The sequence below is a fragment of the Oncorhynchus keta genome, chromosome 35, assembly GCF_023373465.1.
Source record: "Oncorhynchus keta strain PuntledgeMale-10-30-2019 chromosome 35, Oket_V2, whole genome shotgun sequence".
In the NCBI taxonomy this organism is placed as follows: domain Eukaryota; kingdom Metazoa; phylum Chordata; class Actinopteri; order Salmoniformes; family Salmonidae; genus Oncorhynchus; species Oncorhynchus keta.
In genome coordinates, this window is record NC_068455.1 from 18,217,603 (window position 1) to 18,361,781 (window position 144,179).

The 144,179-nt window shown below is 44.6% G+C and overlaps 2 protein-coding genes and 2 long non-coding RNA genes across 13 annotated transcripts in view; 1 reads left to right on the forward strand and 3 right to left on the reverse strand.

Annotated features, from left to right (window-relative positions):
* Positions 1-13,906: 13,906 nt before the first annotated feature.
* On the reverse strand, positions 13,907-74,255 carry LOC118368087 (actin-histidine N-methyltransferase-like). 2 transcript variants are annotated; one of them, XM_052496654.1, is made up of 13 exons: positions 74,056-74,255; positions 52,023-52,153; positions 51,735-51,827; positions 47,950-48,098; positions 47,190-47,262; positions 46,740-46,996; positions 35,275-35,333; positions 34,190-34,304; positions 32,282-32,356; positions 27,880-28,046; positions 23,471-23,556; positions 17,693-17,853; positions 13,907-17,420 (listed from the first exon to the last, which is right to left on the reverse strand). In XM_052496654.1, exons 2-13 carry the CDS (start codon positions 52,123-52,125, stop codon positions 16,743-16,745), a joined length of 2,016 nt encoding a protein of 671 aa, XP_052352614.1. In that variant the 5' UTR covers positions 52,126-52,153; positions 74,056-74,255; the 3' UTR covers positions 13,907-16,742. The 2 variants fall into 2 exon arrangements, with proteins under 2 accessions (XP_052352614.1, XP_052352613.1); XM_052496653.1 differs by lacking the exon at positions 74,056-74,255 and adding an exon at positions 60,640-60,803.
* LOC127915889 (uncharacterized) lies at positions 28,080-30,088 on the forward strand. Of its 6 annotated transcripts, XR_008092787.1 has the most exons (4): positions 28,080-28,795; positions 28,855-28,972; positions 29,049-29,222; positions 29,956-30,088. It is a non-coding gene; the product is annotated as an uncharacterized LOC127915889 (long non-coding RNA). The 6 variants fall into 6 exon arrangements; XR_008092782.1 differs by having other exon boundaries at positions 28,081-28,972; XR_008092785.1 differs by having other exon boundaries at positions 28,082-28,972; positions 29,164-29,222.
* LOC127915888 (uncharacterized) lies at positions 29,974-31,555 on the reverse strand. 3 transcript variants are annotated; one of them, XR_008092779.1, is made up of 3 exons: positions 31,249-31,555; positions 30,781-31,176; positions 29,974-30,528 (listed from the first exon to the last, which is right to left on the reverse strand). It is a non-coding gene; the product is annotated as an uncharacterized LOC127915888 (long non-coding RNA). The 3 variants fall into 3 exon arrangements; XR_008092778.1 differs by lacking the exon at positions 31,249-31,555 and adding an exon at positions 30,565-30,636 and having other exon boundaries at positions 29,975-30,528; positions 30,817-31,233; XR_008092781.1 differs by lacking the exon at positions 31,249-31,555 and adding an exon at positions 30,565-30,636 and having other exon boundaries at positions 30,400-30,492; positions 30,817-31,237.
* A 10,216-nt stretch (positions 74,256-84,471) lies between the features above and the next one.
* Positions 84,472-144,179, reverse strand: part of LOC118369055 (coiled-coil domain-containing protein 85C-A-like) — a 98,074-nt gene continuing 38,366 nt past the window's right edge. The window contains exons 2-5 of one of the 2 annotated variants that reach the window (XM_035753556.2): positions 110,767-110,831; positions 103,623-103,715; positions 88,836-89,027; positions 84,472-87,116 (exon numbers count right to left, since the gene is read on the reverse strand). In XM_035753556.2, coding sequence (XP_035609449.2) covers positions 87,027-87,116; positions 88,836-89,027; positions 103,623-103,715; positions 110,767-110,831 — 440 coding nt within the window. In that variant the 3' untranslated portion in view covers positions 84,472-87,026. The remainder of the gene's footprint in view (positions 87,117-88,835; positions 89,028-103,622; positions 103,716-110,766; positions 110,832-144,179) is intronic. The other variant, XM_052496655.1, reaches the window with a different exon arrangement.

Here is a 144,179-nt window from a genome sequence, read left to right on the forward strand (position 1 = left end):
AGTAGAGAGCTCATAGTACCAGAGAGTAGAGAGCCCATAGTACCAGAGAGTAGAGAGCCCATAGTACCAGAGGAGAGAGTAAAGAGCACATAGTAACAGAGAGAGCAGAGTGCCCATAGTACCAGAGAAGAGAGCAGAGAGCTCATAGTACTAGGTGAAATAATAGAGAGCCCATAGACCAGAGGAGTAGAGAGCCCATAGTACCAGGAGAGTAGGGAGCCCATAGTACCACAGGAGAGAGTAAGGAGCCCATAGTACCAAAGGAGAGAGCCCATAGTACCAGAGGAGAGAGCCCATAGTACCAGAATAGAGAGCCCGTAGTACCAGAGGAGAGAATAGAGAGCCCGTAGTACCAGAGGAGAGAATAGAGAGCCCGTAGTACCAGAGGAGAGAGTCCGTAGTACCAGAGGAGAGAGTCCGTAGTACCAGAGGAGAGAGTCCGTAGTACCAGAGGAGAGAGTCCGTAGTACCAGAGGAGAGAGTCCGTAGTACCAGAGGAAGAATAGAGAGCCCGTAGTACCAGAGGAGAGAATAGAGAGCCCGTAGTACCAGAGGAGAGAGAGTCCGTAGTACCAGAGGAGAGAGTCCGTAGTACCAGAGGAGAGAATAGAGAGCCCGTAGTACCAGAGGAGAGAGTCCGTAGTACCAGAGGAGAGAGTCCGTAGTACCAGAGGAGAGAATAGAGAGCCTGTAGTACCAGAGGAGAGAATAGAGAGCCCGTAGTACCAGAGGAGAGAATAGAGAGTCCGTAGTACCAGAGGAGAGAATAGAGAGCCTGTAGTACCAGAGGAGAGAATAGAGAGCCCGTAGTACCAGAGGAGAGAGTCCGTAGTACCAGAGGAGAGAGTCCGTAGTACCAGAGGAGAGAATAGAGAGCCCGTAGTACCAGAGGAGAGAATAGAGAGTCCGTAGTACCAGAGGAGAGAGTAGCGAGCCTGTAGTACCAGAGGAGAGAGTCCGTAGTACCAGAGGAGAGAGTCCGTAGTACCAGAGGAGAGAGTCCGTAGTACCAGAGGAGAGAGTCCGTAGTACCAGAGGAGAGAGTCCGTAGTACCAGAGGAGAGAGTCCGTAGTACCAGAGGAGAGAATAGAGAGCCCGTAGTACCAGAGGAGAGAGTCCGTAGTACCAGAGGAGAGAGTCCGTAGTACCAGAGGAGAGAATAGAGAGCCTGTAGTACCAGAGGAGAGAATAGAGAGCCCGTAGTACCAGAGGAGAGAATAGAGAGCCCGTAGTACCAGAGGAGAGAATAGAGAGTCCGTAGTACCAGAGGAGAGAATAGAGAGCCCGTAGTACCAGAGGAGAGAATAGAGAGTCCGTAGTACCAGAGGAGAGAGTCCGTATTACCAGAGGAGAGAATAGAGAGCCCGTAGTACCAGAGGAGAGAATAGAGAGCCCGTAGTACCAGAGGAGAGAGTCCGTAGTACCAGAGGAGAGAGTAGTGCGCCCGTAGTACCAGAGGAGAGAGTAGAGAGTCCGTAGTACCAGAGGAGAGAGTAGAGAGCCCAGATAATAAGAAGAGAGAAAAGGGAGCAAATAGTACCAGAGGAGAGAGTAGAGCTCAGATAATGAGAAGAGAGAAAAGGGAGCAAATAGTACCAGAGGAGAGAGTAGAGAGCCCATAGTACCAGAGGAGAGAGAGCCCGTAGTAAATGAGATTACACTTCTGTAATGATAGGAACACAGAGTAAAATATCTCCACACGCGCAGGCACAGAGACCTTCAAACACACACACCGATAAATGATATTATAACAAGCCTGCATCAGATCCAATGAAATATTTCATTGTATCTTGAATTAACAAAGTCCTTGAAGTATAAAGTGGCATCAATAAAAGATGTAGGAACATTTTAAAGAGCTTTAGAAGGTTGACCTGTTTCAGGGGAGTCCGCCAGAGACTTCAGATGCAGGAATTCATTATCAAAATTAAATGTCATATTAGTTTGTTTCTTTCTAATTAGATTGGGGCTTTTATTGTGGGTTTGTTCCATCTTAATGGCAGTTTCCATTGGACTAGAGTAGGGATATGTAGATTACTCAGCGATGTTATGTAATATGGAGGATATACATTAAAAAAACATATTTTTTTCTTAAACAGTACTGTACTCAGGCGACTATTGTGCTATTTTGACAATCATAGAACCAGATACCGTCGTAGAGGTCCATCTGACCACACACACACTCCCCATCTCTCTCAGAGGATCGCTCCTCATGGCAAGTCCTGTGTGGGGAAGATTCACCATTACAACACCAGCTCACCAGATCCATCAAACAGACAGGCCACCACCAACCACCACAGTCACATGCAAAGCAAGGACACCCTGTGTGTGTGTGCTTGTGGGTGCCTGTGTGTGTGTGTGTGCGCATGCCTAACAAGCTCTCACAGCAGAATCCAGTGGTTTTCCATAAACGTAAAATTTGAAGGTTAAGTTTAGGCATTCATTCTGAATGGTTAAGTTAAGAGTTACAGGTTTGAAATAATCTCCCAACATTCTACTCACCTGGAAGGATGTCGAATTTCGCAGTGGATCTTGAGCAACCTGGCTGGCATATGTGCGTGTGTGGGTGACAGGGGCGGTGCGGAGGCGGTGGTAATGGCAGACACAGATGTCCTTTCAGTGCAGACACACCTTGTTAAGGGTATTAGGATCAGCACAGTGATTGATCTACATGTCAGGTGCCTAAGTGGAGCACTGCAGCCATCCATACACACCTCATTTTACACCACAGGGTCAATTAAGACCTGGAGAGGAGGAGGGAGGGAATGAGGAGAGGGGGGATAGGGGAGAGAGAGGGGAGAAGAAGGGGGATGAAGAGGGGTGAGGGGGACAGAGGAGACAAGGAAAGAGGGGTGAGGAGGGCAGAGGAGACAAGGAGAGAGGAGTGACGGAGGGGACGACATACACACTGTAAACCCTGAGGTCATAGTGTGAGGAGGAGTACTTTGTTGTTTACAGGTACAAGTAACCACACAGGGGGAGGAGAGAGAGAGAGAGAACACAGAGAGAAGAGAGAGAAAGAACAGAGAGAAGGAGAGAGCAGAGAGAGGGAGAGAGAGAACACAGAGAGAAGAGAGAGAAAGAACAGAGAGAAGGAGAGAACAGAGAGAGGGGGAGAGAGAACAGAGAGAGAGAGAGAGAACACAGATAAAGAGAGAGAACAGAGAGAGAGAGAGAGAGAACAGAGAGAGAGAGAGAGAAAAATAGAACAGGACAGCAACACAATTAGACCCAACCAAAACATGAGAAAACAAAAAAGATAATTATTTCCAATGTATCTAGAAATTAACAAAAAAACAGCAAACTATTTGTCCCTAAACAGAGAGTACACAGTGGCAGAATACCTGACCACTGACTGAAAATTAAGGACATCTTTGACTATGTACAGACTCAGTGAGCATAGCCTTGCCACTGAGAAAGGCTGCCGAAGGCAAACCTGGCTCTCAAGAGAAGACGGGCTATGTGCACACTGCCCACAAAATGATGTGGAAACTGAGCTGCAATTCCTAACCTCCTTCCAAATGTATGACCATATTAGAGACACATTTTCTGACCCACAAAGAATTCGAAAACAAATCCAATTTTAATAAACTCCCATATCTACTGGGTGAAATACCACAGTGTGCCATCACAGCAGCTAGATTTGTGACCTGTTGCCACAAGAAAAGGGCAACCAGTGAAGAATAATCACCTTTGTAAATACAACCTATATTTATGTTTATTTATTTTCACTTTTGCACTTTAACTACTGTATTTGCACATCATTACAACACTGTATATAGACATAATGAATTTGAAAGGTCTATTCTGTGAGTGTCATGTTTCCTGTTCATTTTTGATTGTTTATTTCACTTTTGCCTTTTATTTATTATATATGTTAAATATAAACATATGTTGCCCATGCAAATAAAGCTTAAATTGAATTGAATAAAGAGAAAGAGAGAGAAAAGAGAGAAACAAAGAGAGAGAGTGCTCACTATGAAAACATGAATCCAACTGGACTGACAGGAGGTGGCATTAGATGGGCTAATGAACTAATGATCTTACAATGACACTCACTGATTGTAGTTCCCACAGTCATTTCTCTCACAGTCTTCTCCCCATGGTTGTGTACTGGAATCTACTTCACACAGACACACACACACTGAGCCTGCCACTGGGTGATGTATTGAGTAGTAGAGTGTGTCTGGTGGTTGTTAAATGTAGATGCTGTTGGATGAGAGTGTAACGCAGTGTAGCTGTAGCGTTATGAGAAAGCATGATTAATGTTAGATTGGACTGGATATTGGGCCCTACTTACTCCATCACGATTAGACTAATGGATCTTCATTTGATACTGATCACCCCTTCTATTCTATTCCACCACTAGCACTTCCACTCAGCACACAATGTATAGGGAGACAGGAGTTGGGATAGAATACATTAGAATTAGGGTTGTAAATTAACTGACTTCCCCCCAAATTACCAATTTAACGAGAAATCCTAGTTGGATGGTTCCCTGAATCAAGAGGGAATAAGCAGGAAATCCCGAATTCCTTCAACTAGGATTTCTGGAAAACCAGGGAATTTAAGGAAAGTGACTAATTTTGCAACCCTAAATAGAATAGAGAAATGTACTGTCCACCAACAGTGGATGTAATGGCCCCATTTCAGAGGGAAAATGTTAACAAGACAGCCTTTTCCTCTGGTTGTTCTCTAGGTTTGCAGGCTACTAAACTAGAAACATCTGCAAAGGCCTGATCCAAAGAACAGAAGCTACAGTATTGTTAGTCACTTCTCTGCGTCTAAATCTGCATTAATTCCAATGCAGAGTGCAAATTAAGTTAGTTGTGCAAGAGATGTTATAGCTAAAACGACAGTAGCATGTTGTTTTTAAATGTGTGCTTTTCTCCTCAGAGCTGAATCAAAGGGGGTGCGGCAGATTTGAAAACTTTTCAGAGAAGGACTCAGGTGGGAGACACGATTATCCTAAATGAAAAGGTGTCTATCGAGGAGGGCTCTTCCGTTAGCCTACTAACGAATTGACATCTCCTTGACCACTCAACCACTCATCGGTTTCAAGGTAATGGAGGAGAGGGTGGAGGACGGACTTTGCCCAAATGAGAAAAGGCCTCTCCTTTGTCCTTGGAAGGAAGGATGGAAGGGCCTGGAAAGGGTTAACCATTCCCCCCCTCTTCTCATCCCCCTCACTTGCTCCTGACTTTCCCTCTCTCCCGCCATCCCCCTCGCTCTCCCTGCATCCATTTGCAAATGATCTCGCTTGTCTGCATATTGTCACTTGCAGCCTGCCAGGTCATTCATCAGCTGTCGGCCGACTCGCCATGCGCTCCCCCCACTCCGTTCCCTCCCGCTCCTCCAACCACGCTCCCTGTGCCCTACACGCTTAATTGTTCCCTCTCTGACCTGGGAGAATAGAGAATGATGTTCTCCTCTTCTCTCTCTCCATCCCTCTCCCTCCTTTCCTCTGTCTTCCCCTGCTATCATTCTCTCTCTAGAAGGTGAGGAGGGGCAGAAGGCCCCCAGAATTAACAACTCTGTAGGGACGGCCGTGCCACGAGACTGTCTCTCTCTCCCTTTCTCTCCACCGTGTCTTTGGGGTATGGCCCTATCCGATATTGGAGGAGAGATGAGTAGAGGAGGAATCTTAAGAACAAAAAAGTAGAGGACCAGTGGACGAGATAAGGACTTTTCTCTGGCGACTGAGAATCAATCTACCTTTCCTGGTTATTTTTTTTTTGGCCCCCCTCCCTCCATCCCCTCACCTACAGCCCTTTATTCCTCCTGTGAGTGTGCCTCAGTGTTGGGGAGGGAGTGGGTGTGGGGGGTGTACAGACAGATGACGGCAGAGGGCGTCACACACTCTGGATTATCAGCATGCCATTTGCATCCGTGTTCAGCTAGCCCTCCATCTCCCTCTTTCCCAGTCTCAGTCTTCCCTCTCTCCCTTCTCTCAGTCTTCTTCCAATCCTCTATCCACCCTTCAGTCTTATTCTCTCCAGCTCATGCCTCTTCCCCCCTCCTCAAGTCTCTCCTCTCTCCCTTACCTCTCTCTGTGTGACTGGGCAACCAGATTTGATCCATGTCCACAGCGTCTTCCATGCATCACTCTGGCTCTGAAAACATGCCCACTGCATTAGCAAATACAAAGCATCCATTATAGATGCCGTGCAAAATGCTGTTTCCAGTTGGCTTAAATAGGATTGACAATTCAATGTTACTTGCTGTGGAGTAATACCAAATCAGCTTGAACTTGTGCCAGTTGGGAGGGTGGCCATTTAGAACACAGGGAGGGAACACAGGGTTGTTTGCATGTGTGTGAGCTCCTCTGTGTCCATGTAACAGAAGGGCATGCAGTGTAGTGCAACCATGCAAAGTTAGATTTAGTTGACACCAAGGTTATTATACTAAACGGAAAATAGAAACGAATCATGAAAAACTATTTCTTGAACTGAAATAAAATGAATAAACCAGTTTGAAAAACTAAAACTATACTGAAACTATTGTTTTTGAGTGCAAAACTAACTAAAATAAACAGTTTTAGTTTTTTTAAGGGCCAATGCCAAATCTATTCAGCTGTTGTGCCGTCTACCACGGTGGAGATCTGATTGGTCCATGTGTGATTGGTCTAACATATTTTCTTTCGCCAGTCTTGGCACTAATCCTTTTAAATCCAGGTCATATTGAGAGTGACTTTATAATTTAAAACCTTACCAGTGTCCTGACCCATCACCCTATGCATTACTGCTCCTCAGTGGCAAGAAGTGACATCACAAAAAACACAAACAAAAAATGGCTTATAGCTAGCTAATTCCTGCATGAAACTGAAACATTTTTTTTTAAACAAATAGAAATGTTAATTAATAAAACTTGAAAAAAATAAAAACTAGTAAAGCAGGTCTGAAAACTGAAACTAAACTTAATTTCAAATGAAAATAAAAAATCAAAGAAATAAAAACGAAATATTAAAACACAAAACTATAATAACCTTGGTTGATACTAATGTGTACAGAAACCAGTAGCCATGCATATCTATTTCAGAGGTACAAGTCAAGAGACTAAATAATTAAATGAAAAAAACAAATGCAGTGAAAATTGATATCACTTCCTCTCTCTTGCTCAATTCATTCCCAAGATGCCCCTCCTCTCCGTTTCAGTATTGCCTCTTTTACCGTGCTCATACACAGAACACAGCTGAGATTAATCCTGCTTTTGTTGTATCACTTCACCTATTTAAATCTTAAACCCCACCCCGCACACAAGGTGCTTAAGAACCCTGAGGAGAGAGAGCAAGAAACACAGCGACAGAGAGCTAGAGGGAGAGAGCCCGAAAGAGAGCAAAAACGCACCCAAAGCTCCCACCCACCCACTCTGCCTCGATTCGCTTTCTCTCTCTCTCTGTTCTTAAATGTAGCCACTCCGCTCTCTCTATCCCGTGCACTATTCACACTTTTTCAACGCCAAATACTTCGCTTGTCAATCACTTTTTCCGCATGTCACTTTCATGAGGCAGGCGCATGGAGATCCGAGCCGGTCACGCTAAGCCAGAGCCCCTCCAACCCCTCCTCTTTAATAATACATGGACACTTCCATTATGAGCTCTGATGCTGCCTTCAGGCTCAGGCAGACTACGGGATGGGGGGTGATAGGGGCGCAGGGGTGAAGATGAGTTTAAGTTGTGGTGAGGGAGGGAGGGAGGGAGGGAGGGAGGGAGGGAGGGAGGGAGGGAGGGAGGGAGGGAGGGAGGGAGGGAGGGAGGGAGGGAGGGAGGGAGGGAGGGAGGGAGGGAAGAGAGACAGGGGATAGAGCCAAACTCTAGCGAAGCCCACCTCAAAACAGACACACATATACATACACACAAAGTACCAGTCAAACGTTTGGACATAACTACTCATTCAAGGGTAACCAAGAAAGTGTTAAACAAACCAAAATATATTTTAGATTCTTCAAAGTAACCACCCTTTGACTTGATGACAGCTTTGCACACTCTTGGCATTCTCTCAACCAGCAGCACCTGGAATGCTTTTCAAACAGTCTTGAAGGTGTTCCCACATATGCTGAGCACTTGTTGGCTGCATTTCCTTCACTCTACGGTCCAACTCATCCCAAACCATCCCAATCGATTTGAGGTCGGGTGATTGTGGAGGCCAGGTCATCTGATGCAGCACTCCATCACTCTCCTTCTTGGTCAAATAGCCCTTACAAAGCCTGGAGGTGTGTTTTGAGTCATTGTCCTGTTGAAAAACAATTGATAGTGGGACTAAGCGCAAACCAGATGGGATGGCGTATCGCTGCAGAATGCTGTGGTAGCCATGCTGGTTAAGTGTGCCTTGAATTCTAAATCACAGACAGTGTCACCAGCATAGCACCCCCACACCATCACACCTCCTCCATGCTTCACGGTGGGAACCACACATGAGGAGAGATAATCCGTTCACTTACTATTCGTCTCACAAAGACACGGGTGGTTGGAATCAAAAATCTCAAATTTCTCAAAGGACAGATTTCCAACGATCCAAAGGCCATTGCTCGTGTTTCTTAGCCCAAGCAAGTCTTCTTCTTATTGATGTCCTTTAGTAGTGGTTTCTTTGCAGCAATTCGACCATGAAGGCATGATTCACACAGTCTCCTCTGAACAGTTCATGTTGAGATGTGTCTGTTACTTCAACTCTGTGAAGCATTTATTTGGGCTGCAATCTGAGGTGCAGTTATCTCTAAATGAACTTCTCCTCTGCAGCAGAGGTAACTCTGGGTCTTCCATTCCTGTGGCGGTCCTCATGAGAATCAGTTTCATCATAATACTTGATGGTTTTTGCATCTGCAAAACTTTCAAAGTTCTTTAAATTTCCCGGATTGACTAACCTTAAAGTAATGATTGACTGAGGTTTGTCTTTGAGCTGTTCTTTCCATAACATGGCCTTGGTATTTTACCAGATAGGTCTATCTTCTGTATACACCCCTACCTGATCACAACATAACCGATTGGCTGAAACACACTAAGGAAAGAAATTCCACAAATTAATGTTTAACAAGGCACAGCTGTTCATTCAAATGCACTGCAGGTGACTACCTCACGGAGCTGGTTAAGAGAATGGTACTGTATATATTTTCCCCTGAGTGCACAAAAATGAGGAACACCTGCTTTCCATGTCTCAGCCTCCAGTATTTATGCTGCAGTAGTTTATGTGTCGGGGCTAGGGTCAGTTTGTTATATCTGGAGTACTTCTCCTGTCCTATTCGGTGTCCTGTGTGAATCTAAGTGTGCGTTCTCTAATTCTCTCCTTCTCTCTTTCTTTCTCTCTCTCGGAGGACCTGAGCCCTAGGACCATGTCCCAGGACTACCTGACATGAGGACTCCTTGCTGTCCCCAGTCCACCTGGCCATGCTCCTGCTCCAGTTTCAACTGACCTGAGCCCTAGGACCGTGCCCCAGGACTACCTGACATGAAGGCTCCTTGCTGTCCCCAGTCCACCTGACTGTGCTGCTGCTCCAGTTTCAACTGTTCTGCCTTATTATTATTCGACCATGCTGGTCATTTATGAACATTTGAACATCTTGGTCATGTTCTGTTATAATCTCTACCCGGCACAGCCAGAAGAGGACTGGCCACCCCACATAGCCCGGTTCCTCTCTAGGTTTCTTCCTAGGTTTTGGCCTTTCTAGGGAGTTTTCCTAGCCACCGTGCTTTTACACCTGCATTGTTTGCTGTTTGGGGTTTTAGGCTGGGTTTCTGTACAGCACTTTGAGATATCAGCTGATGTACGAAGGGCTATATAAATAAATTTGATTTGATTTGATTTCCATGACACAGACTGACCAGGTGAAAGCTGTGATCCCTTATTGATGTCACCTGTAAATCCACTTCAATCAGTGTAGATGAAGGGGAGGAGACAGGTTAAAGAAGTATTTTTAAGCCTTGAGACATGGATTGTGTACCATTCAGAGGGTGAATGGGCAAGAGAAAAGCTGTAAGTGCCTTTGAACGGGGTATGGTAGTAGGTGCCAGGCGCACTGGTTTGAATGGGTTAAGAACTGCAACGCTGTTGACTCAACAGTGTCCCGTGTATCAAGAATGGTCCACCACCCAAAGGACATCCAGCCAACATGACAGAACTGTGGGAAGCATTGTAGACGCTTTCAACTGTAGAACACCTTGTAGAGTCCATGCCCTGATGAATTGAGGCTGTTCAGAGGGCAAAAGGGGGTGCAACACAATATTAGGAAGGTGTTCCTAATGTTTTGTACACTCAAATAGATAGGTGTGTGTATATATCTATAGTAGTAAATGGCGGGCAGGGAAGCAAACCCAGGTCGCAGGCGTGAAAGAAACACCCTACGCATTTCACCAATATGATTATCCCACCTGGTGGGAATTGTAATATAGCAAGGATCACTTAAATATACAAACTGTACTTTTCAGATGCTTTACCGGTGCAAAACAGGGTGTGGTGTCTGACGAACTCTTTTCTTGAAATATATTAAGGCTAACTGACTACAACATGTGTGATTATCAGACAGCCTTTGGTCACACGGACAGATGCCACAATGCATCTTTCACTGACACAAAGTTGATCAACTTGTTTTGGAAACCACTTCAAAACAGACAGAAAACAGACCAATGGACAAACAGATGGGTTATCTATGGAGACTGACAGAAGCACAGCGGACATCAGAGAACCCAGACTCTCTGACTGTGGCTTGTGTCAGAAACATGAACGTTAACCCCCAAGACATGCTGCTGTCGTCTTCACAAACCTCCATGTGGGCTTTGTGTATCCACCGAGGTTAAGATGGGTTAGGGGAGGCCCAACCACAAGAAGACAGTAGCATTATATTGTACTCTCACATAGCGCAATCCCACACATACTGTAAAGATAGTGTCTCTGTGTGAGACAATAACAGCCTAACCTCTAGCCAAACTCTAGCTGTAAGCGTGAACAGACAGAACTGTAGTTGGATATAGAAGCGTAATGGGCAGTGAGCAGCTGCTGATGTTTTTAGCACTGTACAGTCCCATCATCTCTTATCCATGTGGTTGCAACAGACTCACAGCCGAGTGCAAACAGTGAACTTCCTACGGTGGAGTCAAATGTCTGTCTGTGAGCGATACCGTACATACGAGCAATGGCTCAAGAGTGAATGTGTGTGTAACATGCATGCCTGAGTGTGTGTTTTTGTATCCGTCTGTATCCGACCCTCCTCTCTCCCCATCCCCCAACAAAAGTCTCATCTCACCCTTCTCTCTACCACCCCTTCCCCTTCTCCTTCTCAGGCCAGGAGAAATGGATTGGATGCGATTGGTAAATAAACACTTGCATGACAAAATGGGCCCTCGCGTTTGGCTGGGCTGTGGCAGCTGCAAATATATATTAAATAGGTACAGTTAGGGCCTCCCGAGTGGCACAGTGGGCCTCCCGAGTGGCACAGTGGGTCTCCCGAGTGGCACAGTGTGCAGTGTGCCACTAGAGATTCTGGGTTCGAGTCCAGGCTCTGTTGCAGCCGGCCATGACCGGGAGGCCCATGGGGCGGCGTACAATTGGCCCAGCGTCGTCCGGGTTAATGGAGGGTTTGGCCGGCAGGGATAGCCTTGTCTCATCGCGCACTAGCGACTCCTGTGGCGGGCCGGGCCCAGTCCACGCTGACACGTTCGCCAGGTGTACGGTGTTTCCTCCGACACATTGATGCGACTGGCTTCCGGGTTGGATGGGCATTGTGTCAAGAAGCAGTGCGGCTCGGTTGGGTTGTGTTTTGGAGGATGCATGGCTCTCGACCTTCGCCTCTCCCGAGTCCGTACGGGAGTTGCAGCGATGAGACAAGACTGTAACTACTACCAATTAGATACCATGAAATTGGGGAGAAAAATAAAATGGGTACAGCTGAAGTCAGAAGTTTACATACACCTCAGCCAAATAGATTTACTGAGTTTTTCACAATTCCTGACATTTAATCCTAGTACAAATTCCCTGTCATAGGTCAGTTAGGATCACCACTTTATTTTAAGGATGTGAAATGTCAGAATAATAGTAGAGAGAGATTTATTTCAGCTTTTATTTCTTTCATCACATTCCCAGTGGGTCAGAAGTTTACATACACTCAATTAGTATTTAGCCTTTAAATTGTTTAACTTGGGTCAAACGTTTCAGGTAGCCTTCCACAAGCTTCCCACAATAAGTTGGGTGAATTTTGGCCCATTCCTCCTGACAGAGCTGGTGTAACGGAGTCAGGTTTGTAGGCCTCCTTCCTCGTACACGCTTTTTCAGTTCTGCCCACAAATTTTCTATAGGATTGAGGTCAGGGCTTTGTGATGGCCACTCCAATACCTTGACTTTGTTGTCCTTAAGCCATTTTGCCACAACTTTGGAAGTATGCTTGCGGTCATTGTCCATTTGGAAGACCCATTTGCGACCAAGCTTTAACTTCCTGACTGATATCTTGAGATGTTGCTTCAAAATATCCACATAATTTTCCTTCCCTCGTGATGCTATCTATTTTGTGAAGTGCACCAGTCCCTCCTGCAGCAAAGCACCCCCACAACATGATGATGCCACCCCCGTGCTTCACGGTTAGGATGGTGTTCTTCGGCTGGCAAGCATCCCCCTTTTTCAACGATGGTCATTATGGCCAAACAGTTCTAATTTTGTTTCATCAGATCAGAGGACATTTCTCCAAAAAGTACGATCTTTGTCCCCATGTGCAGTTCCAAACCAGTCTGGCTTTTTTATGGCAGTTCTGCAGCAGGTGCTTCTTCCTTGCCGAGCTGCCTTTCAGGTTATGTCGACATAGGACTCGTTTTACTGTGGATATAGCTACTTTTGTACCCGTTTCCTCTAGCATCTTCACAAGGTCCTTTGCTGTTGTTCTGGGATTGATTTGCACTTTTCGCACCAAAGTACGTTCATCTCTCGGAGACAGAATGTGACTCCTTCCTGAGCGGTATGACGGCTGCGTGGTCCCATGGTGTTTATACTTGTGTACTATTGTTAGTACAGATGAACGTGGTACCTTCAGGCATTTGGAAATGGCTCCCAAGGATGAACCAGACTTGTGGACGTCTACAAAAAAAATGTCTTGGCTGATTTCTTTTGATTTTCCCATGATGTCAAGCAAAGAGGCACTGAGTTTGAAGGTAGGCCTTGAAATACATCCACAGGTACACCTCCAATTGACTGAAATTATGTCAATTAACCTATCAGAAGCTTCTAAAGCCATGACATCCTTTTCTGGAATTTTCCAAGCTGTTTAAAGGCTCAGTCAACTTAGTGTATATAAAATCCTGACCCACCAGAATTGTGATACAGTGAATTATAAGTGAAATAATCTGTCTGTAAACAATTGTTTGAATAATGACTTGTGTTACACACAAAGTAGATGTCCTAACCAACTTGACAGAACTATATGTATGTATGTAAACTTCTGACTTCAACTGTAGGGGAGTTTATAATTTATGGCAAAGGATTACTTTGGAGTCACTGGTCTCAGGCCTGCTCCTGTCCCTCTCCTCCTCATTCCTCCTTCCCCCTGCTCTCCCACTACAGTAGGCTGCTGACACAGAGAGTACTAACAATAGCGGACATGTGTAGGACTGCCGCTCTCTCCACTGCCCACCCCCACGGCCATTATAATAATATATTCAAGGATTAAAGGGGTTTTATCTTGGAGCTCCAATGCATTATGAATGGGGAATTTCAAAATTTAATTGCCCCGAATTAAATGATTCAAGATAATGTTTCTTTTATAAATTTGTAATAGGGCCAGAGAAAGGGAAAATACATTAAATAAAACTTTTTCCCCCAACAAAGGAGAAGAGAGAGAGAGAAAAAGTGAGAGAAAGAGAGAGAAAGCGACATCAGAAAGGATAGTGACCTTGTGTCTCTGGAGGAGAGGATGGGCTGAAAGACAGGGGACAATGAGTGAGAAATTAGAACTTTAATCTGTTTCCATGTGGACAGTTTCATGACTGTATTCTGTCCTCCATAGTTAGTGTACATCACAACCTTCGGTATCTCTCACAGTCAGAGAAACAAGCCCTAAACTGCTGCATATCTGGATGTGCTGTAGCACAGTGTAACGACTATTGTACTTACTACATTTTTCACTGTACTTACACTGTATTTAGGGTAAGGGTTAGGGTCGGCTGACACAAATCTTATGTGGTTGACAGAATGTGAGAAGCCTTGGCTTCCGAGGGTTGAGGGGCCACAGTAGCTGTGCTCTACAGATGTCAACGAGGAGTATGCCGTTCCTCCTCTCTAAAGCCCAGGAAGCTCCGATTCAAACTCCCATTAGACAGCTCTGCATGCGTTATGTCAAAATACTTTTGTTACTCACCAAATATGGAGTGTCACTGAGCAATCATCATCATTTGAACTTCCAAAAAAAGATCTAGATCAAATGCCCAAGCAACTGAAAAAAATACAAATTTGGCGTCATTACTGCCACCCACAGGTCAGGAGTCTACAACAGCTTAATATAGTGGAGGCATGGTTTTCAGTTGCTTCTCAGGTAGCCTTCCACAAGTACATACCGGTCATAATGGGACTAAATGAAGAAATGTCTAATGGGAGTTTGAATTGTAACTTCCTGGGCGTTGGAGAAGAGGCACGTCAGACTCATCGTCAGCATCTCTAACACACAGATACTGTGGCAGGGTCGGGGATACTGCTGTACGTACATTAACAATGTTCATACATTGTACTTACAATATTAATCAAACAGTAATGAGGACACTAAAGTCCAATGTTACCACTAACTATTAATGTCAGAGGACGCACGTAGAGTACAGACGTGGGACCAGAGTACCAGTCCGTTTGTGCCATCATGCCAACTCCTTGTCAGTCATTGGTTGGACAAGGACAGCTCTGGATACACCAGGTGCTGTGAATTGCTTGGAGAGTGCGATTGATTAAAGCAGTCGGTAGATTCTCAGTAACAAGAAAAACAAAGTCTTTAGAAAAGCAGCAGGTTGATTTGACCGGTAGAGAATGGTACAAATGATGAGTGAATGAAAATACAGAAAGGAAACAGTCCATGATGCAGAAACCAACATGGTGATAGTTCAATTAAAAGTTACAAAACAAACCCCTTTTAGTTTTAAACTACACAGTAGAATAGACTCAGATCTCAGAACACTTTCACTTTGAGGTTGGTAACAGCATCAACTTATAGATAGACAAGTTATAATACGCAGCACTAGCTAACACTTTGGGAGTAAGGTTAACTTTAACTAGTGAGGTGGTAATGGTGCCCCTCATATCCACCATCCATCACATGGCTTATTCACAGGGGGAGAACGCAGACACCAATATTCTGAATTAGCTCCCTCGGCTGTCCCGACATGATAACAGATAACATGATAATATTAACAACAGCTGGTGTACTGAAGCTAAGTTTTATTTAAGCGCTTACATCTAACAACGAGAGCAAGCTAGACATCCTCATGTCTCACTGCCATTCAATGCAATAGAAAACCAACCTAGGCTTTGAAATGCAGAGCAGACTGGATGAGAGACCGCGTTATCGATGTTCTGTTTGTTTTCTTTCTGGAATGGAGAAAGAATGTGTCAAAAACACTAAGGATGTCCAACAAAACAATAATCTAACAGAAATGAGTTGAAGTCCTTTATGTGAGACACGTCTTGGAGGTCACATGACATCTCTTGCTGATGAAGAGGTTTGAATTAGTTTCCATTCTGACTGTTATGGCTTTTTCATAATAGACTATAGCATTAGTGATATTCTTCATCCAAGCCGCAACGCATCCTCAGGTGATTAAACTGCAACTTGGAGAGCGGAGGTACATTCATAATAAAGTTTAACATTTTAAACATTGTAATTATTTAACGTTTTCAAAAACGACCCAAAACACCTTCTTTTAGTCATCTAATTTCGCTCAATAAACGCACTTATTATCCTTAAATTTTCCATCACATTTCAAAATTGTACATTATTCTCCGAGTAGAGAAATAAAATGCTGATTGCTCCCAGAACAAGAGCACAGGACATATCCGCGATTTTGTGTCAAAAGTTTCCTTCAGTTGTATTTTAAATGCTATTGAGTGAAACCAGGAAGTGTAACGTGAGAAAGAGGGGCAGCGATGGTCTCAAACAATGAACAACAAAGAGCCGAATACACCACTGAAGAAAATTGTCAAGTGAAATTATAGCAGCCGTATATGGAGATAAACCACAGTAATAAACTGACTGAGGAGTGAGGGGTAAAGCTGTTAGGATAAGATTTGGCTTGCTGGAGATAACATTAAACTAAATTCAATCTGCTCTTTCTTTCTGTTCACCCTACAGTAGTGGAACTGAAACCAGCGCTGCCATTGTTACTAACTACCATTGTCTCACAGCTTGTGTGTCAATAATCTCAAGGTAAACCAGTGAAGCACTGTAAAAGAAAAAAACAAAGCCAGTTGTTCATAAAACATTAGAAATGTTTACTGCTCAGATAAAAGGGAAAGGGGAGGGACATTGACTGGCACTGTGCAGTCTGCGGCGGTACGGAGGTAAAACTAACAAAGCAGTGGAAGGAGGGATGAACCAACCAACAGTGTTCAGTTTTTTAAATCTGAATTCTTCATTAATTCTCCTTTATTTCTGTGAGTCACTTAAGAGAGACAACACTGACTGGCTGACTGACTGACTGACTGACTGACTGACTGACTGGCTGACTGGCTGACTGGCTGACTGACTGGCTGGCACTGCTCTTCTTCTGCAATAAGGCCTAGCTAGATGATGATTACACCTATACACTGTTCACATTGGGCACGTCTCCAGTTCGTTCTGCACTCAGGTCCACGTCCACTTCCTGTGAGAGAGAAGCAGTAGCCTTGTCTCCTCCGTTCTCCGTTTGGCCTTCTTGTTCCCGGGTGGTAGCTGGGTCAGCAGCGTCTGGCGTGGTGAACTTAGCAACCATACCATCCTCCTCCTGGGCAGGGCTAGCACTTTGGCCAGCGTCCAAGGAGGTTAAGCTAACTTTTTTGCTAGCCTCCTGATTCAGGCTAGCGTCCACACCAACCTCCAGGACTGGGCTAGCGTCCGTACCATTCCCGTTGACTACCACCTTCCCACCATCCCCGTTGACTATGAGGGAGGCTAGTTCCCTGGCTGCATCCCCTTGTCCCAGCTGCTGTACCTGGGCTAACACCCGTTCCACCGCTGCCTGGTCGTCGTCCTCCTCCTGAAGTTTCCTCAATATGAGAGGCAGCTTGGTGTCGGCCTCTGCGTTCTCCAGAAGGGAGATGTCGCTCTCCTCATAGCGGGGCAGCGGAGCTCCCTCCTCCTGCTGCTGCTGGAAGTGCAGGCGCCTGGCCTTGCCGCTGGCCACAACCTTCTCCAGAATCTGCTTCTCGGCCAGGCGTAGCTGGATGGCCACACGGGAGTGGAAGGAGAGGTCAGGATTCTCCAACACACACTGGTCATCCTGGAGGACGGAGGGAGGTGGGGAGACATTGGGCAGAGAGGAAGGGAGTGAGGTAGAGGGGAAGAGCAGACACACACACACACAGACAGACAGAGACAGCGGGGGGAAAGCAGAGAGAGAAAGGGACAACATACAGAAGGCAGAGGAAGAGTTTGTTAACTTATCAGGTGGAGAATGGGTCCTGTTGAAATATACTACTTTATACAACACTGATACAGAGTAGACACGCTGACCCAAAACAACACAGTGAGGTGGGTGAAATCTTCACTGACTTGGGAGCTGGTCTTGTAGGTCTGGAGCAGCAGGGCAGCCCTGGTCTCCAGGAATGTCCAAAGTTTCATCTCATTGTCCCAGCTTACTGGGAACTCCGTGTTACCTAGTGTGAAAACCTTATTGATGGCATGTTCACCTACCAGGTAGTCCTTCAGCTCCTCTGTGGAGAGAAACAGTTAAATGGCAGTGAACCAGAATGGCAGGACCAATATGATTACAGAGGGAAAACACAAGTACACAATTCAGGTCTATTCATCCTAGGGACAGATTTTTATAGCTAAACAGGTACACATATTTGTAAAGATGTCCATTTAGTTTGTTGACATTCATTTAAAAGAATATCAGACTAAGGTTAAGATAAGGGACTGTTATTCTACAGGTTGACTGGTAGCCAACTGCTGTTTTCCAGATCTTTCTTTTGATTGGCGATATTATGTAAGGCTCAATTACGCTGGAGGAGGAGACATGAAAGGAGAGGACATAAAAGGAGGGGAGGGTGAGAAGGAGGGGAGGGTGAAAAGGAGGGGAGGGTGAAAAGGAGGGGAGGGTGAAAAGGAGGGAGGGTGAAAAGGAGGGAGGGTGAAAAGGAGGGGATGGTGAAAAGGAGAGGAGGGTGAAAAGGAGAGGAGGATGAAAAGGAGGGGATGATGAAAAGGAGGGGAGGATGAAAAGGAGGGGATGATGAAAAGGAGGGGAGGATGAAAAGGAGGGGATGATGAAAAGGAGGGGAGGGTGAAAAGGAGAGGAGGATGAAAAGGAGGGGATGGTGAAAAGGAGAGGAGGGTGAAAAGGAGAGGAGGATGAAAAGGAGAGGAGGATGAAAAGGAGAGGAGGGTGAAAAGGAGAGGAGGGTGAAAAGGAGGGGAGGATGAAAGGAGGGTACATGAAAGGAGGGGAGGATGAAAGGAGGGGACATGAAAGGAGGGGAGGGTGAAAGGAGGGGAGGATGAAAGGAGGGGACATGAAAGGAGGGGAGGATGAAAAGGAGGGGACATGAAAGGAGGGGAGGGTGAAAGGAGGGGAGGATGAAAGGAGGGGAGGATGAAAGGAGGGGAGGGTGAAAGGAGGGGAGGGTGAAAGGAGGGGAGGATGAAAAGGAGGGGAGGATGAAAGGAGGGGAGGGTGAAAGGAGGGGAGGGTGAAAGGAGGGGAGGATGAAAAGGAGGGGAGGATGAAAAGGAGGGGACATGAAAGGAGGGGAGGATGAAAGGAGGGGAGGGTGAAAGGAGGGGATGAAAAGGATGAAAAGGAGGGGAGGATGAAAGGAGGGGAGATGAAAGGAGGGGAGGGTGAAAGGAGGGGAGGGTGAAAGGAGGGGAGGATGAAAAGGAGGGGACATGAAAGGAGGGGAGGATGAAAGGAGGGGAGGGTGAAAGGAGGGGAGGATGAAAAGGAGGGGACATGAAAGGAGGGGAGGATGAAAGGAGGGGAGGGTGAAAGGAGGGGAGGGTGAAAGGAGGGGAGGATGAAAGGAGGGGAGGATGAAAGGAGGGGAGGGTGAAAGGAGGGGAGGGTGAAAGGAGGGGAGGAGGAAAAGGAGGGGAGGGTGGAAAGGAGGGGAGGATGAAAGGAGGGGAGGATGAAAGGAGGGGAGGGTGAAAGGAGGGGAGGGTGAAAGGAGGGGAGGGTGAAAGGAGGGGAGGGTGAAAGGAGGGGAGGATGAAAGGAGGGGAGGGTGGAAAAGGAGGGGAGGGTGAAAAGGAGGGAGGGTGAAAGGAGGAGAGGGTGAAAGGAGGAGAGGGTGAAAGGAGGGGAGGGTGAAAGGAGGGGAGGGTGAAAGGAGGGGAGGGTGAAAGGAGGGGAGGGTGAAAGGAGGGGAGGGTGAAAAGGAGGGGAGGGTGAAAGGAGGGGAGGGTGAAAAGGAAAGTATATTTGAGTAATTACATTTACTTTTGATACCAAAGTATATTTGAAACCAAATAGTTTTAGACTTTTACTTAAGTAGTATTTTACTGGGTGACTTTCACTTGAGTCACTTTCTATTAAGGTATTTTTACTCAAGTATGATGGGGGGGAACTTTTTCCACCACTGCTCATCTCTGTACCCCACACATACAGATAATTGTAAGGTCCCTCAGGCCGAGCAGTGAATTTCAAAAAAAGATTAAACCAAAGGTTTTCCAATGGCTCGCAAAGAAGGGCACCTATTGGTAGATGAGTAGAAATCAAATAAAACAAGGCCAAATATACAATGTAGTTGCTTACCAAAACATTGAATGTTCAAGTGGCTTAGTTACAGTTTGGACTTAAAATAATTTTGAAAATTCTATGGCAAGACTTGAAAATGGATGTCTAACAATGACTAACAACCAACTTGACAGAGCTTGAAGAATAAAAAAATGAATGTGCAAATATTGTACAATCCAGGTGTGCAAAAGCTCTTTCAGACTCTGTAATCGCTGCCAAAAGGTGATTTTAACACATATTGACTCAGGGGGTTGAGTAGTTATCTAATCAAGATAGTGTTGTATTTTTCATAAATGATTTACAAACGTTAGAATTTTTCATCCACTTTCACAGAGTATTTTGTGTAGATCGTTGACACAAAAATAAATAAATAGAAATTTTTTTAAAATCGACCAAGTCGTCGTCTGTTCTTTCGTCCAATCGATTGGTCAATTTAAATAAAATAAAAATATTATTCAATATGTTGACACGTGTGTTTTAATCAAATCAACTATATTCACTGAGCTTGTCTGATGCTTTAAGCACACTGATTGATTAAATAATTAAGACACACAAATAACTACAGGTAGTCCGACCAGCAATTGATTTGATTGTGCCGGGCTCAGACTTGCTGCGCTGTGTTAAAAAAGACAGCGAGTGACTGTGACTAGAACCCGTTGTCTCTCTCTCCCCCCTGCTGTAGCGACCACCACAGAACATCAAAGTGTTTATCGAGCTGTCCATGTTGCTGAAACTGCAAGATAATTACAGCTATTTCTGACTGAAAAGTTCTGTTACCGAAATCCCCAATTTGTTTAGGAAAAACTTTCCATATTCCCTCAATCCTTGCTCTCTTTCCGTGACACAAGTATGCATCTCATGCACGTGACCAAAGACCTAATGGCACGGGACTAGTATTCCTACAGATCGTTGATCGTTGGTTGTGTTATTATTACTCCAGAACGTCCATTATTCAGGATGACGAGTTGGGCGGGATAGTTTTTTCCCTAAACTAATTGTTTTTCTAATAAATTGACAGTTATGACGAAAGCCTGGAGGTTTTATTATAGGGGTCAAGATGCTGTATTTCCACATGTCCAGGTGACAGGGCCACACTGATAACTCCAGCTTGGATCCCAAGTTTCTAAACCATACCAAACCAGCTTTCCTATAGTGTCACCATATTACTGGAATTGAGGAAGTGTGATCATAATCATTAGGATATTATAGCGATCTGTAGTACGTCCTAAATGCCCCCCAGTCTTCAGATGTGAGCTAAACAGTGCAATTGCACTTGAGATGCCTTTTAAAGTGAACTCATCATTTCCAAACGTTTAGGGCAGTTGAATGCTGCTCTGCGATCTATTAACAGCAAGGGTTGCATTAAATAGACTGAGTTTGCTTTAGCCTGCCTGGAGTACCAGGACTTTTCCCATTAACTTCTTACGGCTGCAGGGGCAGTATTGAATAGCTTGGATGAAAAGGTTCCCAGAGGAAACTGCCTGCTCCTCAGTCCCAGTTGCTAATATATGCATATTATTATTAGTATTGGATAGAAAAACACTCTGAAGTTTCTAAAACTGTTTGAATGAAGTCTGTGAGTATAACAGAAGTCGTATGGCAGGCAAAAACCTGAGAAAAAAATCCAACCAGGAAGTGGGAAATCTGAGGTTTGTAGGTTTTCAACTCATCGCCTTTCGAATACACAGTGGGATATGGGTCATTTTGCACTTCCTAAGGCTTCCACTAGATGTCAACAGTCACTAGATGTCAACAGTTAGAACCTTGTCTGATGCTTCTACTGGGAAGGAGGGGCGATTGAGAGCTTTTTGAGTAAGGTCTACCATGACCTGAACATGCGCTGACCATGAGCGTTCATGTGAGCGCGAGCTCTGTTCTATCCCACTTCTGAAGACAAAAGGAATTCTCCAGTTGGAACATTATTGAAGATTTATGTTAAAAACATCCTAAAGATTGATTCAATACACTGTTTGACATGTTTCTACTGACTGTTACGGAACTTTTTGACATTTCGTCTGCTTTTAGTGAACGCGCTTTGTGACTTTGGATTTGTTTACCAAACGCGCTAACAAAAGTAGCTATTTGGGCATAAATGATGGACATTACCGAACAAATCAAACATTTATTGTGGAACTGGGATTCCTGGGAGTGCATTCTGATGAAGATCATCAAAGGTAAGTGAATATTTATAATGTTATTTCTGACTTCTATTGACTGCACAATATGGCGGATATATTTTTGTCTTGATTGGGCTAAGTGCAGACCTCAGATTATTGCATGGTTTGCTTTTTCCGTTAAGCTTTTTGAAATCTGACACAGCGGTTGTATTAAGGAGAACTGGATCTAAAATTCCATGTATAACATTTACATTTACATTTAAGTAATTTAGCAGACGCTCTTATCCAGAGCGACTTACACTTGATCTTTGATCAACGTTTATTATGAGTATTTCTGGAAATTGACATGGCTCTCTGCATAATCACCGGATGTTTTTGGAACTACTGAACATAATTATACTGAGATTTTTTTATATAAATATGAACTTTACTGAACAAAACATACATGTATTGTGTAACATGAAGTCCTATGAGTGTCATCTGATGAAGATCATCAAAGGTTAGTGATTCATTTTACATCTATTTGTGCTTTTTGTAACTCCTGTCTTTGGCTGGTAAAATGGCTGTGTTTTTCTGTGATTTGGAGGTGACCAAACATAATCGTTTGTGGTGCTTTTGCTGTAAAGCCTTTTTGAAATTGGACACTGTGGTGGGATTAACAACAAGATTACCTTTAAAATGGTATAACGTAGTTGTATGTTTGAGGAATTTTAATTATGAGATTTCTGTTGTTTGAATTTGGCGCCCTGCACTTTCACTGGCTGTTGTCATACCGATCCCGTTAACGGAATTGTATTTGAATCCTGGTCTGCCCAGCTTCTAGCCGGAGGACGCTAGCCTGGCAGTGAGATTTATGTCACCAGTCACTAGGTGTTTCAACATGTGAATGAATATTTTTCAGACCCTCTGAATGTGGATAACTCCCAATTCACAACTGGTGTCCTGCCTTGTTTGTTTGGGCTCACTGAGTGTGTGCATGTATGGGTGTGTATGTATGTATGTGTGTGTGTGTGTGTGTGTGTGTGTGTGTGTGTGTGTGTGTGAGAGACAGACAGGCAGGCAGACACTTATAGGCAGGCAGGCAGGCAGGCAGACACTTATAGGCAGGCAGGCAGGCAGGCAGACACTTATAGGCAGGCAGGCAGGCAGGCAGACACTTATAGGCAGGCAGGCAGGCAGGCAGGCAGGCAGGCAGGCAGGCAGGCAGGCAGGCAGGCAGACAGGCAGACAGGCAGGCAGACAGGCAGACAGGCAGACACATAGGCAGACAGGCAGACACATAGGCAGACAGGCAGACAGGCAGACACATAGGCAGACACATAGACAGACAGGCAGACACATAGACAGACAGGCAGACACATAGACAGACAGACAGACAGACAGACAGACAGACAGACAGGCAGGCAGGCAGGCAGGCAGGCAGGCAGGCAGGCAGACAGGCAGACAGGCAGACAGACAGGGTGTGTGTCTTACCCTCAGTCATACAGAAGACTCTGAGGAAGGCTAGTAGCTGGGCAGAGATTGGAGGATCGCTACAGTGCAGGGCAAAGACACTGGACCTGATGAGGGGGGAGAGAGAGGCAAAGAGGGCAAGAGAAAGAGTAAAAAGAAACATCACAGTACAGACACAACAACTTCTCCAATTCACATTACCCTTTGCACACACAGATATGACCTCATAAAGCTAGACCAGTAGACCCCACAGGAACTTGTAGCCCCAACCGAAAAACCTTCCACAACGAATCCCTGTATGACGTGAACCATCTAAAAACCCTGATCAGTGGCTTGGTAGGTACAGTAGATCTTAATGGTGGCCAGTGGCCCACTCACGTTTAGCATGGAGGCCGAACCCCTGATGCAATTTTAATAGCCACTCAATCAAACTGAATTACAAGCAAGAGAGAGTGAATGAGCAAGAGACAGAGAGACCACTACACCACAGGTGACCAGGCTGGTGAGCCGGTGTGGGTGCTGGCTTCTGTTCCAGCCAAGCAGAATTGTTTTTGGGGCTTTGGTCATTTGAAATCTATCCAGAATAAACATAGCATCATTGTCTCAGAATAAGTCTCTATACCATGAGAGAACCTTTCCATCCTCCCCTTGACATTTCCATCAACAGGAAGCTTAATCATTTTATCATGACATTAATATCATGCAGCCCTCCCCCTCTGTCATTTTAAACGCTTTTTAATCTCTTATTGACGGGGCATTCTGGAAATTAGATTAGAAAGCCATTGTTGAACTGAAATTGGTACTTAATGCAGGTATAACCAAGGATGTGATATTTTCCAAATCACATACTATTTGTCTGATGATTTAGGCATATGTACTTTGGCTGGTGCCCTCATCGATTGTGTTTCCGCTTATAAATATCTGGGCATCTGAATGGATAAAAAGCTATCGTTTAAAAAGCATGTTGAGCAGTTAAGAAATGAAGAATTCAAATAGGCTTCTTCTATAGGAACAGGTCTGGTCTTCATTAAAGAGCAGAAACCTAAATCCTTCTGGTTAATGACCATGGCGATATGGTCTATATGAATGCAGCTGCCACTGTACTGAAGCCATTGGATGAACTGTATCATAGTGCATTGTGCTTTATTACGGGAGATGTTTCAGTAGACATCGTAGCATTTTGTATCAGAAAGTAGGCCGGCCCTCTTTGAAGTCTCATAGATCGTTGCAATGTGCCTAGAAAGCCTTCTTGCATAAACTTCCTCCATACCTAACTTCAAACCTAACCTTCAGACGTATAAGTTACCAGACCCCGACTCAATCTCCACCAAGTTAGATAAATATGCTTTAAGTTTCTTAGCACCTCTCATGTGGCATGAGTTGGTACATCTAGGCCGATTCAGGCAGAGGGCCTTTTAACTGAAGAATCTGTGACTCATATGATTGTGTTTTGCTTTTCGTGTATAGCATAATTGTTGTGTGTATACAGTAGATATGTATAGTATAATTGTTGTGTATATACAGTCGATATGTATCATATAATTGGTGTGTATACAGTAGATATGTATAGTATAATTGGTGTGTGTATAGTATAATTGTTGTGTATATACAGTAGATATGTATACTGTAATTGATGTGTATATACAGTAGATATGTATAGTATAATTGTTGTGTATATACAGTAAATATGTATAGTATAATTGATGTGTATATAGTATAATTGTTGTGTATATACAGTCGATATGTATCATATAATTGGTGTGTATACAGTAGATATGTATAGTATAATTGGTGTGTGTATAGTATAATTGTTGTGTATATACAGTAGATATGTATACTGTAATTGATGTGTATATACAGTAGATATGTATAGTATAATTGTTGTGTATATACAGTAAATATGTATAGTATAATTGATGTGTATATACCGTAGATATGTATAGTATAATTGTTGTGTATATTCAGTAAATATGTATAGTATAATTGATGTGTATATAGTATAATTGTTGTGTATATACAGTCGATATGTATCATATAATTGGTGTGTATACAGTAGATATGTATAGTGTAATTGGTGTGTGTATAGTATAATTGTTGTGTATATACAGTAGATATGTATACTGTAATTGCTGTGTATATCCAGTAGATATGTATAGTATAATTGGTGTGTATATACAGTAGATATGTATAGTATAATTGGTGTATATACAGTAGAAATGTATACTATAATTGATGTGTATATACAGTAGATACAGTGGGGCAAAAAAGTATTTAGTCAGCCACCAATTGTGCAAGTTCTCCCACTTAAAAAGATGAGAGGCCTGTAGTTTTCATCATAGGTACACTTCAACTATGACAGACAAAATGAGAGAAAAAAATCCAGAAAATCACATTGTAGAATTTTTTATGAATTTATTTGCAAATTATGGTGGAAAATAAGTATTTGGTCACCTACAAACAAGCAAGATTTCTGGTTCTCACAGACCTGTAACTTCTTCTTTAAGAGGATCCTCTGTCCCCCACTCGTTACCTGTATTACTGGCACCTGTTTGAACTTGTTATCAGTATAAAAGACACCTGTCCACAACCTCAAACAGTCACACTCCAAACTCCACTATGGCCAAGACCAAAGAGCTGTCAAAGGACACCAGAAACAAAATTGTAGACCTGCACCAAGCTGGGAAGACTGAATCTGCAATAGGTAAGCAGCTTGGTTTGAAGAAATCAACTGTGGGAGCAATTATTAGGAAATGGAAGACATACAAGACCACTGATAACCTCTCCCGATCTGGGGCTCCACGCAAGATCTCACCCCGTGGGGTTAAAATGATCACAAGAATGGTGAGCAAAAATCCCAGAACCACACGGGGGGATCTAGTGAATGACCTGCAGAGAGCTGGGACCAAAGTAACAAAGCCTACCATCAGTAACACACTACGCTGCCAGGAACTCAAATCCTGCAGTGCCAGACGTGTCCCCCTGCTTAAGCCAGTACATGTCCAGGCCCATCAGAAGTTTGCTAGAGAGCATTTGGATGATCCAGAAGAAGATTGGGAGAATGTCATATGAAACCAAAATAGAACTTTTTGGTAAAAACTCAACTTGTCGTGTTTGGAGGACAAAGAATGCTGAGTTGCATCCAAAGAACACCATACCTACTGTGAAGCATAGGGGTGGAAACATCATGCTTTGGGGCTGTTTTTCTGCAAAGGGACCAGGACGACTGATCCCCGTGTAAAGGAAAGAATGAATGGGGCCATGTGAGATTTTGAGTGAAAACCTTCTTCCATCAGCAAGAGAATTGAAGATGAAATGTGGCTGGGTCTTTCAGCATGACAATGATCCCAAACACACCGCCCGGGCAACGAAGGAGTGGCTTCGTAAGAAGCATTTCAAGGTCCTGGAGTGGCCTAGCCAGTCCCCAGATCTCAACCCCATAGAAAATCTGTGGAAGGAGTTGAAAGTCCGTGTTGCCCAGCAACAGCCCCAAAACATCACTGCTCTAGAGGAGATCTGCATGGAGGAATGGGCCAAAATACCAGCAACAGTGTGTGATAACCTTGTGAAGACTTACAGAAAACATTTGACCTCTGTCATTGCCAACAAAGGGTATTTAACAAAGTATTGAGATAAACTTTTGTTATTGACCAAATACTTATTTTCCACCATAATTTGCAAATAAATTCATTAAAAATCTACAATCTACAATGTGATTTTCTGGATTTTTTCCCCTCATTTTTTCTGTCATAGTTGAAATGTACCTATGATGAAAATTACAGGCCTCTCATCTTTTTAAGTGGGAGAACTTGCACAATTGGTGGCTGACTAAATACTTTTTTGCCCCACTGTATGTATCGTATAATTGATGTGTTTATACAGTAGATATGTATAGTATAATTGGTGTTTATTGATGTGTTCATGCAGGTGGTATGAGCAGGACTCCCTGCTTCAATAAAGGTTGAATAAAAATAAGATCTATGAAGAAGACGGATGAAAGGAGTTGTGAGCCACATCGGGCTCTGGTCAAATGTAGTGCACTATAAAGGAATAGGCTGTGGTTTGAGACACAGCCTTAGTCTCCCAGTGTAGCCTTTGTTTTAATAGTAAACTCTCCTCTCCTGGATCCACTAGCTCTGGGTAATGTAATAGTAATGCTGCTAGACTAGAGCGGGCCTCAGTAATGTGTTTGCAGTGTAATAATATCGGCCATGTCCTGCCAATTGTCACATTGATCAATTCACTGAAATGCAGGAAAATATTGCCTTCCTGAAATTACCTCCATCTCTGACATAATTGAGAGATACCATCTATTTCTCTCTCTACCCCTCTCCCAGTTTCCCTCCCTACCACTTTCCCCCCCCTCCCTACCACTTTCCCCCCCTCCCTACTTATGAGGGGATTCCTGTGTGTATGCGTGTGTCTCTACTTACGAGGGGATGCCAGCGCGGGCCAGCACCTCCGCCTTCATGGCGTACAGCCGTTCACTCTTGGACACCCCCAGTTTGATCTTGACTCTGTCATGGGCATTCTCCTGGAAGAAGAAGCCGTTGTGGATCACAAACTCAGCGTTGGATCGCGTCCCGTAGAAGATGTAGATCTGAGGACAGAGAAGAGAACAGCCACTCAACATAAAAGGGATAGTTCAGTATTTTACAACTTAAAATCTTAGCTGCTTCCTCCCCCTGCTGAAAGTATATGGGCCAGGAGTAACTGTTATGCATGGTGTGGCTTTCTTCAAACTTCACTAGATAGCTGAACTTCCCCTTTATCATCTGACTCCAACTCAACCTCTAAAAGGTTAATGTACATCGGTATGGGTTGGTTCTGCAATGTGGTGAACATTACACCTCTTATTCCCTCTACCATTTTCCCTCATAACCATGATATCATGTCTGATCTAGTGGAAGCTTCACAGGAGCACAGAGAATCCCCACACCACACCCGTATGGCTCCAACATATTACATCCACATTTACAGATAGCAGAAGGGAACAGGTGAGAGGGAAAGCTGGAGAGAGAGGTAGGGGCAGGGGACAGATAGCAGAAGGGAACAGGTGAGAGGGAAAGCTAGAGAGAGGTAGGGGCAGGGGACAGATAGCAGAAGGGAACAGGTGAGAGGGAAAGCTGGAGAGAGAGGTAGGGGCAGGGGACAGATAGCAGAAGGGAACAGGTGAGAGGGAAAGCTGGAGAGAGGGGTAGGGGCAGGGGACAGATAGCAGAAGGGAACAGGTGAGAGGGAAAGCTGGAGAGAGAGGTAGGGGCAGGGGACAGATAGCAGAAGGGAACAGGTGAGAGGGAAAGCTGGAGAGAGAGGTAGGGGCAGGGGACAGATAGCAGAAGGGAACAGGTGAGAGGGAAAGCTGGAGAGAGGGGTAGGGGCAGGGGACAGATAGCAGAAGGGAACAGGTGAGAGGGAAAGCTGGAGAGAGAGGTAGGGGCAGGGGACAGATAGCAGAAGGGAACAGGTGAGAGGGAAAGCTGGAGAGAGAGGTAGGGGCAGGGGACAGATAGGAGGAGGGAACAGGTGAGAGGAGGAGGGAACAGGTGAGAGGGAAAGCTGGAGAGAGGGGTCGGGGCAGGGGACAGATAGGAGGGAACAGGTGAGAGGGAAAGCTGGAGAGAGGGGTAGGGGCAGGGGACAGATAGCAGAAGGGAACAGGTGAGAGGGAAAGCTGGAGAGAGAGGTAGGGGCAGGGGACAGATAGGAGGGAACAGGTGAGAGGGAAAGCTGGAGAGAGGGGTAGGGGCAGGGGACAGATAGGAGGAGGGAACAGGTGAGAGGGAAAGCTGGAGAAGGGGTGGGGCAGGGGACAGATAGGAGGGAACAGGTGAGAGGAAAGCTGGAGATAGGGGCAGGGGACAGATAGGAGGGAACAGGTGAGAGGGAAAGCTGGAGAGAGTAGGGGCAGGGGACAGATAGGAGGAGGGAACAGGTGAGAGGGAAAGCTGGAGGGGGGTCGGGGCAGGGGACAGATAGGAGGAGGGAACAGGTGAGAGGGAAAGCTGGAGAGAGGGGTCGGGGCAGGGGACAGATAGGAGGGAAGAGGTGAGAGGGAAAGCTGGAGAGAGGGGTAGGGGCAGGGGACAGATAGGAGGGAACAGGTGAGAGGGAAAGCTGGAGAGAGGGGTAGGGGCAGGGGACAGATAGGAGGAGGGAACAGGTGAGAGGGAAAGCTGGAGAGAGAGGGGTAGGGGCAGGGGACAGATAGGAGGAGGGAACAGGTGAGAGGGAAAGCTGGAGAGAGGGGTCGGGGCAGGGGACAGATAGGAGGGAACAGGTGAGAGGGAAAGCTGGAGAGAGGGGTCGGGGCAGGGGACAGATAGGAGGGAACAGGTGAGAGGGAAAGCTGGAGAGAGGGGTCGGGGCAGGGGACAGATAGGAGGGAACAGGTGAGAGGGAAAGCTGGAGAGAGGGGTAGGGGCAGGGGACAGATAGGAGGAGGGAACAGGTGAGAGGGAAAGCTGGAGAGAGAGGGGTAGGGGCAGGGGACAGATAGGAGGGAACAGGTGAGAGGGAAAGCTGGAGAGAGGGGTCGGGGCAGGGGACAGATAGGAGGAGGAGTGATAAAGCTTAGTAGGTAAATGTAGCTTAGTGGTTTGTGTCTCTGTGAGCTCAGGCCGAGTCTGCATCTCAAATGCCTTTTCCCTATGGTAGTGCACTACTTTTGACCAGGGCCTGTAGACCTGTAGAGCACCATATATGGAACAGGGTGCTATTTGGGACACACGCTCTGTGAGCTCAGGGCACTTTGGGCAGATGGTAATATCTGCCAGAGGAATCATGGGATCAAGCTCTTCATTCCCCATCACCCTACCCCCTGCGGTCTCTCTGAATCTTATCAAATAATTCCCATTCTAAAGAGAAAAAGGTGGACTTCCATACTGTAGGGAGGGGGAGCACCAGAGGGTGAGAGAGAGGAGTGGGAGAAAGAAGAGGGAGCAATAGAGGTTGGTTGTGTCGTGATTCTCCAGCCTTCTCCCAAAGTATGGATTTAACAACTGCGGAAACTCCCTCCAGCCAATGCTTACACCAATTCTTCAGACCTCCCTCCAGCCAATGCTTACACCAATTCTTCAAACCTCCCTCCAGGCAATGCTTACACCAATTCTTCAAACCTCCCTCCAGCCAATGCTTACACCAATTCTTCAAACCTCCCTCCAGCCAATGCTTACACCAATTATTCAAACCTCCCTCCAGGCAATGCTTACACCAATTCTTCAAACCTCCCTCCAGGCAATGCTTACACCAATTCTTCAAACCTCCCTCCAGGCAATGCTTACACCAATTCTTCAAACCTCCCTCCAGGCAATGCTTACACCAATTCTTCAAACCTCCCTCCAGCCAATGCTTACACCAATTCTTCAAACCTCCCTCCAGCCAATGCTTACACCAATTATTCAAACCTCCCTCCAGCTAATGCTTACACCAATTATTCGAACCTCCCTCCAGGCAATGCTTACACCAATCCTTCAAACCTCCCTCCAGGCAATGCTTACACCAATTCTTCAAACCTCCCTCCAGGCAATGCTTACACCAATTATTCAAACCTCCCTCCAGCCAATGCTTACACCAATTCTTCAAACCTCCCTCCAGCCAATGCTTACACCAATTATTCAAACCTCCCTCCAGGCAATGCTTACACCAATTCTTCAAACCTCCCTCCAGCCAATGCTTACACCAATTCTTCAAACCTCCCTCCAGGCAATGCTTACACCAATTATTCAAACCTCCCTCCAGGCAATGCTTACACCAATTCTTCAAACCTCCCTCCAGGCAATGCTTATACCAATTATTCAAACCTCCCTCCAGCCAATGCTTACACCAATTATTCAAACCTCCCTCCAGGTAATGCTTACACCAATTATTCAAACCTCCCTCCAGGCAATGCTTACACCAATTCTTCAAACCTCCCTCCAGGCAATGCTTACACCAATCCTATGCTTTTAAATCCATGACATGGAGTGTGGAAGTGCATACTTCTGTAAAAGCAGCCAGTGAGTAAGTGACAGGGAGGGAGTGAAACAATAACACACTGCTTTAGAGCAGAGGGTTGGACCGTTAAGCCTGGCTAGGTCCAGCTGACTCACACCCAGCTCTGGCATGGCGTGGTCCTTCTGTAGCTCAGTTGGTAGAGCATGGCGCTTGTAACGCCAGGGTAGTGGGTTCGATCCCCGGGACCACCCATACGTAGAATGTATGCACACATGACTGTAAGTCGCTTTGGATAAAAGCGTCTGCTAAATGGCATATATTATATTATTATTATATTATTATTATATGGCCTTCTCCCTGACATAACATGAACACCAGTCAACCAGTCTGTCAAGGCCTCTCAGAGGTGAACATAACGTCACCCCTACAACACAACGTGTTACTCAGGCCAGAGACTGAATCAATTACAGAGTATGGCTTTACAGACAGCTTGAGCTTTCAGGAGTGTGTTTGACTTGTACAGCTGCCTATCAAGCTCGAGTTCATTCAAATGGCAGAATACAATTGAACTCTGAACTGTGTGATGGACAACAAATAATACATAGGAAACAAACAAAAGAAGATAGATGCAACATTCATTTAGGGAACTGTTGTGGCTGTTGTTAAAAGTAACCCAGATGGAGGGAGTTGACAGTTGATTTAGAATCAACTGCCTTTTGATTGACATACATGATGCAATCAGATCCTACACAACCCAACATGATGTATAGTTCAAATAAGTCATGGCCCATAGGGAAGGGTCCTCTTGTTTCTGTAGCATGAGGCCGCTTGGTGTACATGTACACCCCTGGACAATTTGTATAGTAGCTAAAGAGTCCATGCTACCCTGACCCGACTCACCTGTTCATTCTCTTTGTAGTCCTGCAGAGCCACACACTCACACCGGTCATCCTCCAGGTTGTAACCAGTGGTGATCTGAACAACACACAAACTGTAATTCATCCATTCACTGATTGATTTGAACCAGTCCTTGATTCACTTCAATTAGGTTTTTCCAAAAGTCACTAATCAAACATATTTACAAATCAAAACACACTGTACAGTCAAAATAAATAGAGTAGTTATACTTTAGAGCTGCAGTGAATTCTGGGAGCTTCTTCACTGACTGACTGGCGATACAATTTGCAGCACATTTATTTTATAATACATGACCAGCTTCTCTCCTAGTATTAAAAGAGCTGTATATCCATCATCCATTCCTTTAATAACAAGACTAACCAACAAAATAAGAACATTTATTTAAAAACATGAATGTATTAGTTAAGCATAAATAATCAAGGTCTGTATCAATACAGATACTTCCCCAGATGCTGAGTTAGTGAGAGGTTTCCACAAATAGGCAGAAATGAAGGACATTGAATGAACCTATACAATTATCACCAGTGAGAATAACAACATACTCAAGGAACTGGAGCTAAAGAACAGCAATAAAATGTGGAAATATGTTGGAAGTTGTAACCTATTTTTATTAAACAAACACCAAGGGAATATACAGAAAGACATTTCAGTCTTTAAATTACTTGTTTCAGCAATGTATCGGGTCTTCACAAAAACATATCTAATTTGAGGGGTGTAAATGCAGTTAACATGCATACTAAAGGAGGGGATATTATTGCTCTGTTACAATCAGTCACTAAACACAATCAAAGCCAAATGATTCAAATAAGTAGATGCCCATGAGATAAGCGTAATCAACTGAGGAAAACGCAGTGTGTGGTTTCTCTCAAATCTATAATTATTTTTCGGAATAATTTAGAACCTTTCAAATAGTGGGAAGTGTGCAGTAGTGTAATAGGCATGCTTCAGCCATGCAATAGACATGCTTCAGCCATGCTTCAGCCATGCAATAGGAATGCTTCAGCCATGCAATAGACATGCTTCAGCCATGCTTCAGCCATGCAATAGGCATGCTTCAGCCATGCAATAGGCATGCTTCAGCCATGCAATAGACATGCTTCAGCCATGCTTCAGCCATGCAATAGACATGCTTCAGCCATGCTTCAGCCATGCAATAGACATGCTTCAGCCATGCTTCAGCCATGCAATAGCCATGCTTCAGCCATGCAATAGACATGCTTCAGGCATGCTTCAGCCATGCTTCAGGCATGCTTCAGCCATGCAATAGACATGCTTCAGGCATGCTTCAGCCATGCAATAGGCATGCTTCAGCCATGCAATAAGCATGCTTCAGCCATGCAATAGGCATGCTTCAGCCATGCAATAGGCATGCTTCAGCCATGCAATAGGCATGCTTCAGCCATGCAATAGGCATGCTTCAGCCATGCAATAGGCATGCTTCAGCCATGCAATAGGCATGCTTCAGCCATGCAATAGGCATGCTTCAGCCATGCAATAGGCATGCTTCAGCCATGCAATAGGCATGCTTCAGCCATGCAATAGGCATGCTTCAGCCATGCAATAGGCATGCTTCAGCCATGCAATAGGCATGCTTCAGCAATGCAATAGGCATGCTTCAGCCATGCAATAGACATGCTTCAGCCATGCAATAGACATGCTTCAGCCATGCAATAGGCATGCTTCAGCCATGCAATAGGCATGCTTCAGCCATGCAATAGGCATGCTTCAGCCATGCAATAGGCATGCTTCAGCCATGCAATAGACATGCTTCAGCCATGCAATAGGCATGCTTCAGCCATGCAATAGGCATGCTTCAGCCATGCAATAGGCATGTTTCAGCCATGCAATAGTGATCTAATACGTATGTAGTAGGGTGTTTGTAGTACTCACCAGGCCGTTGGTATGGTTACACATGTCCCAGAGAGGGATGAGGGCAAGGGTGACACGGCTACCGTCTTCTGTAGGGATCTGGTTCTGACGGGTCATCACTGAAGAAACCGCCCATCTATAGGGATTAACGGTCACGGTAAACCAATCATCAATCAGCAACAAGATTCACTTTTCATGGACTAGCCAATCATAACAAGGACCCTGTGTTTTTCCAGACCACGTGTCCTGAGCAGGGAAAACTGAGGACCCCAATTATAGCCTTGTGTTTTTGGAAATTCAACTAGTTCCCAAGACAAGTGGCTTCAACCACATCAGATAGTAAACCTTGCTACTATCCATGTTCCCATCCAAACATTTACCTGACGCATGGAAAAAAGTCACCACCGGGCTGATGAAAACATGAAATGCTGGTCACAATTTGATAAATGCAGACAGAAAATGTGTTCGTTCGACGCGGTGGGATCTTTTTGTGTTGGCAAAATAAATGAGAGAAATGGAGGTGGAAATGTTGATATACTGTATTAACCATCATATCGACAGAAAACCTTTTAACTTGTATTTTTACATTCGGTACATAGGAATTTAATGGCAAAAGTCATTTTTATGTGCACTATTTCATCACACACAGCCTTTTACCAGTTTGATGGAAACATCTCTGGTGGGAAAATGTGCATATTGTTTTATGCAGATCACAATGTACACACAGGGGAGGTGGAGGAAAGCCATTTAAAAAGCAGGCCGACAGAAACACACACACCCACACCAACACACACAGGAGAGGTGGAGGAAAGCCATTTAAAAAGCAGGCCGACAGAAACACACACACCCACACCAACACACACAGGGGAGGTGGAGGAAAGCCATTTAAAAAGCAGGCCGACAGAAACACACACACCCACACCAACACACACAGGGGTGGAGGAAAGCCATTTAAAAAGCAGGCCGACAGAAACACACACAGGAGAGGTGGAGGAAAGCCATTTAAAAAGCAGGCCGACAGAAACACACACACCCACACCAACACACACAGGAGAGGTGGAGGAAAGCCATTTAAAAAGCAGGCCGACAGAAACACACACACCAACCTGTAGTCGTCGAACGTAAAGGCATCCTTCAAGGGCAGTTTACTGGTGGTCAGATGAGTCTGGAAATTGGAGAGAGAAGAAAAGATGGAGAGAAATGGAGTGAGGAGGGAAAGAAAGGGATAGATGGAGAGAGAAGAAAAGAGAAGAAACACAAAACAAAGAGAGAAGAAACACAAAACAGTGAAATGTCATCATGCTGCTGCCAAACATCCTAAAAAAAGTGTGTGAAATGTCATCATGCTGCTGCCTAACATCCTAAAAACAGTGTGGAAAATGTCATCATGCTGCTGCCTAACATCCTAAAAACAGTGTATGTTAGCGTTTGTGTGTGTTAGCGTCTGCGGTGTGAGGATTAGGGTGGCGTTAGCCCCCCATACATCACTGTCAACGTAATGTGTTGTGCCCAGCAGACGTCATCAATTTGGGTGACAGAGAACCACCAGTGCCACAGAAATCTACATTTAAAGCCCCACACTGGACACCTCCAAGGGCTCATTTCCAACCTAGCAGGAGGTAGAGGTGGAGGGAGAGGACTAGTACAATACGCAGCTAGAAAGAGATATAGGTGGGGGGAGATAAGGGTGTGGTGGAGGGGGGAACGCGGGATAAGTAGAGATGGAGAGAGAGAGCAGAGCACCTGTGCTTCCCCAACATGCAAAGTGAGCTGCAGCAAAAAGACTCCAGTTCAGTAGGAAGGAACCCACAGGAAGACACGTAACCAAGGCTCTCTCCACAGTAAGACACGTAACGAAGGCTCTCTCCACAGTAAGACACGTAACCAAGGCTCTCTCCACAGTAAGACACGTAACCAAGGCTCTCTCCACAGTAAGACACGTAACCAAGGCTCTCTCCACAGTAAGACACGTAACCAAGGCTCTCTCCACAGTAAGACACGTAACCAAGGCTCTCTCCACAGTAAGACACGTAACCAAGGCTCTCTCCACAGTAAGACACGTAACCAAGGCTCTCTCCACAGTAAGACACGTAACCAAGGCTCTCTCCACAGTAAGACACGTAACCAAGGCTCTCTCCACAGTAAGACACGTAACCAAGGCTCTCTCCACAGTAAGACACGTAACCAAGGCTCTCTCCACAGTAAGACACGTAACCAAGGCTCTCTCCACAGTAAGACACGTAACCAAGGCTCTCTCCACAGTAAGACACGTAACCAAGGCTCTCTCCACAGTAAGACACGTAACCAAGGCTCTCTCCACAGTAAGACACGTAACCAAGGCTCTCTCCACAGTAAGACATGTAACCAAGGCTCTCTCCACAGGAAGACACGTAACCAAGGCTCTCTCCACAGGAAGACACGTAACCAAGGCTCTCTCCACAGTAAGACACGTAACCAAGGCTCTCTCCACAGTAAGACACGTAACCAAGGCTCTCTCCACAGTAAGACACGTAACCAAGGCTCTCTCCACAGTAAGACACGTAACCAAGGCTCTCTCCACAGTAAGACACGTAACCAAGGCTCTCTCCACAGGAAGACATGTAACCAAGGCTCTCTCCACAGGAAGACACGTAACCAAGGCTCTCTCCACAGGAAGACACGTAACCAAGGCTCTCTCCACAGGAAGACACATAACCAAGGCTCTCTCCACAGGAAGACACGTAACCAAGGCTCTCTCCACAGGAAGAAACGTAACCAAGGCTCTCTCCACAGGAAGACACGTAACCTAGGCTCTCTCCACAGGAAGACACGTAACCAAGGCTCTCTCCACAGGAAGACACGTAACCTAGGCTCTCTCCACAGTAAGACACGTAACCAATGCTCTCTCCACAGGAAGACACGTAACCAAGGCTCTCTCCACAGTAAGACACGTAACCAAGGCTCTCTCCACAGTAAGACACGTAACCAAGGCTCTCTCCACAGGAAGACACGTAACCAAGGCTCTCTCCACAGGAAGACACGTAACCAAGGCTCTCTCCACAGTAAGACACATAACCAAGGCTCTCTCCACAGTAAGACACGTAACCTAGGCTCTCTCCACAGTAAGACACGTAACCAAGGCTCTCTCCACAGTAAGACACGTAACCAAGGCTCTCTCCACAGTAAGACACGTAGCCAAGGCTCTCTCCACAGTAAGACACGTAACCAAGGCTCTCTCCACAGTAAGACACGTAACCAAGGCTCTCTCCACAGTAAGACACGTAACCAAGGCTCTCTCCACAGTAAGACACGTAACCACGGCTCTCTCCACAGTAAGACACGTAACCACGGCTCTCTCGTTGTTACACACACAGAGAACGGTATTTAGCTAGGGCTGTGGTGGTAAGGTTATAAAAGCAAGTGGTCACATTTCACCCCCTGAGTGGATGGCTGGGTGTGTGTGTGTGTGTGTGTGTGTGTGTAATAGAGACAGTCTGGCAGTGACACTGATTTATCCCAACAGTAAAGTGAGGAGAATCACACTCACAGGGCCAACCCTAACCTACTCCCCTCAACACCCACATGTTTCACCTGACACAACCTACTAGTTACAACCTACAACCTACTAGTAGTTAAATATAAGTTACTACTTTAACTCTTTGACATATGTCCACTTAAATGACAGGGTGTCCCCAAATATTGAAGACAGGGGATGGAATAATACCCCAGGTAGACTGCAGCCTCCTCCCTCCCCCTGGTTTTGACAGAGAAGAAGTGGTAGTGGGATGGAGGAGCAGCGTTGAGCCTCGTCCTGCTCTGCTCTGACAGCCATTAAAAGATAAGCGTCTAGATCCTAGTGGGAGAGGTGTAGTGTCGACGTGGAGCCCAGCAGCCAGGTCTGATCCTGGGCTGGGCCCTGCCTGCTACCAGCCTGTGGAAGGTTAGACAGATACCTGGAGCTCCTCAGAGAGGAAAGGGAAGGTTAGACCGATACCTGGAGCTCCTCAGAGAGGAAAGGGAAGGTTAGACAGATACCTGGAGCTCCTCAGAGAGGAAAGGGAAGGTTAGACAGATACCTGGAGCTCCTCAGAGAGGAAAGGGAAGGTTAGACAGATACCTGGAGCTCCTCAGAGAGGAAAGGGAAGGTTAGACAGATACCTGGAGCTCCTCAGAGAGGAAAGGGAAGGTTAGACAGATACCTGGAGCTCCTCAGAGAGGAAAGGGAAGGTTAGACAGATACCTGGAGCTCCTCAGAGAGGAAAGGGAAGGTTAGACAGATACCTGGAGCTCCTCAGAGAGGAAAGGGAAGGTTAGACAGATACCTGGAGCTCCTCAGAGAGGAAAGGGAAGGTTAGACAGATACCTGGAGCTCCTCAGAGAGGAAAGGGAAGGTTAGACAGATACCTGGAGCTCCTCAGAGAGGAAAGGGAAGGTTAGACAGATACCTGGAGCTCCTCAGAGAGGAAAGGGAAGGTTAGACAGATACCTGGAGCTCCTCAGAGAGGACATGAAAATGATACCACTGGGACACACACAAAAAAAATTCTCATCACACCATGCGCCACAAACACACACATTCCAAGGTTACTTTGCATTGGTTTGCTGCATACTGAGGTCACCTTATGAGGTCCACACATTCAGCTTCTGGATACTCAAACACACACAGTTACAAACTCATACAGTCCCATTGGAAGGAAGAGGCACTCTTCCTTCCAATGGGTCTACTTCAGATGGCCTGCTACACTCACTGGGTTCTACTTCAGATGGCCTGCTACACTCACTGGGATCTACTTCAGATGGCCTGCTACACTCACTGGGTTCTACTTCAGATGGCCTGCTACACTCACTGGGTTCTACTTCAGATGGCCTGCTACTCTCACTGGGTTCTACTTCAGATGGCCTGCTACTCTCACTGAGTTCTACTTCAGATGGCCTGCTACACTCACTGGGTTCTACTTCAGATGGCCTGCTACTCTCACTGGGTTCTACTTCAGATGGCCTGCTACTCTCACTGGGTTCTACTTCAGATGGCCTGCTACTACTGGGTTCTACTTCAGATGGCCTGCTACTCTCACTGGGTTCTACTTCAGATGGCCTGCTACTCTCACTGGGTTCTACTTCAGATGGCCTGCTACTGAGTTCTACTTCAGATGGCCTGCTACACTCACTGGGTTCTACTTCAGATGGCCTGCTACTCTCACTGGGTTCTACTTCAGATGGCCTGCTACTCTCACTGGGTTCTACTTCAGATGGCCTGCTACTCTCACTGGGTTCTACTTCAGATGGCCTGCTACTCTCACTGGGTTCTACTTCAGATGGCCTGCTACACTCACTGGGTTCTACTTCAGATGGCCTGCTACTCTCACTGAGTTCTACTTCAGATGGCCTGCTACTCTCACTGAGTTCTACTTCAGATGGCCTGCTACACTCACTGGGTTCTACTTCAGATGGCCTGCTACTCTCACTGGGTTCTACTTCAGATGGCCTGCTACACTCACTGGGTTCTACTTCAGATGGCCTGCTACTCTCACTGGGTTCTACTTCAGATGGCCTGCTACACTCACTGGGTTCTACTTCAGATGGCCTGCTACTCTCACTGGGTTCTACTTCAGACGGCCTGCTACACTCACTGGGTTCTACTTCAGATGGCCTGCTACTCTCACTGGGTTCTACTTCAGATGGCCTGCTACTCTCACTGGGTTTTACTTCAGATGGCCTGCTACTCTCACTGAGTTCTACTTCAGATGGCCTGCTACACTCACTGGGTTCTACTTCAGATGGCCTGCTACTCTCACTGGGTTCTACTTCAGATGGCCTGCTACACTCACTGGGTTCTACTTCAGATGGCCTGCTACTCTCACTGGGTTCTACTTCAGATGGCCTGCTACTCTCACTGGGTTCTACTTCAGATGGCCTGCTACTCTCACTGGGTTCTACTTCAGATGGCCTGCTACTCTCACTGGGTTCTACTTCAGATGGCCTGCTACTCTCACTGGGTTCTACTTCAGATGGCCTGCTACACTCACTGGGTTCTACTTCAGATGGCCTGCTACACTCACTGGGTTCTACTTCAGATGGCCTGCTACACTCACTGGGTTCTACTTCAGATGGCCTGCTACTCTCACTGAGTTCTACTTCAGATGGCCTGCTACACTCACTGGGTTCTACTTCAGATGGCCTGCTACACTCACTGGGTTCTACTTCAGATGGCCTGCTACTCTCACTGAGTTCTACTTCAGATGGCCTGCTACACTCACTGGGTTCTACTTCAGATGGCCTGCTACTCTCACTGGGTTCTACTTCAGATGGCCTGCTACTCTCACTGGGTTCTACTTCAGATGGCCTGCTACTCTCACTGGGTTCTACTTCAGATGGCCTGCTACTCTCACTGGGTTCTACTTCAGATGGCCTGCTACACTCACTGGGTTCTACTTCAGATGGCCTGCTACTCTCACTGGGTTCTACTTCAGATGGCCTGCTACACTCACTGGGTTCTACTTCAGATGGCCTGCTACTCTCACTGGGTTCTACTTCAGATGGCCTGCTACACTCACTGGGTTCTACTTCAGATGGCCTGCTACTCTCACTGGGTTCTACTTCAGATGGCCTGCTACTCTCACTGAGTTATACTTCAGATGGCCTGCTACACTCACTGGGTTCTACTGATGGCCTTCTCTCACTGGGTTCTACTTCAGATGGCCTGCTACTTCAGATGGCCTGCACTGGGTTCTACTTCAGATGGCCTGCTACTCTCACTGGGTTCTACTTCAGATGGCCTGCTACTCTCACTGAGTTCTACTTCAGATGGCCTCTACACTCACTGGGTTCTACTTCAGATGGCCTGCTACACTCACTGGGTTCTACTTCAGATGGCCTGCTACACTCACTGGGTTCTACTTCAGATGGCCTGCTACTCTCACTGAGTTCTACTTCAGATGGCCTGCTACACTTACTGAGTTCTACTTCAGATGGCCTGCTACTCTCACTGGGTTCTACTTCAGATGGCATGCTACTCTCACTGGGTTCTACTTCAGATGGCCTGCTACTCTCACTGGGTTCTACTTCAGATGGCCTGCTACTCTCACTGGGTTCTACTTCCCAGATGGCCTGCTACCTCACTGAGTTCTACTTCAGATGGCCTGCTTGACTCACTGGGTTCTACTTCAGATGGCCTGCTAGGGTTCTACTTCAGATGGCCTGCTACACTCACTGGGTTCATTAGATGGCCTGCTACTCTCACTGAGTTCTACTGATGGCCTGCTACACTTACTGAGTTCTACTTCAGATGGCCTGCTACACTCACTGGGTTCTACTTCAGATGGCCTGCTACTCTCACTGGGTTCTACTTCAGATGGCCTGCTACCACTGGGTTCTACTTCAGATGGCCTGTACAGGGTTCTACTTCAGATGGCCTGCTACACTCACTCAACAGCCTATCCCATCCCACCTTCACAGGGACAACATGAATATCTATAGGAGGAGACACATGCATTAAAAACCACTGACTGACTCATCTAACACAAGAGGACTGTGCCACCCGCCTTGGAAAAGAGAGAGAGAGGCTGACAATGACAGTAGTCATTACATTGAGACCGGCTCCCAACCTGAGCAGAGGACATGACAGAGGAAAGAAGGAGGGGGGTTCAAAAAGATGGAGGGATGAGAGAGGAGAAGTAGAGGAGAACAAAAGGAGAGAGCAAGAAAGAGCAAAGATGTGAGAGGGAGTGTGGAGAGGGGGAGGGGCTGAGAGGAGATGTAGTGAAGAAGAGGGGAAATATGGACAGTACACACACCTTTCACAAACACGCCCTCTAAAGAATACATCGCTCAAATCAACCCAGAAGGAGAGTTCAACTACAACACCATGGCCATGAGGCTTCCAACACATCTTCATTAGAACATTGTGGAATATTACTGATGCTGCTGGAACCACCACTCACCTTCTATTTTATTATCATTACCAGTTTTTTTTCTCCTTATGGTTGCTTATTGAGTCTTTGGTTTAAAGCTACAGTATATAACACTTATTATATAATTATTAATAATGTGATGTTATCAGTATTATTACATGGTAACAGACACCCAACTATACCTATAACTCACTATTACCATCTGGTGGGCATTGGTGGTACTGTCTTTTCAGAGACTGGCCACCTGCTGTCTGTCAAGGCAACAAAACAGCACATTTCTGTCAAGTAGCACCCATTTTATGATTCACTCTTCTGCTTAATTCAGTCAATTGTATGAAAGCAAATATTGCAGGGACAAAAGCAACTAAAATGCTTCACCTAGATAGCAGGGATTGGCATGAGTACTCAAGTTCCCCATTCAAGGTTAATATTAAGAGTAATTAGCAAGTGAAATGTACGATCCCTGACAAAAATAAAAGGATATCTTAGACATGTTTACTTTTTGTAGACTATGTGAAATACATTGAAAATATGTTTAAAATGACATGCCTTAAATATGGTTTGATGAATGGATACTAGCAAGGACTAGTAATAAACCATCTTGTTCAACTGAGAACTAACATTTAATCAAAAAACATGTCAACACACACAAGTCCAGATCAACCAAGAGACAATGACAAACATTAACTATTGCCATCATGAATATTTCATATTTAATGTCTTGACAGTAATGTGAATGTTGTTTTCTCTTCCCTAATTGACAGTTATTTGATGACTGAGTCAGACACACAAAGCATCCCAGAAAAAAACTACATGAAAATCATTTGATGACAGAATCAGACACACAAAGCATCCCAACTAAAGAATGTGAAAATAATTGAGAAAAATATATATATTTTTATTTCTCCTTCTTTGATAAAGAGACTAGAGAACCTAGAGTAGTCTAGTCTCTGTCCCAAATGGCACCCTACTCAATACATAGTGTATACATTTTGACTAGAGCCCTATGGCTCGAATGCACTATATAGGGAGTAGGGTTGCATTTAGGACGCATCCCTAGTCTTCATTGGTTTGATCAAAGGGAAAGCAAGCATGTCAGTTAATAACTTCAAATTAGCATACTGGGAGAGAGATTTGCATCACAATTTGTCTTGCGTTTCTTCTAAATCATAATAAAATGTAATCACATTGTCTCTCCGTTTTCCTGACTGAAGGTACAGCTACCTACCTACAGATAAACTGGACATTTCAAACTAAATAGCTATGGAGAGTAGAGGTACTGGCATCAATTCCTAAGAAAAGCACCGTTAGCCATTTAACCATTGTGAATGTTCTATCTATGAAGCCTTTATAATACGATGCTGCTCTCAATGAGATTTGAGTCATATTTTGCTTGGGAACCTTGTGAAAGATTAAATGTGAATAAATATCAATGTTGTATTGTGGTAAATAGTACACATCTACAAACACCGTATCCCAAATGGCACCCTATATAGTAACTTCTTTTCACCAGAGCCCCATGGACCCGTCTCAAAATTAGTGCACGACAGTATATAAGGAATAGCAAAAGTAGTGCACTATATAGGATGTATCCACCGATCACACAGGAGTGGTCTTCAGTTCAGACCAGTGGTATTAAAGTTGTAGGGGAACAGCAGTGGGATAGGCTAAACAAATATTTTTAGGATTTTTTTAGGAACAACAAATTAAGAGTACAGATTATTGTATGGAACAATATATAAACGTTTTTGAGAAAGATCATTTGAAGAAAACATTTTTTGTTTAGTAAATGTATTTATTGGTTTATTTTCATTCTGATAAGAGATTAAAATGTTTTTTATTTTTAAGGTTGTGTCATTAGATTTGGGGTCGGGTCACGAGAAATTGTTGTGAAAAAAAAATGGGATCCCCAGAAATTCTGGCAGAAAAACATTAGGTCCCCGCTGAGTTTGAATACCACTGGTTCAGACTGTAAGAGGTGAAAAGCTCCCCCTGTTGGTTACTGTGGTATTTAAAAGACAAGTTCCCTGACACTTTCTATGTTACTGGCAGCTTATCAGGCCTTCTGAAATTGGGTGCAAGAGGCCATTCTGCAGCTGCTCTCCTCATCTCCCTACAGCTGGAAACCTCTTAAAACCTGATCCCTCTCGCTAAGCACGCCTCGAAGCACACCACACATTGACAGATAGGTGGATGGGCAGAGACGGAGTGATGGAAGGACGAGGAAGAGGGGCCAGAGAAAGACAGAACAGAGAGAGAGAAGGAGTCCTGACTTTTAACACGAGCCAAATGAACCCAGCCCAGAGATTTACTCTATACCTGGCTTCAAGGTGAATGTTCTACAGCTGAGTCTTTAAGGAGATAAATCAACTTACCATACCAGGCTTTAGAACTGAGGATTTGACCATACAGTCCCTAAGAACTGGCCTCTGAAACGGGCCAATCAGTGTAATTTTGTAAATACCGGATCTCTATGGCAAGACACTTCATTGATCCAAGTGTCGTCAAAATCGGGCAAGTGCTGTCAGATATCTAGTGTGACTAACATACGAATGGACGGAACGAGACAGATCCACATTCCCCTCCCCAGTTTCATCGTCGCGGAGGACAATGAATACTGTCTGGCACAAAAACATACCACAGAAATAATGAAATCACCTCTACTCCTCAGTCTGCCCATGGAAAAGACACACTTCAGACTACTTAAGGGGAAAAAACACATCTATACTCCAGTCTATCCATGGAAAACACACATCTATACTCCAGTCTATCCATGGAAAACACACATCTATACTCCAGTCTATCCATGGAAAACACACATCTATACTCCAGTCTATCCATGGAAAACACACATCTATACTCCAGTCTATCCATGGAAAACACACATCTATACTCCAGTCTATCCATGGAAAACACACATCTATACTCCAGTCTATCCATTGAAAACACACACACACACACACACACACACACACACACACACACACACACACACACACGATTGTCTGTTTCACATACCCGTGACAAACATGTTTCAGGATTTTTGCAAAGTCAGCAGCACCTCATATTGTGCAAAACCTGTGCAGACAGACAGCATCGCGTCCTTTCTGCTCACAATGTTTTGCAATCTGTTCAGGGTAGTGTTGAATTAATATTTGGTTGTAGATGCAATGAAACGCAGCTATTACTATAAAATACCAAATTACTTTGTAAGGACATGACTTTGTAGGGACAGAGCACTACCACTCACCTGGATGACTTTGTAGGGACAGAGCACTACCACTCACCTGGATGACTTTGTAGGGACAGAGCACTACCACTCACCTGGATGACTTTGTAGGGACAGAGCACTACCACTCACCTGGATGACTTTGTAGGGACAGAGCACTACCACTCACCTGGATGACTTTGTAGGGACAGAGCACTACCACTCACCTGGATGACTTTGTAGGGACAGAGCACTACCACTCACCTGGATGACTTTGTAGGGACAGAGCACTACCACTCACCTGGATGACTTTGTAGGGACAGAGCACTACCACTCACCTGAATGACTTTGTAGGGACAGAGCACTACCACTCACCTGAATGACTTTGTAGGGACAGAGCACTACCACTCACCTGGATGACCTTGTAGGGACAGAGCACTACCACTCACCTGGATGACTTTGTAGGGACAGAGCACTACCACTCACCTGGATGACCTTGTAGGGACAGAGCACTACCACTCACCTGGATGACAGAGCACTACCACTCACCTGAATGACTTTGGGGACAGAGCACTACCACTCACCTGGATGACCTTGTAGGGACAGAGCACTACCACTCACCTGGATGACTTTGTAGGGACAGAGCACTACCACTCACCTGGATGACCTTGTAGGGACAGAGCACTACCACTCACCTGGATGACTTTGTAGGGACAGAGCACTACCACTCACCTGGATGACCTTGTAGGGACAGAGCACTACCACTCACCTGGATGACTTTGTAGGGACAGAGCACTACCACTCACCTGGATGACTTTGTAGGGACAGAGCACTACCACTCACCTGGATGACTTTGTAGGGACAGAGCACTACCACTCACCTGGATGACCTTGTAGGGACAGAGCACTACCACTCACCTGGATGACCTTGTAGGGACAGAGCACTACCACTCACCTGGATGACTTTGTAGGGACAGAGCACTACCACTCACCTGGATGACTTTGTAGGGACAGAGCACTACCACTCACCTGGATGACTTTGTAGGGACAGAGCACTACCACTCACCTGGATGACTTTGTAGGGACAGAGCACTAGGGACAGAGCACTACCACTCACCTGGATGACCTTGTAGGGACAGAGCACTACCACTCACCTGGATGACCTTGTAGGGACAGAGCACTACCACTCACCTGGATGACCTTGTAGGGACAGAGCACTACCACTCACCTGGATGACTTTGTAGGGACAGAGCACTACCACTCACCTGGATGACTTTGTAGGGACAGAGCACTACCACTCACCTGGATGACTTTGTAGGGACAGAGCACTACCACTCACCTGGATGACTTTGTAGGGAAAGAGCACTACCACTCACCTGGATGACTTTGTAGAAGTAGTGAATAGCAGAAACAGTTAGAACATGACTGTTTCTTCAGAAATCCAGTGTGTGACTGAGTACCTTCCTGCCACTCACCTGGATGACCTTGTAGAAGTATGCGTACTGCCGTGCAGTGTTCTTGTACTGGCTGAGGACGTCCGGGATGGCCTGAGTGGACAGCAGGTGGTGTACTTCTTCCTCCTCGTAATATAAGGGGGTGTCGTAGTCCCCAGGGAGGGTCTTGATGTAGGGCAGCCAGGGGGAGAAGGGGTCAGCCCGCTCACACAGCAGGTGGAGGGCCAGGGTCACGTTACCCATGGCTTGGAGAATACGGTCCTGGCTGTACAGGGGACCTGGGGGGGAGAGGGACGGTTACATAAATAATAGAGTGTGTGTGTGTGTGTGTGTGTGTGTGTGTGTGTGTGTGTAGGGGCCCCTAGGGGATGACACAGCAGGGGGGGGGTTCAAATGTCAGAGGACAAAAGCCTTATAGTCAATGAAGGGTAGGATGGCATCACAGTACAATGGCCTGACACTTCCACTAACCCAGGACAGAGTTCTTGGCTGATTCCACAGTCATCAGCATCGTCCTGGGGATCCACAGAAACAGCTCCTCTGCCTGAGAACAAAATGGACAATGACATCATATGGGAGAAAAGTTTGGCCCGGTGATTTCAGTCTACCTCAGGCTTAATGGAATGTAAGTGTTCATTATGCTTTTAAACTCTTCCGACAGTGTTACGTCACTGATTAAACTTACACCAAGACACAGAGCACCTGGGCATCATTAGAACAGCTCTGCTTGTTCGATCAGCTATAAGTGGCTGCCATTTTCAAATGTTACAAATAACAAGAACACCAACTGGAACTGTCATTCTCTTTCTGTTTCCTTCTATCCACAGTGGAACCAGTGTCGTACTTACTAAACACCATAGGGAAGAAAACTAATCGAAACGGAGGCACTACCTGCACTTGTCCAATGAGAAACTCTCATTTCAGTTGCTAAAATGTTTCGTAATGTTGTGGTTTAATAGGGAAATTTCACCTCAGGGTTTACTATGAGCAGACAAATACACAGAAAGTCTAAACTTCCTGATTCTACCAGTGACATTAAAATAAGCTTGTTCTAGCTTATGGTGTGGATAATTCTGCTGTTTATGACAAAAACCTAATGTTGTTAATACAGTAATGACTATATACCAGTGGCAGATCCAGGGTGAAATGTCCCTTTAATGAAAATGACCCAGGTGATGTTTCACCCTGACAACTACTGCCAGGAACAGAGTCCGTCCAGTTGTGGACCCACCTTGATGTCCTTGGTGGCCCTGAGGCCGAAGCCCTCGCCAGCGAAGTTAGCGATCTCAACCCCCTCGCAGGAAGCTCCACTCTCCTGAGCCCACGCCATCAGCTCCGGGAAGAACTCCTCTCTGCTGCCCTCAAATATCACAGAGATACCTGAGAGAAAGAGACACACTTATGATTCAACTATATAGACCATGGCTCAAATCAAGCTGTATGCGTCTCTGTCTCTCTGTGTATGTGTGTGTACAGTGCCTTGCGAAAGTATTCGGCCCCCTTGAACTTTGCGACCTTTTGCCACATTTCAGGCTTCAAACATAAAGATATAAAACTGTTTTTTTGTGAAGAATCAACAACAAGTGGGACACAATCATGAAGTGGAACGACATTTATTGGATATTTCAAACTTTTTTAACAAATCAAAAACTGAAAAATTGGGCGTGCAAAATTATTCAGCCCCTTTACTTTCAGTGCAGCAATCTCTCTCCAGAAGTTCAGTGAGGATCTCTAAATGATCCAATGTTGACCTAAATGACTAATGATGATAAATACAATCCAGCTGTGTGTAATCGAGTCTCCGTATAGATGCACCTGCACTGTGATAGTCTCAGAGGTCCGTTAAAAGCGCAGAGAGCATCATGAAGAACAAGGAACACACCAGGCAGGCCCGAGATACTGTTGTGAAGAAGTTTAAAGCCGGATTTGGATACAAAATATTTCCCAAGCTTTAAACATCCCAAGGAGCACTGTGCAAGCGATAATATTGAAATGGAAGGAGTATCAGACCACTGCAAATCTACCAAGACCTGGCCGTCCCTCTAAACTTTCAGCTCATACAAGGAGAAGACTGATCAGAGATGCAGCCAAGAGGCCCATGATCACTCTGGATGAACTGCAGAGATCTACAGCTGAGGTGGGAGACTCTGTCCATAGGACAACAATCAGTCGTATATTGCACAAATCTGGCCTTTATGGAAGAGTGGCAAGAAGAAAGCCATTTCTTAAAGATATCCATAAAAAGTGTTGTTTAAAGTTTGCCACAAGCCACCTGGGAGACACACCAAACATGTGGAAGAAGGAACTTTTTGGCAACAATGCAAAACGTTATGTTTGGCGTAAAAGCAACACAGCTCATCACCCTGAACACACCATCCTCACTGTCAAACATGGTGGTGGCAGCATCATGGTTTGGGCCTGCTTTTCTTCAGTAGGGAAAGGGAAGATGGTTAAAATTGATGGGAAGATGGATGGAGCCAAATACAGGACCATTCTGGAAGAAAACCTGATGGAGTCTGCAAAAGACCTGAGACTGGGACGGAGATTTGTCTTCCAACAAGACAATGATCCAAAACATAAAGCAAAATCTACAATGGAAAGGTTCAAAAATAAACATATCCAGGTGTTAGAATGGCCAAGTCAAAGTCCAGACCTGAATCCAATCGAGAATCTGTGGAAAGAACTGAAAACTGCTGTTCACAAATGCTCTCCATCCAACCTCACTGAGCTCGAGCTGTTTTGCAAGGAGGAATGGGAAAAATTTTCAGTCTCTCGATGTGCAAAACTGATAGAGACATACCCCAAGCGACTTACAGCTGTCATCGCAGCAAAAGGTGGCGCTACAAAGTATTAACTTAAGGGGGTTGAATAATTTTGCACGCCCAATTTTTCAGTTTTTGATTTGTTAAAAAGGTTTGAAATACCCAATAAATGTCGTTCTACTTCATGATTGTGTCCCACTTGTTGTTGATTCTTCACAAAAAAAATACAGTTTTATATCTTTATGTTTGAAGCCTGAAATGTGGCAAAAGGTCGCAAAGTTCAAGGGGGCCGAATACTTTCGCAAGGCACTGTATGTGTGTGTGTGTGTGTACACATGCTTTACTATACTTGTGAGCAATGTTCCCTCAAAACATTTTCTGGCACTGAGCAAATCTCAGGTGTGCCGAGCCAAAAAGTGGAATGTTGTGAAAATTATGTGCAACTTCCGGTGTGCGTTTACTGTGAACACAGGCTGTACCCGCTTTAAGTTACAGTTTAGCAGTAGTCAAGTAGGCTACTGTGGCTATTTGATAATAATGAAGGCCTATCAGAGTGGCCTACCATCAAAAACAATGGAGAAACTGCATCCCATAACATGGAAAATAGCTGTTCTTTAATTCAGCCTACATTGGAAATACCTGCTCGATCCTTCTGTGTTCAACGTAGGTCTACATTCCATAAAAAACATACAGGGCTTGACGTTAACCTATTTATTCACTTGTCCTTCAGACAAGGTGACTGAAAATGTTGTGTTGTTTAATGCAAGAAACCACTTTACAAAATAAAATGAAACATTATTACAGAGAATCAGACAAATTATGCTACCCTCTGCCTATTGGCTACATAGCTTATTCAAGCCTGTCTCAAAATACAACACTGTCCCTTTAAGAGAAAAAAAGCTATTTATATTACTCTCTTTTCAAAGATGGCTAGAAATACACACATTTTATGCACTTGTAGGAAGCAATCTCTCCCCCATTGCTGACCACACATGATCTATAACTGGGCTATTAACTCACTAACTAGCAAAGGATATGAACAAATGTACGAATGTGCACACATGGCTACATGCAGCCTCCGCTTTGATCTCAAAACAAGCACATCTACTGTCGATCGCTCATGCTGTAAATGTAACAGGGTTATATTGGCGATTCCCCTTGCCACTTTATTGCTAAGCCAATGGGGTTTTGGTTTGAGTTTGTCTTGCCTTCACCTACCCAACATGGCAACTTATTGGCTGGTTTGCGTAGCTTGCTTACGAGGGGGGATGTTCCAGTTGGAATCGTCCCAGTGAACAAGCACCAAACCAGCGGTAAGTTGTTGGTTGCAAAGCACTGTATGTCAAAGGCGATTTTATACTCCCAAGTGATGATTTAAATGTACAATTTATATCAAATTGTTTGTAAATGTGATTCGAACATTACACATAAGATGCAGCGGTTTTTGGAGAGTATTTGTTGTGCATTTTGTTGTAAAGAATTCCCGCCAGTACTAGCTAGCAACTTACTGTGTCTGGTGGGGGGAGGTTCATATATTTTGTACAGTGCGTGAGTGCAGAGTTGGATGGTGAGATGTGCATTGCCTGACGTGCAATCTTGTGCCGTTCCTAACAGAATAAATCTACATGACTGGTGCTACATGTTGGAGTTCAGTGTCGATGACTGATTGTACACAACGCAAGAAGAGTACTGTTACATAAACACAGTCCAGTTCAAAGTAAATGGCACAGATCCACATATGGAAATGGTCTATTTGTATATAGGCCTACTGCAGCTCTGATTGGTTATGGTGCACCAATCTGTGAAGAGTACGGGCCTGGGTCACGTGTGTCAATGCAATAGAACCCTACTCTGATCCGTTCTGCCTCCAACAGAATATATTGCATAGTTCGTTTTGTTTCTGTATATTGCCTTTAACGTGGCTAATATTTAGTTGATTCGATCACAATTCCCACAGTAAAGGGAAACGTTGATGTGTTAACTAACAGGGAAAACTCTAGAAAGTTTAGTGAAGTTCAATCTCATGCTTCTCTGTGTGGGCTGACAATTATTCTGTGAGGAAGCCCCAGAGGAGGTGCGCGCCTGCGCGCAGCTTAGAGGGAACATTACTTGTGAGTAACAGGCGTCCTCACAAGAACTGTAAATAAACTCAAATTCAGAGAAGTGAGAACATTTTGCCGGTCCTCACTTAGAAAAAAAAAGGCTATTTTAGGCTTAGGGGTTAGAATTAGGGTTTGTCTGTGATCCAGCCTACCTTTCTGTTTCTTCCTGATCTTCTCCACCAGTCCTCGTATCTGGATATACTCCTCCCACTCTTTCCCTGGAGAAGGGGCAGCACTGCTGCATTCTAATGGGATAGACATACATATCACACGATAAGTTACATAGCTACAAAAATCACATAAAGCCTGTTTCCCAGACACAGATCAAACCTAAGAACTCTCAATGGAACATGCTTTTTATTCTTATGGGTCTTAGTCAAAAGTAGTACACTATTATAGCAGAAATGGGTTGCCATTTGGGACGCAGCGTTGGAACATACTCTGTAGGAGGTCTGAGATTAGGTTCATCATCTCTTTGGGAGAGACCACGGCTGTGGCGCCTGTCCCCGACTTCTGAGTCTTCACTCTACTCTTCCTTCCCATGGTGCAGCTGGTCAGAGCAGGGCAGGGACTGAGAAGGAGAGACAGACAACACTAAGTCAGCTGGTCAGAGCAGGGCAGGGGAGGAGAGACAGACAGCACTAAGTCAGCTGGTCAGAGCAGGGCAGGGGCAAGGAAGGAGAGACAGACAGCACTAAGTCAATCACTCATCTAAAGTGGATTCTTGAGAGAGACAGGAAGAGAAGAAACATTTCTTAATCAAAACAAACCAGATTTTTTTGTGCAGGTCGTATTCACAGACGAAGAAAAAAATAACTGAAGCAATGAGGGACAAATAACATGAACTTGTCCAATAAAAACATGCTCCGGTGTGTACTAATTATTGACCCAGTCAACAAAATAGGATAAGCGTTCCATTCCCAGCGCTCGTGAGCACAAAGAAAAGTTGTATCTACATGCAATGACCACTAGAGGGCACAAGACACTGCAAAATCTAAACTGGGCCAATGCCTTCAGAGTTAAAGGGATACTTATGGATTTTGGCATGCTAGTACATCCAGACATTGAGCTAACGCTGGTTAGCATTGGCTCACGAAACTACCTCTAACTTCCTTCATACTAGAAACAGAGACATAAAAATGGTATCCTCACTGCCAAAATCCCAAAGCATCCCTTTAATGTCAAAGCTTCAAGGCATAGTGGTTGGCTAGGCATGTAAAACAAGAGGATATTTTTGTTCATATTGGCTCAATATCAATCCCACATCTACTCTTGATAGTTAAGGGGAAGAACAGGTGCCTATATAAAAATCATACACAGATTTCTCAAGAGAAAACGTTCAATTGTGCTTTAATACTTCAACTGAGAGGACTTACATCATCATAACAGACTACTATGATATTAGCCAAGTATCCGGTATGTATCCTGTATACCCATTGTTTGTGTTTCTGCAGGTCAACAAGCCTTTCCTGAGAAAACTGAAAGAATAATTATACTATTCTGCTATGTCATCCTGATTAAAATTATACTATTCTGCTATGTCATCCTGATTAACAAATGTTGATATGCTGATAAGGGCATTGGGCTAAAAATGGTGTACCAGCAGTTCTTGGCTGATAACCTTGTCCTTATGCAAGTGTGGAGTAGGCTATGCACTACTGTCCCCGCCTGTTGTACTGGGGAATCTCAATTCCAGAGGCTTAACCAACACTGGAAATAAATTACGTTGTTTCAACTAACTGGCTCCACAGACTTTAATTATTATTATTTTTTATTTTTTTTCAGTCAAAGTGTTACCTGAACTTAACATTTTTAGTTGTCCCAAACTTAGCTCCAACATGAGAAAACGTAGGCAAAAATTCAGTTAAAAAGTAAATATCAGCTCTGTTAAAAATACAGTCAAAAGAAAATATTTTGCAAACTGATTAAGGAGTAATATTAAAACAGAATAATACGCTCCACCAACAGTAGACAATTATACAGAAAAACCTCAAATGGCTTAAATAATAAATCAAATGAATGATGAGAGAAAGGTCAGATTACCTAATAATGACACAGGTCAGAATGCCATGAACCAAGAGGTTGCGAGTTCAAATCCCAGGTGAGGACATGTTGAATAATAATGACTGTATAAATGAATATGCACAATGTAATCATGTATGTTAACGCGTGTCAAATATGTACGTTGAAAACATTGTATGTTAAAAGCACAGCTTATGTGCATGTAAACAGTTGCACAGATATTTTTAGTTAAGATGCCCAAATAATAATTAATAGCTGATCCAACAATTGAGACAAGTTGAGCAAACATAGTATTTTAAATTGACTTCTCAAATTGGAGATAAATTTGGGGCAACATTTTATTTTTTTGTTCAGGTAACACTTGGACTGAAAAGTTGAGTAAACAAAAAAGGCTGTGGAGCCAGTTAATAAATAATAATTTGTGGGTGTTTATTTTTTTTTACAGTGAATATCTGAGAGTGTAAACATTCTAGAATGTTCTACTTAGTTTTCAGTCTAGTAGTGAGCGATATGAGCGTCTCATGCAAAAGAATACCAGTAAACGACATTGCCATGGTAACCTGTGCCTTTGCCAGATTAAAACAGCCTCAAGCAGTCAGTAGAAATAAACATGGTGTCACACAGAGAGAGAAACTACAGTACAATGCCTGTGGTCCAATGTCACAGGCCTACTCTAGTAAACCGACAATGTACAGGGCTCTACAATGCTACAATTTTCAGGGCATATGTGCCTACATATTTTGCTGTGCTACATGGAATTTTTAATTTGGGATTAAGGATTTTTGTAAGGATTTCTACGCTTTCCCACAGCCTCAGTAGTATGCGAAAGTGGTGGCACAGAAAGAAAGGACAAGTTAGAGCTTCTTCAGGAGATGAGCTTCAAAAGTAGCTATGATTCATAGTCTGTGTTTACACAAACAGACCATTTGGATTTTTTTTCCCCACTAAATTGGTCTTTTTACCAATCACATCAGATCTTTTCACATCAGATATTTTTCAGAGCTGGTCTGATTGGTCAAAAGACCAATTAGTGGAAAAAAATATCTGAATTGGGCTGCCTGTGTAAACACAGCTATGTAGGCCCGATTTAGACTGTATCTCAATCTTAAAAAAAAAAAAATTCTGGGGCTCCTAAATCCTGTATTCTGTAATTGCTGTCAATTGTTATCACTAAAAGGGCCAATCTCTACTAACTACATACATTTTTGGACTTATCAATGAATGATATAAACCCATTCAGTGTTTCCCTTTCATGCAGTTGTGCACCAACACTGCAATTACATTTTTTAAGTCTGTGTAAACTTAAAACGAATACAACCAGATATAAAATATGTAGAAAAGATAATGGGGCAATATATTTTTTTTAAATCAGATCATTTTTGAGGACTAACAATCACCAAAATCAAAACGAGACAGTCAGGGAGAATCTAAAATTCCCCAAATGTCATGGCATGTAGCCCCCATTGATTTTATAATGTTTTAGTCACTCAGATAGCATAAACACACATAAGCATGGCAAAATGTGTAGAATTGCAGCAAATTAGCTTTAAAACAAAATGTATAGAATTGCAGGACTCCGATTCCAATTTACGCTGAGATTCCGATTTTTCACTTTGAAATGTATTGCAAAAAACATTTCAAAAGTTTAACAAACCATACACCTCTATGCACAAACGACAAAACAATTTACACAGTAAATAAAATTAACTTTGTATCTGCACAGTCCTTCAAGTAAATGTGTTTTTGGCAAATTAGCAAATTGTTAAAAGTAGTCATTGTGCATAGAATTGTATGGTTTGTTAAACTGAAATCAAATGGTTTTTCTTTGGCATACATTTTAAAGTGAAAGATCTGAATCTCAGCGTAATTCCATTACCATGGAACTTGCCCTCAGGTGAATGAAACTTCATCTTTTGTAAAAATGAAACAAGAAGTTATTTTTATTTTTTAACAGTATTAGGCTGCTATGTCCTTCACATTGGCATACTGATTGCTTTAAATAGCCACGGTAGTAGTGTCAAAGCTCAGTTAGCATTACATATGTGGACATTTTAGGAGTCATGTTTATTCATCATTCCCCTCTTCAGCTGCCTCGCTCCCTTCCCTCTTCGTCTCTCTACTCACCCTCTCAAGTCAAGCCTTCTCTACTCACTCACCCTAACTTCCTCTCTCGCTCTCTCTTCACTTTCTCTGTCACCTTTTAAACCCTATTCCTCTCAGAGGAGGCTGGTGGGAGGAACTATAGGAGGATGGGCTGATTGTAAAGACTGGAATGGAATAAATGGAACGGTATCAAACATCAACATATGGAAACCACGTTTGCCTCCATTCCATTGAATCTATTCCAGCAATTACAATGAGCCCATCCTCCTATAGCGCATGCCACCAGCCTCCTTTGATATCCTCCCTCTCGCTCTCACTTTGTCAACTGCTCTTCTTGCAGCTCCTCGCAAAGGGCAAAGAAATCCGAGACTCAACCACAATCACAACAGTTCAAAGTCAGTTTTGGCAGCAAGAAACTTTACTTTCCAACAGCACATCTGCTCTGAAGGGAAATAAATGGGCACTGAGTGTGCCTGCCTTTCACAGACACAGCAGCACCACTGTATACATGTGCCAGTTGAAATACAGTTGATGCTGCCACACAATTTAGGCTTATTCCAGGTAATATTGGGGACAGAGGATAAATAAGACACAGTGGGACAGCTGCTTGTATGGTTATGGGTGTATTCCAAACGGTCCTATGGGCCCTGGCCATTTGAGATGGACCCTATGGCCTAGCCAAGAGCTCGGTGCAGGGCCAAGGAGGACAGCTGTCACAGCACCATGTGACGGCCTGTCGTTATGCTGTCTTCCTGTTCTTAACATTCAGGCTATAGGCTGACAACAGTGGCTGGGGGAGTGAGAATAGAGAATGGGAGTCTCCTAAATCCTTTTAACAACATGCATGTCGTAGTGACATACACTGAGATAGTAGAGTACAGGCCTCGGTGTAATGCTCATTCCTTCGACGATAAACGTGAATCTGACCATCACCGTGACTCATCAGTGAAGAGCGCTTTTTGCCAGTCCTGTCTGGTCCAGCGACGGTGGGTTTGTGCCCATAGGCGACGTTGTTGCCGGCGATGTCTAGCGAGGACCTGCCTTACAACAGGCCTACAAGCCCTCAGTCCAGCCTCTCAGCCTATTGCAGACAGTCTGAGCACTGATGGAGGGATTGTGCAACTCGGGCAGTTGTTGTTGCCATCCTGTACCTGTCCTGCAGGTGTGAGGTTCAGATGTAACGATCCTGTGCAGGTGTTGTTACACGTGGTCTGCCAATGCGAGGACGATCAGCTGTCCGTCCTGTCTCCCTGTAGTGCTGTCTCAGGCGTCTCACAGTACGGACATTGCAATTTATTGCCCTGGCCACATCTGCAGTCATCGTGCCTCTTTGCAGCATGCCTAAGGCACGTTCATGCAGATGAGCAGGGACCCTGGGCATCTTTCTTTTGGTGTTATACAGAGAGTCAGTAGAAAGACCTCTTTAGTGTCCTAAGTTTTCATAACTGTGACCTTAATTGCCTACCGTCTGTAAGCTGTTAGTTTCTTAACGACCGTTCCCCAGGTGCATGTTTATTAATTGTTTATGGTTCATTGAACAAGCATGGGAAACCGTGTTTAACCCCTTTACAATGAAGAGCTGTGAAGTTATTTGGATTTTTACAAATTATCTTTGAAAGACAGGGTCCTGAAAAAGGGACATTTCTTTATTTGCTGAGTTTATAAAGGTGTTGTAGAAAGGAATCACTTGGGTGATATTAAACATCATTGTTGGTGTCTGGGATTTGGGACAGCCTAAATGTGACATTCAAATCCCAATTAAACAGTGTGCAGGCTAAACTCCAACCCTCTTCTTCCACTCAAATGGACAAAGGCTTTGACCCCCTTTCAGTGGTTTTGGCCACTAGCATGCCATGTTATTGTTCACTAGCTCTGGCCCTTGACACTGTTTGAAAGGTTGCCAAGAATCCTCCACCAACACAATCAAGTATGCATCCATTAGGACCAACCAGACCAAATGAGGCATCAGTGAATCAAAGTTCCAAACCCTAAACTACCCTACTGTAAGTCACAAAATGGAGGGGTGATAGTTCCCTCTAAAAATCAACATTTATTGATTGTTGTCAGACCCTCCATTTGGCTGGATCTCCACAACCAACATACAGTTGGTTATTGTCCTGTTGAAAGGTGAATGTCTCCCAGTGTCTGTTAGAAAGCAGACTGAATCAAGTTCTGCTCTAGAATTTTGCCTGTGATTAGCTCTATTACGCTGCCAAAGGTGCTTCAACAAAGTACTGAGTAAAGAATCTTTTTTCTCATGGTCAGAATCCTTCAGGTGCCTTTTGGAAAACTCCAAGTGGGCTGTCATGTGCCTTTTACTGAGGAGTGGCTTCCCTCTGGCCACCCTACCATAAAGGTAAACTGGTGGAGTGCTGCAGAGATGGGAGAACCTTCCAGAAGAACAATCATCTCCAGAGAGTAACTCTGGAGCTCTGTCAGTGGCCATCAGGTTCTTGGTTACCTCCCTGACCAAGTCCCTTCTCCATTTAAGAATGAAGGAGGCCATTGTATTCTTGGGGACCTTGCTGCAGACATTTGTTGTGTACCCTTCCCCAGATGTGTGCCTCGACACAAGTGTCTTGCAGCCCTTCGAACAATTCCTTCCAAGCCACGAGTTTGTTTTTGCTCTGACATACACTGTCAACTGTGGGACCTTATATAGACAGGTGTGTGCCTTCCCAAATCATGTCCAATCAATTGAATTTACCATAGGTGAACTCCAATCAAATTGTAGAAAGGATGATCAATGGAAACAGGATACACCTGAGCTCAATTGAGTCTCATAGCAAAGGGTCTGAATACTTATGTAAATAAGGTATTTACATTTTCTTGTTTTAATAAATTAGCAAAAATGTTTAAAAACCTGTTTTCACTTTGTCATTATGGGGTATTGTGTGTAGATTGATGAGGAATTTTGTTAGAATAAGGCTGTAAAGTAACAAAATGTGGAAAAAGGAGTCTGAATACATTCCGGATGCACTGTGGGGTTGCTACAACCTAGCCTAAAAATTCAAGTTTATAATGTAGGTCCACGGGTCAAGATACAAATTGAAGTAATCAAGGTGTGTTGGTTAGCCTTAGCCAGCTAGCTATCAAGGTGTGTTGGTTAGCCTTAGCCAGCTAGCTATCAAGGTGTGTTGGTTAGCCTTAGCCAGCTAGCTATCAAGGTGTGTTGGTTAGCCTTAGCCAGCTAGCTATCAAGGTGTGTTGGTTAGCCTTAGCCAGCTAGCTATCAAGGTGTGTTGGTTAGCCTTAGCCAGCTAGCTATCAAGGTGTGTTGGTTAGCCTTAGCCAGCTAGCTATCAAGGTGTGTTGGTTAGCTAGCCAGCTAGCTATCAAGGTGTGTTGGTTAGCCTTAGCCAGCTAGCTATCAAGGTGTGTTGGTTAGCCTTAGCCAGCTAGCTATCAAGGTGTGTTGGTTAGCCTTAGCCAGCTAGCTATCAAGGTGTGTTGGTTAGCCTTAGCCAGCTAGCTATCAAGGTGTGTTGGTTAGCCTTAGCCAGCTAGCTATCAAGGTGTGTTGGTTAGCCTTAGCCAGCTAGCTATCAAGGTGTGTTGGTTAGCCTTAGCCAGCTAGCTATCAAGGTGTGTTGGTTAGCCTTAGCCAGCTAGCTATCAAGGTGTGTTGGTTAGCCTTAGCCAGCTAGCTATCAAGGTGTGTTGGTTAGCCTTAGCCAGCTAGCTATCAAGGTGTGTTGGTTAGCCTTAGCCAGCTAGCTATCAAGGTGTGTTGGTTAGCCTTAGCCAGCAAGCTAACATAAATATCATTCCTCTCTGATTGAGCCGGGTGTTTGAGCTAGCTAAGTAAGTGAAAAAAATAATGAAATATGGAGCTCTCTTGCAGCTGCTTCAACGTAATTTTTGAAGAAATTAATTTGTTCAAAACTGGCCTCCCTCTCTGAGTGAACTACTCAACACATTTTATGCACTGCAGTACTAGCTTTATTCTCTGATCCTTTGATTGGATGGGCAACATGTCAGTTTATGCTGCTAGAGCTCTGATAGGTTGGAGGACGTCATTTGGATGTCATCATAATTACTGTGCAAGTCTATGGAAGGGTGTGAGAATCATGAGCCTCCTAGGTTTTGTACTGAAGTCAATGTACCCAGAGGAGGACAGAAAATAGCTGGTGACGTGAATGTATAGTACAGCTGTATCTAAAAAAGGATAACTTTCTAAATGTTTCAATAGGATGGTCCTCCCCTTACTCCTCTGAGGAGCCTCCACTGGTTTAAATATCACTCTATTCAACATTCTGTCTTGTAGAGACTTTCATTTTTTTTATAGCAACTTCTTTCAGACTGAGAGCATGGAGTAACCATGGTAACAGTCTGTTTTGACAAGCTGGCCACCAATCCAGGATTGTTGAACATTATAAAAAGGGCTTTATTCATCCTGACTTCCCTCAGGGAAGCTTGTTGCTTTAAACTAGCTAATCAAGTCCACTGTACTGGCTAGTTCGCAGGATACAGTTCACTTTAAAACAATTTCCCAGACCAACTGTACTAGCTAGCTTTTCAGCTAGGTCTGTCAAGCTATCTAGGGAGCCAACTGAATCACGCCATCAAACTGGCTAACAGTCGTGGTTTTGCAGTGTACTGTAGCAGACGAGCCCATTCATTTCCCTTGTCCAAGAAACATATCGTAGAATGTGATTATCAAACTAGTACGTTAAGGTCTCTCGCTCCTTAGTATATAGAAATGGGAAACAACCTGCAACAATAGTGTTTTTGAAAGGCAAAATTATAACACACACACTTGCTAGTTAGCTAACCAGCTAGCTTGGCTGGCAAAAATGAAAGCGACGTTCGCGCCGCAATGCAGGAGTGACAGGTAAAGCTTTAGCTAAATGGCAAGCATAATGACTAGTAATATCAAACAGTAATTGCATGCACATAATTGCTAATAACTTGCTTTATAAACTAAGTTACCTTGTAATTGAGTACAGTAGCTAGTTCCTCTCCTGTCAAACTGGAATTCAAGCCTCTTGCACAAGGTAGGGGAGCAAAACCTAACGTGGATGTTGATTTGGGCGAGCCACGAATGTAACATGTTTTTTCTAACAATTTGATTGGATCACAAACGTTCTACACCCACGTAAACAATGTTATCTTTCTTGATTTGTATTGGTTGTTGGTAAGTGTGCGCTTCTTCATTTCTCTGCCTATTGGCACATCTTTGACGGGTTCTTCGTACGGATTGGTCAAAATGATCAGATTTCGCGAATGGCAGTTTGGCTTCGGAACGTCAACACAAAAACCATCCCTTCGTGGTTTGTGATTGGACGTTTACTTCAGGGGATTTAAAAGTATCATAAATTGTTATTTTTCCGGCGGGTCGCTTGAAAAGTCTTACAAAGCGGTTTTGGAGAGCGTGAAATCCGGTGGAGGTGGTTGAGCAACATTTGATTGTGACTGGAGCAGAGATGAATGGAAAGTTAGGAGGTATGAGTTTAGAGTGCGGGATGAGTCTATTGGTGGAAAGGGTGGATCTATCGGTGGAAAGGGTGGAGGTAGAGTAGTGGGAGTAAAGGTTCAGAGTGCAGTGTTGTACTGAGAGTGTTCAAGTTGTTGGTGAAATCTAAGGACGAGGGCGGAGTCACTCCGATCGCGTAGATTGGGCTCGGGATTTGGAGAGTAAAGCAGGATATGTTGCTGGAGTTCGTCAATAGTAAACAGCATGACAAGGAGCTCCAACTCAAGCATTCTTCTTCTTCTGTGGGTTTTATGGCGGACTACAACCCACGAGGCTGTATTGCTGTCAACAACGTGTTGAACCCCCCCGAAAAAAATCCACAGGTAATAGTGAAACTAACTTAAACCACCCCAATAAAAATAGCACATTGCCAAACAAACAAAACTCCCACTTCTTTTTTCCATATCTCCCTTCCCTGAGAGGGTGGTACGGCTTGTGCCAATATTCCATGTATCTCCTTCACTGAGAAATCTTTCAGCCCCAGGAACCGCTCTGCTGCATCCACTATGATTTCTATCTTCCTGGACCTTCTCTCCACCTTGGCAGTGCCATTAATTACCATAGCTATAAAGGCCACAAAGTCCACCTTCTTAACCTTTAAAATGTCAGGATCCTGCTGGTGAAAGGAAACCCCTGCATCCTGCAGTGTAGGCCCACCACCATGGACTCTTCTGATGCACCATTCAAACCCTCAACTCTTTTCACAGCTGCTGCTGCATATGAAATGCTCTGTACAGCCCTGACTTTGGCTCCCTCATTCTCTTTCACCCTTATGGGGCATTCAAAAGACGTGGCTTCATGGTTCCCACCGCAATTACAACATCACATATTCATCACTTTTATAACACATATGTTCTTTTCCACAACTTTGACATCTCGGCTTCTCCCTTCTGCAAACACTTGATACATGACCAAAAGCTTTAAAATGATCACACTGCATTGTTCTTGGGATAAATGCTCTGACTGTAGTTAATCTACTCTAACTGCACTTGAGTAGGGAGAGACTCCATATCAAAAAAGAACAGATAGACTTCACTTTTTCACCATTCACCACACGATTCATTTGACGTGCTTCAATCACTCCAGGAATACTTTTTATCTCTTCAAAATCGACTTCCAACGAGATGCCAGACATAACACCCTTGAGGGGTGCCCTGTTCCGAAGAGACACACTTCAAACTTCAAAGCATTTCACTACACCTGCAATAACATCTACTAAACACATGTATGTGACCAATAAGATTTGATTTGATTTATCAAATCGTTTAAGACAATGCAAGTTCCTTCAGGTCCGCAAAAGCACAAAAAATCTTGTGATGCTCACAGCCTTCACTTTACCTAGCACTGGACAATACTCTAATTCTCCTTGATTCTACTGCCATTGTATTCAGAATCCACGTCATCTGCTTCCGCCATCTTTCCTCGCTGGTTCCGAACCTCCAACTCAAGCAGCCATGTAAACATGTGGTTAATAGTAGCATGCCGGATCAAACCAAACAGTAGTGGGTGAAGCGAGTTATTACAGCAGTAGCAGAAATGAACAATTCTGCATGCAGGATTTTGCAAAAATATCCTCAGTGTACAATGTAAAAAAAACAAATAATGTATGCAGAGCAGAATTAGGCTGATACCTGCTAATTGTCAAAATGAAGAAAAGGGCTGTTATATTTTAAAAGAAAGCAATTCCCAAGCCTTCCATAACAAAGCCATCACCTACAGAGAAATTAACCTGGAGAAGAGCCCCCTAAGGAAGCTGGTCCTATGTTCACAAACACAAACAGACCCCCCAGGACAGCAACACAATTAGACCCAACCAAATCATGAGAAAAAAGAAACTCAATTACTTAACACATTGGAAATAATTAACAAAAGAGCACACTATAATGCTATTTGGCCCTAAAATGAGAGTACACAGTGGCAGAATAACTGACCACAGTGACTGACCCAAAATTAAACAAATCTTTGACTATGTGCTGACTCCGTGAGCCTTGTTATTGAGAAAGGCCGCCGTAGGCAGACCTGGTCTCAATAGAAAACAGGCGATGTGCACACTGTCCACAAAATGAGGTGGAAACTGAGCTGCACTTCCTAACATGCTGCCAAGTGTATCACCATATTAGACACATATTTCCCTCAGATTACACAGACCCACAAAGAATTCAAAAACAAATTCAATTTTGATGAACTCCCATATCTATTAGGTGAAATATTACAGTGTGCAGGACGTGAGCTGAGTGGGCATTCTGTTGTATGTTTGGCCTGATATGGTTCTCAATCAGAAATCAGATTGTCTCTGATTGGGAGCCATATTTAGGTAGCCTGTTTTGTGTTGGGTTTTGTGGGTGGTTGTCTTCTGTCTTTGTGTCATTGCACCAGATAGGACTGTTTTGATTTTCGCATGTATTGTTTTGTATTTTGTCGTGTTCTTGTGTCATCTATATTAAAGATGTTGAACACTAACCACGCTGCATTTTGGTCCTCCTCTCCTTCAGCGGAAGAAAACCATTACAGAAATACTGTATATAGACATGACATTTGAAATGTCTTTATTCTTTTGGAACTTTTGTGCGTGCAATATTTTGTGTAGTTTATTTCACTTTTGTTTATCTATTTGACTTGCTTTGGCAATGTAAATGTGTTTTCCATTCCAATAAAGCCCTTAAATTGAATTGAAATAAAGGACCACTTGAAGGGAGGCTCTCTTATTGAGGCAAAGAGCCTCCAGATAACACCAGATGAGAAAAAGGTAGATAGCCTGTCAGTGCTGTTAAACTTTGAAGAAATTGTAGACAGAAAAAAATACGATTGGGTATATGAGTTACTATGTCAGAGTTTATGTTGCGAAACTGTTGCGTTGCTGTAATCTGTCAAAGGGCATGTGGCAGCACTGTGTAAAGGCAAAAGGAGATGTACATTTACATTTAAGTCATTTAGCAGACGCTCTTATCCAGAGCGACTTACAAATAGGTGCATTCACCTTATGACATCCAGTGGAACAGCCACTTTACAATAGTGCATCTAAATCTTTTAGGGGGGTGAGAAGGATTACTTATCCTATCCTAGGTATTCCTTAAAGAGGTGGGGTTTCAGGTGTCTCCGGAAGGTGGTGATTGACTCCGCTGTCCTGGCGTCGTGAGGGAGTTTGTTCCACCATTGGGGGGCCAGAGCAGCGAACAGTTTTGACTGGGCTGAGCGGGAACTGTACATGCTCAGTGGTAGGGAGGCGAGCAGGCCAGAGGTGGATGAACGCAGTGCCCTTGTTTGGTTGTAGGGCCTGATCAGAGCCTGGAGGTACTGAGGTGCCGTTCCCCTCACAGCTCCGTAGGCAAGCACCATGGTCTTGTAGCGGATGCGAGCTTCAACTGGAAGCCAGTGGAGAGAGCGGAGGAGCGGGGTGACGTGAGAGAACTTGGGAAGGTTGAACACCAGACGGGCTGCGGCGTTCTGGATGAGTTGTAGGGGTTTAATGGCACAGGCAGGGAGCCCAGCCAACAGCGAGTTGCAGTAATCCAGACGGGAGATGACAAGTGCCTGGATTAGGACCTGCGCCGCTTCCTGTGTGAGGCAGGGTCGTACTCTGCGGATGTTGTAGAGCATGAACCTACAGGAACGGGCCACCGCCTTGATGTTAGTTGAGAACGACAGGGTGTTGTCCAGGATCACGCCAAGGTTCTTAGCGCTCTGGGAGGAGGACACAATGGAGTTGTCAACCGTCATGGCGAGATCATGGAACGGGCAGTCCTTCCCCGGGAGGAAGAGCAGCTCCGTCTTGCCGAGGTTCAGCTTGAGGTGGTGATCCGTCATCCACACTGATATGTCTGCCAGACATGCAGAGATGCGATTCGCCACCTGGTCATCAGAAGGGGGAAAGGAGAAGATTAATTGTGTGTCGTCTGCATAGCAATGATAGGAGAGACCATGTGAGGTTATGACAGAGCCAAGTGACTTGGTGTATAGCGAGAATAGGAGAGGGCCTAGAACAGAGCCCTAGGGGACACCAGTGGTGAGAGCGTGTGGTGAGGAGACAGATTCTCGCCACGCCACCTGGTAGGAGCGACCTGTCAGGTAGGACGCAATCCAAGCGTGGGCCGCGCCGGAGATGCCCAACTCGGAGAGGGTGGAGAGGAGGATCTGATGGTGTGAGACGTGTGGGGGAGGATATGGATATGGGAAATGTGGAGACGTGGTCCAGTTAAAGAGCTGTAACTATGGGGTTTGTGCAGTGATGAAAAGACAAGTGGAATGGGCAGCAGGAGGAGTGAGTGTAAAATATTGTATGCAGAAGCCGTAGTAGTACAGTAGTTCATGCAGAAACGAGCGGGGCACCTAGATGAGTTGGTATTCCAGGGCAGATTGGGTTGCAGGTTGGGCGTGATGGAGGGAGCATAATGGGAGAACACAAGACTGGTCGGTGACATGAAGAAGGCTGTTACATTTGTGACAGCAGCAAACAATTGCTCAGAAACATTACAATCTAAGACTAAGAAGATAAAGATGATAGTGGAGCAGGCAGTGAGGTATATTGGGATCACAGGACTGACAGGAGAAAATGTACAGGATGACCTCAATAAGATTGAAAATCAGTCCAGCCAGGATTCATGTATTGGTTAATTTACATAATTGTGTTAATCCTCCAATGGAACGCCTAAAAAATATTACAGTCCGAGTGCAGTGTATCTGACGTATGCTGTTTGTTTTACTGTCGTCATTTTGCAGTGTAACTGCAATTACCTCATCCAAAATACCACAGTCGACTGTAGTTACTGCACTTTTACTGCAGTTTCAAAACTGCAGTCTTATTTTGTAAACGCAGAAGTTTGATAGTTCAAACAGTTTATTGAGGAATTACCAGCGAAACCTGATGTGATACGTGTATGTCTCCAGGAGACATGGCTTAAACCTACTCTAGGTGTTGTATTACAAGGTTATGTTGCAGTCCGTAGAGATAGGGGGGAGGAGGAGGGTGTGTTACCTTTATAAAGGGGGCGATCCCATATAGGCGTGTGGAACAGGAGTATCAAATCAAACTTTATTTGTCACATGTGCCGAATGCAAGACATCAATTTATTTATTTTTACTTAACTAGGCAAGTCAGCTAAGAACAAATTCTTATTTTCAATGACGGCCTAGGGTTAACTGCCTGTTCGGGGGCAGAACAACAGATTTGTACATTGTCAGCTCGGGGATTTGAACTTGCAACCTTCCGGTGACTAGTCCAACGCTCTAAACCACTAGACTACCCTGCTGCCCAATCAATGTAGCAGTAGAACAAATATCGGAATAGCATATAACTTCAAATCAAATAAATCAATGTCGGCTACAGTAGAACACATGTATGAGAATATGGAAGCACATATTCACATTACACATTTCAAAGACTACAGTATACTGTATGTAATAATTGTATATGCAATTTCATTGTTATCCTCAGCCAACAGCTGCGGCTCCCATCCGTACTCAGAGGCCTGGATGCTGCTGTTGTGTGCAAAGGGAATTACCTTCAGGTTTTTCCTCCCACCCTTCCAGGTACCAATCGAGGGACTTGCCCGTGGCAGTCTTGAGGGTCTGGTTGGTCCATTCACCAAACCTGCAGGAGGGGTAGGAAGGTGATATCTATTGACAATGAAAGATATTGAAATATTACATTTTTACATTACATTTAAGTCATTTAGCAGACGCTCTTATCCAGAGCGACTTACAAATTGGTGCATTCACCTTATGACATCCAGTGGAACAGCCACTTTACAATAGTGCATCTAAATCTTTTAAGGGGGGGGGGGGTGAGAAGGATTACTTTATCCTATCCTAGGTATTCCTTAAAGAGGTGGGGTTTCAGGTGTCTCCGGAAGGTGGTGATTGACTCCGCTGTCCTGGCGTCGTGAGGGAGTGTGTTCCACCATTGGGGAGCCAGAACAGCGAACAGTTTTGACTGGGCTGAGCGGGAACTGTACTTCCTCAGTGGTAGGGAGGCGATATGTCTGATTTATGTACCATGGAAAAACAAAAACTGTGGGTGTTGAAGATGTCCATCATCGCTTTGGAGGTGGCCTCGCCAGTCTCCTCCTTGAGGGGTATCATACAAAACAAAAATCTATTTTTGGTTCCAAACACCCTTTTTAATGGGCTTACAGAAGGGAATTTAGAGTTCAGCATGTACTCTTCCTTTAATGGCCTTAATGGTTATTGACTCCACTCCACCCATCGGTTACCATCAGATACCAACTGTTGCCATTCCTGGATTTCGTGCAAAACTGATCCTAAATCAGCACGCCTACTCTGAGATGCTTTATGAATATGTGCCCTGTGAGTGATGGACACACCTCTCTCTCCTCAGTCTGTGTACTATGCTGTCCCTGCAGTGGGAGCCAGAGATCATAGCTGTAGCAGTCATGTACCTGGCCGGCCAGCTGTGTTAGTTTGACATCCAGGGGTGGACGTCCAAGCAGTCTTCACGGCGATGGTGGGAGCAGTTTGTTCAGGATGTCCCAGTGGAGCTGCTGGGAACGTGGGACTGGCTGGTCTTTCTCTATGAAACAGTTGTGGGTTTATGACATTTGTGCAGGATGTTTTAAATGTTAAAAACAAAAGCATATATAATTGAAAGCTTGTTTCATCCAGATCTCACAAGCTTTCATGAATGGTTCATGAATGGTTCGCTGCCCAGTTTGTGAACAATTCGCATATCATGTTTTATATCCATCTCTTCATTCAAAGACTCAATCATGGACACTCTTACTGACAGTTGTGGCTGCTTTGTGTGATCTATTGTTGTCTCTACCGTCTTGCCTTTTGTGCTGTTGTCTGTGCCCAATAATGTTTGGACCATGCTCTGTGCTGCTACCATGTTGTGCTGCTACCATGTTGTGCTGCTGCCATGTTGTGCTGCTGCCATGTTATGTTGTTGTCTTAGGTCTCTCTTTATGTCGTGGTGTGTTTTGTCCTACATTTGTATTTTTAATCCCAGTCCCATCCCCACAGGAGGCCTTTTGGTAGGCCATTATTGTAAATAAGAATTTGTTCTTAACTGACATGCCTTGTTAAATAAAGGTACAAAAAATAAACAATAATAATAAGTTAGCGAGAACAGGGTGGCTCCAAGGCTACTTTTACCCCTCTTAACTTCAATTTCTGGACTATTTGTTTATGACCATGTTAGTATCATTACTCATGTAGTACCATCATTTAGATCCATATGTTTGAAATGCACTCCTCATTAATGACCTCCTCTGCTCCACAGACATCTGCCACCAGATCCTAGACCTGTACTCCAAGGGCAAGCAGCAGATGCCCCAGACCTCCAGCAAGAAGACCCCACTCACCAGCAGCTGCAGACTCTCACCCAGCTCCGGCTCCCCAACCCCCCCATCCTGCCACCACTCAGCAAGAAGGTCTCGCCCCAGACCAGCCCTCCTCGCCAGCTCAAACGAGCCTACGTGAGTTTGACATTTGAGTTGTAAGGTTCTTGTGAGGGCAGGCATCATGCTCTTTTTATGATCAGATTAACTCAATTGAGTTGTTTTGACACCCATTTCCCTTGTTGTGGTTTAGATATGATCTCCTACAGAAGAAAGCAAGGCACCTGGTGAGCACATTATCCTTTTCTCTGGCACAGACTCCAGATGATTCCATGGACACATATGGCTGCCAAAGATTCATATGATTCATAACAGTAGGTATGTTAGTGTGACATATTGTTCTCTCTCTTTGTCTCTCTTCCAGAGCCATTAGGCTCTAGGATCCCCAGACTGGAGCCTCCGATGCCCCCTCCACCCACAGCACAACCCCTCTCTGGTGAGCCCACTCAGGGGACCACCAGACTCACCAACTCTTAACACCAGTGCAACAACTGGTACACCTGTTGGTTTCCAGAGGAAATAGAACATCAACGATAGATCAAAATAGAAATGAAAACTCAAGGAAATGCATACTATCTTGAAGTTTTATATAGACAGTCCCCTGTCCATTAGCCTTATTGTTTTACTATTCCCTTATTGAAATGTGCACTTGTGCAGTGTAAACATTGAAATGGTGTTAATGCTGCATAGATCTGTCTACTCCATTCACTACTGTAATGTCTCACGTTGCAGAATAAATTATGGACATATGGCAATCCTGCTAGGTGGTTGAGAAGTCTCTCACTCTGCGCTCTGGCCTGTCTGATACTCTGCGCTCTGGCCTGTCTGATACTCTGCGCTCTGGCCTGTCTGATACTCTGCGCTCTGGCCTGTCTGATACTCTGCGCCTGGCCTGTCTGATACTCTGCGCTCTGGCCTGTCTGATACTCTGCGCCTGGCCTGTCTGATACTCTGCGCTCTGGCCTGTCTGATACTCTGCGCTCTGGCCTGTCTGATACTCTGCGCTCTGGCCTGTCTGATACTCTGCGCTCTGGCCTGTCTGATACTCTGCGCTCTGGCCTGTCTGATACTCTGGCCTGGCCTGTCTGATACTCTGCGCTCTGGCCTGTCTGATACTCTGCGCTCTGGCCTGTCTGATACTCTGCGCTCTGGCCTGTCTGATACTCTGCGCTCTGGCCTGTCTGATACTCTGCGCTCTGGCCTGTCTGATACTCTGCGCTCTGGCCTGTCTGATACTCTGCGCTCTGGCCTGTCTGATACTCTGCGCTCTGGCCTGTCTGATACTCTGCGCTCTGGCCTGTCTGATACTCTGCGCAGACCAGCTGGCTGGTGTGTTTACAGACATATTCAATCAATCCTTATCCCAGTCTGCTGTCCCCACATGCTTTAAGAGGGCCACCATTGTTCCTGTTCCCAAGAAAGATAAGGTAACTGAGCTAAACGACTACCGCCCCGTAGCACTCACTTCCGTCATCATGAAGTGCTTTGAGAGACTCGTCAAGGACCATATCACCTCCACCCTACCTGACACCCTAGACCCACTCCCATTTACTTACCGCCCCAATAGGTCCACAGACGATGCAATCGCAATCACACTGCACACTGCCCTAACCCATCTGGACAAGAGGAATACCTATGTAAGAATGTTGTTCATCGAGTACAGCTCAGCATTTAACACCATAGTACCCTTCAAACTCGTCATTAAGCTCGGGACCCTGGGTCTCGACCCTGCCCTGTGCAACTGGATCCTGGACTTCCTGACGGGCTGCCCCCAGGTGGTGAGGGTAGGTAACAACATCTCCACCCCGCTGATCCTCAACACTGGGTCCACACAAGGGTGCGTTCTGAGCCCCCCCCCCTGTACTCCCTGTTCACCCACGACTGTGTGGCCATGCACGCCCCCAACTCAATCATCAAGTTTGCAGACGACACTACAGTGGTAGGCTTGATTACCAACAACGACGAGACGGCCTACAGGGAGGTGAGGGCCCTTGGAGTGTGGTGTCTGGAAAATAACCTCGCACTCAATGTCAACAAAACAAAGGAGATGATCGTGGACTTCAGGAAACAGCAGAGGGAGCACCCCCCTATCCACATCGACGGGACAGTAGTGGAGAAGGTGGAAAGTTTCAAGTTCCTCGGCGTACACATCACGGACAAACTGAAATGGTCCACCCACACAGACAGCATCGTGAAGAAGGCGCAGCAGCGCCTCTTCAACCTCAGGAGGCTGAAGAAGTTTGGCTTGTCACCAAAAGCACTCACAAACTTTTACAGATGCACAATCGAGAGCATCCTGTCGGGCTGTATCACCGCCTGGTACGGCAACTGGTCCGCCACAACCGCAAGGCTCTCCAGAGGGTAGTGAGGTCTGCACAATGCATCACCGGGTGCAAACTACCTGCCCTGCAGGACACCTACACCACCCGATGTCACAGGAAGGCCAAAAAGATCATCAAGGACAACAACCACCCGAGCCACTGCCTGTTCACCCCGCTATCATCCAGAAGGCGAGGTCAGTACAGATGCATCAAAGCAGGGAACGAGAGACTGAAAAACAGCTTTATCTCAAGGCCATCAGACTGTTAAACAGCCACCACTAACATTGAGTGGCTGCTGCCAACATACCGACTCAACTCCAGCCACTTTAATAATGTAAAAATGTATGTAATCCATTTATCACTAGCCACTTTATATAATGCTTACATACCCTACATTACTCATCTCATATGTATATACTGTACTCTATACCTTCTACTGCATCTTGCCTATGCCATTCGGCCATCACTCATTCATATATCTTTATGTACATAGTCTTAGTCATTCCTTTACACTTGTGTGTATAAGGTAGTTGTTGTGAAATCGTTAGGTTATATTACTTGTTAGATATTACTGCATGGTCGGAACTAGAAGCACAAGCATTTCGCTACACTCACATTAACACCTGCTAACCATGTGTATGTGACAAATACATTTGATTTGATACACTACTGTATGACCTGCCTGCTTCTCTGTCTGACCTGCCTGACCTACCTGATATGCTGTCTGACCTGCCTGATAATCATGGCCAAAAGTTTTGAGAATGACACAAATATTAATTTCCACCAAGTTTGCTGCTTCAGTGTCTTTAGATATTTTCTGTCAGATGTTACTATGGAATACTGAAGTATAATTACAAGCATTTCATAAGTGTCAAAGGCTTCTATTGCATGAAGTTGATGCAAAGAGTCAATATTTACAGTGTTGACCCTTCTTTTTCAAGACCTCTGCAATCCGCCCTGGCATGCTGTCAATTAACTTCTGGGCCACATCCTGACTGATGGCAGCCCATTATTGCCTAATCAATGCTTGGAGTTTGTCAGAATTTGTGGGTTTTTGTTTGTCCACACGCCTCTTGAGGATTGACCACAAGTTATCAATGGGATTAAGGTCTGGGGAGTTTCCTGGCCATGGACCTAAAATATCGATGTTTTGTTCCCCGAGCCGCTAAGTTACCACTCCCTTGGCTGAGAAGCAACCCCACACATGAATGGTCTCAGGATGCTCTACTGTTGGCATGACACAGGACTGGTGGTAGTGCTCACCTTGTCTTCTCCGGGACAAGCTTTTTTCCGGATGCCCCAAACAAATCGGAAAGGGGATTCATCAGAGAAAATGACGTTACCCCAGTCCTCAGCAGTCCAATCCCTGTACCTTTTGCAGAATATCAGTCTGTCCCTGATGTTTTTCCTGGAGAGAAGTGGCTTCTTTGCTGCCCTTCTTGACACCAGGCCATCCTCCAAAAGTCTTTGCCTCACTTTGCGTGCAGATGCACTCACACCTGCCTGCTGTCATTCCTGAGCAAGCTCTGTACTGGTGGTGCCCCGATCCCGCAGCTGAATCAACTTTAGGAGACGGTCCTGGCGCTTGCTGGACTTTCTTGGGAGCCCTGAAGCCTTCTTCACAACAATTGAACCACTCTCCTTGAGGTTCTTATAAATAAATAGATAAATGGTTGATTTAGGTGCAATCTTACTGGCAGCAATATCTTTGCCTGTGAAGCCCTTTTTGTGCAAAGCAATGATGACGGCATGTGTTTCCTTGCAAGTAACCATGATTGACAGAGGAAGAACAGTGATTTCAAGCACCACCCTCCTTTTGAAGCTTCCTGTTTGTCAATCAGCATGACATAGTGATCTCCAGCCTTGTCCTCGTCAACACTCACACCTGCGTTAATGAGAGAATCACTGACATGATGTCAGCTGGTCCTTTTGTGGCAGGGCTGAAATACAGTTTAAATGTTTTTTGGGGATTCAGTTCATTTGCATGGCAAGAGGGACTTTGCAATTCATCTGATTACTCTTCATAACATTCTGGAGTATATGCAAATTGCCATCATACAAACTAAGGCAGCAGACTTTGAAAATTAATATTTGTGTCATTCTCAACTTTTGGCCACGACTGTACTGTCTGATGCTGTCTGACCTGCCTGATACACTACCTTAGGGCCTCTCTGATACTGTCTGACCTGCCTGATATTTTACTGTCTGACCTGCCTGATACTCTGTCTGACCTACTTGATACTCTATTGTATGGACTCTCTGATACTGTCTGACCTGTTTGATACCATCTCTCTGACCTGCCTGATACTCTACTGTCTGACCTGTTTGATACAGTCTCTCTGACCTGCCTGATACTCTACTGTCTGATACAGTCTCTCTGACCTGCCTGATACTCTACTGTCTGACCTGTTTGATACAGTCTCTCTGACCTGCCTGATACTCTACTGTCTGATACAGTCTCTCTGACCTGCCTGATACTCTACTGTCTGACCTGTTTGATACAGTCTCTCTGACCTGCCTAACAACTTGCCCTAACTGCCTTACAGCTGTCAAACTACTCTGCTTAGAAAGAGCACCCACCGCTTGCAGCACCAACAGCTCTGTTTTCATGGCCCGTCTAGGAAGAGGTTGTGTGTGTGTGTGTGTGTTGTAACGGTTTTGACTTGAGGTTATTATTTATAGGGGTGCCAGGTAGGTTGTGCCTACCAGAGAAAACATTGGTTTCTCCTTTTAGTTTGGGTGGGAATGAGTCCCATCTGGTCCGTCAAGTCTACACCAATACAAAGGACTTATGTAAAAGTCAGGATGGAAATAAACTTTTCATAAACCCTTAAAACATTGGAAAGAACTTCAAAAACAACTATATTCTGTTGCGTGGGTTGTATTAGCAACAACAATGATTACACACACACATATAATAATATCACAATGAGTTCTGGTTCCTCCAGAAATGTCCTGTACCTCGGGCCTAAAAAGAGTCCAGCCCGGTAAAGGAGTTCAGTGAACTCAAGTGACTTTTGTCACGCGATGTTTGTCCGTTCATTCAGTGTAGCGTAAACCCAGTACTAAACATACAATCAATATAACAATAATTTTACCACAGAACTTTAAAGCGTATCAACTCTTACTAAGTCCTCAACTACAACTAACTACATAAATCATCACAGTATACCTCACATCAAAACAAATGAAATACCGTATACAAAAAGCTTGTAGTCAGTCGGTCAGTCAGACAATCCAATCCGCCAATAGATCTCCAGCGGAGAAAGGCCACGGAGAGGTGTAGTCCACGGACGCAAAGAGTGGATCCGATCCTGGGTAAACTCTCTTAGGCTACAAAACACACGTTTTACGGCAACAAAACAAACGGAATAGAGAAGCTTCGGGAACTGAGCGTTGAACACATCCTCATGCACGTCTCCATCACAACCCCCCTTTCGCGCAGCTGATGCTGGCTATTTAATTGGGAATTAAAGGGAAAGCGCCCTATTGGAAGGAGCTGCACTGAGACGGTTCAGAAAAATTCAGGGCCGTAACAGTGCGTGTGTGTGTATTTTATGAGTACACGTGTTGAAGTAAGAACATGGTGTAAAGTGGTTTGATTCAGAGTTGTTGAGCACAAGTCTTTCTATAAGGGTTCTCTAATTCCCTTTTCCCTGCAGACCACAAGCCTCCAACCTCCCACCCTTCCGCACCTCTCCCAGGGGAGACTGACCCAACTGGGGTAGGAGGCCCAGCGGAGCCCCCTAAAGGACCTCCACCAGCCTCCCCCGCTACCTCACCGCCCTGCTCCACCACCCCCATCCAGCTACATCATGGGCATCCCCACCTCCAGCTCCTACATGTCAGGAGAGGGTTACCAGAGCCTCCAGTTTATGATGAAGACATAAGAGCCGTCCTACAGCACCATCCCCTCATCGTATGGCCCTCCCCTGGCTTACCATAGCCACGTCTACCCCCCTAATGCCCCACCGTCTGGTCCTCCACCTCCTATCCTACACCTTCGCCCGCCTACCCCCCTGCCAGGGTACAACCACAGCTACCCTCCACGTATGCCCCCAGGACACGGGCACGACCTGCCTGGGATGGGCATCCCTCCTAGCAGCTATCCCCCACACCCTGGAGGACAAATCTAGGTACCCTCTCCACTACCCCCTGGCATGCCCCTCATCGGTGGCCTGAGTTGAGCTTGGATGGGGGGGGTTGAGACTGGATGTGCCAAACCAACACCAGTCTCCTACTACAGGGGAGTTGGGCAACAGTTAGAGCATTGGGCCAGTAATCAAAGGTTGCTGGTTCGGATCCCTGAGCAGACTAGGTGAAAGATCTATTGCTGTACCTCTTGAGCAAGGCACTTAACCCTGTAGGTAGCGCTGGATAAGAGCATCTGCTAAATGACTAACATTTTAAATGTCTCTCCAGTGTTACTAAGATGGCCAATTGAAGCTGACAATTTCTGTAATTTTTTGACAAAATGCTCAGATTTATAGATATCCTGGTTGAAAGATTATTTGAATCGTAAGGGAATAACCAGGAAATCTGGAATCCTCCAAGCAGGATTTTTTGGAAAACCTTGGAAAGTTACCTACATCTCCTTCGCCAAACTCAGCATAGCCATGCCTCATTAAGAATCAACCCATTAAAATAGTATTGTAAGGCCACATCACCTCATCCACATCACAAGCAATGTCATCCCTGGCTAGGCAATGGGGAAAATATCACCTTGCCATATCCAATCCTGGACTGACCCCACCTCAATGTCGCTGCATGCCTCTTCCATTGCTTGCAGAAGTGGCAGACGGACATGTGGTTGGCGGTCATGCACTTTCCAACACCAAAGCCGTAAATAATACCTCCATCGAATTGAGAAGTGTGGAGTAAGGGGGCAAGTATATACAACTGTGATGTTTTTGTGGCTGGTGAACCACAGTGGCTCTTTATACTATAACATTCCCCCACGCTGCCCAGGAACATTCACGGTGGCTCTTTATACTATAACATTCCCCCACGCTGCCCAGGAACATTCACAGTGGCTCTTTATACTATAACATTCCCCCACGCTGCCCAGGAACATTCACAGTGGCTCTTTATACTATAACATTCCCCCACGCTGCCCAGGAACATTCACAGTGGCTCTTTATACTATAACATTCCCCCACGCTGCCCAGGGACATTCACGGTGGCTCTTTATACTATAACATTCCCCCACGCTGCCCAGGAACATTCACGGTGGCTCTTTATACTATAACATTCCCCCACGCTGCCCAGGAACATTCACAGTGGCTCTTTATACTATAACATTCCCCCACGCTGCCCAGGGACATTCACAGTGGCTCTTTATACTATAACATTCCCCCACGCTGCCCAGGGACATTCACAGTGGCTCTTTATACTATAACATTCCCCCACGCTGCCCAGGAACATTCACAGTGGCTCTTTATACTATAACATTCCCCCACGCTGCCCAGGGACATTCACAGTGGCTCTTTATACTATAACATTCCCCACGCTGCCCAGGGACATTCACAGTGGCTCTTTATACTATAACATTCCCCCACGCTGCCCAGGGACATTCACAGTGGCTCTTTATACTATAACATTCCCCCACGCTGCCCAGGAACATTCACAGTGGCTCTTTATACTATAACATTCCCCCACGCTGCCCAGGGACATTCACAGTGGCTCTTTATACTATAACATTCCCCCACGCTGCCCAGGAACATTCACAGTGGCTCTTTATACTATAACATTCCCCCACGCTGCCCAGGGACATTCACAGTGGCTCTTTATACTATAACATTCCCCCACGCTGCCCAGGGACATTCACAGTGGCTCTTTATACTATAACATTCCCCCACGCTGCCCAGGGACATTCACAGTGGCTCTTTATACTATAACATTCCCCCACGCTGCCCAGGGAACATTCACAGTGGCTCTTTATACTATAACATTCCCCACGCTGCCCAGGGACATTCACAGTGGCTCTTTATACTATAACATTCCCCACGCTGCCCAGGAACATTCACAGTGGCTCTTTATACTATAACATTCCCCCACGCTGCCCAGGAACATTCACAGTGGCTCTTTATACTATAACATTCCCCCACGCTGCCCAGGAACATTCACAGTGGCTCTTTATACTATAACATTCCCCCACGCTGCCCAGGAACATTCACAGTGGCTCTTTATACTATAACATTCCCCCACGCTGCCCAGGGACATTCACAGTGGCTCTTTATACTATAACATTCCCCCACGCTGCCCAGGGACATTCACAGTGGCTCTTTATACTATAACATTCCCCACGCTGCCCAGGAACATTCACAGTGGCTCTTTATACTATAACATTCCCCCACGCTGCCCAGGAACATTCACATTCACAGTGGCTCTTTATACTATAACATTCCCCCACGCTGCCCAGGAACATTCACAGTGGCTCTTTATACTATAACATTCCCCCACGCTGCCCAGGGACATTCACAGTGGCTCTTTATACTATAACATTCCCCCACGCTGCCCAGGGACATTCACAGTGGCTCTTTATACTATAACATTCCCCCACGCTGCCCAGGGACATTCACAGTGGCTCTTTATACTATAACATTCCCCCACGCTGCCCAGGGACATTCACAGTGGCTCTTTATACTATAACATTCCCCCACGCTGCCCAGGGACATTCACAGTGGCTCTTTATACTATAACATTCCCCCACGCTGCCCAGGGACATTCACAGTGGCTCTTTATACTATAACATTCCCCCACGCTGCCCAGGGACATTCACAGTGGCTCTTTATACTATAACATTCCCCACGCTGCCCAGGGACATTCACAGTGGCTCTTTATACTATAACATTCCCCCACGCTGCCCAGGGACATTCACAGTGGCTCTTTATACTATAACATTCCCCCACGCTGCCCAGGGACATTCACAGTGGCTCTTTATACTATAACATTCCCCCACGCTGCCCAGGGACATTCACAGTGGCTCTTTATACTATAACATTCCCCCACGCTGCCCAGGGACATTCACGGTGGCTCTTTATACTATAACATTCCCCCACGCTGCCCAGGGACATTCACAGTGGCTCTTTATACTATAACATTCCCCACGCTGCCCAGGGACATTCACGGTGGCTCTTTATACTATAACATTCCCCCACGCTGCCCAGGGACATTCACAGTGGCTCTTTATACTATAACATTCCCCCACGCTGCCCAGGGACATTCACAGTGGCTCTTTATACTATAACATTCCCTCTTTATACTATAACATTCCCCCACGCTGCCCAGGGACATTCACGGTGGCTCTTTATACTATAACATTCCCCCACGCTGCCCAGGGACATTCACAGTGGCCCAGGAACATTCACGGTGGCTCTTTATACTATAACATTCCCCCACGCTGCCCAGGGACATTCACAGTGGCTCTTTATACTATAACATTCCCCACGCTGCCCAGGGACATTCACAGTGGCTCTTTATACTATAACATTCCCCCACGCTGCCCAGGAACATTCACGGTGGCTCTTTATACTATAACATTCCACCACGCTGCCCAGGGACATTCACGGTGGCTCTTTATACTATAACATTCCCCCACGCTGCCCAGGGACATTCACAATGGATCTTTATACTATAACATTCCCCCACGCTGCCCAGGAACATTCACGGTGGCTCTTTATACTATAACATTCCCCCACGCTGCCCAGGGACATTCACAGTGGCTCTTTATACTATAACATTCCCCCACGCTTCCCAGGGACATTCACGGTGGCTCTTTATACTATAACATTCCCCCACGCTGCCCAGGGACATTCACAATGGATCTTTGTCCTAGAACATTCCGGCCCCAATGCCTGGTTTTAGCTAGATTGAATTCAGAAACATCAATGAAAATTAACTCATGAGGCTGTGTAGCTGCATTAAAGTCCAGGACTCTGTAACAGAAAATGCATACCATGAATATGGTGTAACTCAAAACACAGGAAAGCAATGTCTACATTTTCACTCAAGGATGGGATTGGGTTGGGTCAGACACATTCAAAACTAAAGACAAGCCAGGTGCCCCCCCCTCCCTCCTCCTAGGTTACACATTCTACTGCCATTACTGTATTCCAGTATGGTACAATGACACTTTTGACGGATGCTGTTCCTTTCAAATGGAACCCTGTACAGCTGCTTCATCATAAGTTGGTGTTGCGGCAGAGTGTCGACATACTGACATGATTGATATTATGGAATGTTGTGTGATCTGCGATGATTTGCTCTTGTAGTTGATGTAGGCGGATGGTGTTGTTTACCAACACTAGATTGACAACGGCCTGTTCATGGTGAACAGACGTTGTCTTCCACCCACAGGAAGTCGTCTGGCAGTTCTCTAGAAAATACAAGAACATGTCATTGGTTATGTTATTTTTTACATACTCTACTGTACACAGTAGCATCAAAACTGTATTACATGCACTTCACAGTAATATACCTTAAAAAAAATTGCTGAGGAAAATAGACGTAATATTGTAGGACTACATTGTATTGTACTGTGATGCAGAATGATGTGCAACAATTACATAGGTACAGTCTAGTGTAGAAAGTTGAAGACATACCTGTTCTCCAGTCTAAATGTCTGTATTATGGATGCTACCGTGTAGCGACTCAGGTTGTTCTGGACTCTCTGCCTCCCTCATCGTCAGGCCATGATTTATGACACGGTCCACCATGTCGCCCTAATGTCGTCTGAAATATGTCTCCGTCTGTTGCTTGGTCCCCTTCTTTGTCTCGTCCTCCTCCTCTCTCTCTTCCTCTCACTGCCTCCATGTTTGTAAAGCTCTCACCAAAGAGGTGATCTTACCTGAGGTCTGTTTGTAGTGCTGAGGCTCAGGCTAATTGGTGTTCAATCACTGTAGAAGTATTTTCATGTGTGTGTGTGTGTGTGTTGCCAATTTCAGGTATGTTTTGCATTTTGAATAGAAGTGTTTTCCCGATGATTGCAAGAGATTTCATTGTTAAAGGAAGTGTCTAATTAATGTAAGTGCAAGTGTGTTGCAGAATTGCAAACAAAGTGCAAAGGAGAAAATGTGTTTGTACTTTTGGTGCCTTTAAGACATGATTACAAAAGTTAAGGTTTTGATGCTTTTGCCTTTAGCATTCACTTTCAGTGTGTAAGCAATCGGCAAAACTTGTAATATGGAGTTGGTCCCCCTTTGCTGCTATAACAGCCCCCACTCTTCTGTGAAGGCTTTCCTCTAGATGTTCAGTCCCAACCATAAAAAACAGCCCCAGACCATAATTCCTCCTCCACCAAACTTTACAGTTCGTACTATGCATTCGGGCAAGTAGCGTTCTCCTGACATCCGCCAAACCCAGATTTGTCCGTCGGACTGGTGAAGTGTGATTCATCACGCCAGAGAATGCGTTTCCACTGATCCATTGCAGTGAGTTTTACACCACTCAAGCCGACACTTGGCATTGCACATGGAGACTTAGGCTTGTATGAGGCTGCTTGGCCATGGAAACCCATTTCATGAAGCTCCCGACATACAGTTATTGTGCTGACGTTGCTTCCAGAGGCAGTTTGGAACTCAGTAGTGAGTGTTGCAACCGAGGACGGACGATTTTTAATGCACTACGCGCTTCAGCACTCGGCGGTCTCGTTCTGTGAGCTTGTGTGGCCTACCACTTCCCGGCTGAGCCGTTGTTGCTCCTAGATGTTTCCACTTCACAATAACAACACTTACAGTTGACCAGGGCAGCTCTAGCAAGGCAGAAATCTGACCAACTGACTTGTTGAAAAGGTTGCATCCTATGACAGTGCCATGTTGAAAGTCACTCAACTCTTCAGTAAGGCCCATTCTACTGCAAATATTTGTCTATGGAGATTGCATGGCTGTGTGCTTGATTTTTTTATACACCGGTCAGCAATGTGTGTGGCTGAAATATCAGAATCCACTAATTTGAAGTGGTGTCCACATTATATATATATATATACACACAAAAGTATCTTCCATATGCATTCCTTTCTGTTTGAAACACACTACTAAACCAGTGTTATATCCTGATTCTACTGTAGCAAGTATTCCATTGTAGCATTGTGCATGGCCTGGAACATAAAGACACCCATGCATGGCACACACGCACTCTAAATAATCACACAGTTTATGGGATGTTTTAGACTTTATTGAAAAAGGTTTGTGTTTGATTTTTTTTATGTTGAAGTTTTTTTATTACACCTTGTATACTTTCATATCTTCCATTTGTTACTTAGTTGATGTTTGTATTTTTCAAGTTACTGTAAGCAAAGTCACATGGCATAGAACACTATTGTTTTGTCTTTGGAGAAGCTGTCATACTGAAAATAAGTCAATCTGAACCTTGTCGTTTACATGCTGCCCATTACCTTTTGCCCATGCTTCATGTAATTACATGTGTTAGCCACTAGGGGGGGGGGGCCTTGTCAAGCCATTGAAATTGAGGCCCTGAATGAACCAACATCTTTAGTAAAGGCATCCTCTCTTCCTTGAAAATTTTACCAATGTTGCTTGTTAACCATTTCTTGTTGTCCTCCACAATGAAATTGGGGAGGGGACTGTGGATCTGTTTTTGTCCGTTTATATGTTAGTCACACGCGCTCTCAGACAGCACTGGCCTGATTTTGACGAAACTCTGGTGAATTACGCGTCTTGCCATCATGCCATCATGTTTACTGTTTTTAAGCGTTTCACCAGGGAGAGGCTATAAGGAAACTGCTTACCAAATTCTAAAACTGACCCCTACCTTAACTGTAACCGTAACCTAATTTTAACCAATTCTGAAATGAAATATTGGATTGCAGGTCAGGAGTGTCCATATAGCCTTTTCCTTATCACTAAGTTACACTTTCATCAACATTCGTAAACAGGTGAGGGTTTAAAACTTAAACTTCGTTTTTATTTCAAAATCATATAAAAGCAGCTTATTTCAATTTTCACATTTTACAATTTGCTAAAATATACATTTTCAGCTACATACAGGTTGTGGGGAAACATAGGCGGGCTGGTTGCAGGTATGCTACAGGAGCAGCAGGTATTTATGTACACAGCACTGTGTATATCCTAGGATACAACTTCAACTGTGTGTATCCTAGGATACCACTTCTGTGTAATTCTGTACAACTTCAACTGTATATCCTAGGATACAACTTAAACTGTGTATATTCTGTGTGTATATCCTAGGATACAACTTCAACTGTGTGTATCCTAGGATACAACTTCAACTGTGTATATCCTAGGATACAACTTCAACTGTGTATATCCTAGGATACAACTTCAACTGTGTGTATCCTAGGATACAACTTCAACTGTGTGTATCCTAGGATACAACTTCAACTGTGTGTATCCTAGGATACAACTTCAACTGTGTATATCCTAGGATACAACTTCAACTGTGTGTATCCTAGGATACAACTTCAACTGTGTGTATCCTAGGATACAACTTCAACTGTGTGTATCCTAGGATACAACTTCAACTGTGTGTATCCTAGGATACAACTTCAACTGTGTATATCCTAGGATACCACTTCAACTGTGTGTATCCTAGGATACAACTTCAACTGTGTGTATCCTAGGATACAACTTCAGGATACTGTGTGTATATCCTAGGATACAACTTCAACTGTGTATATCCTAGGATACAATACTTCAACTGTGTGTATCCTAGGATACAACTTGTGTATATCCTAGGATACAACTGTGTGTATCCTAGGATACAACTTCAACTGTGTGTATCCTAGGATACAACTTCAACTGTGTGTATCCTAGGATACAACTTCAACTGTGTGTATCCTAGGATACAACTTCAACTGTGTGTATCCTAGGATACAACTTCAACTGTGTATATCCTAGGATACAACTTCAACTGTGTATATCCTAGGATACAACTTCAACTGTGTATATCCTAGGATACAACTTCAACTGTGTATATCCTAGGATACAACTTCAACTGTGTGTATCCTAGGATACAACTTCAACTGTGTGTATCCTAGGATACAACTTCAACTGTGTGTATCCTAGGATACAACTTGTATATCATACTGTGTATATCCTAGGATACAACTTCAACTGTGTATATCCTAGGATACAACTTCAACTGTGTATATCCTAGGATACAACTTCAACTGTGTGTATCCTAGGATACACACTTCAACTGTGTGTATCCTAGGATACAACTAGTGATCCTAGGATACAACTTCAACTGTGTGTATCCTAGGATACAACTTCAACTGTGTATATCCTAGGATACAACTTCCTAATACTGTGTATATCCTAGGATACAACTGTGTATATCCTAGGATACAACTTCAACTGTGTGTATCCTAGGATACAACTTCAACTGTGTATATCCTAGGATACAACTTCAACTGTGTGTATCCTAGGATACAACTTCAACTGTGTATATCCTAGGATACAACTTCAACTGTGTATATCCTAGGATACAACTTCAACTGGATACAACTTCAACTGTATATCCTAGGATACAAACTGTGTATATCTTCAACTGTGTATATCCTAGGATACAACTTCAACTGTGTATATCCTAGGATACAACTTCAACTGTGTGTATCCTAGGATACAACTTGTGTGTATCAACAACTGTGTGGATATCCTAGGATACAACTTCAACTGTGTGTATCCTAGGATACAACTTCAACTGTGTGTATCCTAGGATACAACTTCAACTGTGTGTATCCTAGGATACAACTTAAACTGTGTATATCCTAGGATACAACTTCAACTGTGTATATCCTAGGATACAACTTCAACTGTGTGTATCCTAGGATACCACTTCAACTGTGTGTATCCTAGGATACAACTTAAACTGTGTATATCCTAGGATACCACTTCAACTGTGTGTATCCTAGGATACCACTTCAACTGTGTGTATCCTAGGATACCACTTCAACTGTGTGTATCCTAGGATACAACTTCAACTGTACAACTTAAACTGTGTATATCCTAGGATACAACTTCAACTGTGTATATCCAACTAGGTGTATACAACTTCAACTGTGTGTATCCTAGGATACAACTTCAACTGTGTGTATCCTAGGATACAACTTCAACTGTGTGTATCCTAGGATACAACTTCAACTGTGTGTATCCTAGGATACATACACTTCAACTGTGTGTATCCTAGGATACAACTTAAATATCTGTGTGTATCCTAGGATACAACTTAAACTGTGTGTATCCTAGGATACAACTTAAACTGTGTGTATCCTAGGAGATATTCAAAAAGAAGCTGCATTTGAAATAACTGTGTTGTATCCTAAAAAGTTTTAATTTGTGATACACGCATTTGTACGTTTTTTTCCATTATGAAACTCCTTAGTCATCAATGCCTGAACAGTATCCTAGTTGATTTGCTGCTCACAGTTCATACAGTTCTTCTAACTGTGATCAGACACACAGCCAGCTGCATCCTCTTCCAGAAACACAGCAAATAATCCCAAATGGTAGTCTATTCAACTGGGTAAAATGGGGCTAAAAGTATCCTAGGGTGCCATTTGGGACAACTTCAACTGTGTATATCCTAGGATACAATGTGTCAAACTTCAACTGTTTTGTACAGATTTTACAGTGAAAGAGGCAAGCCAATATTACTCCTACAGTATATAGACTCTGAGTGCTCATATACAGTATTCACTGGCCTAACATATGCATGTACATAGAACTCAGCACAGCTATGACACTTCATTCATTGTACATGCATTGTACAACTCCCTATAAAGAAGAGATTAGGATATACATAGATGTTATTACTCCTAATGACATCTGTCTGTTAACTCTTAATGACGTCTTGTGTCAGTCTTATGACGGTGTTATATAGGTAATGTCACCTAAAAGACCCCGTACAATACTGAGATGACTCAAATACACAGACATCGGCTAGGAGCCACCGTAGAGTATAGAACACAGCTATGAAGCTTCATTTAGCTACATAGTGTATTGTACACTGAAGTCCCGCTGGAAGACCTCACATAGAGATGACACCTATGAAACTTCATAAAGCATACATAGGGATCCTAGGAGACTTAATTATGCACAGTGATCATCTATGAGACTTCATACAGCATACATAGGGACCCTAGGAGACTTAATTATGCACAGTGATCATCTATGAGACTTCATAAGCATACATAGGGACCCTAGGAGACTTAATTATGCACAGTGATCATCTATGAGACTTCACACAGCATACATAGGGACCCTAGGAGACTTAATCACGCACAGTGATCATCTATGAGACTTCATTGAGCATACATAAGAATTGTATGAGACTTGCCAAGGATTGCTAGACTGACTGGTTGTACAGTGATAATCTATGAGACTTCATACAGCATACACAGGCCTAACACATGTCATAATGTACAGGAGCCAGCTAAGACACCTTATAAAGTATACATAGGATCCAGCTCCGAGAACTCAGTATACATGCACTGAGTGTACAAAACATTAAGAACACCTGCTCTTTCCATGACATAGACTGACCAGGTGAATCCAGGTGAAAGTTATGATCCCTTATTGATGTCAGTTATTAAATCCACTTCAATCAGTGTAGATGAAGGGGAGGAGACAGATTAAAGAAGGATAAGCCTTGAGACAATTGAGACGTGGATTGTGTATGTGTGCCATTCAGAGGTTGAATGGGCAAGAGCTCATAGAGAATACTTAGGACTGGTCAAAATAAGTTGTTTGCAAACCGTTTCAACGATTGTCATATATAAGATCTGCAGATTTGTAAGTGAAAAGTCCCACTTCCATCGAGCAAGAGTCTGACTTTCTGATCCATGATAAATCATCAGAAGCGACAGTATATTAGGCATGAACCGTAACCTTCCCTTGAGTTCATGTTTCAGTTAATAGTATGACAGCCTTCTAGTCTGGTCCCAGAACTGTTTGTGCTTTTACCAACTCCATTGCTGTCACTGTATCATGTTTGTCATGACAGTTCTATAAGGAGTTTTCAGGAGTGGCTAAGCAGACTGGCCCCCAGGCTATAAGCTTTCTGCCTTGGGAGTACATTTATGAAACTGCACTCGGTGTGCCACTTTCTGTACTTAGTTATAAAGTGTGCATACCAAATGTCACCCTTTTCCCTATATAGTGTTGGTATAAAGAATAGGATGCCATTTGAGGCACAAACAAACATGAACACTAAAAACAACAGGTAAAATAATAGCACTACGTTTTGTTAAACAACCTACTTTAGTGCTAGAATTTAGTTTAACACTTTGAAAGGATTTCCGTCTACATTTGTACACATACTTCTCTCAGACAAAAGAGGACTACATTATTAAACAGCATCCTACAGCAGCTAGGTTTCACATTGTATAAACCTATGGCTTGTGATTCTACACTGAAGGAAATGACATCATGCGATTTCCAGTATTTGTCCTCTTCTATGTTGTAAGGAGTTGCCAGTCAGTTGCTGTTGAATGGAAAAGTAATGGAAGTAAAGGCAAGAACAGAACATATCAGGGCCTTGACTTGAGAATAGTACAATGGTTTGTCCTGGAGTGGTTGTCAGTCTTGAACACTTGGTAGGTGAACATTTACAAACACCAAAACAGACGTTGGTTGGAGATGGCAGAGGGTCAGGTAAAGTACTGTAGCTCAGGTCTAGTGACTGGTTGTAAGGGGCAGTTTATCCTCCTCTTCCATAACCAACGTTGGCCGTGGGCACTAGATTACCTGCTGGGTATTGACGAACGGTGTGTCATTCAACATGTAGAATTGTTTTGAAATAAACAGAAAATGAGAGCCAATGTGGTCAGAGGCTATAAGGATTGCCAACCGCTGTTTTTAACCCTTCATCGGCGCAGCCTATTTTGTCCGATCTAAACTGAGATTGACTGTACCCACTACCCAGGTCAGGTGTAGCCTACATTCCTATATTCACCAGGGGACAATGTTAGGGGAGGCTAAGCACAGAGGTTTGGGTTCAGGCTAGAGTTTGTGGGGATCATCTAGCCACGGTCACACAGTGCTGAGAAAATAGGAGGGATTCATTTGAGATGTGCCCCTTGTTTGTGCACTCAGTGCTGCGGGTCCATGGTTGTTGTTGTTCATTTGTCTGTCTGTCCGTTTGTCTCGTCTGAGTGCTGCTGTGCGCTGATTAATGTGGTCTTAAGGACTACAAGGGCCCTTTGAACTGGTTCCCAGAGAGATGCTGGCGGATGGAAGGCTTGGATCCTGCAGCGTCACCTAGTTTACGCCACACCACCTGAGAACACAACAGAGTACAGGGAAGTGGGAGAGGGGACACAAAACCCTGTTACACAATGGCTGTATACTATCTACAGTATATCCAGTCCCTTCAGATGAGGGTCTCTAGAAGTGAAATGTAGTACTAATTGACCCTGTGGGTCAAAGGGAGGTCATATAGAGATGGGAACCATAGATATGACTGGAATCCAGCCAACCAATGGGTGTCAACAGAAATGTGCTCCACATATTCTGAGCAGAAAATTAGGGGACACAACAAAGGCTGTGCAACACTTAACTCCAAACTCTGTGATGAGAGAGGTTGACCCACAGGACCATGTAACATAGACCTCATTAGTGACCAGGATGTCTTTATGGTAGATGGGATAATTGACTGTAAATAGCTGCATTGTGTCTCCATGTTCTCTGTCTCTCATGTACAGAGCTCTGTATGGAACAGCCAACAGGCATGGCTACTGAAAGCCTGGAAGGGCCCCAGGGTTGTCCCTACGAGAATACTGGTCCCATACTACCCTGCATTCCTCGCCAGGCCTGTCACAGAGTGTATATTATCTTTATAGTGCACTACTTTTGATGGGGCCTGGTCAAAAGAAGTGCACTATGAAATGGAGTAGGATGCCATTTGGGATGCACACTACATGTCTGGGGGTGGATATGCTGTTGAGATGGGAGGTTTACAGGGGGAATGTATCTGGGAGGTTTACAGGGGGAATGTATCTGGGAGGTTTATAGGGGGAATGTATCTGGGAGATTTACAGGGGGAATGTATCTGGGAGGTTTACAGGGGGAATGTATCTGGGAGGTTTACAGGGGGAATGTATCTGGGAGGTTTACAGGGGGAATGTATCTGGGAGGTTTACAGGGGCAATGTATCTGGGAGGTTTACAGGGGGAATGTATCTGGGAGGTTTACAGGGGGAATGTATCTGGGAGGTTTACAGGTGGAATGTATCTGGGAGGTTTACAGGGGGAATGTATCTGGGAGGTTTACAGGGGGAATGTATCTGGGAGGTTTACAGGGGGAATGTATCTGGGAGGTTTACAGGGGGAATGTATCTGGGAGGTTTACAGGGGCAATGTATCTGGGAGGTTTACAGGGGGAATGTATCTGGGAGGTTTACAGGGGGAATGTATCTGGGAGGTTTACAGGGGGAATGTATCTGGGAGGTTTACAGGGGGAAATGTATCTGGGAGGTTTACAGGGGGAATGTATCTGGGAGGTTTACAGGGGGAATGGAGCTCGAAGGCTTAAGAGGCCACAATAAGAGCTTCCATTGTTTCTCCCAGTGAAGTTATTTTAATTACGCTGACAAGTGTGTCGTAAACACTATGGCTCCTTTATGGGAACCTCCAATTATAGCACGGGGAAGTGAAGGGGTGAGAGAGGAGGGGTTAGAGGGGGGAGGTTGAGAGGGAGGGATGGAGGGGGGTAATTGTGCAGTAATTGAAACACTGCTCTCCGTCAAAGCAATGGCAGGCTTGTGATTCGGACAGGCAAACAAACAGAAACTGGGAGGGGGAGGGAGAGGGAGAGGGAGAGGGAGAGGGAGAGGGGAGAGAGAGGGAGAGGGGGAGAGGGAGGGAGAGGGAGAGGGAGAGAGGGAGAGGGAGATGCAACTCATGTATCTTAATCAAGCTCTCATTATTAGCTTGCTGGGATAGGGTAGAGGAGATGAGAAAGGTAATGTGGAAGAGAGGAGAGAGAGAAAGTTTCTTACATTACACATCTCCCTGACGATGGCCTTCTCCTTTTCACTGAGGTCTTCATCGTAGTCTTCAGGGATCTTCTTCTCCAGGTTCTCATGGACCTCCAGTACCTTCATGGCATGGACCACAGCCTCTGGCTTCTGGCCCACTGGGAGGTAGTCTGCTGGGGGGGACGGCTCACCACTGGGGGACCTACCAGAGCCCTGGAGAGAGAGGAGAGATGGTCAGTGTGGTCACACACATTAATATACTTTATTCTCTCTCTCACACACACATCATCATGTTAGTAACATCATGCTAATCCCTCCTCTCCCCTCTCTCTCTGGGGTACTATAGTTCACCACCCACCGAAATGAGATTAAATCCTTTCATTCTGGTCCTACCCTGGTGGGGTGACATCTTCCCTGGTCCTACCCTGGTGGGGTTCCATCGTCCCTGATCCTAACCTGGTGGGGTTACATCTTCCCTGATCCTACCCTGGTGGGGTTACATCTTCCCTGGTCCTACCCTGGTGGGGTTACATCTCCCCTGGTCCTACCCTGGTGGGGTTACATCTTCCCTGGTCCTACCCTGGTGGGGTTACATCTTCCCTGGTCCTACCCTGGTGGGGTTACATCTTCCCTGGTCCTACCCTGGTGGGGTTACATCTTCCCTGGTCCTACCCTGGTGGGGTTACATCTTCCCCTGGTCCTACCCTGGTGGGGTTACATCTTCCCTGGTCCTACCCTGGTGGGGTTACATCTTCCCTGGTCCTACCCTGGTGGGGTTACATCTTCCCTGGTCCTACCCTGGTGGGGTTACATCTTCCCTGATCCTAACCTGGTCCTACCCTGGTGGAGTTACATCTCCCCTGGTCCTACCCTGGTGGGGTTACATCTCCCCTGGTCCTACCCTGGTGGGGTTACATCTTCCCTGGTCCTACCCTGGTGGGGTTACATCTTCCCTGGTCCTAACCTGGTGGGGTTACATCTTCCCTGATCCTACCCTGGAGGGGTTACATCTTCCCTGGTCCTACCCTGGTGGGGTTACATCTCCCCTGGTCCTACCCTGGTGGGGTTACATCTCCCCTGGTCCTACCCTGGTGGGGTTACATCTTCCCTGGTCATACCCTGGTGGGGTTACATCTTCCCTGGTCCTAACCTAGTCCTACCCTGGTGGGGTTACAACTCCCCTGGTCCTACCCTGCTGGGGTTACATCTCCCCTGGTCCTACCCTGGTCCTAACATGGTGCTACACTGGTGGGGTTACATCTCCCCTGATCCTAACCTGGTCCTACCCTGGTAGGGTTACATCTCCCCCTAGGTCCTAACCTGGTCCTACCCTGGTGGGGTTACATCTCCCCTGGTCCTACCCTGGTCCTAACATGGTGCTACACTGGTGGGGTTACATCTCCCCTGATCCTAACCTGGTCCTACTCTGGTAGGGTTACATCTCCCCAGGTCCTCCCCTGGTGGGGTTACATCTCCCCTGGTCCTACCCTGGTGGGGTTACATCTCCCCTGATCCTAACCTGGTCCTACCCTGGTGGGGTTACATCTCCCCTGATCCTAACCTGGTCCTACCCTGGTGGGGTTACATCTCCCCTGATCCTAACCTGGTCCTACCCTGGTAGGGTTACATCTCCCCTGATCAGGGTCCTACCCTGGTGGGGTTACATTTCCCCTGGTCCTGGTCCTACCCTGGTGGGGTTACATCTCCCCTGGTCCTAACCTGGTCCTACCCTGGTGGGGTCCTACATCTCCCTGGTGGGGTTATCCTAACCTGGTCCTACCCTGGTGGGGTTACATCTCCCCTGGTCCTACCCTGGTAGGGTTACATTTCCCCAGGTCCTCCCTGGTCCTAACCTGGTCCTACCCTGGTGGGGTTACATCTCCCCTGATCCTAACCTGGTCCTACCCTGGTAGGGTTACATCTCCCCAGGTCCTGCCCTGGTGGGGTTACATCTCCCCCTGGTCCTACCCTGGTGGGGTTACATCTCCCCTGATCCTAACCTGGTCCTACCCTGGTAGGGTTACATCTCCACAGGTCCTCCCCTGGTGGGGTTACATCTCCCCTGGTCCTACCCTGGTGGGGTTACATCTCCCCTGATCCTAACCTGGTCCTACCCTGGTGGGGTTACATCTCCCCTGATCCTAACCTGGTCCTACCCTGGTGGGGTTACATCTCCCCTGGTCCTACCCTGGTAGGATTACATTTCCCCTGGTCCTCCCCTGGTCCTAACCTGGTCCTACCCTGGTGGGGTTACATCTCCCCTGATCCTAACCTGGTCCTACTCTGGTAGGGTTACATCTCCCCAGGTCCTCCCCTGGTGGGGTTACATCTCCCCTGGTCCTACCCTGGTGGGGTTACATCTCCCCTGATCCTAACCTGGTCCTACCCTGGTGGGGTTACATCTCCCCTGGTCCCAACCTGGTCCTATCCTGGTGGGGTTACATCTCCCCAGGTCCTCCCCTGGTGGGGTTACATCTCCCCTGGTCCTACCCTGGTGGGGTTACATCTCCCCTGATCCTAACCTGGTCCTACCCTGGTGGGGTTACATCTCCCCTGATCCTAACCTGGTCCTACCCTGGTGGGGTTACATCTCCCCTGATCCTAACCTGGTCCTACTCTGGTAGGGTTACATCTCCCCAGGTCCTCCCCTGGTGGGGTTACATCTCCCCTGATCCTAACCTGGTCCTACCCTGGTGGGTTTACATCTCCCCTGATCCTAACCTGGTCCTACCCTGGTGGGTTTACATCTCCCCTGGTCCCAACCTGGTCCTATCCTGGTGGGGTTACATCTCCCCTGGTCCTAACCTGGTCCTACCCTGGTGGGGTTACATCTCCCCTGGTCCTAACCTAGTCCTACCCTGGTGGGGTTACATCTCCCCTGGTCCTATCCCAATACAGTTCAGTCCCATCACTCACTGTCCAAGCCCTTAGCTATCTCTATCTCTGGTCCTATCCCAATACATTGAAGATTTGACGATTTTGCAGGTTTTCCTACTTACGAAGCATGTAGAGGTCTGTAATTTTTATCATAGGTACACTTCAACTGTGAGAGACGGAATCTAGAAAATCACAGTGTGATTTTTAAGTAATTAATTAGCATTTTATTGCATGACGTAAGTATTTGATACATCAGAAAAGCAGGTCCTTAATATTTGGTACAGAAACCTTTGTTTGCAATTACAGGGATCATATGTTTCCTGTAGTTATTGACCAGGTTTGCACAGACTGCAGCAGGGATTTTGACCCACTCCTCCATACAGACCTTCTCCAGATCCTTCAGGTTTCGGGGCTGTCGCTGGGCAATACGGACTTTCATCTCCCTCCAAAGATTTTCTATTGTGTTCAGGTCTGAAGACTGGCTAGGCCACTCCAGGACCTTGAGATGCTTCTTACGGAGCCACTCCTTAGTTGCCCTGGCTGTGTGTTTCGTGTCGTTATCATGCTGGAAGACCCAGCCACGACCCATCTTCAATGCTCTTACTGAGGGAAGGAGGTTGTTGGCCAAGATCTCGCGATACATGGCCCCATCCATCCTCCCCTCAATACAGTGCAGTCATCCTGTCCCCTTTGCAGAAAAGCATCCCCAAAGAATGATGTTTCCACCTCCATGCTTCACGGTTGGGATGGTGTTCTTGGGGTTGTACTCATCCTTCTTCTTCCACCAAACACGGTGAGTGGAGTTCAGACCACATGACCTTCTCCCATTCCTCCTCTGGATCATTCAGATGGTCATTGGCAAACTTAAGACGGGCGCTGGCTTGAGCAGGGGGACCTTGCGTGCGCTGCAAGATTTTAATCCAAGACGGCGTAGTGTGTTACTAATGGTTTTCTTTGAGACTGTGGTCCCAGCTCTCTTCAGGTCATTGACCAGGTCCTGCCGTGTAGTTCTGGGCTGATCCCTCACCTTCCTCATGATTATTGATACCCCACGAGGTGAGATCTTGCATGGAGCCCCAGACCGAGGGTGATTGACAGTAATCTTGAACTTCTTCCATTTTCTAATAATTGCGCCAACAGTTGTTTCCTTCTCACCAAGCTGCTTGCCTATTGTCCTGTAGCCCATCCCATCCTTGTGCAGGTCTACAATTTTATCCCTGATGTCTTTACACAGCTCTCTGGTCTTGGCCATTGTGGAGAGGTTGGAGTCTGTTTGATTGAGTGTGTAGACAGTTGTCTTTTATACAGGTAACGAGTTCAAACAGGTAGAGTTAATACAGGTAATGAGTGGAGAACAGGAGAGCTTCTTAAAGAAAAACTAACAGGTCTGTGAGAGCCGGAATTCTTACTGGTTGGTAGGTGATCAAATACCAGGCTCTGCCGTAACCGGTTGCGACCGGGGGGTCCGTGGGGCGACGCACAATTGGCCTAGCGTCGTCCGGGTTAGGCCGGTAGGGAAATACTTGTCTCATCGTGCACCAGCGACTCCTGTGGCGGGCCGGGCGCAGTGCGTGCTAACCAAGGTTGCCAGGTGCACGGTGTTTCCTCCGACTCATTGGTGAGGCTGGCTTCCGGGTTGGATGGTGGATAGTAGCTACTAAAACAATTGGATACCACAAAATTGGGGAGAACAAGGGGTAAAATTCAACAACAAAAAATAAATACTTATGTCATGCAATAAAATGCTAATGAATTACTTAAAAATCATACAATGTGATTTTCTGGAATTTTGTTTTAGATTCCGTCTCTCACAGTTGAAGTGTAACTATGAAAATTACAGACCTCTACATAAGAGTAGGAAAACCTGTCAAATTGGCAGTGTATCAAATACTTGTTCTCTCCACTGTGTAGCTCATCTCGTGGCAGTAGTACTGTAGACTACTTTATCACTGACCTCATCCCAGAGTCTTTCAGAGTGTTCACGTCCAGCCCATTAACACCCCTATCAGATCACTGCCAAACCACAGTCTATCTGAACAGAGCAATTCTCAATCATGAGGCATCAAAGCCAAAGGAACTGAGTAATATTATGAAAAAAAAGGCAACAACAAATTCAATCCCTTTATGACAACTTCCTGGACAAAACATTCCACTGTAATAGTGAAGGTGTAAATTTGGCAGTAGAAAATGTTTACAATATATTTGACCTCTCAGCTTCCCTATCTAATCTAAAAATGTAAAACAGAAAACCAAAGCAAATGGACAACAATGACAAATGATTTGATGAAGAATGTAAAAACCTAAGAAAGAAATTGAAAAACCTGTCCAACCAAAAACATAGAGACCCAGAAAACCTGAGTCTATGCTTTCACTATGGTGAATCACTAAAACAATACAGAAATACACTACGGAAAAAGAAGGAACAACATGTCAGAAATCAGCTCAATGCAATTGAAGAATCCACAGACTCTAACCACTTCTTGGAAAATTGGAAAACTAAACAAACAACAACAAAAACAATTATCTATCCAAAATGGAGATGTATGGGTAAAGCACTTATCCAATCTTTTTGGCTCTAACAAAGAACCATTGGCAAAAACATATATATGATCAAATACAAATCTTAGAATCAACTATTAAAGACTGCCAGAACTCACTGGATTCTCCAATTACCTGGAATGAACTACAGGACAAAATAAAAACCCTCCAACCCAAAAAGGCCTGTGGTGTTGATGGTATCCTCAATTAAATAATAAAATATACAGACAACAAATTCCAATTGGCTATACTAAAACTCTTTAACATCATCCTTAGCTCTGGCATCTTCCCCAATATTTGTAACCAAGGACTGATCACCCTAATCTACAGAAGTGGAGACAAATTTGACCACAATAACTACCGTGGGATATCCGTCAACAGCAACATTGGGAAAATCCTCTGCATTGTTATTAACAGCAGACTCGTACATTTCCTCAGTGAAAACAATGCACTCAGCATATGTCAAATGGGCTTTTTACCAAATTACCGTATGACAGACCACATATTCACCTTGCACAACCTTATTGACAAACAAACCAAAACAAAGGCAATGTCTTCTAATGTTTGTTGATTTAACAAAATATTTTGACTCAATTTGGCATGATTTTCTGCTATTCAAATTGATTGAAACTAGTGTTGGGGGGAAAACATTCAACATTATAAAATCCATATACACCAACAACAAGTGTGTGGATAAAATTGGCTGAAAACACACACTTTTCTATCCACAGGGCCGTGGGGTGACACAGGGATGCAGCCTAAACCCCATCCTCTTCAACATATATATCAACGAATTGGCGAGGGCACCAGAACAGTCTGCAGCACCCGGCCTCACCCTACTAGAATCTGAAGTCAAATGTCTACTGTTTGCTGATGATCTGGCGCTTTTGTCCCCAACCAAGGAGGGCCTACAGCAGCACCTAGATCTTCTGCACAGATTCTCTCAGACCTGGGCCCTGACAGTAAATCGTAGTAAAACCAAAATAATGGTGTTCCAAAAAAGGTCCAGTTGCCAGGACCACAAATACAAATTCCATCTAGACACAGTTGCCCTAGAGCACACAAAAAAAACGATACATACCCCGGCCTAAACATCAATGCCACAGGTAACTTCCACAAAGCTTTGAACGATCTGAGACAAGTAAAGAAGGGCCTTCTATGCCATCAAATGGAAAATACAATTTGACACTGCCAATTAGGATCTGAAAAAAATATATATGAATCAGTTATAGAACCCATTGCCTATATGGTTGTGAGGTCTGAACCAAGAATTCACAAAATGGGACAAACACCAAATGGAGACTCTGCATGCAGAATTCCACAAAAACAATCCTCTGCATGCAGAGAAGAATTAGGCAGACACCCGCTAATTATCAAAATCCAGAAAAGAGCCGTTAAATTCTACAACCACCTAAAAGGAAGCGATTCCCAAACCTTCCATAACAAAGCCATCCCCTACAGAAAGATGAACCTGGAGAAGAGTCCCCTAAGCAAGCTTGTCCTGGGACTCTGTTCACAAACACAAATAGACCTCACAGAGACCAAGGACAGCAATAGAATTAGATCCAAACAAATCATGAGAAAATAAAAAGATAATTACTTGACACATTAGAAAGAATTAACAAAAAAACTGAGCAAACTAGAATGCTAATTGGCCCTGAACAGAAAGTACACAGTTGCAGAATACCTGACCACTGTGACTGACTCAAACTTAAGGAACACTTTGACTATGTACAGACTCAGTGAGCATAGCCTTGCTATTGAGAAAGACCGCCGTAGGCAGATCTGGATCGGACAAGAGAAGACAGGCTATGTTCACAATGCCCACAAAATGAGGTGGAAACTGAGCTGTACTTACTAACCTCATGCCAAATGTATGACCAAATTAGAGACACATATTTCACTTAGATTTATTTTCCCTTTTGTACTTTAACTATTTTCACATCATTACAACATTGTATGTAGACATAATATGGCATTTGAAATGTCTTTATTCTTTTGGAGTGTAATGTTTACTGTTCATTTTTTATTGTTTATTTCACTTTGGTTTATTATCTATTGTACTTGATTTGGCAAATTAAACATGTTTCCCATGCCAATAACCCCCTTAAATTGAAATTGAATTGAGAGAGAGAGATATAATGCATTATTCAAAGCGTCACCTTCTGTGTTTGAAGTTGAAGTTCAAAGCCATGCTAATCAGGACAGGAGTCTAAAGTCGGTCTGTATTTCATTCCAAAACAGACACACACACACTTTTTGCACACGCCACACTCTTATTCTTTTTTTACCTGAGTGGTTACCATGATGACTCCAAAGTTTTTTTTTATCAGGACCAATCAGTTCTGATTAGCTAAAGAAGAGTACTCTCCTCTCTCTTCTCTCCTAGCTCTGCTCTCTTTCCTCTCTCCTCTCCTCTCCTCTCCTCTCCTCTCTCTTCTCTCCTCGCTCAGCTCTGCTCCCCTCTCCTCTCCTCTCCTCTCCTCTCCTCCTCTCTTCTCTCCTCTCCAGCTCTGCTCTCTCTCCTCTCCTCTCCTCTCCTCTCCTCTCTCTCCTCTCCTCTCTCTTCTCCTCTCCTCTCTCTGCTCTCCTCTCTTCTCTCTCCTCTCCTCTCCTCTCCTCCCTCCTCTGTCTCTGCTCCTCTCCTCTCCTCTCCTCCCTCTCCTCTCCTCTCTCTCTCCTCTCTCCCTCTCTCTGTCTCTGCTCCCTCTGTCTCTGCTCCTCTCCTCTTCTCGCCTCTCTCTGTCTCTGCTCCCTTTCCTCTCCTCTCCTCTCTCTGCTCCTGTCCTCTCCTCTCCTCTCCTCTCCTCTCCTCTCCTCTCCTCTCCTCTCTCTGCTCCCTCTCCTCTTCTCCTCTCCTCTGTCTGCTCCCTCTCCTCTCCTCTCCTCTCCTCTCTCTGATCTCTCCTCTCCTCTCCTCTCCTCTGTCCTCTCCTCTCCTCTCTCTGTCCCTGCTCCCTCTCCTCTCCTCTCCTCTGTCTCTCTCCCTCTCCTCTCCTCTCCTCTCCTCTCCTCTCCTCTGTCTCTGCCCCCTCTCCTCTCCTCTCCTCTCCTCTCCTCTCCTCTCCTCTCCTCTGTCTCTGCTCCCTCTCCTCTCCTTCAGTCTCTCTTCCTTACATCCTCACTTCTCTCCTCTCCTTTCACAGCCTCCTATGTTCTCTCCCTTCTCTTCCTTCCCCCTCTTCTCCTCTCCCTCTTCTCTTGTCCTCTCTCTCTCCCCTCTCTGCATTACTGCTGGAAGAAGAGGAGGAGTGTGTGTGAGGGGGGGGTAGAGAGGAAAGGATGATGGAGGAAGAGGATAAGAAGGAAGAAGAGGGATTAAGAATGAGGACAATGACGCCCCCAAGGTGAGAGCTGGAGAGGGGGATGAAAGAGAAGGAGAGAGCAGAGGGTGTCTTTGCCCTTCTGTAAGGAGGGACACTAATTTAATTAGTGGTCTTTAAGGGACGACCTCTGGTTAAACATGGAAGCAACAGAGAAACAGGTGAAATCTCTGGGCTATAAAGGACAGAGACAGAGAGACAGACATATAGAGAGAGAAATAAAGAGAGAGAGATAGAAAGAGAGAGGGGGAAGACAGAGTTAATTTATTTTCTCTTTTGTACTTTAACTATGTGCACATTGTTACAACACCCTATATAGACATAATATGACATTTGAAATGTCTTAATTTGTTTGGAACTTTCGTGAGCGTAATGTTTACTGGTCATGGTTTATTGTTTATTTCACTTTGAGAGAGAGAGAGAAAGACCATTTAATTGACTTGAGAGAGCAAGTAAAGCCCATTGAATTGAATTGAATTGAATTGAATTGAGAGAGAAAGAGAGTCTTCAGCTTCAGTCTCCAGCTGGGCTAGAGAATTTGTCACGCCCTGATCTGTTTCACCTGTATTTGTGCTTGTCTCCACCCCCTCCAGGTGTTGCCCATATTCTCCACTTATCCTCTGGGTATTGAAAAAACGTACGCGCTATGGCTTTTCAACCTGCCATATCGTGGATTCGGAGCTATCTATCTAATAGAACTCAAAGGGTTTTCTTTAATAGAAGCGTCTCTAATGTCAAAAATGTAAAGTGTGGTGTACCGCAGGGCAGCTCTCTAGGCACTATACTATTTTCTATTTTTACCAATGACCTACCACTGGCATTAAACAAAGCATGTATGCTGATGATTCAACCATATACGCATCAGCAACCACAGCTAATGAAGTCACTGAAACCCTTGACAAAGAGTTGCAGTCTGTATTGGAATGGGTGGCCAGTAATAAACTGGTCCTAAACATCTCTAAAACTAAGAGCATTGTATTTGGTACAAATCATTCCTTAAGTGCTAGACCTCAGCTGAATCTGGTAATGAATGTTGTGGCTGTTGAACAAGTTGAGGAGACTAAATTACTTGGTGTTACCTTAGATTGTAAACTGGCATGGTCAAAACATATAGATTCAATGGTTGCAAAGATGGGGAGAGGTCTAGCCATAATAAAGAGATTATTTTACACCACGCTCCAAAAGCAAGTTCTGTAGGCTCTAGTTTTGTCTAATTTTGATTATCGTCCAGTCATGTGGCCCAGTGCTGTAAGGAAAGACCTAGTTAAGCTGCAGCTGGCCCAGAACAGAGCGGCACGTTTTGCTCTTAATTGTAATCAGAGGGCTAATATTATTACTATGCATGCCAGTCTCTATTGGCTAAGTGTTGAGGAGAGACTGATTGCATCACTTCTTCTTTTTATAAGAAACATTGTGTTGAAAATCCCAAATTGTTTGCATAGTCAACTTACACACAGCTCTGACACACACACTTATCCCACCAGACATTCCACCAGGAGTCTTTTCACAGTCCCCAAATCCAGAACAAATTCAAGAAAACGTACAGTATTATATAGAGCCCTTATTGCATGGAACTTCCTTCCATCTCATATTGCTCAAATAAACAGCAAACCTGGTTTCAAAAAACAGATAAAACAACATCTTGCAGCACAACGCCTCTCCCCTATTTGACCTAGATAGTTTGTGTATAGGCATTGATATGTAGGCTACGTGTGCCTTTAAAAAAATGTATGTTGTTCTGTCCGTGAGCTGTTCTTGTTTATTGATGTTCTTTATTATGTCATTCTGTATTATGTTTCAGATTTTGTGTTGGACCCCAGGAAGAGTAGCTGCTGCTTCTGCAACAGCTAATAGGGATCCTAATAAAATACCAAAAAAATAAAATGCCTGTGTTTTCTGTCTGTCTGTGCCAGTTCACCTTGTTTGTCAAGCTTACCAGCATTTGTCCTGTCAGCTCCAGTCTTTTCCCAGCCTCTTTTTTCTCATCCTCCTGGTTTTTGACCCTTGCCTGTCCTGACCCTGTACCCGTCCGCCTGACTACTCTGCCCATCTCTGAGCCTGCCTGCCGTCCTGTACCATTGCTCCACCTCTGGATTACTGAAATCTGCCTGTCCCTGACCCTGAGCCTGCCTGCCGTCCTGTACCATTGCTCCACCTCTGGATTACTGAAATCTGCCTGTCCCTGACCCTGAGCCTGCCTGCCGTCCTGTACCTTTGCTCCACCTCTGGATTACTGAAATCTGCCTGTCCCTGACCCTGAGCCTGCCTGCCGTCCTGTACCTTTGCTCCTACTCTGGATTACTGAAATCTGCCTGTCCCTGACCCTGAGCCTGCCTGCCGTCTTGTACCTTTGCTCCACCTCTGGATTACTGAAGTCTGCCTGTCCCTGACCCTGAGCCTGCCTGCCGTCCTGTACCTTTGCTCCTACTCTGGATTACTGAAATCTGCCTGTCCCTGACCCTGAGCCTGCCTGCCGTCTTGTACCATTGCTCCTACTCTGGATTATCGACCCCTGACTGCCTTGACCTGTCGTTTGCATGGCCCTGTGGTTACAATAAACATTGTTACTTCACACAGTCTGCACTTGGGTCTTACCTTGATTCATGATAGAATCAAAGCTAGATAACCCTGACTTCCACCCCTCATTCTGTTTAACATGATGTATTGCTGTTGTAAGGTCTACTTTATTACTCTGGGTTATTGGGTAAAGTCTGAGCTGTGTTTACATTAAAGACATGAGGTTATGGTCTCTTAACACGCAGGGTGGAATGTGGAAGAGGCAGAGCAGAGGCAGGGCTGGAGTAAAAGTGCATATACTGGAGACTGACATTCAATATTGCAAGATGGCGCCAACAAAGATGATCGCCTCGCTTCAAGTCCTTAGGAAACAATGCAGTAATTTGTATTTTTTTTGTTGTTACATTGTTAGCCCCGAAAATCTTTAGTGTATTACAAACACCCGGGAAGAACTATTGGATATAAGAGCGACGTCAACTTACTAACATCACGACCAGGAATACAACTTTCCCGAAGTGAATCCTTTGTTCGGAACTCCATGCTGGACATTGGATCTAATCCCAGAGGCCGACCCAAAACAACGTTGTTGCCGCAGGAGAGGAAGGCGGAGGGGCCTCCTGGTCAGACTGAGAAGGTGAGCACACCATCCACCGCTTCTGAGCATATAACTCGTCAATGTCCAGTCTCTAGACAACAAGGTGGACGAAATTAGGGCACGAGTTGCCTTCCAGAGATTGTAACATTCTCTGTTTCATGGAAACATGGCTCACTCGAGATATGTTGTACAGCCACTGGGTTTCTTCATGTGTCGCGCCAACAGAAACAAACATCTCTCTGGTAAGAAGAAGGGCGGGGGTGTGTGCCTCATGATTAACGACTCATGGTGTAATCATAACGACATACAGGAACTCAAGTCCTTTTGTTCACCAGACCTAGAATTTCTTACAATCAAATGTCGACCGCATGATATAGCAAAATAATTATTTTAGATTATAGTATACCCCCCAAGAAGATACCTCGATGGCCCTGAAAGAACTTCACTGGACTCTATGTAAATTGGAAACCATATATCCTGAGGTTTCATTTATTGTAGCTGGGGATTTTAACAAATCTCATTTGAGAACAAGACTACCTAAATTCTACCAGCACATTGATTGTGCTGGACCACTGCTACTCTAACTTCCCTGATGAATACAAGGCCCTCCCACACCCTCCCTTTGGCAAATCTGACCATGACTCCATCTTGTTGCTCCCCTCATATAGGCAGAAACTAAAACAGGAAGAGACCGTGTTTAGGTATATCCAACGCAGGTCTGACCAATCGGATTCCACACTTCAAGATTGCTTTGATCACGTGGACTGGGATATGTTCCAGGAAGCCTCAGACAATTACATCGACGTATAGCCTGACTCGGTGAGTGAGTTTATTAGGAAGTGCATTGGAGATGTTGTACCCACTGTGACTATTAAAACCTTCCCTAACCAGCAACAGTGGATTGACGGCAGCATTCGCACAAAACTGAAAGTGTGAACCACCGCATTTAATCATAGCAAGGGGACTGGAAACATGACCGAATAAAAACAGTGTAGTTATTCCCTCTGCAAGGCAATCAAATAAGCAAAGCGTCAGTACAGAGACAAAGTTGAGTCGTAATTCAACGGCACAAACACGAGACATATGTGGCAGGGTCTACAGAAAATCACGGATTACAAAAAGAAAACCAGCCCTGTCGCAGACATCAATGTCTTGCTCCCAGACAAATTAAACAACTTTTTTGCTCGCTTTGAGGACAATACAGTGCCACCGACACGGCACACTACCAAAGACTGTGTATTCTCCTCCATGGCCGACGTGAGTAAAATATTTAAACGTGTTAACCCTCGCAAGGCTGCCGGCCCCTAGCTGAACATAGTGCCTCTTCAACCTCATGGGGCTGAAGAAATGTGGCTTGTCACCAAAACCCTCACAAACATTTACAGATGCACAATTGAGAGCATCCTGTCGGGCTGTTTCACTGCCTGGTAAGGCAACTGCACTGCCCTCAACCACAAGGCTCCCCAGATGATAGTGCTGTCTGCACAACGCATCACCAGGGGCAAACTACCTGGACCAAGCAGCCGTCATACCGCTCAGAAAGGAGACGCATTCTGTCTCCTAGAGATGAACATACTTTGGTGCAAATCAATCCCAGAACAACAGCAAAGGACCTTGTGAAGATGCTGGAGGAAACGGGCACAAAACGATCTATATCCACAGTAAAACGGCAAGGAAGAAGCCACTGCTCCAAAACCAACATAAAAAAAAGCCAGACTATGGTTTACAACTGCACATGGGGACAAAGATCGTACTTTTTGAAGAAATGTCCTCTGGTCTGATGAAACACAAATAGAACTGTTTGGCCATAATGACCATCATTATGTTTGGAGGAAAAAGGGGGAGGCTTGCAAGCCGAAGAACACCATCCCAACCATGAAGCACGGGGGTGGCAGCATCATGTTGTGAGGGTGCTTTGCTGCAGGAGGGACTGGTGCACTTCACAAAATAGATGGCATCATGAGGGAAGGAAAATGATGTGGATATATTGAAGCAACATCTCAAGACATCAGCACGGCCATCACACATCCATATATTTATAGGTACGTATTCTTATTTCATCCCCTTACATTGTGTGTACAAGGTAGTCATTGTGAATTTGTTAGATTACTTGTTAGATATTACTGCACTGTTGGAACTAGAAGCACAAGCATTTCGCTCATCTCGCATTAACATCTACTAACCATGTATATGTGACCAATAACATTTGATTTGATATTGGAAATTGGGATCGTACACCTTTTAAATGTAGAGGATACACCTTTAAATGGAGAGGATACACATTTAAATGGAGAGGATACACCTTTAAATGGAGAGGATACACCTTTAAATGGAGAGGATACACCTTTAAATGGAGAGGATACACCTTTAAATGGAGAGGATACACCTTTAAATGGAGAGGAGCTGGAGAAGGTTTGAGAGTGTTTGAAAGTCCAGTTCAAAGCAAGTCTGTGAAGTGATACTGAAGTCAGCGAGGGAAACTCTTAAAGCACTTCAAAGGAGTTAAGGCCGCAATAAGAGGAAGAAAGTACCAATGTAGGGATAGAAATCTGTGGACTGGTTTCAACCTTGTGTGAGTCTTTGAGACTCAGGAAATGCTTTCCAAATGTCTGAGCTTCCAGAACTCTCTTTCTCTCTCCCTCTGAATATGTCCCCCATGTGTGTGTTTTTTCCCTGTTGGCTTTAATCTTTCCTGACAGATCATGACCCCTGACCTTGACCCTTATCAGCCGGAGTGAGAACATAAAACAACAATGCTGCTGCCACAAAGACCTCTGCTTTGGTGACCACTGCCATGGTGACCGTTACCGCTGCTACCTGTAATTGTTGTTCAATTCAAATATACTGCAAATCGGCTCAAAACAGATACGGTTTTCTGGTAGCTAGGATTTATCCACAGAGCCAAACAGAGAGGTCAGGGCTGGGAGAGGGAGTGGTTTGGCGCCATACTGTACGTACATTCTGCAGTGGGTCTTGCTGGTACTGTGAGAGCTGAGACTCAGAGTGATAGAAGCCCTTCCTCAGACTCTTCAGATCACCACTTTTAGACTGCTGAGAGAGAGGGGGGAGAGAGAGCAGCAAGAGGAAGAGGAAGAGAGAGGGGGGAGCAGAAAGAGGAAGTGAGAGAACACATTTGGAGGAGTAGACAGTGCATGCAGAAGTCCAAGAGGAGAAAATGTGCTGCTGATATCTGTACAAGAGAGAGGAGCTCAGCACAGAAGTTGAGAGGCTTGATGCTGAGGATTGTCAATAGGCCATTTTAGAACACCTTGTAAGACAGCAGATGTCAGTTCAGTTCATTTATACCCAATCTATCGTATAATTGAAAATGGCCAGCATGTGTTTTGTATCCTCATGCCTGGGATAAAATAAATGGCATCCCTCTGCCTCAGGACACTGGACTGAGTGTAGCTCAGAACCTGCAGCTCTGCATGTAAAGTAGTCTAGAACTTTGACCAAAGACACGAGGAAGATCTCATCAAACGACCATTGGAACGTCTGATGTATCTACTAGTCTTCCAGAAGAAGGAAAGCTACTACTACAACTACTAAGGACATGGTGATCTCTGGCCCGGGTATCCTGGAAGGACATTGACCTCATCCCGTCAGTTGAGGATGCCTGGTCATTCTTTAAAATATCCTGTGGCGGACTGCAATAGCATCGAATAGTCCCCGCGATATGCAACTGTTCAGGGAAGTCAGGAACCAATACACGCAGTCAGTCAGGAAAGCTAAGGCCAGCTTCTTCAGGCAGAAGTTTGCATCCTGTAGCTCCAACTCCAAAAAGTTCTGGGACACTGTGAAGTCCATGGAGAACAAGAGCACCTCCTCCCAGCTGCCCACTGCACTGAGGCTAGGTAACACGGTCACCACCGATAAATCCATGATTATCGAAAACTTCAACAAGCATTTCTCAACGGCTGGCCATGCCTTTCCGCCTGGCTACTCCACCTCGGCCAACAGCTCCGCCCCCCCCCGCAGCTACTCGCCCAAGCCTCTCCAGGTTCTCCTTTACCCAAATCCAGATAGCAGATGTTCTGAAAGAGCTGCAAAACCTGGACCCGTACAAATCAGCTGGGCTTGACAATCTGGACCCTCTATTTCTGAAACTATCCGCCGCCATTGTCGCAACCCCTATTACCAGCCTGTTCAAACTCTCTTTCATATCGTCTGAGATCCCCAAGGACTGGAAAGCTGCCGCAGTCATCCCCCTCTTCAAAGGGAGAGACACCCTGGACCCAAACTGTTACAGACCTATATCCATCCTGCCCTGCCTATCTAAGGTCTTCGAAAGCCAAATCAACAAACAGGTCACTGACCATCTCGAATCCCACCGTACCTTCTCCGCTGTGCAATCTGGTTTCCGAGCCGGTCACGGGTGCACCTCAGCCACGCTCAAGGTACTAAACGATATCATAACCGCCATCGATAAAAGACAGTACTGTGCAGCCGTTTTCATCAACTTTGCCAAGGCTTTCGACTCGGTCAATCACCATATTCTTATTGGCAGACTCAGTAGCCTTGTTTTTTTGGATGACTGCCTTGCCTGGTTCACCAATTACTTTGCAGACAGAGTTCAGTGTGTCAAATCGGAGGGCATGCTGTCTGGTCCTCTGTAAGTCTCTATGGGGGTGCCACAGGGTTCAATCCTCGGGCCGACTCTTTTTTCTGTATATATCAATGACGTTGCTCTTGCTGCGGGCGATTCCCTGATCCACCTCTACGCAGACGACACCATTCTATATACTTCCGGCCCGTCCTTGGACACTGTGCTATCTAACCTCCAAACTAGCTTCAATGCCATACAACACTCCTTCCGTGGCCTCCAACTGCTCTTAAACGCTAGTAAAACCAAATGCATGCTTTTCAACCGTTCGCTGCCTGCACCCGCACGCCTGACCAGCATCACCACCCTGAATGGTTCCGACCTTGAATATGTGGACATCTATAAGTACCTAGGTGTCTGGCTAGACTGTAAACTCTCCTTCCAGACTCATATCAAACATCTCCAATCGAAAATCAAATCAAGAGTCGGCTTTCTATTCCGCAACAAAGCCTCCTTCACTCACGCCGCCAAACTTACCCTAGTAAAACTGACTATCCTACCGATCCTCGACTTCGGCGATGTCATCTACAAAATTGCTTCCAACACTCTACTCAGCAAACTGGATGCAGTTTATCACAGTGCCATACGTTTTGTCACTAAAGCACCTTAAACCACCCACCACTGCGACTTGTACCCTCTAGTCGGCTGGCCCTCGCTACATATTCGTCGCCAGACCCACTGGCTCCAGGTCATCTACAAGTCCATGCTAGGTAAAGCTCCGCCTTATCTCAGTTCACTGGTCACGATGGCAACACCCATCCGTAGCACGCGCTCCAGCAGGTGTATCTCACTGATCATCCCTAAAGCCAACACCTCATTTGGCCGCCTTTCGTTCCAGTTCTCTGCTGCCTGTGACTGGAACGAATTGCAAAAATCGCTGAAGTTGGAGACTTTTATCTCCCTCACCAACTTCAAACATCTGCTATCTGAGCAGCTCACCAATCGCTGCAGCTGTACATAGTCTATCGGCAAATAGCCCACCCATTTTTACCTACCTCATCCCCATACTGTTTTTATTTATTTATTTTTCTGCTCTTTTGCACACCAATATCTCTACCTGTACATGACCATCTGATCATTTATCACTCCAGTGTTAATCTGCAAAATTGTAATTATTCGCCTACCTCATGCCTTTTGCACACAATGTAAATAGACTCCCCTTTTTTCCCTACTGTGTTATTGACTTGTTAATTGTTTACTCCATGTGTAACTCTGTGTTGTCTGCTCACACTGCTATGCTTTATCTTGGCCAGGTCGCAGTTGCAAATGAGAACTTGTTCTCAACTAGCCTACCTGGTTAAATAAAGGTGAAATAAAAATACATTTAAAAAAGTGGACAACCAGAGACTTACACAACCAGAGACTTTCTGTTGAACTATTCGTCGCAGATGGAATGGACAATTTCAACAGAGAGAGATGACAAAGACATACAAGCGTAAATATGTACATTGCATTTCTAAATCCGAATGAGCGGTTGTTGGGGATGCTAAATATCCATATTAACGATGAGCGTATTATTCAACTGTATGTACCATAAAATTCCTTTCTCTCCTTCTCCTGCTCTTTCGTTCCCCACCTTTTCATTGTGTAACCAGACATCATATCGGGTTAGTCCACTAGGGACTTTTCATTGCATTATGTTAGTAATCAATTCAACCTTTACTGTGTGTGTTTACATATTTCTGTGTGATTATTTCATTAGTTAGTAAATAAATAATTAAGACAATTTGTGTAAACTGAGTCATCATGTAGACTAGGGTTTGTGTAGATTAATAGAATATTACGACGTTCAGAATGAGACTGATATGAGGTAAACATACATGAATAAGTGACTGTTATCTATAGATATGAATATATCTTATAAGAGTATAATTTGGGAGATAGTAACTTGTTAAATACGTTTTCCCGTGGTGCCCCAAGCTACTGAGTTAATTGTAACATTATTAATTTAATCACGTAATCAATTGAACATAGTTCATTGATTTGATAAGTTAACAGTCATCACATTAATGATAATAAGTCACAACAAAATGTTATATTATGGCTATGTATAGTGTTTTAAAGTGTCACGTTCTGACCTTAGTTCCTTTTTTATGTCTTTATTTTAGTTGGTCAGGGCGTGAGTTGGGCTGGGCATTCTATGTTGTTTTTCTATGTTTTGTTCTGTTGTTATATTTCTATGTGTTTGGCCTAGCATGGTTCTCAATCAGAGGCAGGTAGGTGTCAGTCGTTGTCTCTGATTGGGAGCCATATTTAGGTAGCCTGTTTTCTGTTGTGTTTTGTGGGTGATTGTATCCTGTGTTAGGGACTGTTACGGTTATTTGTTTGTACTTTTGTTATTTTGTGCAGTTGATTTATTAAACATATCATTATGGACAATTACCACGCTGCACATTGGTCTGATCCTTGTGACTCCTCCTCTGAAGAAGAGGAATTGCATTACATAAAGTACAAAAGGGAAAATAAATAAACATAAATATGGGTTGTATTTACAATGGTGTTTGTTCTTCACTGGTTGCCATTTTCTTGTGGCAACAGGTTACGAATCAAGCTGTGATGGCACACTGTGGTATTTCACCTAATATTTAATTATTGGTTGGTGAGCGGACCCCACACCTCACAACCATAAAGGGCAATGTGTTCTATAACTGGTTCAAGTATTTTTAGCCAGATCCTAATTGGGATGTCGAATTTTATGCTCCTTTTGACGGCGTAGAAGGCCCTTCCTGACTTGTCTCTCAGATCGTTCAAAGCTTTGTGGAAGTTACCTGTGGTGCTGATGTTTAGGCCGAGGTAGGTATAGTTTTTTGTGTGCTCTAGGGCAACGTTGTCTAGATGGAATTTGTATTTGTGCTCTTAGCAACTGGACCTTTTTTGGAACACCATTATTTTTGTCCTAATGAGATTCACTTATGGCCCAGGTCTGACAGAATCTGTGCAGAAGATCTAGGTGCTGCTGTAGGCTCTCCTTGGTTGGGGACAGAAGCACCAGATCATCAGCAAACAGTAGCCAGTTGACTTCAGATTCTAGTCAGGTGAGGCTCAGTGCTGCAGTCTGTTCTGAAATATATATAATATTATATATATATAATGTTGAAATATATGTTGTTCAGGGAGGGTCTCTGTCGCTCTCTCCTCCTCTCTCCTAGCTAATACTTACAATAATTCCTAAATCATTGCTAAGAATAATGAAAATGACTGCAGTTTCCACTGGTCATTGTTTTCAGGCTGTTTGTATTGGTGCTAGCTATGTACCCCAGAAGTTGCGGTTGAAGAAAGTATGCTTTATTACCAATGCGGTATTGTAAACACATCGTTTGTGGCCTGTGTCGCTTGTTTGCAGACTTTTTTTGTACAGCTTTGACAGTGTTACTGTATCTTTATTGACACGCAAAGACCCAAATGGCGTTCCATAGTATGTATGTTGTGAAGCTAATAGCAGTGACGCCATTACTGTGTAACTCCGGTAGGGTAACATCTGAAAAATAGCGCACCTGGTAGTGTGTACCGGTGCTCGACCAGCCGGCGAAAGCCAACATCACCCACGACAGAGAACGGTTGATTGTCAATGGCAATGAATTCCATTATTTCATTGCCGTTAATGGATTTCATCTTTGAGTTGACTTGCTGAAATGTTCTTACTTATTCAAATGACTGCTCGACTTGTTGACTGCTCGATCCACACAGCAGACGTTGTGGGTTAGGTTAAGAATGCTGTGTAGCACAACATTTTACGTGGCGTCATTACGTCATGCACCTACGTTATATAGGTATGGACGGTAGCATTGACAACAGTTTTTAACATCGCCGTTAAACTAGACATCGGGCCGATACCGATGTTGGCATTTTTAGCTAATATCGTCCGATTACGATATGTTCACCGATATATTAGGCATCCCTATTGCTAACGCTAGCTAGCTAGCCAGTTAATATAACTTGTTTTTTCTAAATGTACTGTATCTAGCTAAGTTAGCCACGTTATGAATACAACTCTCATTTGCTCTTGACATCAGGATACGATTTGAGAGCATTAATTAACTCCAACAGTGGTTAGTAACTTTGGCTGCATACCGACAGTGCATTCAGAGCCATCCAGTGGCTAGCCACATTACAACCAAAGACAGTACAGTATGAAGATAGGCAGAAACTGCTTCTCCAATAGAAATCTTTGTAGGTGATGTCATGGCGATATTGGCTAGCTAAGCTCATGCGTAGAAACACGGTTCTAAAAGTCGTCTCTCGCCGAACTGCGCATGTTTAGGCCATCAAATCAAAGGCACTTCTTCGATATAAAGTTGAAATGAAAATGTGTCAGTTTGTCACGTTCATGAGGTTGGAGTAATATCAAGTTCAACTACTTAAGACATTGGCTCAAATCTAGGTTGTGCCATTAAATTTCAAGAACATGAACAACTAAGGAAAAATGTTTCACTTCTCTCATTGTCTTCTCAAACCCCAAACCCCGGCCTGGTCGGTTTCACAGACGTTTCCGGAAGTCTTGTGATATTGCACCTCTGGGTTTAGAAAGTCTGTGCTACAACCTTCATTTTCACCAGGGTCCCATGAAGCATATGTAATGACAGTCCACCACCACATACAAGAGAGTCTCCTGATTAGCAAGGGATAGTCTGTGTTTCATTTCATTGTGTATTAAAAACACAGTTTGAGATCATTGTGAGGGGATTTCACCAGTGGTCCGAAGAGGGAATTGTTTGCCACAGTAACCAAGAGGGTGACATTTGGGACACATACCTATTCTATTCACCTCTAGCTGATGTCATAATGATGCTCTCTCTGGTCATTACAATGTTACTAAAACTCTTTACTACTCTGAGTGCACTCTCTTCCCTGTCGTATCCATCTCTCTCGGGTATGTACTTTAGTGTGTATGTGTGTGCATTCATGTGTGAGTAAATGTGTGTGAACCTGTGTGTATGTTTTCTAAGATCTCCTAGTAGAGAGTAGAGATAGTACAAATGTGTGCCTGTGTTCTGGTTGTTGCTCCTCATGGATTCCTTTCATGTGAAATCAGACCCCAAACAGAATGGCAATGAGAAGCAATGAAACATTCATCCCATGAGTGAGTTCTCCTGCTCTCCCATCATTTATCCCAATCCATTATGGAAGTTCACTTTCACTGTGGAGCTGAATTATTCACTTAACCATGTCATCCCAGCAGGTAGAAACAAGCTCTCTCTCTCCCTTCCTTCCTCTCCTCTGTGTAGCCGATTACTTGACAATATTTTGCTTTCTCTATTAGCTCCCACTACATCTCTCTCATTCTCTGTTTATACTTTGAAAATGGCACTCTCGTCACTACTGCCTTCTCTGCCTCTCCCACGAGAGAGTTCACGTTTGAAAAAGTGAGAATGGAAAACATGGAGAGAGTTTAGGTTCGAGAAAGTGAGAATGGGAGACATTAAGAGAGAGTGGAAATTGAAAAACAGAGCGGTGATAGTTTTCACCATGGTAACATACAGTAGCTGAGAGTTTTACCTGTGATAGAAGCTGCTTGTTGTCATCCTCCAGGACCTTGGTCTCCATTTGCCTGATGTAGTTACCTGGAAGAATAAAGAGGCAGAGAGAATATCAATGAAAAGAATGTCAGTCAGTCCCACTGATCCAAGGCCTGTCTCATATCAATGACAGTGTCTGTCTCCCAAATGGCACCCTGTCCCCTTTAAAGTGAACTACATTTACTAGGACTTTGGTCAAAAGTAGTACACTATATATAGAACAGGATTCCATTTGGGACGCAGCCTCTGTTAAATCCAGGTGTCCATTCCGGCTCTGAAACAATGGAGTTCAATAGACCAAGACCCATGTGTGCCCACAGATTCCCTCCAGTCTCTGTTAATACCAATTAGGTTGTGTTTCATGTATTCTGAGTTGGGCTCTGGGTCCCTCTGTGTGACGCTCAGCAGTGCTCTCAGCCTTAATCCCCCACCAGTTCTATTGTTGACTCTCCCATGGGGATTATGTTGTGTTAGCGCTCCACTAAGACCAATATTGCTGTCTTTTTTCTCTCCTGTAAACTGCTGATACCCAACACTCAATACCGGATTTCACAACTATTTCCTTTAGAGAGATCTATATCCAATACATCAACCAAAGCACTGGAATTCTGGAATTCTTCAGTGGCACGAAAACATCTTGGTTTTCATTATTTAAATGGGCTGTATCAGCAATGGCAGTGATTATTAGGCCCTACACACACACACACCTCTCTCTATCTGTTCTATCTCTCTCTGTTCTATCTATCTCCCTGTTCTATCTATCTCTGTTCTCTCTCTGTTCTATCGCTATCTCTCTCTCTGTTCTCTCTCTGCATAAGCATGCTATATCCTGTCTCAGTAGTTACCTTAATGAGAGGGGAGGCCCTGTAGAGGTGTGTGTGTGCAATGACCTTAGTGATGACTGAAACTTAGTAAGAGGGGATCTCTCTGCCATACAAAGGAACACACCTGTTCCTCCATAACTCCCTCTGAAGGAATGAGAGAGAGAAAGAAAGAGATGGGGACTAGACAGTGGAACCAATCCCAAGGAGACTAATGGTCTAGCTGGTAGACATAAACATGTGAAGGCCGTGACACATGCCAGAGTTCATCTCATGTACCATATAACCTCTGACCTTATGACTAGTAAATCACAAAAACCCAGTTACATTGTCGCTGGATAAGGGTCGAGGCACAAATGGCACCACATTCCCTATATAGTGCATTGATTTGAACAGAGCCCTATGGGTCCCGGTCAACATTAGTGCACTAAAAAGGCTGCCAGTATCCTAGCGGTTAAGAGCGTTGGGCCAGTAAAGCCTTGTTCACATTGGCTGTCTGAAGTGACTCAAAAAAAAAATGCATATCCTATTAGAATCTGTTATCTTTTATTGTCTGAACAGCCAAAAAGCACCACCAATCAGCCTACACCACTGTGCACACACCCATCGTTACTATGACAACTAGCGAAGCCATATCAACAAATGACTGCTGTCTGAACACACAAATACAATGTGGTCACTTGTAACTTGCTGTTTGGACAGTCAGTACTCCAAAACAGATTTGAAAAACCAAACTAATTTGAGCATTAAGGCATACAGTGTGAATACAGTGTGAATTCAGTGTGAATACAGTGTGAAGCCAGGTTGCTTACGGCAACTTGTATCTACTCCACCACCAGGTGTCAGTATATTAAAAATAGAACCAATGACACAGCCAAGGCATTCATGGCCATTAGACTGGCTGTTTGTCGCTGACTGTCTCTGTCTCAGCTGTGAGAATGAGATGCACAGACAGACAGATACAGTAGTGATTAACTTGATTCATCCACCACAGGGTGAAGACAGAGCAAGAGAGGGAGAGAGAGAGAGGGAGAGAGAAGCAGAGAGAGGCAGAAAAAGGCAGAGAGGCAGAGAAAGAGGCAGAGAGAGAGGCAGAGAGAGAAGCAGAGAGAGGCAGAAAAAGGCAGAGGCAGAGAGGCAGAGAGAGAGAGAGAAGAGAGAGAGGCAGAGAGAAAGAGGCAGAGAGAGAGGCAGAGAGAGGGAGAGAGAGAGGCAGAGAGGCAGAGAGAGAGAGAGGCAGAGAGAGAGAGGCAGAGAGAGAGAGAGGCAGAGAGAGGCAGAGAGGCAGAGAGAGGCAGAGATAGAGAGGGAGAGAGAGAGGGAGAGAGAGAGGGAGAGGGAGAGGGAGAGAGTGAGACAGAGAGAGAGGAAAGGCGAAAGGCTCCTGTAACTCCTGTAGGCCTCTTTGCCCTTTTGTGACCCTCTAATCTAACTACAGTAGAACTGCTCTGGTCAGCTGACCTGTCCTGTCCTGTACCCTGCAGCTAACTTCAAAGCCAGGCAGATAGGCTGGCTAGCAGGGGTAACAAGGGGGTAACAAGGGGTAATAAACCCTACAGATAGACCTGGGGCCAGTGGGTAATTAGGGTTTAAACCCTACAGATAGACCTCGGCCCAGTGGGTAATTAGAGGTTAAACCTTACAGATAGACCTGGGGCCAGTGGGTAACCAGGGGTTAAACCCTACAGATAGACCTCGGGCCAGTGGGTAACCAGGGGTTAAACCCTACACATAGACCTCGGGCCAGTGGGTAACCAGGGGTTAAACCCTACACATAGACCTCGGGCCAGTGTGTAACCAGGGGTTAAACCCTACACATAGACCTCGGGCCAGTGGGTAACCAGGGGTTAAACCTTACAGATAGACCTCGGGCCAGTGGGGAATTAGGGGTTAAACCTTACAGATAGACCTCGGGCCAGTGGGTAACCAGGGGTTAAACCTTACGGCTAGACCTGGGGCCAGTGGGTAACCAGGGGTTAAACCTTACAGATAGACCTCGGGCCAGTGGGTAACCAGGGGTTAAACTCTACACATAGACCTCGGGCCAGTGTGTAACCAGGGGTTAAACCCTACACATAGACCTCGGGCCAGTGGGTAACCAGGGGTTAAACCTTACAGCTAGACCTCGGGCCAGTGGGTAACCAGGGGTTAAACCCTACACATAGACCTCGGGCCAGTGGGTAACCAGGGGTTAAACCCTACACATAGACCTCGGGCCAGTGTGTAACCAGGGGTTAAACCTTACAGATAGACCTCGGGCCAGTGGGGAATTAGGGGTTAAACCTTACAGATAGACCTCGGGCCAGTGGGGAATTAGGGGTTAAACCCTACACATAGACCTCGGGCCAGTGGGTAACCAGGGGTTAAACCCTACAGATAGACCTCGGCCCAGTGGGTAACCAGGGGTTAAACCCTACAGATAGACCTCGGGCCAGTGGGTAACCAGGGGTTAAACCCTACAGATAGACCTCGGGCCAGTGTGTAACCAGGGGTTAAACCCCACAGATAGACCTCGGGCCGGTGGGTAACCAGGGGTTAAACCTTACAGATAGACCTCGGGCCGGTGGGTAACCAGGGGTTAAACCCTACAGATAGACCTCGGGCCAGTGGGTAACCAGGGGTTAAACCTTACAGCTAGACCTCGGGCCGGTTCCTATGTGTCCAAAACACTAAGGACTTAAAATGGTCCACAAACACACCAACACAATCGTGAAGAAGGCACGACAGCGCCTATTCCCCCTCAGGAGGTTGAAAAGGTTTGGCATGGGTCCTCAAATCCTCCAGAACTTCTACAGCTGCACCATTGAGAGCATCTTGACTGGGCTGTATCACTGCTTGGTATGGCAACAGCACCACCCTCGATAGCATGGCGCTACAGAGGGTGGTGTGGACAGCCCAGTACATCACTGAGGCTGAGCTCCCTGCCATCCAGAACCTCTATGCTTGTCGTGATGTGTGTTTTGTCCTATATTTTTATTGAATGTATTTGTATTTTTAATCCCAGTCTGCGTCCCCGCAGGAGGCCTGTTACCTTTTGGTAGGCCGTCATCATAAATAAGAATGAACTGACTTCCCTATTTAAATAAAGGTTAAATAAAATAAATAAAAAGCATAAAGTCTAACACCAACACTGACACTCCAACACACACACACACACACACACACACACACACACACACACACACACACACACACTCTCACTTAATTTGCTCACACACACACACACATAACATGCACACACATTTACATACAATCATCATATACGCTGCTACTACTCTGTTTATCATATCCTGATGCCTAGTCACCTTACCTCTGTACATATCTACCTCTATCCCTCCAGTATCCCTGCACATTGTAAATATGGTAGTAGAACTGGCTGACCCTGTATACATTATAACTTACTTATGTTCTTCTTATTTCTTATTTCTCGTGTGTTTTTGTTCTACCTTATGTTATTTTTACTTCTACACTGATAATGATTACTGCATTGTTGGGTTCAAAGCTTTTTCACTACTTGTGTACATGACATTAAAACTCCAAACATAACGTTGGGTAAAACCCAGATAGACCTCCAGTTATGGAATTGATTTAAATCAAATTAGGTCACCTTGCCTCCCCCACTACTCCTGTCATTTTAAAAACTCAAGTAAAAAATGACTCCTATCGTACCTCTGGACACGCACACACACACGCACGCACGCACGCACGCACACACACAGACACACACACACAAAACACTTCCTTTAGGACTGTAACATAGGGATAGTGTATATCCCTACTCTCTCTTCATAGCAGACCCCCTTACAGCAGTACAATAAAGGAGAAGGCCCTGAGCTCAGTGAGGTGAACTCACACAGGAATGATTTCAATTACGGTGAGGGGGGAGTTAGAGCAGGGGCCCTGGAAATGCATTCACACACACACACACTCATGTCCACACACACACTTATGTCCACACACACACTCATGTCCACACACACAGCCGCAAGGTCGACCGAGTAATGATTTCAAGTACAGTACCGTGTAGGTGGAGTTAGGCTAGTGGGGAAGGGAAAACGCACTCACATGGACACACACTCACAGTGGCCGGTGGGGCAGGCAAACAGTGCCGTATTGTTACGCTCCAGTTCAAAGCTGTATTAACATGACCTGGCCTGACTCTGAGGCCATAAGGTTCTGATGACTGAGTCCTGGGTCCGGATGCATAAAACATCTGAAGTGTTTCTCTTAAAACCTGTTCAGGATACCACGGTTTACTGCCCCTTCTGGAGGATTTGGGTACCCATATAAAACATGATACATTTTTGTCAAAAGTTGCTAATATATGCAAATAAAAATATTATCGAATAGAAAACACTCTAAAGCTTTTAAAACTGTTTAAATTATGTCTCTATGTATAGCAGAACTCTCAAAATCTGCATTTTCCAAAAATATCTCTTCTCATCTGAAAAGTTGGGTCACATTTGACCTCATCGCAAACACCCTTCCCAAACAGTTACAGCACCCGGAACAGTCTCCACGTGTTCAGCGTGATCTCAGCTTTCAATGGGACTTTTCATTGTGAGAATCGCCCGCTCGCGAGAGTTTGAGCACGCGGTAAGCTCTCAGTCACTCAAAAAAACCTGTGCGCAATGGTCAAGTCCTCTCTCTTTTCCAAGATCGATTGAACAGTGCTTGTGTTTCTGTTTGTTCTCAAAATTGCTGTACACCTTTATAACATGTTAAAGCTTGATTATGAAGTTAGTTTGACAAGTTTACTGGACATATTATATATACTTTCGAAGTTTTGGTGCGCAACCACTTCAATTTTGACTACATTTTTACCAAAATCAGGCTATTTTGAGAACCGAAAGACGCAGACTTGAAAACTGAACGCTAATTTGGTGAGTATAATCCCTTACAGGTCGTTTGATGGAAGAATAACAAAGGTAAGGGAATATTTAATGTATTAATTTTGGGTTTCTGTCGACTCCAAGATAGGGAGTCATTATGCTACTGTGGGAGCGCCGACTCCATATTATAGTCTAGTGAACGCAAAATGTAACGTTAAAATTAAATGTAACAATGCAATTGCATTTAGAAGAAGTGTATCTTGCTATACATATGTAAAACATGCATATTTAGTCAAAGTTTATGATGTGTATTCCTTGTTAGCTGACATTATCTGCCGGGGCTATCGTCATTTCTCAGGACATTTGGGTAGCATTTTTTGAACGATGCATCATTGTAAACAGAGATTTATGGATATATATAGCATATTATTGAAAAAAATGAATGTACTGTGTAACATGTTATATTACTGTCATCTGATGAAGATTTCAAAAGGTTATTGAAATGATTTTTCTTTTAATCCTGCGTTTGTTGATTGCATATTTTTTCCTACTTGGCTATGCTAATGAGCTATGTCTGCGGTGGTGGTTTGACATAAATATGTGCTATGTTTTCGCCGTAAAACATTTTAGAAATCTGACTTGCTGGCTAGATAAACAACTTGTTTATCTTTCATTTGAGCTATTTTACTTGTTAATGTGTGGAGGTTAAATATTTTTAGGAATATTTTTGCGCATTGTGCGTTATGGTAATGAGCTTGAGCTGTAGTCACGCTACCAGCAGAGGAATAAAACTCCCGAGCTGGTTAAGGGTTTACCTTATAAGGGATATTTTTACCTGACCTCAGGGAATTGTTTCAAGGTGTTGCATGGAGCCCCTCAAACATTTCCTTAGGTAACTGCATCATTTAAGAGAGAGAACAATGAGACAGATATCTCACCGGATGTAAAAATGTGAAACATCCGCTTGGCATTTCCACTCACTACCAAATATGGTAGTGAGAGGAAGCCCACTAGCCGGCAGTGGGAGAAGATGGAACGAGGTGGATTTTAGCCGACATTCAGACATTTCTATAAAGCATTTGATCTCAATACAGTTTTCTGTTCCTAGTTTTCTGTTCCTGTAATATATTATGAACAGAGTGGACTAAGTTTTGTAGAATTTACCCTTTGTAAAAGTTTTTAAAAATGGCTTTGTTTAGAAGGAGTGCAAAGGTGAATTGAGTTATTGCACCCACGCACTTCACAGAGTAGGCGTTCCCTAACGGAAATATGCATATGCTGTTAGATCGCGCCAATAGGATCTCGCGAGCTCGTGCTTGGCTCCACCCACTTCCTTGCTTGTTCTGCCCACTTTGACGCATTTGTTGCTATTGGAAATGACAGGCTGTGGTCTATCTTGGTTTAATTATAAAAATCTTTGGTTTCACGGTAGTTTGAAGGCATCTAGGCAAAAGGCTTCCAGGTTAAGCGAGCAGTGTGTCAACAGGAGTGGCAGAGTCGTGTTTCGGATGGCTCTCGACCTTGGATCTCGACTTTTGCCTCTCGAGTCCGTACAGGAGTTGCAGCGATGGGACAAGACTGTAACTATCAATTGGATATCACGAAATTGGGGAGAAAAAGGGGTAAAAAGTATATTAAAAAAGTATATATATTTTTCTTTCAAAAGACTCTCTGGTTACCATGGAGATGATTCACTGAATGAACGTCTTGTCAAAGATCTCGCGAGATCGCAAAATATAACTTCTACATTCAAGACAGAAGAAACCAAATGATACAGAACATAATAAAACATGTTTCTTTTAGTTACTTTCTTCTCAACTGGTTTCTATTACTTTCTAACATGTCAAGCTAACTTACAGAGTAGGTAGCTAGCTAGCCAGCTAGCTTTGTAGCCACGGATTGTGTGTGCACCTTCCATTGTTTAGCTGGTGGATGTTTTACTTTTGAAACCAGGGCAGAGGAAAGCAATATATTCACCTCCACAAATACTGTTTACATTCATATCCATACTGAATGAAGCACTTAAGAGACCTCATAGACAACCATTGAATTTGCTTTAATGTTTTCTGCAAATTACTTCAAGTTAAGGAAACTTTAAGGGAAAAGATAAGGGGGAAATTAACTTAAGATGTTTTATTCAACCGAGCCCTGGCACTACACAAGCACTACACAGACCCTACACTGGCACTACACTATCCCTACACAAGCCCTACACTGGCACTACATAAGCCCTACACAGGCCCTACACAAGCACTACACAGGCCCTACACCGGCGCTACACAAGCCCTACACTGGTGCTACACAGGCCCTACACTATCAAATCAAATTGATTTATATAGCCCTTCGTACATCAGCTGATATCTCAAAGTACTGTACAGAAACCCAGCCTAAAACTATCTCTGCACTGGCACTACACAAGCCCTATACTAGCCCTACACTGGCACTACACAAGCCCTATACTAGCCCTACACTGGCACTACACAAGCCCTACACTGGCACTACACAAGCCCTATACTAGCCCTACACTGGCACTACACAAGCCCTATACTAGCCCTACACTGGCACTACACAAGCCCTACACTGGCACTACACAAGCCCTATACTAGCCCTACACTGGCACTACACAAGCCCTATACTAGCCCTACACTGGCACTACACAAGCCCTATACTAGCCCTACACTGGCACTACACAAGCCCTATACTAGCCCTACACTGGCACTACACAAGCCCTATACTAGCCCTACACTGGCACTACACAAGCCCTATACTAGCCCTATACTGGCACTACACAAGCCCTACACTGGCACTACACAAGCCCTATACTAGCCCTACACTGGCACTACACAAGCCCTATACTAGCCCTACACTGGCACTACACAAGCCCTATACTAGCCCTACACTGGCACTACACAGGCCCTACACAAGCCCTATACTAGCCCTATACTAGCCCTGCATCGCAGTGCTTGAGGTGTCACTACAGACCAGGATTCGAACACATGGGTCTCCCGCTGGCCCAGCGTCGTCTGGGATAGGGGAGGGTTTTGCCGGCCGGGATGTCCTTGTCCCATCGTGCTTTAGCGACTCCTTGTGGCTGGCTGGGCACATGCACGCTGACTTCGGTTTCCTCCGACACATTGGTGTGGCCTGGTTAAGCGAGCAGCGTGTCAAGAAGCAGAGCGGCTTGGCAGGGTCGTGTTTTGGAGGATACTTGGCTCTCGACCTTCACCTCTCCCGAGTCCGTAAAGGAGTTGCAGCGATGGGACAAGATTGTAATTATCAATTGGATACCACAAAATTGGGGAGAAAAAGGAGATGTGCCAATTTGTTGAATTGTGTTTGGAAAATAAAGATTGACATGTTTTTTTTAAATTATAGGTAGTGGTAATATTTAATTCAGTACAGAAATGTGTAAGAGGTTTAACTTACCCTGTCCTGCGGCTCAATTTACCTTATACCTGGGCTAAGTTGTGCCAAGAGACCACTTTGTTTGGACAAGCAATTTTTTTCAAAACTTTACATGAATTCTGATTATTTCCAGGGATACACATCATCCTGAAATATATGTAGATATATGTAGACTAAGATCGAATCGTACTACACCGGCTCCGACGCTTGTCGGGTGTGGCAGGGCTTGCAAACTATTACAGACTACAAAGGGAAGCACAGCCGAGAGCTGCCTCGTGACCAGGCCTACCAGACAAGCTAAAATACGTCTATGCTCGCTTCGGGGCAAGTAACACTGAAACATGCACATAGTACTTGTTTTAAGTATAGAGTTTTTCCCCCAATAAATATCGATAAAATAATTTTGATAAAATAATAAAACACATGCCACAGATATATACCCACAGCTCTTCTACTGGCTCTTTCAGACACACACACACATACACACACACACACGCGCTCACACACACGCTCACACACACACACACACACACACACACACACACACACACACACACACACACACACACACACACACACACACACACACACACACACACACACACACACACACACACACACACACACACACACACACACACACACACACATGCTCACACACGCTCACACACGCTCACACTCCCTGAGGGCTCATTACAGAGAGGTAGGACCTGATCTGGACTGAAAGCCGTAACACAGAGATAAAATGTGAACCCTGCAGGGCTTTTAAGGTCAAACACACACACACACACACATACATAGACACACACACGCACACGGCCATTGACACACACACGGCAATGCCCAGTTAGATAAACTGCATTACAGAACAACATAATAAATGGTAGGCTAACTGTGTTAAGCATCATGGCCTCCTAAATCAAATGAATGACTTCTTCTGGAGGACACAGCCTGTCTCTGGACACAGACACAGACAATGCTGACCACTGGAGAGGAGAGGAGGGCATCCTAGAATTACAGTCCGTCAGCATCTGTCCACTTCCTGCTAACTCTTATGGATGGGTGGTGCCCTCTGCTCTCTCCCAGACACAGACAACGTAGAGGCTGCTGGGGACAGAGGTATAGAGGTGCTGTCTGAATCAGGTGTCACTGTTGGGGACAGTGACACTATATACTGTAAGTACATAGATTTATATTCCCGTCTCTGACGTCGCTCATTCCGATATTTTTTAATTTCGTACATTTTCTGTATACTGAGTGTATTGTTGTTTCATTTTATATACAGCTATACTCAGTCCCACCAGCTCATCATTCTTAATATACAGCTACACTCAGACCCAACAGCCCATCATTCTTAATATACAGCTATACACAGAAGTGGGGGAATTGGAATTTCAGTGTGTGGGGGGGTGAAGGAGGTGTAGAGAGAGAGATGGAGAGAGGATTTTAGGTATGATGAAGAATAGAAGAGGGAGTGAGGGAAAGATGTAGGGAGGAATGAGAGAAGCTACATCATTTAATGTGGGGGAGTATTCACACATTGTTTGGTTAAAGTGATGGAGTGTCTGCTTACACTACACACCTCATGTGGAAACCAGTGTCAGCAAACACTCCCCTTTTCCTCTCACCTACAGGACTGAGAACCATGGAGTAGGAGAGGTAGAGGGAAAGAGAGAGCGAGAGAAAGAAAGATGGAGAAAGAGAGTTAGAAGGAAGGAGAGGGTGAGGGAGAGACGAGTCACTCAAAGCTGTGTTTGAGCCAAAGGGGTAAGTTGAGCCTCCCTTGTTTCTAGGAAACCATACATAAAATGAATCATTTCACAGGTCATAATTTCATGGAGTTTGTGAAGGAAGAAACTAATATAATGGAAGAGTGGTAAGCAAGTTAGGCCCAAAAAACCTATTGAATTGATTGTGTTCGGGGTTTCATGATGCTATAAGCTTCAATATGAGGTCCTAAACCTAGCATGCAAGTGCATCCATGTAGCAGTGTGGGCTCATATAGTACAAATGTTTGCCTTGGGGTAAGTTGATCCAATGGCCATGAGGTAAGTTAAGCCAATGGTTGAGCTAATGGCCATGAGGTAACAACAGGGCCTAGCCTATGTTAAAAATACAAATACATAAAAGTACAAAGTGTTTGTTAGGTGTTAAGCCTGTTTTAAAAGATGCTTAACATGATTAAAATACTAAAAAAGCCAATTTGTTGAATTGTGTTTCGAAAATAAAGATAGACAAGGTTTTAAAAATGATACATAGTGGTAATATTTCATTCAGTACAGAAATGTGTAAGAGGTTTAACTTACCCTGTACCGTGGCTCAACTTACCTTATACCTGGGCTAAATTGTGCCAAGAGACCAGCTATTTTTTTCTCAACTTTAATGTTTGCATGAATTCGGATTATTTCCAGGGATACACATCATCCTGAAATATATGTAGATACTATATTTCCCTTGAGTGATGCTGAATGTGAAACATGGGTAAATTTACCTCACTGTTCCTAATAAGGCACAGAGCAGCACAGACACACACAGCTTTGACCCTGTTGCTCTCCTCTCCTCTCATCTCCTCTCCTCTCCTCTCATACCCTCTTCCCTCAAAGATACACACACACACACACACACACACACACACACACACACACACACACACACACACACACACACACACACACGCACACACACACACACACACACACACACACACACACACACACACACACACACACACACACACACACACACACACACACACACACACACCTATGACCCTGCTCTCCTCTCCTCTCATACCCTCTTCCCTCAAAGATACACACACACACACAAAAACACAAACACACACAAACACAGACCCACACCAACGCCGTGTGGAAGGAGGCAACCTGACACCTGATCTTTCAGAACCTCCCTCCCTGTTTTTCATAATGCACCACTGAACTCACACCAAACTGTGTTACTCTGCTATTTCAATACATTTCCATGGGAGACAACTGCTCCTGTGTGTGTTTATGTACCTACATCTGATGCTCCTGTGTTTGTGTATCTAGATGTAAACTCATGACGCCGTTTCAGGGAACCAGCAAATCCCAGCCACATCTCCTGCTACAGGATGTTTGCTTCCCAGTACGAACATTGACCTTGACCACAAATTACATCACCTGATAGCTTGAGTCCTACAGGCACTTTAGTTCATCTCTTTCCTCATTTAGTCAAAATCCAACACAAACAGACACGATTTTGTGTTGACTCAAAATGGGTCAAAATTCTACAAAGATCCAGAAAAAAAGGACCTTTTGCATTTCAGGTAAAATAACAACCCAGTGTTTATATCCCAGGATAAATTAGCTAGAAACAGCAAGCCAACTATGTTAATTCTCCATGAATGTTTAATGTGTTTTGACCTGTCCCCAAATGAATATAATTGGTTCAAAGTTTGTTTTGATGTTTCAACCTGAGTGTCCTGATCGCTTCTGGTGTGGAAATTGTTTTTTTGTAGGATTTTGTTTGATAAATGCCGAAAATAAGGTCTGTGGTAAACACAGGCTTGGAAGATCTGTATTTCGTCACTTGTTGTGAAATGTGAAGCATGTATGTAATCATAAGAAAGACATAAAGGCTTCATAATTCATAAAGGTCATGTTAACTGACTAACATTATCTCAGAACAAAACATAGATCTCCTAAGCCTGTGTTAACCTTATTTTTGGTGAATATCCCCATTCATTTCACCCATAGGAATGGCCAATGAACCAATGGTAGAAGCGTTCTTAGGACGACAAGCTGGCAAGCTCTAATCTACAGTAACATATAACTAGTCCATGGCCACATGGAAGCCTATGATGTGCTCCAGTCAACGGCATAGTTGGCATTGCAGGCATAACACACATGTAGTTAATACACACACACAGACGCACACACACACACAAACTCTCACACACACTCTCACACATACACACACACACTCAGAATGGATTCAGGTCAAAATTGTCAGAAGGAGCAAGGAGGTTCAGTACAGTAGAGTTCAGTACAGTACCTTAGGGTTCAGTACAGTTCAGTACAGTACAGTAGGGTACAGTAGAGTGCAGTACAGTAGGGTACAGTACAGTTCAGCACAGTACAGTACTAGCTAAAGCAAACACAATATGTCCAAAAGTTTATAGTAAGGCCTGGGCTTTTGTCTTTAGTGCAGGTAAAGTATGAGAGAGAGAGAGAGAGCGAGAGAGAGAGAGAGAGAGAGAGAGAGAGAGAGAGAGAGAGAGAGAGAGAGAGAGAGAGAGAGAGAGAGAGAGGCAGGGAGAGGCAGAGAGAGAGAGAGAGAGAGAGAGAGAGAGAGAGAGAGAGAGAGAGAGAGAGAGAGAGAGAGAGAGGCTCTCCCTTGATAAAGATACCCCCACCCCGAGCGGGTCAAACCAGAGCTCTTCATTATGTAACACCACAGACGAGCAACCCCCAGCGGAGAGTCAACCTCCCAGCACAGACTACCACTCCCTCATTGAAATGAAGGACAAATTCACCCAGCTGGAGGTAAGACAGGTGGAGCTGGAACAGCAGGTGATTACACTTCAGTCAGCACAGACCCAGACAACAGTCCAGCACAACAACACCCCCTTAACCAGACCCGGAGAGCTGGAGGTGGACAGAGACATATCTGCACTCTGGACTGTGGTGAGACAACTTCAACAGGAGAAAGAGCAGAATCAGGAGAAGAACAGAGCATTAGAGGAGAGGATCGGACTGCTGGTGGAGGAGAGGTTGAGGGGGATGGAGGAGAGGGTGAGGGGGACGGAGGAGAGGTTGAGGGGGACGGAGGAGAGGTTGAGGGGGACGGCGTGTGACAGAGAACAACCCACTAGAGAGGTGGCCACCCCCACAGAGAAGCCAGCAGAACAGCCCACCCCAGCACCTGACAAAAGTTTCGACACCACAGCAGAACAGTCCACACCAGACCCTGACCATAGAGTCGACACCACAGCAGAACAGACAAATGAAGAACCACAAGCCCAGCGGCTCTCACCCCTCCGAGCACCCCCTGTCAGCCACCCTGATAGCCCTTCTGACAACCCCTCACACCCACTGAGGACAAACACAAGACACAGATTGTACTACTTATGGACTCAAATGGGAAATATATAGAAGAAAAAAAACTTTTTCCCAAACATAGTGTGTCTAAACTCTGGTGTCCAAACACCCAGCGTGCCCTCGACCTTCTGTCTGAGGACCAACTAGGTTCACCCAGCCACATAATAATACACACAGGCACAAACGACCTGAGAGCACAGCAGGAAAGGGTGGCAACAGCACTGAAGGGAGTGATTGAAAAGGCTTCTTCTACTTTCCCCAATGCACAAGTGGTTATCTCCACCCTGCTACCACGAAAAGACTTCCACCCTGCCACAATACAGCGGGTAAACGCAAGTATTTCCCGTGACTGTGCCTCAAAACCAAATGTTTTCCTGGCCCACCACTCCACCCTGGACTTGAACAGCCTCTATGACCAGGTCCACCTCTACAAGGCAGCAGTGCCCACCTTTGCCAGGACCCTAAAGGACATCGCTCTCAAACGTATCCCCAACACTTCACACAGGAGCAACAGATCAATAGACTCTCCACCCAGACCAGCGAGACACCCTCCCAGACCTGCAGGACCCCCTGGACCTACACATAGAGGACCCACGCCAAGAGGAATTACATCCAGACCACAGTACACCCAGACACATCCACACCCCCACCCCAACCAATCAACACCCCCCACGTCAACCATGCCCACACCCCATTTAGGCCCCCTCAGATCAGACCTATGCCACTCCTGCCCACCCCATGCACCCCACCCCGCAAAGAGGGCCTCAACATGGAAGCCACACATACGCCCAGGTAGTGAGCGGGCAAACAGTCCCAACCCCCACTCTCACACTCGCCCAAGCCAATAGCATGTACCAGATGCTCAGCAGGCTCTGCTCACACTTACTGGCCTGAGGCCAAACCACACGACCAACAACATTGGACATTCTATGGAACAAAAAGCCTTCACTATATCATCCTGGAATATCCAAGGCCTGAGGTCATCTGCCTTTGGCCTAAAGAGCAGAAACCCGGACTTCACCAAAGAAATCGGTAACACAGACATTGTCATCCTGCAAGAAACCTGGTATAGAGGAGACGGACCCACTGGTTGCCCTCTAGGTTACAGAGAGCTGGTAGTCCCATCCACAACTACCAGGTGTGAAACAGGGAAGGGACTCAGGGGGTATGCTAATTTGGTATAGAGCAGACCTAACTCACTCCATTAAATTAATCAAAACAGGAACATTCTACATTTGGCTAGAAATTCAAAAGGAAATTATCCTAACAGAGAAAAATGTCCTCCTGTGTGCTACCTATATCCCCCACTAGAATCCCCATATTTTAATGAAGACAGCTTCTCCATCCTGGAGGGCGAAATCAATCATTTCCAGGCCCAGGGACATGTACTAGTCTGTGGCGACCTAAATGCCAGAACCGGACAAGAACCTGACACCCTCAGCACACAGGGGGACAAACATCTGCCTGGAGGTGACAGCATCCCTCCCACATATGCCCCCTAGGCACAACTATGACAACATAACCAACAAAACGGGTCACAACTCCTGCAGCTCTGTCGCACGCTGGGTATGTACATAGTCAACGGTAGGCTTCGAGGGGACTCCTATGGTAGATACACCTATAGCTCATCTCTTGGCAGTAGTACTGTAGACTACTTTATCACTGACCTCAACCCAGAATCTCTCAGAGCGTTCACAGTCAGTCCACTAACACCCCTATCAGACCACAGCAAGATCACAGTCTACTTAAACAGAGCAATACTCAACCACGAGGCATCAAAGCCAAAGGAACTGAGTAACATTAAGAAATGCTATAGGTGGAAGGAATGCAGTTTGGAAACCTACCAAAAAACAATTAGGCAACAACAAATTCAATCCCTTTTAGACAATTTCCTGGGTAAAACGTTCCACTGTAATAGTGAAGGTGTAAACTTGGCAGTAGAAAATCTTAACAGTATATTTGACCTCTCAGCTTCCCTATCAAATCTAAAAATCTCAAATAGAAAACCGAAGAAAATTAACAATAATGACAAATGGTTTGATGAGGAATGCAAAAATCTAAGAAAGAAATTGAGAAACCTGTCCAACCAAAAACATAGAGACCCGGAAAACCTGAGTCTACGCCTTCACTATGGTGAATCACTAAAACAATACAGAAACACACTACGGAAAAAGAAGGAACAGCATGTCAGAAATCAGCTCAATGCAATTGAAGAATCCATAGACTCTAACCACTTCTGGGAAAATTGGAAAACACTAAACAAACAACAACACGAAGAATTATCTATCCAAAATGGAGATGTCTGGGTAAACCACTTCTCCAATCTTTTGGTTCTATAACAAAGAACAAAGAGCAAAAACATATACATGATCAACTACAGATCTTAGAATCAACTATTAAAGACTACCAGAACCCACTGGATTCTCCAATTACATTGAATGAGTTACAGGACAAAATAAAAACCCTCCAACCCAAAAAGGCCTGTGGTGTCGATGGTATCCTCAATGAAATGATCAAATATACAGACAACAAATTCCAACTGGCTATACTAAAACTCTTTAACATCATACTTAGCTCTGGCATCTTCCCCAATATTTGGAACCAAGGACTGATCACCCCAATCCACAAAAGTGGAGACAAATTTGACCCCAATAACTACCGTGGAATATGTGTCAACAGTAACCTTGGGAAAATCCTCTGCATTATTATTAACAGCAGACTCGTACATTTCCTCAATGAAAACAATGTACTGAGCAAATGTCAAATTGGCTTTTTACCAAATTACCGTACAACAGACCATGTATTCACCCTGCACACCTTAATTGACAACCAAACAAACCAAAACAAAGGCAAAGTCTTCTCATGCTTTGTTGATTTCAAAAAGCCTTCGACTCAATTTGGCATGAGGGTCTGCTATACAAACTGATGGAAAGTGGTGTTGGGGGTAAAACATATGACATTATAAAATCCATGTACACAAACAACAAGTGTGCGGTTAAAATTGGCAAAAAACACACACATTTCTTCACACAGGGTCGTGGGGTTAGACAGGGATGCAGCTTAAGCCCCACCCTCTTCAACATATATATCAACGAACTGGCGCGGGCACTAGAAAAGTCTGCAGCACCCGGCCTCCCCCTGCTAGAATCCGAAGTCAAATGTCTGCTGTTTGCTGATGATCTGGTGCTTCTGTCACCAACCAAGGAGGGCCTACAGCAGCACCTAGATCTTATGCACAGATTCTGTCAGACCTGGGCCCTGACAGTAAATCTCAGTAAGACCAAAATAATGGTGTTCCAAAAGGTCGAGTCACCAGGACCACAAATACAAATTCCATCTCGACACTGTTGCCCTAGAGCACACAAAAACTATACATACCTTGGCCTAAACATCAGCGCCACAGGTAACTTACACAAAGCTGTGAACGATCTGAGAGACAAGGCAAGAAGGGCATTCTATGCCATCAAAAGAAACATAAATTTCAACATACCAATTAGGATTTGGCTAAAAATACTTGAATCAGTCATAGAGCCCATTGCCCTTTATGGTTGTGAGGTCTGGGGTCCGCTCACCAACCAAGACTTCACAAAATGGGACAAACACCAAATTGAGACTCTGCACGCAGAATTCTGCAAAAATATCCTCCGTGTACAACGTAAAACACCAAATAATGCATGCAGAGCAGAATTAGGCCGATACCCACTAATTATCAAAATCCAGAAAAGAGCCATTAAATTCTACAACCACCTAAAAGGAAGCGATTCACAAACCTTCCATAACAAAGCCATCACAAACAGAGAGATGAACCTGGAGAAGAGTCCCTAAGCAAACTGGTCCTGGGGCTCTGTTCACAAACACAAACACACCCTACAGAGCCCCAGGACAACAGCACAATTAGACCCAACCAAATCATGAGAAAACAAAAGATAATTACTTAACACATTGGAAAGAATTAACAAAAAACAGAGCAAACTAGAATGCTATTTGGCCCTACACAGAGAGTACACAGCGGCAGAATACCTGACCACTGTGACTGACCCAAAATTAAGGAAAGCTTTGACTATGTACAGACTCAGTGAGCATAGCCTTGCTATTGAGAAAGGCCGCCGTAGGCAGACATGGCTCTCAAGAGAAGACAGGCTATGTGCTCACTGCCCACAAAATGAGGTGGAAACTGAGCTGCACTTCCTAACCTCCTGCCCAATGTATGACCATATTAGAGAGACATATTTCCCCAGATCACACAGATCCACAAAGAATTCGAAAACATATCCAATTTTGAAAAACTCCCATACCTACTGGGTGAAATTCCACAGTGTGCCATCACAGCAGCAAGATTTGTGACCTGTTGCCACGAGAAAAGGGCAACCAGTGAAGAACAAACACCATTGTAAATACAACCCATATTTATGCTTATTTATTTTATCTTGTGTCCTTTAATTATTTGTACATTGTGTATGTATGTATATATATATATATATATATATGTATATATATATATATATATGTATATATGTATGTATGTATGTATATATGTATATATATATATATATATATATATATATATATATATATATATATATGTATATATATATATATATATAATATGACATTTGTAATGTCTTTACTGTTTTGAAACTGTTATGTGTAATGTTTACTGTTAATTTTTGTTGTTTTTCACTTTATATATTCACTTTGTATGTTGTCTACCTCACTTGCTTTGGCAATGTTAACACATGTTTCCCATGCCAATAAAGCCCTTGAATTGAATTGAATTGAATTGAGAGGCAGAGAGAGAGAGAGAGAGAGGCAGAGAGAGAGAGAGAGAGAGAGAGAGAGAGAGAGAGAGAGAGAGAGAGAGAGAGAGAGAGGAGACTTCACAGACCAGGTATAGCAGAGAGAGAATTCTTCACAGACCAGGTATAGCAGAGCCTAATCTACAGCAGCGATACAAAAAACTTTTCGGGTCAATCCCTCTACACATTTTTCAGCACCATGGTTTTAAACCCCTCTGGACGGAGCAGACGTGAGTCACACACTCGGAGTCAGGGAGGAACCGTGTGCATGTCTCACACAATGGCTAAGTGACTGATGGCTTGTTTATACGGTCAAGTTTGGATGTGTAATTACTACTAAATTACATAGTTCCAGGGTCTATAATCTAGGTCTACTTCTCGATACCCATAGGTGTTAACTGGGATACAATAACCAGTTGTGAGCTGCCAAATTCTTTGTAACATAAACTTTGTTTATGTGGAGTGAATTAGTGTGGAGTAAATTAAGGCCTTCTTCCTTGTCCCTGTCGCACCATTCAAAGTTGAAACACAGTTGAACAAATAGGTCTCAGTTGGCTGGCCTCACACAAGACTAGAATAAACCGTGAATAAACAGTGGAATAAACAGTGAATAAACAGTGAATAAACAGTGAATAAACAGTGGAATAAACAGTGAATAAACAGTGAATAAACAGTGGAATAAACAGTGGAATAAACAGTGGAATAAACAGTGGAATAAACAGTGGAATAAACAGTGGAATAAACAGTGGAATAAACAGTGGAATAAACAGTGAATAAACAGTGAATAAACAGTGGAATAAACAGTGGAATAAACAGTGAATAAACAGTGAATAAACAGTGGAATAAACAGTGGAATAAACAGTGGAATAAACAGTGGAATAAACAGTGAATAAACAGTGGAATAAACAGTGGAATAAACAGTGGAATAAACAGTGAATAAACAGTGAATAAACAGTGAATAAACAGTGGAATAAACAGTGGAATAAACAGTGGAATAAACAGTGAATAAACAGTGAATAAACAGTGGAATAAACAGTGGAATAAACAGTGGAATAAACAGTGGAATAAACAGTGAATAAACAGTGAATAAACAGTGGAATAAACAGTGGAATAAACAGTGGAATAAACAGTGAATAAACAGTGGAATAAACAGTGGAATAAACAGTGGTATAAACAGTGGAATAAACAGTGGAATAAACAGTGAATAAACAGTGAATAAACAGTGGAATAAACAGTGGAATAAACAGTGAATAAACAGTGAATAAACAGTGGAATAAACAGTGAATAAACAGTGGAATAAACAGTGGAATAAACAGTGGAATAAACAGTGGAATAAACAGTGGAATAAACAGTGAATAAACAGTGAATAAACAGTGGAATAAACAGTGGAATAAACAGTGGAATAAACAGTGGAATAAACAGTGAATAAACAGTGGAATAAACAGTGGATAAACAGTGGAATAAACAGTGGAATAAACAGTGAATAAAGACGATGGCTGGGCTGTGAGCGATCGTTAGGGAAACAATGTGGAGAGGAGATAGACGGCATACCAAGGTATTGATAGCGGTGTCTCCTAGAATCAAGCCTCACTGTTTGACTCCAGGGCCTGGCTACTTTTAAGTTTGAGTTGCTTCCTCTGCTGCAGTCCATATTGATTCACAGTGTGTGTGTGTGTGTGTGTGTGTGTGTGTGTCACACCACAGCCCTGCTGCCTAGAGCTAACGTCACTGAAAGAACAAGGCATCTGTCACGACTTCCGCCGAAGTTGGTGCCTCTCCTTGTTCGGGTGGCGTTCGGCGGTCGACGTCACCGGCTTTCTAGCCGCCACGATCCACATTTCTGTTTCCATTTGTTTTGTGTTTGTGCATGTGCACCACTACTTTCACTGTAATAAAGGACAATAGAGGACAGCGACGATGCCCGGGTTCGCGGCCACAGAAAGCCCAAGGACAACCCCAAGATTTTTTTTGGGGGGGGGGGGCACGAGGGGTGGTCGGCGGAGCAGCGGAGAGTGGAATAGCGGGTCATCACTCCGGTGCCATCTGTGACGGCTCCATGCACCAGATCTCCAGTGCGCCTCCCCAGCCCGGCATGTCCTGTGCCGGTTTCTCGCACTCGCCATGTGGAGCGTGTTGTCAGTCCGCTGCCAAAGAGACCATTAGGGGGCACATGGAGCTGGAGGCTGAGCCGCGGGAAGAGCCAGAGACCGTCAGGGAGGCAATGGAGAAGTTGGGAGAGAGAGAGACGAGAGAGATGTTGTGCAGAAGTTCCGGTTAGCAGTTTGGTGAAACCTGTGCCGGCTCCACACATCTGGACTCCAGTGTGCCTCCCCAGTCCGGTAGGTCCTGCGCCTCGTCCTCCGGTTCGCCCCCGAGGCCGGTGTCGGCGCGCTGCTGTAGCCGCACATCAAGGGGGGTACTGTCACGACTTCCGCCGAAGTTGGTGCCTCTCCTTGTTCGGGTGGCGTTCGGCGGTCGACGTCACCGGCTTTCTAGCCGCCACCGATCCACATTTCTGTTTCCATTTGTTTTGTGTTTGTGTTTATGTTTGTGCACCACTACTTTCACGCTTCGTTATTGGTTTATTGTTTTTTGTTTAAAGTTGAATCCCGCTGCGCCTTGGTCCGCTCATTACGACGGTGGTGACAGCATCGTTACCAACACAGACTCAATGATCATACACATGAAATATTACAAGGCCAATTACATTGAAGCCACTAGAAAAGTCTGTTTTATTTCTGTGGCTTCTGTGGCTTCAGTTTATATCTAAATAACAGTGAAAACTGCTTAGAATTATGAAGGTTTCTCTAAATCTACAAATGAGACATTATAAAATCAGGAAAAAAGGCATTTACCACATGTTCACTTCCACTGTGATAAATGTAATTTCTAAGACAAGGATAATCACTCCACTAATACCAGAATGGAGGACAGTTGGTTTCATAACTGGGCAGAGACGAGGGAAAATACTACAGACATCCTCGGATTGATATTTAACCCAGACACAGAGAAAGAGAGAAAGGGTAGGGTGAAAGAGAGGAAGGGAGAACGAGAATGAGAGGAAAGGAGAGGGAGAATGAGAGGAAGGGAGAGGGAGAACGAGAGGAAGGGAGAGGGAGAATGAGAGGAAGGGAGAGGGAGAACAAGAGGAAGGGAGAGGGAGAATGAGAGGAAGGGAGAGGGAGAATGAGGGAAAGGTAGAGGGAGAATGAGAGAGGGAGAGGGAGAACAAACGGAAGGGAGAGGGAGAATGAGAGGAAGGGAGAGGGAGAATGAGAGGAAGGGAGAGGGAGAACAAGAGGAAGGGAGAGGGAGAATGAGGGAAAGGTAGAGGGAGAATGAGAGAGGGAGAGGGAGAACAAGAGGAAGGGAGAGGGAGAACGAGAGGAAGGGAGAGAGAGAACGAGAGGAAGGGAGAGGGAGAATGAGAGGAAGGGAGAAGGACAACGAGAGGAAGGGAGAGGGAGAATGAGGGAAAGGTAGAGGGAGAATGAGAGAGGGAGAGGGAGAACAAAAGGAAGGGAGAGGGAGAACGAGAGGAAGGGAGAGGGAGAATGAGAGGAAGGGAGAGGGAGAACGAGAGGAAGGGAGAGGGAGAATGAGGGAAAGGTAGAGGGAGAATGAGAGAGGGAGAGGGAGAACAAGAGGAAGGGAGAGGGAGAATGAGAGGAAGGGAGAGGGAGAATGAGAGGAAGGGAGAGAGAGAATGAGAGGAAGGGAGAGGGAGAATGAGAGGAAAGGAGAGGGAGAATGAGAGGAAAGGAGAGGGAGAATGAGAGGAAGGGAGAGGGAGAATGAGAGGAAGGGGGAGAGAGAATGAGAGGAAGGGAGAGGGAGTATGAGAGGAAGGGAGAGGGAGTATGAGAGGAAGGGAGAGGGAGAATGAGAGGAAAGGAGTGGGCGTATGAGAGGAAGGGAGAGGGAGAATGAGAGGAAAGGAGTGGGAGTATGAGAGGAAGGGATAGGGAGAATGAGAGGAAAGGAGAGGGAGTATGAGAGGAAAGGAGAGAGAGAATGAGAGGAAGGGAGAGGGAGAATGAGAGGAAGGGAGAGGGAGTATGAGATGAAAGGAGAGAGAGAATGAGAGGAAGGGAGAGGGAGAATGAGAGGAAAGGAGAGAGAGAATGAAAGGAAGGGAGAGGGAGAATGAGAGGAAAGGAGAGAGAGAATGAGAGGAAGGGAGAGGGAGTATGAGAGGAAAGGAGAGAGAGAATGAGAGGAAGGGAGAGGGAGAATGAGAGGAAGGGAGAGGGAGTATGAGAGGAAAGGAGAGAGAGAATGAGAGGAAGGGAGAGGGAGAATGAGAGGAAAGGAGTGGGAGTATGAGAGGAAAGGAGTGGGAGTATGAGAGGAAAGGAGAGGGAGAATGAGAGGAAAGGAGTGGGAGTATGAGAGGAAAGGAGTGGGAGAATGAGAGGAAAGGAGTGGGAGTATGAGAGGAAAGGAGTGGGAGAATGAGAGGAAAGGAGTGGGAGAATGAGAGGAAAGGAGTGGGAGTATGAGAGGAAAGGAGTGGGAGTATGAGAGGAAAGGAGTGGGAGTATGAGAGGAAAGGAGTGGGAGAATGAGAGGAAAGGAGTTGGAGAATGAGAGGAAGACAGAAAGAACAACAGAGAAGGAAAACAACCTATTCCTATCAGAAATGATATATAAACGCTCTAAACTGCATGGGTAATGTGAGCGGTGAGCATCATGGGCTGGACCACCATTCACCTAACTTGGGTATGTCTAATGCTTATAGGGGTTAGGGTTAAATCTGTCCTCTTTCTCCAAAGAATAACTAGATATTGTTAATAATAATAATCCTGTACACGTATCTATTATCCTCCTCGAGGTGTAAAGTGTCCTCTCTGAAACAGAGAGTCTGTGTCTTGGGGACATGGGATAAGATACACATCTAGGATCTTAATTTGATCACCCTGTTGTTCCTGACAAAAAATGTTATCAAAATATTCATTATTTATAATCCACATAATAATTCACATTTCCTATTTCTGCAGAAATGTTTTCATGCTGTGAGAAACTGGACAAATTAAGATCCTACATATGCAGCAGCACTAGTTCTATCTGAATTTGATGTGAGGTAGACATGAAAATGATGCTGACACACACACCCACCTTAGAGAGAGTGATGTGGCAACCGGTGACATCATGCATGGCCTGTGTACATTAGGAGTGGTGTGAGGATTTACAGGGTTGACTTCTACTTCTTCTCTTTCATTATTCTCTCTCTCATTATTCTCTCTCTTTCATTATTCTCTCTTTTTCATTCATCTCTCTTTCATTATTCTCTCTCTTTCATTCATCTCTCTTTCAATATTCTCTCTCTTTCATTATTCTCTTTCTCTTTCATTCATCTCTCTTTCATTATTCTCTTTCTCTTTCATTCATCTCTCTTTCATTATTCTCTTTCTCTTTCATTATTCTCTCTCATTCTCTCTCTTTCATTATTCTCTCTCATTATTCTCTCTCTTTCATTCATCTCTCTTTCATTATTCTCTTTCTCTTTCATTATTCTCTCTCATTCTCTCTCTTTCATTATTCTCTCTCTCATTATTCTCTCTTTCATTCATCTCTTTCATTATTCTCTTTCTCTTTCATTCATCTTTTTCATTATTCTCTCTCTTTCATTCATCTCTCTCATTAGTCTCTCTCTCTTTCATTCATCTCTTTCATTCATCTCTCTTTCATTCATCTTTCTTTTTCTGTAAATCAGTCATGAAGAATTGCTGGATGTGTCTCTGAAAGACTAAACCCACTGGGTACAGATGTCAATTCAACATACAGTGCCATTCACACCCCTTGACTTTTTCCACATTTTGTTGTGTTACAGCCTGAATTTAAAATCGATTAAATTGAGATTTTTGGTCACAGGCCTACATACAATACTCCATAACATCGAAGTGGAATTATGTTTTTAGAATTTTGACAAATGTAAAAAAATATATATATATAAAAAATAAAAAAAGCTGAACTGTCTTGAGTCAATAATAATAAAACCCCTTTGTTATGGCAAAGCCTAAATAAAATCAGGAGTAAAAACGTGCTGAAAAACATAAGAAGTTGCATGACCTCACTCTGTGTTCTATAATAGTTTAACAAGATTTATAATGACTACCTCATCTCTGTACCCCACACATACAATTATCTGTAAGGTTCCCTAGTCGAGCAGGGAATTTCAAACAAAGATTCAACCACAAAGACCAGTGAGGTTTTACAATGCCTCGCAAAGAAAGGCACCTATTGGTATAGGTGCCCTGAAATCTACCTGTAACACAAAAAGTCAAGGGGTATGAAAACCTTCTGAAGGCACTGTATATTCCACGTTGGTTCAATGTAATTTATTTGAAATTAAGTGGAAACAACGTTGATTCAACCAGTGTGTGCCCCGTGGGAAGTCGTTCAAGAAAACAGATCCAGCCATTCCTCCATTAAGAAAGGTATTTCTGAAGCACACAGAGGATATCTATATGATATTGATAGTGCGTATACAATGAATGAACTACAGTTAGCTCTAGTAGTTTTGAATTGAATAGTTTGTTCATTTCACATGAGTGCTGCAGCGGTAGTCATGAGGCCTCACTCTACAAGTAAGGTTTTTAAACATGTCAACACTCATAAGGCCACAGGGATAGAGGGTATTCCAGGGCGTGTCCAGAATGTACAGACCAGCTGGCAGGCATCTTCACAGACATGTTCAACCTCTGTCCCAGTCTGTAATCCCCACATGTTTCAAGCTGACTACCATCAATCCTGTTCCCAAGAACTTTAAGGCATCCTGCCACAATGACTACAGCCCTGTGTATTATACACATGTGTGTATTGGACATTTGTTTATTTGCATATCCCGCTCGCCCTGAGAGTTGGGTCACAGCCAGGGATCAGCCATTACTGCTGGAAACACTGGAGCAAATTGGGTGCCTTGCTGAAGACCAGATCCACATATTTCTTCACCTAGTCAGCTCGGCGACTCAAACCAGCGACCTTTTGGTTACTGGCCCAACACTCTTAACCATTAGGCTACCTGCCCCCCATAAAATGAAGTGCTTTGAAAGGCTGGTCATGGCACATATCAACTCCATCATCCCAGACCCACTCCAATTTGATTCCACAGATGACGCAATCTCAATTGCCCTCCACACTGCCCTCACCCACCTGGACAAAAGGAACACCTATGTGAGGATGCTGTTAATCAACTACAGCTCAGCCTTCAACACCATAGTACCCTCCAAGCGTGTCACCAAGCTCAGGACCCTGGGACTGAACACCTCCCTCTGCAACTTCCTGATGTGCCGCCCCCAGGCAGTGATGGTAGGCAACAACACCTCTGCCACACTGTCCCTCCACACGGAAACCCCCCAGGGGTGTGTGCTTGGCCCCCTCCTATACCCCTGTTTACCCAACGACTGCGTGGCCACACACGACTGCAACTCCATCATCAAGTTTGCTGACGACACGACGGTGGTTGGCCTGATCACTGACAGCGATGAGACTGCCTAGAGGGAGGTCAGAGATCTGGCAATGTGGTGTTAGCAAGACCAAGGAGGTGGGGGGAGCTTCAAGTTCCTTCTGCGTCCAGGTCCCTTAGGATTTAACATCAGAACATCGGGTCGTGGCCCAACAGGCTCTGAAAGAGCTTCTTTCTCCAGGCCATAAGGCTGTTGAATAGCATTAGGCTGTTGAATAGCATAAGGCTGTTGAATAGCATTAGGCTGTTGAATAGCATAAGGCTGTTGAATAGCATAAGGCTGTTGAATAGCATAAGGCTGTTGAATAGCATAAGGCTGTTGAATAGCATAAGGCTGTTGTATAGCATAAGGCTGTTAAATAGCATAAGGCTGTTGAATAGCATAAGGCTGTTGTATAGCATAAGGCTGTTGAATAGCATAAGGCTGTTGAATAGCATAAGGCTGTTGAATAGCATAAGGCTGTTGAATAGCATAAGGCTGTTGAATAGCATAAGGCTGTTGAATAGCATAAGGCTGTTGTATAGCATAAGGCTGTTGAATAGCATAAGGCTGTTGAATAGCATAAGGCTGTTGAATAGCATAAGGCTGTTGAATAGCATAAGGCTGTTGAATAGCATAAAGCTGTTGTATAGCATAAGGCTGTTGAATAGCATAAAGCTGTTGAATAGCATAAGGCTGTTGAATAGCATAAGGCTGTTGAATAGCATAAGGCTGTTGAATAGCATAAGGCTGTTGAATAGCATAAGGCTGTTGTATAGCATAAGGCTGTTGAATAGCATAAGGCTGTTGAATAGCATAAGGCTGTTGAATAGCATAAGGCTGTTGAATAGCATAAGGCTGTTGAATAGCATAAGGCTGTTGAATAGCATTAGGCTGTTGAATAGCATAAGGCTGTTGAATAGCATAAGGCTGTTGAATAGCATAAGGCTGTTGAATAGCATAAGGCTGTATAACGTACAATGTATAAACATCAAACATATACTAGGAAAACTCTTCACGTTACAATGTTTTCGTAATAACGTCATCTATTAACCTTTAATAACAAATAAAAAATGACATACATTTTCATATTCCATCTATCGTCATGACCACCATTGTGGCTGACGGAAACCATTGTTCCAAAGTCCCTTTATTTCATGTTTACTGTTCTGAGGCTGGTTCTCCATAGTAACAGGACAAAGGCATTTGTCTGTGGCCTGAGATTTACCAGGGGCGTTAGGGGTCATAAAACCCCCACATCTTCAGACTCCTAGATCTCTCCTCCTCTGTTGAGAGATAATCTGTAGGGTTGTGGTCTCCTGTAACCTGACCTGGTCAGGACAGTCATGACAGGGTCCTGTAGTGCTGTAGTAGGGTGATGTGAAGTGATGCTCCTACTCACCCATTCACCATGCTGGGGCTTTGAAGAGCCCCGAACCCTTCTGTCTGCAAAGCAATAGAGTCGGACAGGTGGTCCAGGCAGACACAAGTAAGGGGCTCACAAAACATTTGAATACAAGCATTTCTACATTTCTATTCTAATGCCACACACAGCCTTTCCGTCCATGAGACTGACAGAGTCAAAGACTTGACAGAGCGGCAGAGCTGGTGGGATTAAGAGATTGGTCAGATTAAACCCAGAGGACAACTACACACTCAGGAGAAGAAACCACTCAGGTGTATTGTTGTTATTGGCTTCCTTCATAGTTCACACTAAACACATGTCTGCTCCATCCAGGGGGGTTTAAAACCATGGTGCTGAAAAATGTGTAGAGGGATTGACCCTAAAAGGTTTTTTATCACTGCTGTAGACTAGGCTCTGCTATACCTGGTCTGTGAATAATTCTCTCTTTCTCTTTCATTCTTTCTCTTTCTCTCTCTCTTCCCATTCTATTATCAGACAGACAATGACAGACAGACAAAGTCTAGTCATAAAGTGTTAGTGCTTACTGAAAACACATCACTGTCATCCGTTAGCCACTAGTGGAAAGCTTGGCATCTGATGTGCATCAGAATGACATAAAACACATCTATAAATAAACCCCTTAACAGACAGTCTGTCACATCTAAATGGAGGATTTGGCCCTGGTGACTGGTGACTGGTGACTGGTGACTGGTGACTGGTGACTGGTGACTGGTGACTGCATGGTGAGGTTATTCAACTCGTTGACCCGAGGAGGTTACTCATCTATCCACACGCTTACATAACAGGTTTCTCCTGCACTGTCCTGACCTTTGTCTCCACTCTCGCTCTGTCTGGCTGCAGTGTTGCAGTGTTTTAAGGAGAACGACACGCTCTGTGAAACCACACGTCTGAATATGCCACACCCTCTGGGGTTAGAAGATAAGCCAGCCACACCTTCTATAATATAAAGCAGAAACCATGCATACAAACTCACACATACACACATGGACCTCTCACTCATCCTAACCCTTTTTGTTCCCTTCTCTCTCATCTCTCCCACTCTCTGTCTTTTTCTCCCTCCCTACCTCCCTCCCCCTCTCTCTACCAACATTCCCTCTAAGCCATCTCTCTCTCTCTCTCTCTCTCTCTCTCTCTCTCTCTCTCTCTCTCTCTCTCTCTCTCTCTCTCTCTCTCTCTCTCTCTCTCTCTCTCTCTCTCTCTCTCTCTCTCTCTCTCTCTCTCTCTCTCTCTCTCTCTCTCTCTCTCTCTCTCTCTCTCTCTCTCTCTCTCTCTCTGTCTCCTGGGATCAATCGACCGGAGGAAATTTGTCTGTTGCTATGGCATTTCCACAACTATCACCTCGTAGCCATGAGAGACCAGCCAATCCCAGCCTCCCGCTCCCCTTTGACCTCCTTTTCCATCCAATGAGGTCACTCTCTCCACATGGTCAGGGGATGGGGAGAGAGAGAAGAGATAGAGAAGAGATAGAGGGGGGAGAAAGGAGAGCTCGAGGAGAGATAGATGCAGGATAGAGTAGAGATAGAGGGGGGAGAGAAAGAAAATAGAAATATGAACATTTCATACAAAACATACCCCATGAAACTCTATGCCTCCACATGACTAGCTAGCTCATTAATTCAATCAGAACAGCCCACATTCTACTGCTGGAGAGCACAGAGCAGACACAGAAAGTTCTGTAGGGTGCACACACACGCACACACACATACAGACACACACGTGTCTATTTACTTACCTAACGCTGATTTCATATTTCCGATAGGGCCTCTGCTGAGACTGCTCTAGTAAAGTTAAATATTTCCTTGTTGTCTCAAACCCTACAGGTGTGTTCATGCAACGGAATGCTTGGGGATTTGGGAATACAAACTAATTCCTGTTGTAACGTGACAGCCAGACTAAGAAGTCCTATTGGGAAGAGCACACGTTGTCACAATGTTGCGGTTTTGTTTCCTGGGTGTGTCCCTTTCACACAGTGATACCGAGTAATATTCAACTTCCTCAATTGTCTGCAGAGGAATGTGGTGGATCCTAACACACACACACAGTTGACGTGATGGAATCCCTGACCGTGAGAATTTCTCCTACCTCTCTGTCAATAAACCAGAACCACTGGGTACCTACCTGTGTATGGCTAGCCTGGTCCCAGATCTCAGTGTGCTTCCGCCAACTCTAAGGACATCACAATAATAGTCTAACGAGTTGAGCTAAAAACATATACAGATCTGGAACCAGGCTAACACTAAACCAGCGTCTGTTTTTTGTATTTTGACTTTGCTGTGAAATCTGAGTTTTAATGTGGCTCTCAAGATCAACAAAGCAATATTTCCTTCCATGAACTAGAACAGTCTTAAAACAAAGTCGAAATCGTCCAAGCTACCATTGGCAAACATTGCTAAATGAGCCATTATTTGAGAGCCCTCCCGATATTATAGACCCCTCCTGATATTATAGACCCCTCCCGATATTATAGACCCCTCCTGTTATTATAGACCCCTCCTGATATTATAGACCCCTCCTGATAGTATAGAGCCCTCCTGATATTATAGACCCCTCCCGATATTATAGACCCCTCCTGTTATTATAGAGCCCTCCTGATATTATAGACCCCTCCTGATATTATAGAGCCCTCCTGATATTATAGACCCCTCCCGATATTATAGACCCCTCCTGTTATTATAGAGCCCTCCTGATATTATAGATCCCTCCTGATATTATAGAGCCCTCCTGATATTATAGATCCCTCCTGATATTATAGATCCCTCCTGATATTATAGAGCCCTCCTGATATTATAGAGCCCTCCTGATATTATAGACCCCTCCTGTTATTATAGATCCCTCCTGATATTATAGATCCCTCCTGATAGTATAGAGCCCCTCCTGTTATTATAGATCCCTCCTGATATTATAGAGCCCTCCTGATATTATAGACCCCTCCTGATATTATAGATCCCTCCTGATATTATAGATCCCTCCTGATATTATAGAGCCCTCCTGATATTATAGAGCCCTCCTGATATTATAGAGCCCTCCTGATATTATAGACCCCTCCTGTTATTATAGAGCCCTCCTGATATTATAGATCCCTCCTGATATTATAGAGCCCTCCTGATATTATAGATCCCTCCTGATATTATAGACCCCTCCTGATATTATAGAGCCCTCCTGATAGTTATAGAGCCCTCCTGATATTATAGACCCTCCAGATATTATAGAGCCCTCCTGATATTATAGAGCCCTCCTGATATTATAGAGCCCTCCTGATATTATAGAGCCCTCCTGATATTATAGACCCCTCCTGTTATTATAGATCCCTCCTGATATTATAGATCCCTCCTGATATTATAGAGCCCTCCTGATATTATAGAGCCCTCCTGATATTATAGACCCTCCTGATATTATAGACCCTCCCTCCTGATATTATAGATCCCTCCTGATATTATAGATCCCTCCTGATATTATAGAGCCCTCCTGATATTATAGAGCCCCTCCTGATATTATAGATCCCTCCTGATATTATAGAGCCCTCCTGATATTATAGACCCCTCCTGATATTATAGATCCCTCCTGTTATTATAGAGCCCTCCTGATATTATAGAGCCCTCCTGATATTATAGAGCCCTCCTGATATTATAGAGCCCTCCTGATATTATAGACCCTCCTGATATTATAGAGCCCTCCTGATATTATAGAGCCCTCCTGATATTATAGAGCCCTCCTGATATTATAGATCCCTCCTGATATTATAGAGCCCTCCTGATATTATAGAGCCCTCCTGATATTATAGAGCCCTCCTGATATTATAGAGCCCTCCTGATATTATAGACCCCTCCTGATATTATAGACCCCTCCTGTTATTATAGAGCCCTCCTGATATTATAGAGCCCTCCTGATATTATAGAGCCCTCCTGATATTATAGATCCCTCCTGATATTATAGACCCCTCCTGATATTATAGAGCCCTCCTGATATTATAGATCCCTCCTGATATTATAGACCCCTCCTGATATTATAGAGCCCTCCTGATATTATAGAGCCCTCCTGATATTATAGACCCCTCCTGTTATTATAGAGCCCTCCTGATATTATAGATCCCTCCTGATATTATAGACCCCTCCTGTTATTATAGATCCCTCCTGATATTATAGATCCCTCCTGATATTATAGACCCCTCCTGATATTATAGATCCCTCCTGATATTATAGAGCCCTCCTGTTATTATAGATCCCTGATATTATAGAGCCCTCCTGATATTATAGATCCCTCCTGTTATTATAGAGCCCTCCTGATATTATAGAGCCCTCCTGATATTATAGAGCCCTCCTGATATTATAGATCCCTCCTGATATTATAGACCCCTCCTGATATTATAGAGCCCTCCTGATATTATAGAGCCCTCCTGATATTATAGAGCCCTCCTGATATTATAGAGCCCTCCTGATATTATAGACCCCTCCTGATATTATAGACCCCTCCTGATATTATAGATCCCTCCTGTTATTATAGAGCCCTCCTGATATTATAGACCCCTCCTGATATTATAGATCCCTCCTGATATTATAGATCCCTCCTGATATTATAGACCCCTCCTGTTATTATAGATCCCTCCTGATATTATAGATCCCTCCTGATATTATAGACCCCTCCTGTTATTATAGAGCCCTCCTGATATTATAGAGCCCTCCTGATATTATAGAGCCCTCCTGATATTATAGAGCCCTCCTGATAGTATAGAGCCCTCCTGATATTATAGATCCCTCCTGTTATTATAGAGCCCTCCTGATATTATAGAGCCCTCCTGATATTATAGAGCCCTCCTGATATTATAGATCCCTCCTGATATTATAGAGCCCTCCTGATATTATAGAGCCCTCCTGATATTATTTTTTATTTATTTTTATTTCACTGATATTTAACCAGAGGCTAGTTGAGAACAAGTTCTCATTTGCAACTGCGACCTAAGATAAAGAGCAGTGTGAACAGACAACACAGAGTTACACATGGAGTAAACAATTAGCAAGTCAATAACCAGTAGAAAAAAAAATGGGCAGTCTATATACAATGTGTGCAAAAGGCATGAGGATGTAGGCCCTTTTGCAGATTAACACTGAGTATAAATGATAGATGGGCATGTACAGGTAGAGATATTGGTGTGCAAAAGAGCAGAAAAGTAAATAAATAAAAACAGTATAAAAAAACAGTATGGGAATGAGGTAGGTGAAAAAGGGTGAGCTATTTACCTATAGACTATGTACAGCTGCAGCGATATTATAGAGATGTTTGAAGTTGGTGAGGGAGATAAAAGTCTCCAACTGCGATTTTTGCAATTCGTTAGTCAGAGGCCTCAGAGAACTGAACGATTAAATGAGGTGTTGGCTTTAGGGATGATCAGTGAGATACACCTAGGATGGGTGTTGCCATCTCCAGTGAACTGAGATAAGGTGGAGCTTTACCTAGCATGGACTTGTAGATGACCTGAGCCAGTGGGTCTGGCTGAATATGTAGTGAGGCCAGCCGATAGAGCATACAAGTCGCAGTGGTGGGTGGTATAAGGTGCTTTAGTGACAAAACGGATGGCCTGTGATAGACTGCA

Coding starts and splice junctions, on each gene's coding strand:
- LOC118368087 (XM_052496654.1), bottom strand. CDS start 52,125: ATGGGAAGGAAGAGTAGAGTGAAGACTCAGAAGTCGGGGACAGGCGCC. Junction 51,828..52,022: donor AATCTCAGACCTCCTACAGA/GTATGTTCCAAC, acceptor CTATCCCATTAG/AATGCAGCAGTGCTGCCCCT. Junction 32,357..34,189: donor GTAACCATACCAACGGCCTG/GTGAGTACTACA, acceptor TGTGTTGTTCAG/ATCACCACTGGTTACAACCT.